This window comes from Mauremys reevesii, linkage group 2 (assembly GCF_016161935.1).
Source record: "Mauremys reevesii isolate NIE-2019 linkage group 2, ASM1616193v1, whole genome shotgun sequence".
NCBI classification, from domain to species: Eukaryota; Metazoa; Chordata; order Testudines; family Geoemydidae; genus Mauremys; species Mauremys reevesii.
The window spans coordinates 246301233-246429312 of record NC_052624.1 but is presented as its reverse complement, the minus strand read 5'-3'; the positions used below and the strand labels follow the sequence as shown (position 1 = coordinate 246429312).

Genomic DNA, 128080 nt, shown 5'->3' with positions numbered 1-128080 from the left:
CAGGGTATACTTAGGCCTTGTCTACACTGGCAAGTTTCTGCGCAGTAAAGCAGCTTAAAGTGCTGTAACTCCCGAGGTGTACACACTGCCGAGCCATTTAGTGCGCAGTTGTAGCGCTCTAAAAAAACCACCCCGACGAGAGGCATAGAGCTTTCTGCGCCAGGGGTACAGCGCTGCGGAGCCAGTGTAGACACTGTGGCGATTACAATGCTGGGAGGTGTCCCACAATGCCTGTTCTCACCTTTCTGGTCATCGGTTTGAACTCTACTGCCCTGCCCTCAGGTGACCAACCGTCATCCCCACCCCATACATTCTTTTGCATATTTGAAAGTCCCTTTCCTGTTTGCTCGTTGCTGCGTGCAGTGGTCTCAGCGCATCTTTCCAGGTGGCCATACCTGCTCCACACACCGGGTGATTCCCCGCTTGGAGCAATGCCGAGCTGCTGGACCTCATCGGCATTTGGGGAGAGGAGGCTGTGCAGTCCCAGCTGCGCTCCAGACGTAGGAATTATGATACCTACGGACAGATTTCACGATGCATGACAGAAAGGGGCCATGACCGGGAGACACTGCCGTGTAGGGTCAAAGTGAAGGAGCAGCAGAACGCTTACCACAAGGCGCGGGAGGCAAACCGCCACTCCGGTGCTGCACCCATGAGCTGACGGTTCTACAAACAGCTGGACAGGATACTCGGTGGCAACCCCACCTCCACTGCGAAGGCCCCTGTGGATACTTTGTTGGCTTGTGTGCCAGTGAAGAGTGGACCGAGCCAGGAGGAGGAAAGCTTGGATGAAGAGGGGGAGGAGGACCCAGAGGCAGAGGCTAACTCAGAGGTCAGAGATGCATGCAGCCAGGAGCTCTTTTCTACCCCAGAGGAACCTAGCTAGTCACAACAGTCGGATATTGGCGAAGCGCAAACAGGAGAGGAGGCCCCTGGTAAGTGGATCTGATTTCAGGAATTGTTGAACTGAGTTGTTGGGGGCAGGAGGGTTGCAGAAAGCAGGCTTGTCTCCCACCGCATGCCTAGTCTGAGTGGCGGAACAGGCTGTTGATAGACTCCCTCACTTCATGGGAATCTGCCTCAGAGATCTCTCATGGAGATACTGGGCAATCCACTGCTGCAGGTTCCTCGGCAGAGCTGCTTTGTTTCTTGCCACATTATCGGTGACTTTCCCGCACCACTGTGCCGTTATGGCGGTGGGGGAGGGGGGACCATTGCTGCACACAGGCGAGCCACATAGGGACCAGGGCAGAAGCCACAGGCTTGGAGAAGACCCTCCCTTGATTCTCTGCTCACCTTCAGCAGCGAGATCTTCCATAATGATCACATCCTGTGGCAAGTGTGGGGACAGGCATGATTATCAGGTCCCCCTACTGTGCTGGCTCTCCCCAAGAGCCATGTGCCCAGGATAAAGCAGGGTCCGGGAAGAGTGATTCACGCTGCCCCTGTGGCTATTAACCATTTTGGGGGTCTTGTGGCTCATGTGTGCTTGCCTGGGGTCAGCCAGTTAGTGACAGGTGTGTGAGTACTGGCTATGCTTTAAAGCACTGAATCAGTGTTGTGTGTGTTGCAAACAATACTGCTTCTGTAAAATGTTACGTTTAAACTTCACAGATATGACCTTGGGAGCCCAGCCTCCCTCTTTGTTAGTGGCAGCAGAATGGCTGTGCAGAATTAGAAAGCGGCCAAGAAGAACTATGGAGGACTTTCTTCATGAGGTTATGACGCACTCCGCACCGAGAAACAGGAATTGAAGGACTGGTGGAACAGTGAGAAGAGGGACCGAAAAGAGAACATAGCACACCAGAAAGAAGCCATGGAGCGGCTCTAAACATTATGAAGCGCCAAGTGGACACGCTCCAGGCGATACTAGCTCTTCAAACCGAGCAGCTCTGCGCCCACCCTCCCCTGAAGCCTGTTGCAAAACTCTTTCCCATGTGCCCTACACACCGCCAACACACCGTTATCAACCTCCTGGCTCCACTCTCTACCCGCAGCATTCCACTCCTCTCTCCTCACAGTCCCGCAGTTTCTGACTCCCACTACCCACTGCACTCAACACCCATCCCTCTGCAGTTTGGCCCTGCTGAAGTACAACACCCACTGCATTGTACTCCAAAGGAGAAGGCCGGGTATGATCCCTGGACATACACAGGTTTGTAGCCATCCTGGGACCCCTCCTCCTTTTGAGACCTTCCCTTCCCCCATCCCCCTCCCTGCTGATGTATTTTTTCATTTGACTCTCTCCTCCTCCTCTCTTTTAATAAAAGAATTGTGTTGGTTTGAAAGCAATCTTTATTCTATTACATGAAAGCAAAAAGAGCACTGCAAAGCAACATACAATTATGTTAAGCCTCCTTCTTGCACCATGTGCACCAATCACCTCCTAGCATTGCAAGCACTGCAATCCCGAGCATAGCAACAAATATTAGTGGCTTTCAGTTTCAAATTGCTGCCTCAAAGCATCCCTGATCCTTATGGCTCCACGTTGTATCCCTCTAATAGCCCTGGTCTCTGGCTGGTCAAACTCAGCCTCCAGGCACTGAGCCTCTGAGGTCCAGCCCTGAGTGAAACTTTCACTCTTCCTTTCACAAATATTATGGAGCGTACAGCATGCAGCAATAAGCACAGGAATATTGTCATCGGCCAGGTCCAACTTCCCATACAGGCATCACCAGCAGGCTTTTAAATGGCCAAATGCACACTCAACAGTCATTCTGCACTGTGCCAAGATCAATGTCGCACTCCTCTTGCCTTTGTAGTTTAAGGAATAACTCCACTGCCACTCGTGACGTGTTGGTCAGAGCAAGCAGAATACTGGTCAGCAATTCGGGATCCATTCCTGCAGCCCGAAGAGGGAGGGTGCGCAGTACACAAACCGTTAAAAGATGGCACCAAATGCGGATGGAAGCACAGAGATTGCTGGGTTGCGAAGCAATGCTTCACAGGGCATTAGGACAGGACCCAGGCTGCCACGCGACCCCCTCCGCCTTCCCACAAGTCTTAGTGGCAAAAGAGAAAGGTGCTCTGTGGGATAGCTGCCCAGAGTGCACTGCTCCAAATACCACTGCAAGTGCCGCGATTGTGCAGGCAGCTCAACACACAATAGCAGTTTTCCTTCTGCACTCTCTGAGCGGTGCTGGAACTGCCGGCGCTGTAACTTTGTCATTGTAGACGTGCCCTTAGAGCTCCCTGATTGGATGTTAAACAGGAGAATAACATATGACATATAGTGAGTAACAAATAATGCTCTCTCATTCCAATATGAAAATTAATTAAATGGATGAAATGCAAAGTACTCCACTTAGGAAGGAACAATCAGGTGCACACATACAAAATGGGAAATGACTGCCTAGGAAGGAGTACTGCAGAAAGGGATCTGGGGGTCATAGTGGATCACAAGCTAAATATGAATCAACAGTGTAACGCTGTTGCAAAAAAAGCAAACATCATTCTGGGATGTATTAGCAGGAGTATTGTAAGCAAGACACGAGAAGTAATTCTTCTGCTCTATTCCGCACTGATTAGGCTTCAACTGGAGTATCATGTCCAGTTCTGGGCACCACATTTCAGGAAAGATGTGGACAAATTGGAGAAAGTCCAGAGCAACAAAAATTATTAAAGGTCTAGAAAACATGACCTATAAGGAAAGATTGAAAAAATTGGGTTTGTTTAGACTGGACAAGAGAAGACAGAGAGGGGGATATGAAAACAGTTTTCAAGTACGTAAAAGATTGTTACAAGGAGGAGGGAGAAGAATTGTTCTTCTTAACCTCTGAGGATAGGACAAGAAGCAATGGCTTAAATTGCAGCAAGGGTGGTTTAGGTAGGACATTAGGAAAAACTTCCTGTCAGAGTGGTTAAGCACTGGAATAAATTGCCTAGGGAGGTTGTGGAATCTCCATCATTGGGGATTTTTAAGAGCAGGTTAGACAAACACCTGTCAGGGATGATCTAGATCACAGGTTCTCAAACTGGGGGTCGGGACCCCTCGGGGGGCCGTGAGGCTATAACATGAGGGATCCCGAGCTGTCAGCCTCCACTCCAAACCTGCTTTGTCTCCAACATTTATAATGGTGTTAAATATATTAAAAAGTGTGTTTAATTTATAAGGGGGCAGGCCGTCGCACTCAAAGGCTTGCTATGTGAAAGAGGTCACCAATACAAAAATTTGAGAACCACTGCTCTAGATAATACTTAGTCCTGCCTTGAGTGCAGGGGACTGGACTAGATGACCTCTCGAGGTCCCTTCCAGTTCTATGATTCTATGAATATGAGTGCTCATGCATAATGAATAAAATGACTCTTTGAATAGCAGTGAACTGAAGTCAAACCATTTACTCACAAATACATTCACAAATCTATTTGTTATACAATAGCTCTATTTAATATCTTAAACCCAAATGATTTCTATGCAAAATTCTTTGCATTGCTATGAAAACTTGCATGCGTCTTTTGAAAACGTTTGAAAGATGCAATGCAGCATCTCCTGACTTCCAACCCTGTGGCCTACTTAGTAGAATATACTTCCTCCTTCTAAAGGGGAGGATATATTTCTCTGGTAAGAGTTTAGCCAAACTGTTATAAAACAAGATTGTTCAATCGTTTAGACTCATTCAGAAACCAGTTTAACTTCCTCAAAGACTGCATTGCAACATATTCTGAGCTTTTCCCAGACTCTTGAAGTCCGGTTTGAGCTCAGAATTTTTTAAAGGACAAATAATCACAGTTTGGAGCCTTCAAACAACATTAGAGTAATAAGAAGGAAGGAAAAAATGTCTGGAAATTAATAGATCAGTTAAATTGCCACCGTTTTTGCCTTTGTTCAGTTAAGGGGAGATTTCAAAAGCCCAAATGGAAATTAGGAACCTAAATTCCACTGACTTTCAGTCTTTTCTGTCTTGGAAAATCTTCCCCTTACTTCACAGCTATTCCTGGTTAAAATACGGTGCTGTGCCTGTGTGTCAGATTGGACACAGGTGGAGAGGTTGGTATGGGGGAACTTGCACCACTGCTTTTGGGATGTACTGTGAGGTGGGCACACAGAGAATGGCTGCTCCCAGGGCTCTCCTTTCCCAAGTTTTAGAGGCCCAATCAATCAAACAGTGAAGTCAGGGGACAGATTCCCATTGATTTCAGTGTGAGCTGGATCAGGCCTTCACTTCATTTAAACAGGGCAATGACGTGACTGTAAGTCATAGTAAAATGTTTGATTCATTTCAGAAATGTTAAAGAAATCCATTTTTCAATTTTCATTCCTTCAGCAGAAGAGGAGGAAATATAAGTAATGTACAGTATCTGACAACAAAGAAAGTTGTTCAGTTCTTGTTCTGTGAGGCATACTGGGACATAGCTCCGGCAAATACTGCAGTGAGACTGCTTCAGAGTTCACCCAATAAGGTGATTTTTTTTTCAGCTCTTTAGGTACTAGGGTCGAGTTCTAATCATGTATGTTAATTTACTATAGAAAGCATTAAACATAGGCATTTATATCACATTTCTGTCAGGCCTGTATTTGAAGCCAGATTTTCAAACGGACAGATGTCTAGGGCTGGATACCAAAAATGAGCACACATCTGTATGCACCATTAGGACAAATGCTCATACAAACTGGAGACAGGGCCACTTACATACCTACTTGCACATGCAGTAAGAGTAATTATGCAAATTAGGCCTGGTCTATACCCAAAACTTAGGTCAACCAAGCTACAAAGCTCAGGGCTATGAAAAATTTTGCATCCTGTGCAACATAGCTAAGTTAACCTAACCCCAACTATAGATACAGTTAGGTCAACAGAAGAATTCTTCCATCAACGAACCTACCAACCCAAGGGCATGGATTTACTATAGCGATGGAAAAACCCATTCTTTCAGCAACTGTCTACACTCTCATGCTACAGTGGCATAGCTGCAGCACCGCAGTTGTGCCACCGTAGCACTTGTAATATAGACATACCGTTAGACACCGTAGGTGTGTCTACACTGGAACTGAAAGGTGTGTGCTCTCATTGAGTGAGCACACTAAAAATAGAAGGCACATGAGTGGTGGGATGGACTAGTCACCCAAGTATGTACCTAAGGTCTCAGAGGGGATCATATATGGAGCAGCTAGCCCCTCTCACCGCCATAGTTACACTTCTATATGTAGTGTGCCAGCTCAATCAGAGCTAGTCTGGGTATGGCTCACAGGCGCCAGCTTCCTCTGGCCCCGGGCGGTGCTCAAACCCCTGCTCTGCCCCAGGTCCTGCCTCCACCCGACCTCTTCCCCCAAATCCCCACCCCCACCCTGCTTCTTCTTGCCCCTGCTCCGCCCCCAGCTGATTGCGGAGGGCAGGAGGCACTGGGAGGGAGGGGAGAAGTTGATAGGCGGGGCCGCCAGCAGAAGGGAGGTGCTGCGGAGAGGAGGAGAGCTGGCTACCAATGGGTGCTAAGCACCCATTAATTTTTTTGGGGTGCTCCAGCCCTGGCACATGCCTATGGGTGGCTCCTCCAGCTAAAATGTGTACCTTCCAGCTCTCGAGTAGGCATACCCATAGTTGCTCACATTGTTGGTTTCTGACTTGGAAAATCAAACCTTAGTCTTCTGACTGATTGAAAATATAGCCTTCAAAGCTTCCAGAATTTGTTTTGAAATTACTTTGATTTGTTTTCTTTTTAGAAATACTGCTTCCAGTTTCTGAAATGATCAGTTGCTGGCATGTGTCACTTTTAGAGGGCACTTTCAGAAGGAAGACCATCTTTTTATAAACAAGTAACCATTTTTTAAAAATCTATCTGTGACAAGAACTCTGGGTACCAAAAAGTGTGCTGCTGTAATATTTAGAATAACCAACTTATGTTTTAATTTGGTTAAATTCAGGGTTTTTTTATCTTTTGTTTTATTGTATATATTGTATTGTTTTGGGTTTTTTTCCCCCAAGAATAAATGGAAAACAGAAAAAAGGCAAAAGAACAAAAAGTAAAGGCATGGGAAGGCAGGGGAATTTGTGTGTGTCTTTTAATCCAGAGGACATACTTACATTTAAGTCATAAAATATAAATTTATAATGCAACTATGGCCAAATATGTACTATTTTGATATTCACTGGCCTAAGACAAGGTCTGCAAGTGTTAAAATTTCTTCCATTAATAAGTAGAGATGTCAATTAATCGCAGTTAACTCATGTAATTAACTCAAAAAAATTAATCGTGGTTAATTGCAGATTTAATCGCAATGTTAAACAATAGAATACCAGTTGAAATGTATTAAATGTTTTGGATGTTTGTTTACATTTTCATATATATTGCATTCTGTGTTGTAATGGAAATCAAAGTGTATATTATTTTTTATTACACTGTATAAATGATAAACAAAAGAAATAGTATAGACTCATAGACTTTAAGGTCAGAAGGGACCTTTATGATCATCTAGTCTGACCTCCTGCACAATGCAGGCCACAGAATCTCACCCACCCACTCCTGTAACAAACCCCTGAGCTATTGAAGTCCTCAGATTGTGGTTTAAAGACTTCAAGGTGCAGAGAATCCTCCAGCAAGTAACCCGTGCCCCACGCTGCAGAGGAAGGCAAAAAACCTCCATTTTCCAATTCACCTCATACAAGTACAGTAGTGCAATCTCTTTATATTGAAAGTGCAATTTACAAATGTAGATTTTTTTTATACATATCTGTCCTCAAAAACAAAACAATGTAAAACTTCAGACCCTACAAGTTCACTCAGTCCTACTTCTTGTTCACCCAATCGCTAAGACAAACAAGTTTGTTTACATTTACAGGACATAATGCTGCTCTCTTCTTATTTACAATGTCACCAGTAAGTGAGAAGAGGCATTTGCATTTTGTAGCCAGCATTGCAAGGTATTTACATGCCAGATATGCTAAACATTCGTATGCCCGTTCATGCTTCGGCCAGCATTCCAAAGGAAATGCTTTTATGCTTTTATGCTCATTTAAAAAAAAATGTGTTAATTAAATTAGTGGCTGAACTCCTTGGGGGAGAATTGTATGTCTCCTGCTCTGTTTTACCTGCGTTCTGCCATATATTTCATGTTATAGCAGTCTTGGATGATGACCCAGTACATGTTGTTCATTTTAAGAACACTTTCACTGCAGATTTAACAAAATACAAAGAAGGTACCAAAGGTATCTTTCTAAAGATAGCTACAGCACTTGACCCAAGTTTTAAGAATCTGAAGTGCCTTCCAAAATGTGAGAGGGACGAGGTGTGGAGCATGCTTGCAGAAGTCTTAAAAGAGCAAAACTCCAATGCGGAAACTACAGAACCCGAACCACCAAAAAAGAAAATCAACGTTCTGCTGGTGGCATCTGACTCAGATAATGAAAATTAACATGCATTGGTCCGCACTGCTTTGGATTGTTGTCAAGCAGAATCTGTTATCAGCATGGATGCATGTCCTCTGGAATGGTGGTTGAAGCATGAAGGGACATATGAATGTTTAGTGTATCTGGCACATAAATATCTTGTGACGCCAGCTATAACAGTGCCATGAGAACACCTGTTATCACTTTCAGGTGACACTGTAAACGAGCAGGCAGCAATATCTCCTGCAAATATAAACAAACTTGTTTGTCTGAGTGATTGGTTGAACAAGAAGTAGGACTGAATAGACTTGCAGGCTCTAAAATTTTACATTGTTTTATTTTTAAATGCAGGGTTTTTTGTTCGTAATTCTACATTTGTAAGTTCAACTTTCATGATAAAGAGCTTGCACTACAGCACTTGTATTAGGTGAATTGAAAAATACTATTTCTTTTGGTTTTTTACATTGCAAATACTTGCAATAAAAATAAATATAAAGTGAGCACTATACACTTTGTATTCTGTATTGTAATTGAAATCAAAATATTTGAAAATGTAGAAAACATCCAAAAATATTTAAATAAATGGTATTTTATTATTGTTTAACAATGTGGCTAATCACACAATTAATTGCAATTTTTTAATTGTGCAATTAATCGTGATTAATTTATTTAACTGCTTGACAGGTCCTATTAATAAGATTGAAAGCATGACTATGCTTAGCAATGCAAAATGGGATGAGCCTGGCAGTAGTTTTGAATGAAGACATGTTTTTAAATATTGCATTAAGCTGTTCAGGGTGAGAAACCCCAAGACAGAGAAAAAGAGTGACACAAGTGGTGTTTGCATTGAGGGCCTCAGTTATCATTCAACAATATTTTCTAAGTACTAGATTAGCATTTAAGTAAAGTAGATCCAGTTAGGGATTTCTGTAATTTTGTTCTGTGGTTGTTAAAGTGACGTTCTCCTTTCTCAGGATCAAATCCTGACCACTGATGGCACCCTATGAAGCCACGGATGCCTGCTTGCCCACATCCAGGCTCAGCATTTAGTCCTCAGAAGACTAACTGCAGGCTCCTCTCCATTCCAACTTCCTCCTATTTTGTTGCAACAATTCTCTGTTGAAGAGAAAGGTGCTTTCCAGGGACGCAGCTGTAGAAAACATTAGTAGACTGATGCAAAACGGTCTATGGAGTCTATTAGCATCCAGATGTGCAGGGAGTAATGGGCCTAAATCCCTGTGCATCACAATGAGAATATGCTCCCTGTTTAATGGTGTGTCTTTTAAATAATCTTCTCAATTTATTGATAAAAATACCTCATGGTACAATTGCTACTGCACTGTGAAAGAAATACAGTGTTTAACAAAGACACATAGAACCTAATCCTCCTCTCACTTGCACTGATGTGAACCAGGAGTATCACCATTGATATCAGTTAAATTACGACTCTATAAGACTCATGTGAGAGGAGAATCAAGGCCCAGGGGCAGCGAGTTGTATGGGCCTGTGGTGACTGGCCTCCAGCAAATTCAGGGCCTGGGGGGCCCAGCTCCACCAGTGTTCAGGGCCACGTCTGTTCCCTGGCCCCGCCTGCCACCCCTGGAGCGTCCCCCGGCCCCACCTGCCGCCCCTGCGTGCCTCCCCTGAGCATCCCTGCCTGCCCTGGGCAACGGGCAGCTGCTCCCTGAAGCTCTGCGCTGCGCTCCCTCACTGGCTGCTGCCAGCTACAAGGGAGCAACGCCGGGGGCAGGCTGAGGCAGCGGCTGTGCCTGCGGAGGGAGGAGATTCATGGCAGCCCCCACCTCAGCAGGCGACTCCGAGTCAACTCTTGGGGGAGGGAGGCTTATCCTGGCTGGACCTCCTGAGCAGCAGCCTGGGGGAGGCTTGGATGAGTGTTGTGCCGGGGGGGTGGGGCGGGGGGGCCCCCTCCCCTCTCTCCCAAGCCTGCACCCGAAACCCCCTCCTGCACCCAAACTTCCTCCCAGAGGTGGGGGCGGGCGGGACTTGGACCTGTTCTGGGCACCACCAAAAATTATACAAATCTGCCACCCCTGTCAAGGCCACTTACAGTTTATACCCTACAGTGGAGTAAATCCAGAGCAATCCAATGGAATTATTCCACATTTACATTGGGGTAGCTGAAAAAAGAGTTTAGTCCAGTGGTGGGCAACCAGCATTCTGTGGGCCACATGCAGCCTGTCAGGATAATCCGCTGGCAGGCCACGAGACAGTTTGTTTACATTTACACGGACACCCGCAGCTCCCAGTAGCCACGGTTCACCGCTCCCAGCCAATGGGAGCTGTGGGAAGCAGTGGCCAGCACGTCTCTGAGGCCCACACCGCTTCCTGCAGCTCCCATTGGCCGGGAACCGTGAACCACCACCACTGGGAGCTGCGGGCGGCTGTTCAAATGTAAACAAACTGTCTGGTGGCCCGCCAGCGGATTACCCTGATGGGCTGTGTGCGGCCCACGTGCCACAGGTTGCCCAGCACTGGTTTAGTCCATGACTCCTGTAAAAGTGTCATTGATTTCAGTAAAATCCACCAGTTATGGTGCCTTTTGACAGATATCCCAGAAGAACAGACCTCATCACATATATATGTTCTTTCAATTATCTGCAACTGAGAAATAAAGAAAAAAGCCACTGTTTGCAGAGGCCCTATAACAATTTGTGCTGATGTAGAACCAGCTGTCTGACTGGCATATAGTGCATGCTAACACCAAGATACACCTACTGTGTTTGCAATACAGCTGAAGGCATCTTTACATCTTAAGAGATTTTAGAATGCCTGACTGTGTCGGTGGCTCCCTGTCCAAGCATTTCATAAATAAAGAGAGTAAAGAAAAGTGTATGATATTTTTAGTTTAAGAGGAACATGCCAGCCAGAGGGCTCCTCATGTGATGAAAAGAATACAGAGGAGATTTCCAGAAATCTCCTTGTTTTGTTTATTTCCTCACCATATGTTTCCCTTTGGCAAATATTAATTTCCCTCACTCCCCATGTTTCCACTGAAAATGAAGTTAATATAGCTGCTTCCTTGTAAAGGTGATTTCCTAGTTAGTGCACTAAGGTATCTTCCTTGTAATTTAACATTGAGATCTAAAAATAAAATAATAAAAAAAGAGTCCTACAAAAGTGGGAACTAGGTCAAACAAATAACACAAGTATGTAGGGACAAAATTAGAAAGGCCAAGGCACAACATGAGATCAAACTAGCTAGAGACATAAAGAGTACCGGTAACAAGAAAACATTCTACAAATACATTAGAAGCAAGAGGCAGACCAAGGACAGGGTAGGCCCGTTACTCAATGGGGAGGAGGTGGGGAATAATAACAGAAAATGTGAAAATGGCAGAAGTGCTTAATTAATTCTTTGTTTCGGATTTCATCAAGAAGATTGGTGTGATTGTACGTCTAACATAGTGAATGTCAGTGAAAACAAGGTAAGATCAGAGGCTGAAATAGAAAAAGAACAAGTTAAAAATTACTTAGACAAGTTAAATGTCTTCAAGTCACCTGGGCCTGATGAAATGCATTCTAGAATACTCAAGGGGCTGACAGAGGAGATACCTGAGCCATTAGGTATTATCTCTGAAAAGTCATGGAAGACAGGGGAGATTCCAGAGGACTGGAAAAGGGCAAATATAAAAAGGGAAATATGGACAACCCAGAGAATTACAAAACAGCTGACCTTCTGTACCCGGAAAGATAATGGAGCAAATAATTAAGCAATCAATTTGCAAACATCTAGAAAATAATAAGGTGATAAGTAACAGTCAGCAAGGATTTGTCAAGAACAAATCATGTGAAACCAACCTGATAGCTTTCTTTGACAGGATAACAAGCCTTCTGGGTAGAGGGGAAGTGGTAGATGTGGTATATCTTGACTTTAGTAAAGCTTTTGATACTGTCTACATGAACTTCTCATAAACAAACTAGGGAAATGCAATCTAGATGGAGCTACTATAAGGTGGATGCAAATCTGGTTGGAAAACTGTTCCCAGAGAGTAGTTATCAGTGGTTCAAAGTCATACTGGAAGGGCATAACAAGTGGGATCCCTCAGGGATCAGTTCTGGGTCCAGTTCTGTTCAATATCTTCATAATTTAGATAATGGTATAGAGAGAACACAAAGTTTGTGGACAACACCAAGCTGGGAGGGGTTGCAAGTGCTTTGGAGGATAGGATTAAAATTCAAAATGATCTGGACAAACTGGAGAAATGGTCTGAAGTAAAGAGGATGAAATTCAATGAGGACAAATGCAAAGTACTCTCATTTAGGCAGGAACAATCAGTTGCACACATACAAAATGGGAAATGATTGCCTAGGAAGGAGTACTGCGGAAAGGGATCTGGGGGACCACATAGTGGACCACAAGCTAAATATGAATTAACACTGTTGCAAAAAAAACGAACAGCATTCTGGGATGTATTTACAGGAGTGTCATAACTAAGACATGAGAAGCAATTCCTCTGGTCTGATTAGGCCCCAACTGGAATATTGTGTCCAGTTCTGGGCATCACATCTCAGGAAAGATTTGGACAAATTGGAGAAGTCCAGAGAAGAGCAACAAAAACGATTAACGGTCTAGAAAACATGACCTATGAGGGAATATTGAAAAACTGGGATTGTTTAGTCTGGAAAAGAGAAGACTGAAAGGGGACATGATAACAGTTTTCAAGTACATAAAAGGTTGTTACAAGGAGGGAGAAAAAATGTTCTTAACTTCTGAGGATAGGACAAGAAGCAACGGGCTTAAATTGCAGCAAAGGAGATTTAAATTGGACATTAGGAAAAACTTCCTAACTGTCAGTGGTTAAGCACTGGAATAAATTGTCTAGGGAGGTTGTGGAATCTCCATCATTAGAGATTTTTAAGAGCAGGTTAGACAAACACGCGTCAGGAATGGTCTAGATAATACTTAGTCCTGCCATGAGTGCAGGGGACTGGACTAGATGACCTCTCAAGGTTCCTTCCAGTCCTTTGATTCTATGTACATATGTATCATACACACACCCCAGTAGATTGGTATCGCCTCAGTGCTAAAATCTGCTCTCAGTTTACACCAGTGTAAAACTGGACCTTAGTGAAGTTATTCTGGATTTAGACCAGTGTAACTAAGAGCAGACATGGCCCTAACCCCTTAGACTCCATACTTTGCTTCACACTGAAAAGTCATGTAGGTCTTGCGAATCCTGTGCAATTTCTCATTAAAATAATGAGATTAGTAGGACCTTGCTATTCTCTGAGGCTTTGTCTAGATTAGAATTTAATGGTGTGACATTACTGAGATCTTGCTACCTACCACAATCTAACATTTCCTAAAATGTTAGTCAAGACAAGGCAAGTTGTAATTTAGCACAGCTCCCCTCTAGGCTTTAACTAGACCAGTTTAGCATATGCCTTGTCCTGACTAGCGTTTTAAAGGTGTTAGTGAGATCAAGGGCTTGTCTACACTTACATTTTATAGCGCTCTAACTTGCCGGCTCAGGGGGGTGAAAAATCACCCCCCTGAGCGCCGCAAGTCTGAGCGCTTTAAAGCGCTAGTGTAGACACAGTGCTTGGAGCTAATCCCCTCATGGAGGTGGATTACCAGGAGCGCTGGGAGAGCTCTCTCCCAGCACTCGCATGTGACCACACTCGCACTTCAAAGCACTGCCGCGGGAGCATTCCCGCAGCAGCACTTTGAAGTTTCCAGTGTAGACATACCCCAAGCGAGCTAACATGATTTTATATCACACTTTTAAATCCTAGTCTAGACAAGATGTGTTAGCACTTGTAGACATTGCCATTTTTTTCAACAGTTGTATGGCCCTTGTCTGTCATTTAAGCCTAATTTAAATTGAAAGGAGAGCATTCACAGTCTTTCAGACCAGTTTAACTAAATCAGTTTTAAAATCACACCTTAAGAGCCCGTCTACACACATAATTGCACCAATTTAACTTAAGATGTGAATTTAAACCAATTTAGTTAAACCAGTATGAAAGATTTGTGGATGCTCCTTTTTATTTAAACCAGGCTTAATTCAATTTAGTTTAAATTATTTAGGAACAAGTTTAGCTAAACCAAAATGAGTTATTCTTAGGCCTTGTCTACACTGTCACTTTACAGCTCTGAAACTTTCTCGCTCAGAGGTGTGAAAAAACACAACACCCCCTTCCCCCGAGTGTTGCAAGTTTCAGTGCTGTAAAGTGGCAGTGTAGACAGTGCACCAGCACTGGGAGCGGTAGCTACTCCCCTTGTGGGGGTGGTTTTTTTACAGTACTGGGAGAGCTCTCTCCCAGCACTGGTGTCACGACTACACAGCCACGTTAAAGCGTTGCCACAACAGAGCTTTAACATTGCTAGTGAAGACATACCCTTAAACTGAAATGAGTGTCCACATAGGGCTTTATAACAGTTTAACTTAACCAGTTTAATTAAAGCATTTCACTTGTGTGTAGACAAGGCCTAAGGAAAACCACTGAAACTTCATAATATAGACAAGGCCTCACATGCTGTCAGGGTTCCTCCCCCACTCTGAACTCTGGCGTACAAATGTGGGGACCTGCATGAAAGACCCCCTAAGCTTATTTTCTACCAGCTTAGGTTAAAACTTTCCCAAGGCACAAATTCCTTTCCTTGTCCTTGGATGGTATTGCTGCCACCACCAAGTGATTTACACAAAAATTCAGGGAAGGGTCACTTGGAATCCCTATCCCTCCAAAATATCCCCCCAAGCCTCTTCACCCCCTTTCCTGGGAAGGCTTGAGAATAATATACCAACTAATTGCCTTAGCAATGAGACCACAGACCAGACCCTTTGTCTTCAGGACACTGAAATCAATCAGGTTCTTAAAAGAAGAACTTTATTATAAAGAAAAAAGTAAAAGAATCCTTTTTGTTTTTGTGGCTACAGACTAACACGGCTACCCCTCTAATGCAGCTATGTTACTTTACACCAGTTGAGGATCTGCCTCCTGAAGTTTTAATTCAGATACTGTATTATTTTAGCATTTATTATCTGAAACATCCTCTATCTAGGAACTGTATCCAGCACAGGCAGAAAAATTAACTGGATGATCTAATAGGGTTTTTGGGGGGTCTTTAGCGTACCTCCATGTAATTAATTGGTATTTAACTACATAATTAATAAACAAAGCATACAAAACAGATAGATTAATCGCATTTGAATTCATTGCCACTCATAAGTGAAGGAAAAGGGTATGAAATATGTGAAATATGAGGACAGATGTATTGGGAGAGAGAAACATTTCTGGATTGGTATGTATGTGAATGTCCTTTTACCTGGCTGTTAGATGACTCAAAAAAAAGAGCCTGGGGAAGGCAGTTCAGCTATTTCTGAACTTCTTTTGCATTTTTTTAAAAGCATAATACATTTGAAATGCAAGAATATCAGTGTAATGACAATAGAAATGTAGTGAATGAAAATATGGATGTGCAGACAGTTTCCTCTGCTCCTCGAAAGTGCATGAGGCTCTGTTTCCATTAAAGCAGAAGAACATGTCAGTTACAGATATGCTACATGAAGGCAGAGTCTTCAGTTGCTGTTGGGTCTTCAGTTGGAGGCTTGTTGGAGGGAAATAATAAATGTAAAGTGATTTAATGATAGGAGTTGATACCAGGTTAGCAAAGCAATAGACTAGTAATAAGATAATAAATATTAGCAAACGTATCAAGGAATAACACATACGTGGCAAGCAGAGGGGAATAGCGGAAAGGAGATGGGAAACACAGAGCTTTGGGAACCTCTTCAACTTTACAGGGGAAATACCAGGGGGGTGGGGAAGGGTTTAGATTATCTAAAGGAAGTTGCAATAGAGACTGAAGAACAGTGTATAGTGATGAGAGACATAAAGAGCCTTTGGAAGAGAATCAAAACTCAACAGAGATCAGAAAAATTGTTTGTTTTATATTAGTGACGGCAGTTCATGAAGACTGAAGTACTTTGTACATAGTTCAAGTGCCTCGTGAATTTTTGCGCAGTACCCTGTCAGCTGTAACCTTGGCCCTAACATCAGGGCTGGTTTATGAGTGGTACATTTTAAAGTTAGCATTATATTGCCAGTTTCAGGCCTTTACCAATAGCTGGCTTGTTTTCCTTGTTGTTGTGACCGGAGTCCCAGTGGGGAGCCAGCTGTGGTCACTCAATTAAGGTGAACTGCAAAGAATGGGGCAGACAATCCCCCATCAAGCTGACGGATATTCGAACACTTAGATTTACCAAGCCAGCATAAAACAGCTTCTTTATTACCTTACTGGTTACTCAAAAGTCCAAATAACACAGTTCCCTTAAAGTGATCCAGCCTCAGGCCTCTATCTAGGTACCCACGTCAAATATGATGAACATTTCTGTAAATCTTATTCTTATTAACAAAACTAAAATTTATTAAAAAACAAAAGAGAGAGAGTATAGTTAAAAGATCAATACACATACAGACATGAGTTCAATCCATTGAGGTGCAGAATCATAGCCGAGATGGTGAGCTTTGCAGTTGCAAAGAGTTCTTTCAGAAATAGTTCATAGTTTATAGTCCAGTGTCCAAATATCATATTCAGGTTGTACCAGCATAACTGGGACCTCAGTCTTGCGACTCAAACTTCCCCTGATGAAGACTAAGCAGATCTCAGGACCCAAGGATCTTTTATGCAATGTCATGTCTTTTGACAAGTTGGAATTTCCTCCGGGGAACAAAAGGTCATTAGGATGACTTTGAAGGATGTTATGAGGCCATTTGCTTGTTCCTCCACCATTCACAGTACATTTCAAAGAGAGATGAATACCGAGATATCCCGTGTTTACAATTCATTTAAATGATAGGATGTTCTTTTGATCTCTGAATTATCAGAATACAGCATAGACAGGGACTATTGATTACATTGTGGACCCTACTCATACATATGTAAATACACAAAAACACCAACATTATCTCCCCACATGTCTTTTGAGGGTTATTTATTTTGCAGGATGTTTAACTCTTTCAAGCCATGTGTCACAGTTATATTGCCAGTTTCAGGCCTTTACCATTAGCTGGCTTGTTTTCCTTGTTTTATGGGTAGAGCTTGGTGTTTAGGAATTTGCCGCTCTGATAAAATTGTTGTCACATTATAGCTTAAATGTGGGCCCTTGCCTCTCTTTATTTTTATTATTTATTTATTTATTTAGTTAGTTAGTTAGTTAGTTTGTGGAAGGTGTTTTTTTATCCTTTCAGAATTACAGGAGTGACAGCGGTGAACCCTGGGACTTTATTTACATTCAGATTCAAGAGAGCTACAGTGGAAGCGAGAGGCTCTGTTGTTTCTTGTACTGCCTGTCTTTTCCTTACAGGTTAAGCTGGATTTTCTAGGGGGAACTACCTTAGACTCATTTGATGCCTCCTGAAGGACGAGATGAGTTATGATGAGTTAGTTAGTAAGGCCCAGATCCTCAGAGGTGTTTAGGCGTCTACCTACCATTGAAATCAATGAGAGTTAGGGTATGTCTTCACTACCAACGTTAAAGGGCTGCCGCGGCAGCGCTTTAACATGGTTGTGTAATCGCGGCACCAGCACTGGGGGAGAGCTCTCCCAGCGCTGTAAAAGAAACACCCCCACAAGGAAAGTAGCTAACAGTGCTGGTGTACTGTCTACACTGCCACTTTACAGAGCTGAAACTTGCATCGCTCAAGGGTGTGTTTTTTCACACCCCTGAGCAAGGAAGTTTCAGCACTGTAAAGTGGCATTGTAGACAAGGCTTAAGGTACTTAAATACATTTTAGGATCTGTGCCTATGGTCCCAATGTGAGGTGTTCATATGCACAAAAACCACAGTGGGAGACTAAAACTACATTAAGGGCGCTGAAGCTGCATTCTCCCCTCCACAGAGGTGAACAGCTTCACAGAGTGGAGAGTACAAGAGGTCCTTCACTCTGGAAAACACTTCCCACCATAGTTCAAGAGAACCTGAATTTGTTGACCGTTGCCTAACGCAAGGTCTACTGCCATTTTCTCAGTCTTTTCCAGGAGGGGTGAGTTGAAGGCTTTGGGGTGACTGATTGTGAGGCATTATTATTTTGAAGAGGTTCTCAGGTAACTGGATTCTATATAAGTTACTACATATTGTTACATGTTTCATTGGGTTAAAAAAAGAACTAGATAAATTCATGGAGGATAGGTCCATCAGTGGCGTCCCTACCCTCTGTTTGCCAGAAGCTTGGAATGGGCAATGGGGGATGGTTCACTTGATGTTTACATGTTCTGTTCATTCCCTCTGGGGCACCTGGCATTGGCCACTATCAGAAGACAGAATACTGGGCTAGATGGACCTTTAGTCTGACCTAGTATGGCCATTCTTATGTTCTTATATTGTTGGATTGCATTATGCAACAGTGTTGGCCAGTAAAGTATTTTGTCTTTTGCACTTGTTGTTTTTTAATTATTCATAAAGGTACCTGGAGTATTGAGGCGGCATCTCTATTAAGTCAAAATAAATTATAAAATCAACCAATAATAGACCACACGTCCCTTCCCCCATCTCCACTGCTTTTCTTCCTGTCGGAAAAACCCTGGAAGTTAAATTGTCCCTTCTACTTTATACTCTTTCAGCTCTATCCAAACCAAACCATCTCCTTGCTACATTCCTCTCCCTGTACGTAACCTCTGGTATAGCTGCTTGACAGCTATTGTGGCTAAACAAACTTTACAAGTTAAGAGCTCAGAGACAAAGCCTTGTTACACAAACCAACAAGAACATTAGGTTATGTGTCAACAACACATTGCATAAGTAAATAGGTGCTTCCATAATGGATCATACCACAACTCCATCCCCTTTGGTGTCTTTCCTCCAACAGTAGCATAATATCTAATGATTCACAGGAAAGCAAAAAATAAAACAAGAAATGCACCAGGCACATTCCTTTTTGAACCCCCACAAGCCATCAGCTCACACCCCTGAATCAGGAGGTTTGAATTATCTCTATAATTTATTGTGCAGAGCTGCAATGTTAGAGCTATTAACACAGTTCTAAAATCCAGGTTAAAATGGAATATTTCCCTGGGTTTTTTTGTTTAAAATGTACAGCTCTTTAATTTCATTATAAACAAAGTACAAAAGAACATTTGATTCCCTACATCTCATGAATCTATGTCTATTAAGTTCTTTTTTCCTCCTCTCATCTCTGGCATACAAGAAATAATTATGTCTTTTCAGCCTCTCTGTGTATTTCTCCCTCTTTCAATTTCAACATAAATCATAATTTTTTATTGTTGTATCTCCCCCTCTGAAAGCCCTGAAGCCATCTGGAGCTACACAGAGTAGTGCTGATTTAAACTGAGCGAAGACCTTTATATTGCCAAGCGTAACCCGTGAATTTTTTTGCTTTTCACACCACCTGCAAAAGGCAAAAGAAAATAAACCCACCTTTCTTTTATTTCGGCCTCACTGGAGTTGGGAAAAAGTTACCATTCATCAGCAAATTGGAGCAAAGGAGGAGATCCTGGTAGGACATGACGGAATGTACTAGCCAAATATCTCTAGCTACTTTGTTGGTAGCTCCTAGACACTATGGGGATGGAGATCTTAGAAATGCTTTTTCTATAAATTTGGTAGGGACTTGAGTTTTTTCTGATGTCTAGTGGGAATATTCCGATTTCTGAACGAAGGCTCAGATACCATGGGAATGAATGCAGTAATAAAACCTGAACAGAATTGAATAGGCTGATATTTGGGCCACTTGGGAAAATGTCTGTTTGAGTCTTTATTTAGCAGCTTATTGTACACTGCTGAACTGAGATACCACCACCTCCACCACCACTAAAAAGTGGATATTGAAAAATATAAAGCCAGTCACCCATTACTACAGAATGGGTGAATGATTCCTATTCCTAAAAACCAATGTCTATTTCTATAAACCACACATCCCCATGCCAAGACCGTTTCAAACACTTCAGTGCTCAGCCAAACACCAGGAACAGTAAATAATACCCTTGACTATGGAAAACTGTTTTCACTGCTATTTTTTTATTTTTAAACACTAAAATCTGAGCTCCACTTTGAAATATCAGGCTGCTCAAAAAATTCCACCAGTCCCACAGAGTCTTTATAGCTATTCAAATGTGTGTGAAAATGCACAGCTCGCTTGTTGTGTATAATAAACACAAAACACTCTCTGTTCTCAAGACCCCCTTTCCTGGACCTCAACAGATGCAGGACCCATGGAGTGTTTTCTTTTTCATGCTCAAATTTTTAGCAGAGCGGCTGCCGTAGAGAGTGCTTTAATTCTTGCACAGCTCTATCTAGCTGTATGATCTCAGCCTGTCACCTCTCAAAGTTACCTATGGAGTCCTTATCAGTTCCACAAGCTGAGATGTAATCTTCTCTTCCTATGAGCCATGTACTGATGACATTCTGATAACTGTTAGGCCTCAAGTGATTATGATCAAAAGATACTGATCATCAACACTGTGACACCTACGCAGATGGAACCATCTGCAGCATTAGCATCAATTCCTGTGACCAGGTTTTATGAGCTAGAAATAACTTTCTCTCTTTCATTATTATTAAGATGAGATATTGCTGAAAGTTCTGCCCTTCATGCTCCCACGTGATTACTGCACATGAGGAATATGGCTCTAGAGCTCATTCTATCTGTTTTATACTGCTGTCCATCTCCATAGTAGCCGAATGCAGTCACTGGTTTTTAGGCCCTTTCCTGTTGATGGGATTTGCAATCTTCAGCAGCAGCATAGGAAAAGGCTATACCCGTGCCTCTCTGAATGAATTAGCATGCTATTTTATCACTCCTCCACCGCTGCTCTCTGCGGTAGAGAATGCTTATCAATGCCTCCTCCAGGGCCACCCAGAGGATTCAGGGGGCCTGGGGTCTTCGGCAGCAGGGGCCCCTGCTGCCGAATTGCCACCGAAGACCCGGAGCGGAAGCAGCTCCAGGGGCTCGGGCCCCACAAGAGTTTTCCGGGGCCCCCAGAGCAAGTGAAGGACCCTGCTCCAGGGGCCCTGAAAAACTCTCATGGGGGCCCCTGCGGGGCCCGGGGCCTGGGGCAAATTGCCCCACTTACCCCCCACTCTGGGCAGCCCTGGCCTCTTCCGCAGTACTAAATAAGTTTTGAAAAGCTGCCTGATTAACTCTCACTGCATTTCTACTCTATTTGTATGTCACTAAAGTTTCCAGACGTTACTTAGACACATCTATTGAACACCTCAAATTTGCGGGTACAGAGAGGTGTGGCACATTGTAGGACTGACACCTATGTTTATTTCCAAGCCTGCATGTGCACCCTTTAAGGTTCTTTTATGGGTTATGAATGCTTCTGACCTCACGGGTATTAACTTACTCACAGATGCTAAAGCAAGTGGCACTTATCCTTTGATCTTCATCTTCTTCCTTCTGCTCTGACACACAAGCTTTGTTTTTAATATTGGGGGAAATGGCTTTCTGCTTCTGACAAAAATAAGAGAAAACGTTTGCGGCTTCATTTTCCTTCACCTCGTCACAAAACTTTTAGAACAGCAGAGCTGGTTGCACTTGGGTTTGAAGTATTTCAAATGTATCCTTCTGATCACAAGCCCTGAAATTGCTTCTATATGTTACAGTCTCTTGGAGCTCTGACACTGGGGAACAGATTAAAAAGTGATGTGAGATTCTATATTTAGATTCTTATTTCCTGAGTAAGTAGAGATTGGGGACTTTACAAGATACTGACATTTCAGTGATCTGAAAGCTGTTTTAGTAGTGACAGGAGCATACGGTTGCATAAGATTAGGAAAACAACGGGAAAGAATACAGATAAGGCCTTGTGGTAGCGGAAGTGAGGCAAGATCCTGAAGTTGGGAGAAAAGAGGAAGATCAACTTCTCAGATCAGTGAGAGCATTCATGAAAATTTGTATTGTGTCATTTAGGATGCTCTTGATTTTCACAAGTGTGGAGACTCTGAGAGTGCACCTAATGGGATGGATCCTTAAGCAATTCAGGTTCTAGTAACTGGATTGACAATAAGAACAGGAGTACTTGTGGCACCTTAGAGACTAACAAATTTATTTGAGCATAAGCTTTCGTGGGCTACAGCCCACTTCTTTGGACGCATAGAATGGAACATATAGTGAGGAGATATATATACATACAGAGACCATGAAAAGGTGGGAGTTGCCCAACCAACTCTAAGAGGCTAATTAATTAAGATGAACTATTGTCAGCAGGAGAAAAAAAACTTTTGTAGTGATAATCAAGATAGCCCATTTAAGACAATTTGACAAGAAGCTGTGAGGATACTTAACATGGGAAATAGATTCAATGTGTGTAATGGCTCAGCCATTCCCAGTCTCTATTTAAGCCTAAATTGATAGTATCTAGTTTGCATATCAATTCAAGTTCAGCAGTTTCTCGTTGGAGTCTATTTTTGAAGCTTTTCTGTTGCAAAATTGCCACCTTTAAATCTGTTACTGAATGGCCAGAGAGGTTGAAGTGTTCTCCTACTGGTTTTTGAGTATTATGATTCCTGATGTCAAATTTGTGTCCATTTATTCTTTTGCACAGAGACTGTCCAGTTTGGCCAATGTACATGGCAGAGGGGCATTGCTGGCACATGAGGGTATATATCACACTGGTAGATGTGCAGGTGAATGAGCCTCTGATGGTGTGGCTGATGTGATTAGGTCCTATGATGGTGTCACTTGAATAGATATGTGGACAGAGTTGGCATTGGGCTTTGTTGCAAGGATAGATTCCTGGGGTAGTGTTTTTGTTCTGTGGTGTGTGGTTGCTGGTGAGTATTTGCTTCAGGCTGGGGGGCTGTCTGTAAGCGAGTTAGTCTCTAAGGTGCCACAAGTACTCCTGTTCTTTTGCGGATACAGACTAACACAGCTGCTACTCTGAAATCTGGATTGACAATATCTAATGTACACAAATGATCTACCTCATCAACTTTCCAGGGTGCTCCCACATGCGCCGACATTCCCCTCACTGTCAACAAGTTGTAGGATCATGCTGTAGATGTAATTATAAGACATAAGCTAATAAGAGGTGGGGACAGGAAAACCCAGCAGAAACAGAGAATAGGAAACCAAGAAACAGAGGCACCTAGGCCAAGACGACTGTCAAAGGGCCTAATATGGAGATCAGTCCAGCCAAGGGGATTGCGAGTCTGAGATTTTTGTTATTAAAGTGACAACACAGAGACAACAGCACACTCGTACAGACTTTCACCGTCTATTTGATGAGGCGTTTGAATTCTGGCACCACGTTACTGCAGTAGTGATGGCAAAAAGGGGAATGACACAAATGCTGCTGTCTCACTCCTACACAAGGACTATAATAGTCACAGACACAGCTGGATAAAAACTAGTGGAAGGCTCTCCAAATTGGATAGGCCGTCCCTGAGCAGCGGCGGCCCTCTTCCCCATGAGCCACAATAACATTGCTCGTTTAGTATGTGGGGAGCCCAGGGCCCTGATCAAACAGAGATGAGATGATTGTCTTGGCAGAGCTTGCATGGGGGTTCAGTAGGGCTCTGCCACCATGAGGAAGAATTCATTATCACAGTGCCACTGGACTGGCTTTTAAAAGCACCTGATCCTTGCAGCAGTAGTTGCTGGCATTCAGACACTGCCTGCATTTGCCAGCTCATAAAACCATTGCCTTAAATACTGAAACTGAAGGTGACTCGGCCTGCTCTAAAGCTCAGTCCAGGAGTCTGGATGAGAGCTTTTATTTATCTCTGTGTGCTTTAAAAAAAGCTGGAAGCACCTCATTGGAGATGTTGGGTATGATTTTTCAAAGGGCCTAAATTACTTAGGATTCGAAGTCTCATTTTCAAAGGTGTGTTAGGTACTTAGGAGCCCAAGTCGTCCCCTTACATATGGTTGGGCCTAAAGCCTCCATCTAGATTGTAAGCTCTCAGGGCAGGGACCAGATCTTTTTATACATGTCTGTATGGCAAATATGCTCTTGGGCACTCAGGGTAAAATCCACCTCTTGGCAGCAGACCAGTATAGGACATAGGCACCCTTAGGGTTGGGTCCTATTTAGGGCTGTCAAGCAATTAAAATTATTAATCATGATTAATCGCGCAATTAATCGCACTTTTAAAAGATAATAGAATCACATTTATTTAAATATTTTTGGATGTTTTCTACATTTTCAAATATATTGATTTCAATTATAACACGAAATACAGTGTACAGTGCTAACTTTATATTTATTTTTTAATTACAAGTATATGCACTGTAAAAAAAAACAAAAGAAACAGTATTTTTCAATTTACCTAATACAAGTACTAAGTGCAATCTCTTTATCATGAAAGTTGAACTTACAAATGTACATGTACAAAAAAACCTGCATTTAAAAATAAAACAATGTAAAATTTTAGAGCCCGCAAGTCCACTCAGTCCTACTTCCTGTTCAGCCAATCGCTCAGACAAACAAGATTTTTTACGTTTGCAGGAGATAATGCTGCCCACTTCTTTACAATGTCACCTGAAAGTGAGAACAGGTGTTCTCATGGCACTGTTGTAGCCGGCATTGCAAGGTATTTGTGTGCCAGATATGCTAAACATTCATAGCTTCATGCTTCAACCACCATTCCAGAGGACATGTGTCCATGCTGATGACGGGTTCTGCTTGATAACAATCCAAAGCAGTGTGGACCGACGCATGTTAATTTTCATTATCTGAGTCAGATGCCACCATCAGAACATAGATTTTCTTTTTTGGTGGTTCTGGTTCTGTAGTTTCCGCATCACAGTGCTGCTCTTTTAAGACTTCTGCAAGCATGCTCCACACCTCGTCCCGCTCAGATTTTGGAAGGCACTTCAGATTCTTAAACCTTGGATTGAGTGCTGTAGCTATCTTTAGAAATCTTACATTGGTACCTCCTTTGCGTTTTTTGAAATATGCGGTGAAAGTGTTCTTAAAATGAACATGTGCTGGGCCATCATCTGAGACTGCTATAACATGAAATATATGGCAGAAGGCAGGTAAAACAGAGCCGGGGACATACAATTTCTCTCCCCCCTGCCCCAAGGAGTTCAGTCACAAATTTAATTAACACATTATTTTTTAAATGAGCATCATCAGCATGGAAGCATGTCCTCTGGAATGGTGGCTGAAGCATGAAGGGGTATACGAATGTTTAGCATATCTGGCACACAAATACCTTAAAATGCTGGCTACAAAAGTGCCATGCAAATGGCTGTTCTCACTTTCTGGTGACATTGTAAATAAGAAGTGGGCAGCATTATCTCCTGTAAATGTAAACAAACTTGTTTGTCTTAGCAATTGGCTGAACAAGAAGTAGGATTGAGTGGACTTGTGGACTCTGAAGTTTTAGGTTGTTTTGTTTGTGAATGCAGTTATGTAAAAAAAAGTACATTTGAAAGTTGCACTTTCACGACAAAGACGTTGCACTACAGTACTTGTATGGGGTGAATTGAAAAATACTATTTCTTTTACCATTTTTACAGTGCAAATATTTGTAATAAAAATAATATACACTGATTTCAATTACACAGAATATAATATACGAAAATGTAGAAAAACATTCAAAATATGTAATAAATTTCAATTGGTATTCTATTGTTTAACAGTGTGATAGGGCCAGGTAGGCAGGCAGAGCTTCAGAGTCTCGGAAACTTCTGGGATGGGAGGAACCTATACAGAGATTAAAGGTTGTAGAGCAGTTTTTAAAAACTAGGTGATGGGGAGCGCTGCTGCTGAGAAGCGTGTGGTGTGGAGACCACCTTCTCTTTTGGGAGAGATGATGATAGAGAGAGAATCTCAGGTTATCAGGGCAGAGGAATGAGAAATATATATAATGTAAGGGGGAGATGATGATGAACAGTCACAAAAAAAAGAATCTGCACAAAAAAAAAAGGCAGGCTAAAAAACAGGGAGTTTTTTTTTTTGTGCTGTGCACAAAAATGCAGAAAAATAATAATAAAGATGAACTAGAGTGCCTTGTGATAAGGATAATAGAGGATATTGATATAATAGGCATCTGAGACTGAAGAGTGAAGAGAGCAATCAACACAATCTATGTTAAAGAAAGTGTAGATTCAAATGAAGTAAAAATCTTAGCGAATCCACAGGTTCATAGAGTCTCTATGGATGAAATTTCATTGCTCTAGTAAAAATATAACATTCTGACCAGGACAGTAATAGTGATGATGAAATGCTAAGAAAAATAGAGAGGCTATCAAAATTAAGAACCCAATAATAGTGGGGGGACTAATTATCCATATATACTGGGAACATTTTTTTTCACTTCAGGAAAATGCAGAGAATAAAATTTCTCTTTTTTAAATGAAACTTCTTGGAGCAGCTGGAAATAGTGACCATAATACAATAGCATTCAACATCCCTGTGGTGGGAAGAACATCCCAACTGCCCACACTGTGGCCTTTAATTTAAAAGACTTCCTTTAAAAGTGGAAGTCAAATCTATGAAAGATGATAAAGTCATTGTGAGAAAACTAAATGGATTCTTTGCCTCAGTCTTCACGGCTGGAGATGTTAGAGATTTTCAAACCTGAGCTGGCTTTTTTTGTAGGTGAAAATCTGAGGACTCACACAGATTGAATCAGTAGTAGAGGGGTTTGAATTAATTGATAAACTCAAACAACACAAGTCAGTCACCAGACCAGATGGATGGCAGAGTTCTGGCAAATTAGTTGAAACAATAGTAAAGAATAAAATTGTCAGACACATAGAAAAAAAATAACTCTTGAGCAATAGTCAACATGGTTTCTGTAAAAAAAAATCGTGTCTTACTAAGGTCAGTCCTAGGACCAATCCTATTCAATTTATTCATAAATGATCTGGAGAAAGGGGTAAAACAGTGAGGTGGCAAAGTTTGATGATGATAAACTAACTCAAGATAGTTAGACCTAAGCAGATTGTGAAAGAACTTCAAAAAGATCTCACAAAACTAAGTGATTTGGGAACAAAATGGCAAAATGAAATTTAATGTGGATAAATGTAAATAATAAATTGGAAAAAAAATAACCCCAACTATACATACAACATGGGGGCGATGTTAGGAATCATTAAAAGGATAGAGAAATAAGACTGAGAATATATTATTGCCCTATATTCTAGCACTAGAAAAGGTTCAGAAAAAGCAACTAAAATGATTAGGGGTTTTTAGAGAGGTCCCATATGAGGAAAGAAGAAAAGAGGCTAGGAGTTTGGAAAAAAAAAGAAGAGAAAGGGGACATGATATGATAGATATATAAAATCATGAGGATGTTGAGAAAGTGGATAAGGAAAAAGTTTTATATATTCATATAATATAAATAGAGGGGAAATAAATCAAAATTATAGGCAGCAGGTTTAAAAAAAAAAAAAAGGAAGTTATGTGATTAAAACTCTGATTAATTTTTTTAATCGCAATTACTTTTTTTAGTTAATCACGTGAGTTAGTTGCAATTAATCGACAGCCCTAGTCCTATTTTGACTTATGTGTTATTTAAATGGTACCTAGACTTGGTGCTAGCCCTCTGCACAGGGGAGAATTTCACTCTCAAGGAGTAAAAAAATACATCATAGTGGTGTGAACATGTGGGACCTGATATTCACAGATGGCCTCTGGTTTTGCAAGACCAGCTGAAAGTCAGCCCCAAGCTTAGTAGAAGTGGCTGTGTGTGTCTCTTCCTTATCAGATAGCGTCTCTTCCCCCACTCTATGTTTTTGATCATTTAAAGTAAATACAAATATTCAAATGGGCAAAGGAATGTTCACTGATTCCTAGGGCAATTCCCAAGGAAATGTGTCTGGCGGCTACAGTAACGTGATATTAACTCGCTCTGATTCCTATTATTTCAAGGCATCCCAAGCAGGGGCGGCTCTACAAATTTGGCCGCCCCAAGCAATCATGCCCAGGAGGCGCCCCCGAGCCGCGGGAGCAGCGGAACTGCCGCGGGCATGACTGCGGAGGGTCCGCTGGTCGCGCGGCTCAGCTGGACCTCCCGCAGCTGCGGACGGTTCGCGGGTCCGGCGGCTCCGGTTGAGCTGCCGCAGTCATGCCTGCGGGAGGTCCAGCCAAGCCGCGGGACCAGCGAACCGTCCGCAGTCATGACTGCGGCAGGTCCGCTGGTCCGCGGCTTGGCTGGACCTCCGCAGGCATGACTGCGCGCAGCTCCACCGGGTCCCACATGTTCACACCAGCCTGCCGCCCCCCTGGGAAAGGACCGCCCCAGGCGGGTGCTTGCCCCGCTGGGCTCTAGAGCCGCCCCTGATCCCAAGTGAATTCTAGACAGAGTACATTTTCCTAGCAATTTATTCATGTTTGTTCATTGCTGCTCCACCAGTTGTCTGGTTAAAATGATCAGGTCGATTCCAGGTAGAAAACCCCGATGTACAGTGACATGATGAATGTGTAATGTTCTTGGCTCGTATTTTTGGTATTTCATAAACAGGTCAGTCTCATTATGACTCAGCTTTAACCAACTTCTTTAATCACAAAAAAATAGGGTGGAGTAAAATCCAACCCTTAGATCTACTTAAACTTCTAACTCATTATAGTCAAGTGAAATAGTACCTACTGTCTGGGGATATTTTCATGAGGCCTTCCCGTAAAACTCAGCATACACTTCATCAGCAAGGGCATAGCAGAATTTGGTTACTGAATTGTACATACAGGAGTTTCAGACTACTCAGGTATAGAAGTAATTGGTGTAGAATTATCATGGTGCATAGATACTGTGGGGAGGCATATGCTATAAATACCATTGCTTAGTCAATTAGATTTGATGTCGAGATTCAAGTTTGGAATGTAGGCAAAGAGAGTGTTTTCTACGGCAGGATGGCAGGACCTACAACTCCATACAGAGAGGTTCACTTCACTAATCTATAGTAGGATCTAGGACTCAGAGCCACAAAAGGGGCTTAGGCACTGTTGCCACCTAACTTTGAGGTACCTAGAAAATAACAGGAACACCACCATGAGTCAAAAAGCCAGCATGCTAGGCAAGTGCTGCCCAAATTAGCCCATAGCAGATGCCAACAAGAGGGGGTGTCTGCCCTTCTCTCAGAGTTCCTGCACCACCCAATTGTGTATGGGCCCTAATATAATAGGTGTCTCACAGACTGCCTAACTCCACACAAAACAGGTTCGGTGGGGAAGAAGGAAGAGAACAGCCCTTAGCCCGGTGGTTAGGGTACCCACCTGGGATGTGGGAGAAGGGATCTGAACAGGAATCTGCCATCCCTTGTGAATGCCCTAATCACGGGGGCTATGGGATATTCCAAGGTAGGGCTCCCTCAATCTCTCCTATTGAAGTTGTTCTACTTTAATTGAATGATGACATATGAATTGGGCCAGGGAAAGAGTTCGAATGACTTTATAGGCTAGCAGTATAACCACTAGGCTAAAGATTATAAAGGAGGTCCCCTTGCCCAGTGACTGTTTTGGGTGGAGCTAGGCAGCCTCTGAGCACACCTACTGTATTGGGCCCCACACATGATGTAGGCAGCCATACACTCATCTTTCCTCTGGTTCAGGAATTGATCCGGGAAATGGCACCCAGATGCCTAGAGTAGGGCAGCAAGACACATAGGCAGAGGCAGAAACATAAGCACCTAAAGAACATCTATTGCAAAAATCTAGGCAGCAAGTGACTTTAAGTGCCTACAGGGTTAGGCGGCAGCTGAGCGGGAGTTATGTGGTGCTGAAAAACAGGACTTAGGCACCCAAGTACCTTTGAGAATCCCACCTTAAAACTTTGCCTAAAACTGTTGAGTAAATTCTAGTGACTCATTGTGGCAGGCAAGGATTAGTACCTCTGCTGTAAGAGAAGTGGGCAAGAGAAGAAATTCACAGGATGAAACAAACAGCATGCAGTATCCTGTTAATGACTAACGACAAAGGATTGTTAGGGTATATCTGGGGGTGCAGAAGGGAGTTTGGGGCTCTGGGTGCAGGAGGGGGGTTGGGTGCTGGGTGCAAGCTCTGGGCTGGGATAGAGGGTTGGGGTGTGGGACTTGGGGCTGGGCTGGGGATGAGGAGTTTGGGGTGCAGCAGGCAGGCTGCCCCAGGGCTGGGGTTGAGGGTCAGAGAGGAGGATTCCCCCCAGCCCTCTCCCCGCTGGCACCAGTGTGCTCAGGAGGAGGGGAGGGGGGCCCCCTCCCCGGCCCCCCTGGCACAACACTCACCCAAGCCACCTCCAGGCTGCTGTTCAGGAGGTCCAGCTAGGATAAGCCTCCCTCCCCCTCAGAGTCAACTCAGAGTCGCCGGCCAGGGGGGCGGGGTGAGTTGCCATGCTTCTCCTCCCTCCGCAGGTGCAGCAGCTGCCTTAGCCTGCCCCCAGCATCGCTCCCTTGTAGCCGGCAGCAGCCAGCGAGGGAGCGCAGTGCAAAGCTTCAGGTGGACGCTCCAGGGGAGGCATGCAGGGGCGGCAGGCGGGGCCGGGGAACAGACCTGGCCCTGAATATTGGTGGAGCTGGGCCCCCCAGGCCCTGAATTTGCTGGATCCCAAGCACCACGGGCCCTTACAACTCACCGCCCCTGCTCCACCATATGCTTCCTGTGTGACCTTAGGTCAGGGGTGCTGAGAGACATTGAACCAAACTGTAAACGGAATGAGGCAGCACCTCCCAGTACCGCTAGTTCCAGCACCCATGCATTAGGCAAGTCATTGCGTTCCAGACCCATCAGCACCTATCTGCATCTTTAGGCACTTAAGGCCTCCATTTTAGGTGCCACTGACATTTTCAAAGGCACCGCTCAGCCGCTGCCTAACCCCATTGGTGCCTAAGTTTCTGCTAGTCGGCATTTACAAAGCCTCTGCCCCACAAGGAATGAGCTGCTGAGACCCCTAGTGCAATCCACATCCCCAGCGGCCCCGAAGCAGGATTTTCAAACTGGGCAGGGGAACAGCTGTCTCACCAGTGCAGCCCAAGCTTGTAGGATACTCAGAGCACACCGGATACCTGTCAGATCCCACAGCAAGAGGGCCAGATGCAGGTCCCCCGATACATGCAGGGGCAGCACAACACGTTCACAAAAGACAGATAGAGGCACAAGGAAACAGAAAGCGAATGTGACAGAGGAATCAAGCAAGAGCAAGAGCCAGGGAGATGATTTTGGCTGCTAGGACATGGACATTGGCTACCAAAGTGGATGACCTGGCTTCAGTGCCTAGCTCCAGGAGAGGGTTTGTCTGAGGATCCTGAGCAGAGGGAAGCGCCTATCTCTGGTCCATCGGCCAGGCACACTGCATCAGCTGCCTATGCACCTCAGCCCCTCTCCCCACCCCACTCCCAGGTATTACCTCTCCTGGGTAACTTAGGCAGCTCCCCACTCAGCTTGCTCTTGAAAGGCCCCTCCTAACTCTTCCCAAGCACTGTATGGGAAGCCTGGGCCATAGGTCAGGGCTGAGAATGCTGCTGGGGGCAGGTTGCCTGGGGATTAGGAACTGCAATGCTGAGCAGAACAACTCCCAAGTGCATTTAGGGATGTGGGCTGGAGTCTCTCTGTGTCTCAGTTCCCCAGCTGTCAAATGGCGATAATGGTACTTCCCTAGCTCACAGGGGTGCGGAGAGGATAATTACAGATCGGTGCCCAGATTCTACAGTAACAGGGCCACAGGTAGATATTTCAACTATATCATGCCTCACTGAGATGAATCTTGGCAATTCCCACCTCTCAGAGCTCTGAGGCCAAATTCATTTGCATATTTCCAATGGCTTCAGTGAAGAAACACCAGAGGTGAATTTGGCCCATTGTTTTAGTCGCGGTTGGGCTAGTGTGTCTGTACTGATGTAATTACTAACATAGGCAGCACCGGTGTGCCACCTTGCACCCCTGCCTGGCTTCTTGTGTGAGGAATTCTGTGTGTAATTTCACAGGTATATTTACACCAGTGCAAAGTTCCATGAGACAGGGAGGGCCTTAGGCTTTCTGCAGACTTGGGAAGACAGCAGTACAGTGGGTCACAGCTGGAACGTTATTCTTGTGACCAGGAAGGCTAGAATTAATTACTGTCAGTTACCAGAAACCTCGTCATTTTTTGAAAATGAAAGCATAGTTTTGACAGACACCTATGGGACCCCCAAAGGATGTGCCAGCTTTGCATATTGCTACGTGCAGGCCTGCTCCAACTCCTGAAAGCGATAAGGGAAACAGTTCAGCTGAATACTACTTTTCAGTGTAAGCTTCACATTTGGTATTATATAATTCACATGTAGTTAGTCTTAAATACTTTTTTTTAAGGTCAGCGCCTGATTCTCCAACGCCTTGTGCCTTAAATAGCCACCTACGCCCTTGCAAAGTAGGTTTGAAACTAGCAAACCAGGATGTGCATTGCACCCACATTGCAGAAGTGTAACTGGCTACCCAAGGTACAAGACAGAGGAGGACACTATAGTATTCGCTCTCTACTGGCAGGCAACTGTGTCTTGCATTTTGCTAAAAAGCCACATTGCTCCATCACGAACCAAAAATAAATGCAATTAGAAGCAGACAGCGTTACACGCTGCTGAATATTGCAGCTTTCGAGGTCTTCAGGCCAAATCCTGCTTGCCTTACTTGTGCAAGTGGTCTCACGGATGTCAAATGCTATTTATAGTACTTGAAATAAAAAAGCTTCTGGCTATTCTGAAATAGAAGCAGACTTTGAATGTGTGGTTTCATGCTTATCAGTGCACTTTTTATGCTCCCTAGGGTCTATTCTGAGCCAATAACCTTTAAACAAACTGCACCACAACTGGACTACATTTGTGTTGTTAGCTGTATTCTCAGCCTACAAGATTGAAACAAATCCTACTCCTTCTTCCCCTGTGTGGCCACAGATGCAGCAGAACCAGTGTGTTCAATTGGGCAATAGGGAGCTCACAGCTGTAGGACTGAACCCCACCTCCTGGAGACACAATTGAAAGGACATAGGAATTTATGGCAGGTAAAGGGAAGGAGGCTGCATGTTAGATATTGGGCCTTGCAACTAGCAGACCTGGTCATCTGGTGTTTCTGGGGTCCAGGTATGCTCAGTGGTTCTGCGTATGTCTTATATGAGGAGACATTAATAAGACTGGGACTTTTCAGCTTGGAAAAGAGACCACTAAGGGGAGATATGATAGAGGTCTATAAAATCATGACTGGTTTAGAAAAAGTAAATAAGGAAGTGTTATTTACTCCTCATAACACAAGACCTGGGGTCACCAAATGAAATGAATAGGCAGCAGGTTTAAAACAAACAAAAGGAAGTATTTCTTCACACAACGCACAGTCAACCTTGGAACTCTTTGCCAGAGGCTATTGTGAAGGCCAAGATTATAACAGAGTTCAAAAAAGAATGAGATAAGTTCATGGAGGTTAGGTCCATCAATGGCTATTAGCCAGGACGGGCAGGGATGGTGTCCCTAGCCTCTGTCTGCCAGAAGCTGGGAATGGGCGACAGGGGATGGCTCACTTGATGATTACCTGTTCTGTTCATTCCCTCTGGGGCACCTGGCATTGGCCACTGTCAGAAGACAGGACACTGGGCTAGATGGACCTTTGGTCTGACCCAGTATCGCCATTCTTATGTTCTATGTTCTTGCTCATCTTAATCCATGGGCTTTGTCCCTCCTTGCTCAAAGTTAGAGTTGGGCAAAACTTTTTACTTCACCAAAAAATGCAGACTCGACTTGACAAAAACACGTCATGAATTCATGTTAAATGCTCTGAATTGTTTCGTTGGGAAAAAAAGAAGTTGAAAAATCTAAACAAAACATTTTGACTTTCCTAAACAAAACATTCTGATTTTTTTAAATTTGAAACAACTTTTCATTTCAAATTTTACTTCAATTTTAGTGAAAAAGATTAAAAACTCAAAGGCAAAGAGAAACATTTTGGTTTGGGTAGAATAAAACACTCTGGTCAAGCTGAAACAAGCAAATCAAAAAAATCAGTGATTCACACCACTCTGCTAATGTCCTCACACTCTGTCTTCTAATCTTGGCACTATCATTGGCAGGCGCTTCATGGCTGTAGTGCCTGATGTCTAGAAACACCTTCCCATAACATTCTGTCTCATTTTAGCCTTAAAAAAAAACAAAAAAAAACCTTTTGCTTTATACCTCAACGTCTCTCTCCTTCTATTAGTGGAACTATGACTGAATGTCCTGTCCTAATATGTAATGGGCCAAATTCAGCCCAGGGTCTACGCTGGCTTCCAGTAGCTAGCTCCCCATGGAGGCCCCAACCAAGAGAAGTCCATTGGGAAGGTGAGGGCAATGCATCCAGTTAGAACTTCTACCTCCCCTCTGCTGATCTTTGTTCTCTATAATTTGCCCTCCTACTGTATGTTTTCCCCCCCTAGGATGCACAGAACCAGGCTTAACTATGGAGCTGTTACTTTTACCTACCTGGCCCACAGTCAGTGGACTGGACCCAATGCCTTTGCATTGTTGTTTCTGTAATTTATATCATTTGGGGGCAGTTTGTATGAAAGATGCTATGCAAAATAAGGTTCTATTTTTTACTGTCTACACTTATTTCAGGGATAATATTTGGGGCCTGATCCTGCATGCCTTACTCAGGCAAAACTCCCAGTGACATCAGTAATAGTTCTGGCTGAGATGCTTGCAGCATCAGGCTTGCGTGGCTTTGCCTTATAAAACAATCACTGCCTCGCAACCATCATTACTTTTGCTTTCCATATACGTATGCAAAACTCTATTGAACATACCCAAACCAAGCTATGCAAATGGGCTTTATGACAGGAGTGAATGAATTTAGGGCAATTTAGTTATCTGGTCGGAAAGAAACCAGTCCATGGCAAATAGCAATGATCTACAGCTCGGCAAGATGATGACTCAATATGAGCTGGGCTCTGGTGGATGAGTTTTGAAGTCTGATCTCCACCCACACACTCCATCACGTTATCACAGACTGAGCATACTGCTATTTTTTTAAATGGGGGAAGATGGGAGAGAGTGGAGGTGGCTACAGTTCAGTAATAAAGATTCAATTATTCCCTTTGATTGGCACTCAGCTTCCTTAATAGGGTAATCGTTTAGAGCCAGGTACAGGTCTCATTTAAAACCAGGTTTTTGTCTGTGCTTGTCAGAAGTGTATGTAGCAAGAAAAAATAACTCCACAGCTATGGTGTCCCATCTATTCACCACATAATCAGCATGAGGTGTGGTGTACGTTGTGTTCATTCTATTGAACAAACCATTTGGGGGGCAAAATTAAGCCTTTTTTGTATAGTTAAATGTCCATCAAGCGAAGAAAAGGGCTTTTCATGGCTTTGGCCTAATCTATAATAACTTTCTGCTGTGAAATCTAAATGAATTAATTGAATTATGTAAGAAATTGAACTCAAATTTTGTTTTTGCAGATGCTTGTTTGCAATGCTCGGCCCAATGACTAATATGTATTTTATCCCCAGGGGACATCACAGCCGGAATGCTCTGGGTTTTTGAGCAGAATAGGATGTCCAGTTTCCATCATGTTCTAGCATTCACCCAGCCTTGGAGAAGGCAGCCCTTCCTCCTGGTTACAAAGTTAGAGCTGCAAGGCAGCTGTTGCCATCTTATTGTGTTGAAATCAATCATCTTTCCTTTTGTATGTATGGAAACACCTATGGAGTGAAAACCCCACCCTCTGTTTATCCACAGCTGTAGTATTTTCCATTTTGCAATATTACCAACTCTCACACTATTTGTTTTGCTTGAGGCCTCAGCTCCTGGTGTCAGGCTTACATAAGAATCTCAATTTTAATTTAAAAAAATGCTGGAGCCCTTGTGGCTGCAGAGGAAAGTCTGAAAACATAACCCCTAACCCTTTAAAATCACAGACGTAAAAATCTTGATTTTTTTTTCCGGTCGAATCATAGTTTTTGAGTATTTGGGGTTGGTAATGCTGATTTGGAGCCTAAATAAAAGTACATGATCACAAACTAAAGAGCAACAGACTTAATAAAAAAACCAGTATAAAAGGTGGTGCAGAAACAGAATCCTACACTCCACCACTAAAGCAGACCTTCACCCATGCAAACTTTTCCCTGAACAATGACAGGGCAGTGGGCTCACTGATCAGTCATGCAAGTCCAGCGAACATGGAAGTACAGTGGGGGATTTGCAGGATCGGGGCCTTGGTCATGTACAAAACTTCTCTAAATGAGAAGTTATTAGATTTGCCCAAGTGCAGGAGAGAGCTGGAGAGAATGTGCAGAACAGTTAACTCCAGGCTGTGCGTCAGCATGCACCAAGGAAGCTAGATGAACTGCAGACCCTCAATTCCATTATAATAAACAAACAGCAAGAGTCCCAGTGGAAATACTGGAGCCAGTTCAGTTTCACTCTCACTGAGATACTGTTACAAAATTTCTGATCAAACCAAACAAATGGGGAATTTGTGATGGTCCATTGTTAGGGGCAGAGAGAATGTTTGACAGAAGATGCTAAAGTAATATTAATTAGGTTGGGGGAGAACACAGGGAAGAGTGCCAATGGTGGAGGTGAGGTGTTCCCCACTCTGTCTCTCTCCTCTAAACAGGTATCTCTAATGACAAATTCCTTGGATGACTGCACTGGCAGCTGGACCTCAGGTTGTTGCTGGCATTTGACAGACAAGGTGGCCTGTCTCTCTTAAAAGCAGCATCTGATGAAGTGGGTATTCACCCACAAAAGCTCATGCTCCAATACGTCTGTTAGTCTATAAGGTGTCACAGGACTCTTTGCTGCTTTTACAGATCCAGACTAACATGGCTATCCCTCTGATACTGTCTCTCGTAGTGGAAAAACCTTTGAGTCTTTTTTTCCTGCAGTTTGACAAATCAAGATTCTTCTGGTGAGAAATGTTTAAACAAAGACATTTTGAAAATAAAACCTGAGCATGAAGAAGAGTTTACCCAGCTGCAATGCCATAATTAACCAAGGCTCTGATCCTGTACTGCGTAGCACACAGCTGAGCCCACACAGAGCATGTGAAGGCAGCAGTTTGCCTACATGCTACACAATGCAAGACTGGGCCTCAATACTGCAAGGGAGTCACGGACACGATTTGAAAAATGCCAGTAAAAAATGTGCTAAAATACAAACATGGGCCCAATCCTGCAATGTGATCTATTTGCTTGGACTCTTGCGCCCCTGAAGAATCCCACTGAATGGGCCAGAGCGGACTGAATTACAGGACCGCATTACAGGACCAGGGCATTACCTCATGTATTCTTAGCATGCAGGGCAAAGGAAGTGGGTTGTGGTGGAAGAAGGGATCTGTATAAATTTAATTTTTAAACATCCTCACATAAGCCAGTGTAGCCCCACTGACTTCAATGGAGCTACATCTACTCACAGCAGCTGCGGATCTGGCTTTTAGCAAATACCTGACACTTGTGTGGGGTCTTAATTTATTGCCTGCTTTTTGTTTCTAACATTTACCTATTTTTCCTTCCTATTTTCTCATTTCAATTCCAACTCTTTCTTCCCCCTCCTTAGTCTGAGCCCATTCCTTTCCAGCAGGGCTGGCTCCAGCTTTTTTGCTGCCCCAAGTGGCAGGGAAAAAAGATAAAGACGCGATTGGCGGCATTTTGGTGGCAGCTCTACCGCGCCGCTTCATTCTTTGGTGGCAATCGGCGGCCGGTCCTTCCCTCTGACAGAGACCGAGGGACCTGCCACCAAATTTCCGCTGAAGACCCAGACGTGCCACCCCTTACTATTGGCCGCCCCAAGCACCTGCTTCCTGCGCTGATGCCTGGAACCAGCCCTGCTTTCCAGAGCAGCACACACCCAACCCCTTCTTCCCTTCCTCCCCTCACCAATATAGACAAGAGACTGCTCATAAAAGTGATTTTAGCAGACTGCTTAAAATCAGTGCCATCTCTTGTCTTATTGCCTGCTGCCCCCAGCTTGGGGGCCTATCCGAGGCCTCAGTGATGATGATGCTGCCGGCACCTACACCCCTTCCCTGATTCAGGCTACAACTCCAGGAGTCCTTTCCCTAGTCACTGCCACCTCACACTAGCCGACACACTCATCTCCTTCCCTACCTGCCTGGCAGAAGAGACTTGAAACAGGCCTGATTAGTCTGTGTCTCAAATTAGGTGCCTAAAATTAATGGCCACATTTGAAAATGTCAGCCTTAGCCTCCCTGCTCCTGTTTCTCCACCTGTAAAGGGGGGAATCACAACATCCAGGTGTAAGGCAGGGGATTTTAAGACTGATTCATGTCTGCAAAGTGCTTTGTAGATGAAAGGTGTTATAAAGCACTGAGTATTATTATCCAGAGGGGATTTTCTGCTTGCTTTAAAAAAAAACAACAACTATATATTTAGGCTTTTATGTAATTTACCATTAAAGTCAATGGCAATTTTACTTGAGTGATTAGGCCTTTACTCATTACTTGGGCACATCACTTTTTAAATGCATTGGCTACACAGTGTTTGAGCTAGATAAATTTATTAACCATAAAGGAATGCCATAGGTACAAAACAACCAAAAACAAAACACTGAATCTGAAGATACAAAATACAAGAAAGGTGAAAATAATCAGCAACACCATTTCCAAAAATTATGAGTTAGGCCCCTTAAAATCATGAGTTTTAAAAATACATTTGGGACTTTATTTACCTTCTGGGTTTTGAGCCTTTTCCAGCTTTTCTCCAAAACCACAAAGGCTAGCAATTTACTATTTTTAAAATTAATGCTGAGATTTTTATGGACTTCCTATGACTCAAGGAGCTGGGGCTTTAAGAAAAAAACAAATTGCACAAGTTGGCAACACACTGCTTTCATTGAACCCTAAAGTCAGCTGCAAATGCTGATGTTCAGACAGATGATTCTCTTGTCTAAGGAATGCTGGAGCTGATTAAGCCAAAATATTTGCTGTGCTGCCTCCTCTGCAGACAATAAGAGTAAAGGGAATCGCTGTTTGACTTACTGACCTGGAAGCAAAGATGGGAAGACAATGAAAAAGGGACGAATTTGGTCAGCAAGATGGAATTAATTGATGACTGCAGACTTCATTCTTCTCTGTCTTGCATCTTGTGTAGTCATTATAAAATTGAGGTGTATTAGTGAAGAGTTGTAACTGGCTACCCAAAGTGCAAGGCAGAGGAGGACACTACAGGAGCCTCTCTCTATTGGCATGTCTTGCACTTTGCTATAAAACCACATTGCTCCATCACTAACCAAAAATAAATGCTCAATGCACAGCTGAATATCACAAGCTTCTAGGTCTTCAAGCCAAATCTTGCCTGCCTTACTCAAAGCCTTTTTATCTTCTTGGTTTATACACAGTTTTATAACTATTTTGGGATGTGATTTCTTTTACCAACATAGTTATACCACTACAACCCCTACTATGGATGCAGTTAGATTGATATTAAAGTGTTTATATGAGTATAACTTATTCCCCTTCCTGTACTGTTAATAGCTATACTGGTATATATAACTGTATGCACACTAGAGGAGTTGTATCACCTTAACTATACTGGTATAATTAAAGCTGCACTGCTTTTGTGTGCAGAAAGGCCATTGAACTGTACTGAATCTGTTTGACCTTTTCATCATGAAAAGGCGTGCAAAAGCTGTGGATACCATCAATAATCATGACTTCTCACTTTTAGATGAAGTCTCTCTAAGGGCTTGGCTACACTTGAAAGTTACAGCGCTGGTCGTGCAGCTGTGTAGGGACAGCGCTGGTGTGTGGCCACACTCACAGCTACCAGCGCTGGTGTGTGGCCACATTTGCAGCACTGTTGGGAGTGATGCATTATGGGCAGCAACGTGCTTTTCAAAAGAGGGGGGTGAGGGGTGGTGTAGTGTGACAGGGAGCGGGGGGAGTGAGAGAGAGTGGATTTTTGGAGCCAACACTGTGTGTTAGCTTCCTGCCTTGAAAAATCAGAAAATGTTCCCGACCCCTTAGTCTTAACTCGTAATTGCAAACAGCCTGCATCCAACGGACTCCCCGCTTTTTCCCTGCCTGCCTCATTATCTCATTTGATTGTTCACAGCCAGGTACAGATTGATCACAGCAAACAGGAGCTGTGTTTGTTTTTTAGATAAGCAGCTCCGGGAGCAACGTAGCTCCGCGGAGCTCCAAGTTCACAACAAAACAAAGAGAGGCAGCATAACAAAACAAAGAGTAATTTAGTTAAAAGCATTCTGGGATATCTGCTAATACTCTGGAGGCCAATAACAGCGCTGGTGTGTGTCCACACTTGACGAGCAGCGCTGGATCACCAGCGTGGCAATCGCTACACCCCAACCAGACCAGGTGTACAGCCAGCGCTGCAGCCAGGGAGTTGCAGCGCTGGATGTGCCTTGCAGGTGTGGACGGTTACTAATTGCAGCGCTGGAAAGCCTCCACCAGCGCTGCAACTTTCAAGTGTAGCCAAGCCCTAATGCTTTCTGCATGCCTACTCAATCAGAAGTGTAAGGCTTCTTTCTGATTTCCTTACTCAATAAGACAACTTTTAAAAATTCAACTATGCATACAGTAAAATAAATATTAAACCAACAGTGAAAACTAGACTGGAGGAAAAAATAAGTGCTGTATCTTCCCATCTTAAAAATACATAGAGCCTGAAGGGGAAATGATTGCTCACTTAGCACTTCCCACATATCAGAAAAATAATCTACCACAGGTTTTTATTTGAAAAAAAGTCAGCTGTTTCCCAGCATACCATAGTAACTTTAGGATTGAAGAGATTAATGCATTTGGAGGCCTGGTTTCTATCATAAGAAGAGCCTTACTGGATCAGACCAATGGTCTATCTAGCCCAGTATCCTATCTTCTGAGAGTGGATGGTGCCAGATGCTTCAGAGGGAATGAACAGAACCGAGCAATTATTGAGTGATCCATCCCATCATCCAGTCCCACCTTCTGGCAGACAGAGGTTTAGGGACACCCAGAGGATGGGGTTGCTTCCCTGACTATCTTGGCTAATAGCCATTCATGGATCTATCATCCATGAATTTATCTAATTCTTTTTTTGAACCCAGGGCCCTCATAACATCCCCTGACGACGAGTTCCACAGGTTGACTGTGCATTGTGTGAAGAAGTATTTCCTTACGTTTGTTTTAAACCTGCTGCCTATTAATTTCATTGGGTGACTCCTAGTTCTTGTGTTATACGAAGGGCTAAACAACACTTCCTTACTCACTTTCTCCACACTTGATGAGTTTATAGATCTCTATCATATCCCTTTTAATCATCTCTTTTCCAAGCTGAACAGTCCCAGTCTTTTTAACCTCTCCTCATATGGAAGCTGTTCCCTACCCTTAATCTTTTTTGTTGCCCCTCTCTGTACATTTTCCATTTTTAATGTATCTGTTTTGAGATAGAGTGACCAGACTGCATGCAGTATTCAAGGTGTGGGTGTACCATGGATTGATATAGTAGCCGTATGCTATTTACTGCCTTATTTTCTATCCCTTTCCTAATGGATCCTAACATTCTGTTCACTTTTTTGACTGCTGCTGCACATTAAGCGGATGTTTTCAGAGAACTATCCACGATGACGCCGAGATCTCTTTCTTGAATAGTAACAGCTAATTTAGACCCCATCATTTTGTATATATAGTTGGGATTTTGTTTTCCAATGTGCATTACTTTGCATTTATCAACACTGAATTTCATCTGCCATTTTGTTGCCCAATCACCCAGTTTTGTGAGATCTCTTTTAAAGTCTTCGCAGTCAGCTTTGGACTTCACTATCTTGAGTAATTTTTCATCATTTGCAGACTTTGCCACTTCACTGGTTACCCCTTTTTCTAGATCGTTTATCCTGTTATTACTGTTTAGATCTGCCCTCTGTTGCTCCATTAACCAATCAGTTTTTAGGATATAGCTATGATAAGCTTCTCTCAGGATAAACAGCAGTTGTATAAGTTCACCTCTGTCCTTTTAATGAAGAAATATTGAATTATAGGGCAGGCCAATTAGGCACCCATATCCTGGCTACCCAGTGCAAGTCCTAAATAAAGGGAAGGGAAGGGGAGCAAGAATTTGGGGTGGAAATTTTCTGCCCAGACTCCAGATCCACCAAAACACAGGCAGCAGCTTCTTCACAGGTTTTCCTTAACGTGAGCTTCTGAAGAGTGTTCTGAGGCTTGAGCAGGGATGTAGTCCACACATCTGTGCATCTACATCTCCTGATCCAGTAATAGTAAGTACACATGCAAGCAGACTATTCAGATTTCACTCAGGAATACTCTGTGTGAGGGACTCATCCCCCTTGGGCCTTGAGCAAGTCACTTTTCTCTGAGCCTCCGTTTCACCATCTGTCAAAATCTATAACTATGCTCACTTTACCTTATAAAGTGCTTTGAGAACTACAGACAGAAACCTCTATACAAGAGTTAAGTTATTATGCAGCCTTTTGTCTAGATCCGAGCTCTGTAAAGACATTAATGAATTAGGCCTTTGTGGTAGGTGGTATTTATTTGGTAGGTGGGGAAAATGAGCACAGAAATCGTGTAACTTGACAACGGGCACATGATGAGTTAGTGGCAGTCAGAACAGAACTAATGGGGAGGGAATTGAGCCAATGGAAAGGAGCAGGAAGTGGGTTTCTGCACTGGGGGTGGCAGAGCAAGCTAAGACAGTATGAGATAATAGGATAGCACTCAGAGGGGTGTCAAGAAGGAGCAATAAAGGGATTTCTTGTAGCAAGGAGGGGAGGCAGCATCTTATAGGAGTGAGAAGACACCAGAAAGAATGAGCAGGAGGAGGTGAAGGGAAGATGGGAGAGCCACTTTCAAGATTAGCAGACATGATGAGTTTAAGATGAAAGAAGAGCCACACATAAATATCACATTTACCCTCGAAAGAAACACAGTAAAGAACAAGAATGCGTTGCAGACTCCTTCCTTCTGGCTTGGGGTCTGCACTATTTAAATAAGAAAACTGCTGCAACAAAAAACATTAACTTTGAGGACAATCCCCATCTTTGGGGGTGTGGCTCTGCAACTCTGACTAGGCAAAATGCTCATTGACTATAATGAATTTTGCCTGAGGCAGGCTTGGTTTTTCCACACAGTTGTGGGATAGAATTTCTGGACCATATACAGCCTTTAAATAAACAAAAGCCTTAATTTGGAGTTGTGGGTAGTTGTCAAAGAAGCAAATGGCTAAGCGTTTAATGGCTGAATCAAGCTGTTACAGTAAGCTTTAAAGCTTCTTCGTCTGTGAAGACATGAACCGTGAAAGAAAGAAAACTAAAATTAACCCAACACTTTTTAAGACCTGCTTTGGCTGGCTACCCAATTTTAAATATTGCTTGAATGGTTTCTTCTAGTCTGATTGTTCCAGTCTCAGTTTTTCTAGTTGGTAATACAGCAAGGCCCAAAGGAAGAATGTCAATATTTCTGCTACATTTCAGAACCTGATGACATAATTTTCCTGAGGGAGGGATAGTGAATGGTCATTTAACTTACTGTTTAGGTGATTCAATAAGGGGACTAGTAGTGTTCAGTTTACATATTTGTCATTCCATGGAGGAGTGAAGCAGGTGTGTTCCCCTCTCCCTGACCCCAAATGTTAGTTTTACAGCTACATTTGTGGTTGGGCATGGGGGACAAAGATCCCCTTTAAATATTTTGAATTTTATTTCTGTTGAAAACTAACATCAGCTAATAACAGTAGGTTTTATTTCTCATCCTCAGTAGCTAAGAAATCCAGAAGGACTTTCAATGCATTGAACAATGTTAGATCTGGAAGATAACCCTTCCTTACCCATATTCCACCATATTCCCCATCTCCCCTTTTCACCTATAAAATGGTGCAATTGGTTTCAAAGCTTCATTTGTTCTCATGATAGCTTTAAAACACAGCTTGCAAATCAGTTTGGGCTCATAGACATTCAGTTGTCCAGTTGTCTGAAGCTTTAAAAAGGATCCAGCAGAAACTGAGGATTTTTACTGTGCTTCTGGGAAGTTCAGGAATCTGACTGTGGCATGCATTCAAATATGCTTCACCACCACCACGAATCAAAAACAATTCTGTAAAGGCCTTCAAACCGGCCAGAAAGGAGGAGCTTGTGTGACCAACCTCCTGGCTGGGCTGCCTTTAGGATTTTGACCTCCCCCCCAACAATACCTAGCTATTTATGCATTTAACTCCTCATCCCATCCCCCAGACCATACACACAGCTATCCCTGCTCAGGAGGGAGAGTGGCTGGAACCTTCTCTTTCCTCTCCCTTCCACATGTCTCTAAATGAATGCCCTCAGCCCAGCCCTTCAATTTCACGTTAAATTCAAGACTGCAAGGTATGGGATCTCAGGAGGTGGGGAGGGGAGAGGCAGGGATGGGGAGGCCTCAGGGGGAAGAGGCGAGGTTTGGGGAGGTTCTAGTGCTCCTGCTTTAGTGTTCCATGGGCAGGGCCGGATTAAGGTTATGAGGGGCCTAAGGCTAATGGGAGGGAAGAGCCTAAGTATGAATTACATATCGCAAAAAAACATTAAGTCATCAAACATTTGTCTACATACATATTTACATATTATTTATGTAAAATTAACAAGTTTATTCTACTCTCACCTCACTCAATTCTTCAAACAGATACTTCTGAGTAAGAGATAGCACGAGGGATGCTATGCTGTCCTTCTCTTGAAAACAACAAAGAGTCTGGTGACACCTTAAAGACTAACATTTATTTGGGCATAGGCTTTCGTGGGTAAAAAACCTCACTTCTTCAGATGCATGGAGTGAAAAAGCTTATGCCCAAATAAATCTGTTAGTCTTTAAGGTGCCACCGGACTCCTTGTTGTTTTTGTGGATACAGACTAACATGGCTACCCCCTGATACTTGTTCTTCTCTTAGGCCTCCTTCCTCCTAGGTAGTGGAGTGCTCATCTGTATGAGGATGAACACTGCAACATTCCCCATCCTGCTCACCCCTTTCAACCTTGTGCTTCTACCCTCAGCTCTCCACATGGCACAGGGCAAAGCCAAGCCCTGCAGGTGTTTCCCCCAAGCTATGGACTCTACACCACATACCCTATCTCACTCTGACTTCTTGAATGACAAAACTTTTGTGGTTCACAGGTGCTTAAAAAAGCCCCCCACCCCCACCCCAGAAGACAAAAGTTTTGCTGCGGCAAGTGGCAGTATAAACGGCTCGTTGTCTGCAGAAGCATTCTCCTGTGGACAATACAAACCCCGCTCATAGGGGGCAGAAGTATTTTGGCTGGAAAAGTGCCGACAAAGAAACTGCGTTTACACTGCTCTACTTTTAGTGACACGACCATGTCAATACGGCCATGTCACTAAAAGCTGTGTAGTGTAGACAAAGAGGCAGCCAGTTTTTATTATGGGTATGGCTACACTGGCGAGTTGCAGCGCTGGAAAGCCTCCACCAGCGCTGCAATTAGTAAGTGGCCACACCTGCAGGGCACTCAACTCCCTGGCTGCAGCGCTGGCCGTACACCTCACTCAGCATGGGGAATAAGGATTCCAGCGCTGGTGCTGCAGTGCTGGTCATCAAGTGTGGCCACACACCAGCGCTGTGATTGGCCTCCAGGGTATAAGGATGTATCCCAGAATGCTTTTATAAATTACTCTCTTTGTTTTGTTATGCAGCCTCTCTTTGTTTTGTTGTGAACTCCAAGCTGAGCTCCGTAGCTCCGTTGATCCCGGAGCTGTTTATCTACAAACACAGCTCCTGTTTGCTGTGATCAATCTGTGAACAATCAAATGAGATAATGAGGCAGGCAGGGAGTGAGTGTTTGCTTGACAGAAACAGCGGGGGCAGAGGGGAGAAAGGGAGTCATGTTGGCTTCAGGCTGTTTGCAGTTAAGAGTTAAGGGATCGGGAACATGTTCTGATTTTTCAAGTCAGGAAGCTAACACACAGTGTTGGCTCCAAAAATCCACTCTCTCTCTCCCCCCCCCGCTCCCTGTCACACTATGCCCCACCCCACCCCACCCCCCTCTTTTGAAAAGCACCATTGCTGCCACTTGAATGCTGGGATAGCTGCCCATAATGCATCACTCCCAACAGTGCTGCAAATGTGGCCACGCACCAGCGCTGGCCCTGCACAGCTGGACGACCAGCGCTGCAACTACCAGCGCTGCAGATTTGTAAGTGTAGCCATACAGTATGTAAAAGAAAACCACGCAGGTGTAAAATCCACTGAAGTAGAGGAGGTAGCAGTGGGAAAATTACATTGAGTTGGGTGGCATTGTATCTTAGGCTGTCTTGCTCTGAAAGCTGCCTCCCAGTGTTGCACTGAGGACAATGAATTACTGTTTTCACATTGAACCCAAATATTATTTGTGGGATGATCCCAGTTGTGTAGTTAATCTCCAGTGATTCACCACATCAGGCCATTCTGTCACCAAGCTCCTCCACAACTGGAATCATAGAATAGAATCATAGGACTGGAAGGGACCTCGAGAGGTCATCTAGTCCTGGTCCCTGCACTCATGGCAGGACTAAGTATATCTATTCTAGATTGTGGGATCAGCAGCTCTGACATGAGGTTTTTTAAGCATGAGTTCTGTGTGTATCAGCCCCCTATGGTCTGCATTTGTTTGTTTTAAGCATTCTGTATGACAAAGGTAACAGCTGGAAGTAAAACAGATCTTTAGATGGTTGCTCAGCCCAGTCATATTTAGCACTTCTGTACTATGTTAGCTCTTCAAAATCACTATACAAACAGTAAACAAACTTAATCTAAAGCCTTTCAGCTTTTGAATGACTAAGAGTTGACAAAACAGAGCTATTCTCTGTTGTGTTCTCTGCGCCCCTGAACAAAAAGACTTCACTGAAAATCAGCATCTTAAAAGAACCGTTACGGATTTTTTTTCTTTAAAGTGCTTATAGTTTAGGGGAAGAAAGTGAATGAGATTCTGCTTATACCAAGTGTGGAAAAAGCAGAAGGGACCAAAATCTATTCTTGTGCAAAAATCTGTTCTCCCTGAAGTCAATAAGGCTACACAGGCGTAACTGTCAGCAGAAATTGGCCCGTGTTCTCATTCCCTTCTCAAATCACATTCCATACTTACCCAACATTTTCCACTTGGGAAAGAAGTTAGTTTGAGTTGGGGCAGAAAAATGAGGACTAACTTCAGGTTTATTTAGCTTTAAGTTTTTGGAATGAAACTCAAAAGAAATCAAATGTGAGGTACTTTTATGATGGATTGAACTGTTAGAGAATCAGCAAAAGGACAGAACCTGCTTTTAGCCTATTCAGCCAGTCTTTCTATCATAGCCTGCTAAAAAGTGGATTTAAAATCCTTGAGGGTGAGGGGTAGGAGAAACCTACAACATTGTGTATTGAGCTTCTTCTAGTGCTTTTGCAACCCCTTAAAAATACAAAGATGTGTTGGCTTGTGGGACTAGGCTGAGAATAAGGAAAGAACTTGGTTGCCTGTGGCTGCTCACCTCTGGCCCCACCCAACTCCACCCCTGCTCCGCCACTGCCCTACTCCCATTCCAACCCCTTCCCCAAAGTCTTCACCCCAACTCTGCCCCCTCCCTGCCCCATTGGACTTCCCCAAATCCCTTCCCCTGCCCCGCCTCTTTCTGGAGCATGCCGCGTTCCCCCCTTCCCTCCTCCCCCCCAGCGCTTGCCGCAGCAAAACAGCTGTTTCACAGTGGCAAGCGCTGGGAGCTAGGAGGAGAAGCGGGGATGCGGCGTGCTCAGGGGAGGAGGCGAAGGCAGAGCAGAGGTGAGTTGGGGCAGGGCAGGGCAGGGCAATTTTTCCCCATGGGTGCTTTTTCCCTGGAGCACCCACAGAGTTGGCACCTATGGTTCAATACAGTATTGAACACTGCATCATAAATCTGAAGCCCCTTGATGGAAGGTACTGTAAAAGTGAAATTACTGGTATCCAGAATAGGATGTTTTGTTTTTCCTACAAATGTGTGGGAATTCATTCCTTATACATTGGAGGGGCAATAGTTCTGTCTGGAGCTGGATAGAGTGTGTGCAGGTTCTGTGCAAGCTTCCCACCCTAGCGCTCTGGTACTGCCCCCTCACCCTCCCCCAGCACTCGCCAGTTGTCCAGAAATGGGACCCAGCACATACAGAAGATGACAGTGACAGGCACTAGAAGCTAGGAGGCAGCGTCCTGGAGCTGCCTGCCGGCCTCAGTGGAGGAGAGGGAGAGAGGAAGACTCTTGCTCCCTGACAGCTAAGCAGAGCTCTGGAGAAATCGGGGGTGGGGGGAGCTGGGGGTTGATGCCTGCTCAAACTACACCCACAGCTGGCACAGGTTCCTATGGTAACCCGATTTTTAGTGTCCGGTCACCAGTGTTAACCAGAGACCTGGCAGTGTGTTCCTGCAGCCAGGGGCGGCTCTAGACACCAGCGCGCCAAGCAGGCGCTTGGGGCGGCCGTTTCCCGGGGGGGCGGCATTTGGCTCCGGTGGAGCTCCCGCCGGCATGCCTGCGGCAGGTCCACCGGAGCCCGGGACGAGCGGACCTGCCGCAGGCATGACTGCGGCGGGTCCCGTCTTCCCGCGGCTCCGATTGAGCTCCCGCAGGCATGACTGCGGCAGGTCCGCTCCTCCCGGGCTCCGGTGGACCTGCCGCAGGCATGCCGGCAGGAGCTCAACCGGAGCCGCGGGAAGAGGGGACCCGCCGCGGGACCGGGGAAGGGCGGCGCAGCGCTCCGTGCTGCTTGGGGCAGCCCGATTTCTAGAGCCGCCCCTGCCTGCAGCGCAGGGAGATGTAGCAGGCTGGCTGCTGGCTGAGCTCTTTCCAAGCCACAGGGGGCTGCTTTGCCTTTCCTGCTGGCAGGAGCGAGCGAGCTCCCGCCCCTTCACCCGGCCACACCCCCTCCCTGACCAGTAGGGCCTACAAAACAAGAGGACCCAAGGCTATAGCCTTATTAGCCTAATGGTTAAGATGGCCTTGGGCCCACAAATATGTTTGGGGCTGGACCCACAAAAGGTTAATCCAGCCCTGAAGATTAGGTGTAAATAGTATTTTCCCCCCATAAGAGCATAAACTTTAGAACCTGCCACTGCACCAAACAAGTGAACCTAAGAAGAACAGACACAGGAAAGCCTAGCCAGCAGACTCCGGGATGGATTAACCTCGTGTGGGCCCCCATGAGGGCAATGGGGCATAGCGTGGAGGATGGGGGAGTTTTTCCCCAGAGCGAGCGGCTGGCCAGAGGTGACAGGGCATAGCGAGGGTGGGGATGGCCCCACTCTGCCCAGCCCAGAGCAAGGACATGGTTTACAAACTGGCAGCTGCCAGGTGCACACTGGCCCACCTGGCCCTACCCTGCCAGTGTGCCCCTTCCCTCGGGTGGGCTCAGTTGCACACCCCACTGCCCAGTGCCCCACCCTCACCCCTTCTATATCCAGCACCTCCCCACTCAGACACCCCTCAGCCCAGACCCGCCCTCACAACTGCACAGCGCCCTGCACACCAGCACCCCCAGCCCAGCACCTCCCCCCCCACTTACAGACCTTCCCACTGCATCCCCACACAGTCCCACCACCACCACAACTGCACAGTGCCCCACACTCCCGCATTGTCCCAAACACACAGACCTCCCCCACCCCTCAGCACCCCAAAATGCACAAACCTCTCCCACCCCCACCGCCCAGCATCTCCCCACCGCCCCAGAGACCCAGTCCTGCGCCCTGCCCCCCAGACACACTCACCAGCCCTGCTAGGAAGTGACCAGGCTGAGCTGGCAGCATGGCCAGGGCTGTCCTAGGGAAGGGATCGCTCCAGCCCCTCGGGAGTGGTGCAATCAGCCAGGCTGGAATGGGAGCAGAGCGTAGCCAGGACAGGCTCCCTCAAGATCCACTTGCCTGACAGGGCCCGGCCGAGCCCCCCTCCCCACTGACAGAGACTGGCCAGGCTCTACACCAGTCCCAGGCGGCTCAGCAGCAGGAAGGTGGGTGGGGCCCCATAGGTGGTGGGCAGCAGACACCGCTCGGAGCCAGGCGGACCCCTGGGACACAAAACCCCCAGAGCCTGCCCAGCTGAGGTGCACCCACCGACCCTGCAACCAGCAGCCCTGCCAGCCCGCATGGAAAAGCCAGATTGCTGGGTGGCAAGGCCCTACAGGCGAGTGGGACCTGCTTGCTGGGAGCTGCTCACACAGAAAGGCCTGGGTGCTGGAGTGCCCCGGGTGAGGGGCCAGATCCTGGCTGTGTGGAAGGGTTAGACAGGTCCATAATAGGCCCCTTCCCAGTGTGGGCCTGGTGCCACAGCACCATTGTAAACCCAGTATTGAGCAGACTAAATGCAAGGGGAGTCCAACAGGCAATTAGCAGAAAACATGGCTAAAGAGTTGCCTCTTCCATTGCACTCTAAAAACTTGGCCAGGCTCGGTCTCAGGTATACCTCTGTTAATAGCAAATTCCAGAATGCCCCGTCTCCTGGGCACTTCCCACTCAAGAACAGCAAGCTGCAGTGTTGAATGTAGGTGTCAGATGGAGAGACAGGCAGTCTCTGATGTAACTGGGATTTAGAACATTTAGAGCTTTGTAGATAGCAAGCAGCCTCTGCCAAGCAGAGAGAGCACAACAAACTGTCTGGGGTACAAAGGGATAAACTGAGGCAGAGAGAAATTAGATGAACTTGGCCAAGGTCCCACAGTGAGTAAACAGCAAAGTCTGGAGTAAAACCCCACATCACTGAATTGCAGTTTACCTGCATGTATCTGATGAAGTGGGCTTTAGCCCACAAAAGCTTATGCTCAAATAAATGTGTTAGTCTCTAAGGTGCCACAAGTACTCCTCATTCAGTTTACCTCACTAACTCTTGGGTGATAGCATGGGTGATAGCATGGGAGACAATGAAAATAGGAGAGGGCAAAGGACCATTACCCCTTCCCCCCCCACACACACACTTGAGAACCTGAAGTCAGCAGGGCACAACAAGGGGGGCAGAGGGCCCAAGGCCCCCCTTTGGCCCCTGATTGGAGCTAGCTGGCATAATGGCAGAGGCTTCAGAGCCCCTTCCTGGTGGGCCAAATTTGAGTGCATGACATTATGACCTGGCACACGGGGTTGCACCAGCACTTAAATCTGAGAGGCTCTGAATCAGAGAAGAGAATATCTACCCAGGCTTTTCTATAGTATCATTCTGAGTGTCTGCTCTAGTGCCCTAGCCAGCCTGGCATGAAGGGCTCTCTAGGGACCATGGCACTAGGGGCCTTTGCTTTTCATGCAGCCCTGGTGAGTTCTAAGGAGCAGCTGTGATCAGGCTGAAGCCTGCATCAGGGTTGAATTTAGGGACACCGTGGAAGCCTGGTTCTGATGTTGGCTTCTAGCAGCCAGAGTGCCCTTCGGTACGTTGCTATTCTCTGACACCTGGCCTCAGCTTGGTCCCCAACTTTTGCAGTATTGCTGGTGCCTATGAATCTCATTGTTACATATTGTGTTCCACTCAATAGCACAAGTAGTTATACCTCTTACAATTTCATTCTGCACTTCCACAAAAGCCATTTTGCATGTTGTAGATAAGGGTCCAAGCAGCCATTCTTCATGGAGAACTAGCTCCATGTCATTTATTTTTTGTGTACCAGAATTTTCACAGTCAGCTTGAATTTAAGATCAGCAGTTTGCATTCTCCATATTTAAGAAGAGAATCTTAACAGAACCTTACTGGCTCACATCTATAGCATTGGTGCACAACTACTTCAGATGAGGTTCTTATAATCCTTTTCATATACTGATGAAATGCATCTTATCTGTTACAGTAGCTAAACAGAATTAAAATAACTTAGTTTTAATAGCTCATGCACATTGTACAATGGAGATATGCATGGAGACTAGCACCAGCTGGCTTTAGCAAAGTCAACACATTAGCATAGAAGAAGCTCAGAGACCAACATCATTTTGCTTTTAGTGACTAATGGGAGTGCACAGGAGTCACCAGGGGCAGAATTTAGCCTCCCATGCTTCACAGTAAAGGATCCACTTTTGGGCAAATACGTTTTTATTTCAATAAGTGCAGGCCAGGTCACCTACAGTCAAATAGGAAAGAAGGAGGAAAATAAGAGGCTGCATAGTCACAAGCTCCTGAGTAAGAGTAAGGATGATGGCCTTGGAGTTTAGTCCAGCCAACTGCCTTAGGAGATCCAGGACGAAGGAGATCCAAACTCTGCCACAGACTTCATGGGTGACCTTGAGCAAGTCACTTGCTCCCGCTGTACCCTAGTTCCCCATCTGTAAAAAGGGGATGATGATACTCCTTCCTTTCTTCCACATGGTTAGTAAGAGACAGTCCCAGTCCCAGAAGAGCTTACAAAACGATGTGTTTGTACAGTGTGTAGCACAATAAGGTCCTGCTCTCAGACAGGCCTGTATGCACTTCTGTAATGTAAATTAAATTGATATTACTACTACCTCACTGGGGGATTAGAGACCTATGGGAGAATTGTCATGAGTTCCTGCAGGGCAAAGGGCAATATCGCCCCTGGAGGGCAGGAAAATTCAGCTAACTACACCTACATTAAAAAAAACCAAGGAGTACGTGTGGCACCTTAGAGACTAGCAAATGTATTTGAGCATAAGCTTTCATGGGCTAAAACCCACTTCATCAGATGCATGGACTGGAAAATACAGTAGGAAGATATATATACATATATATATATACACACAGTACATGAAAAGATTGGGGTTGCCTTACCAATTCGAACGAGACAATTCAATTAAAGTGGGCTATTACAGTTTAGTCAAACTTCTAGTGTGACAGCCCTGCAAGTCACAGTGAGAAGGTTAATTGGAATGTTAGACACAGGATCCCTATGCAGGGATTAAACACTTTTGACGTAAAGAACAAGCACTTAAGCTTGGATAGGAAAGTCCTCTTAGAATTACATGGGCAGTTCATAACATGTGCTCCAAGTAGTGTTCTCTTCGGTCATGGACAAAGTAACAATGGTAACATGATATATGTCGGGTTATGTAACAGTAAGACACAAACAGGCAGTAGGCAACCTTCCAGCATTTCATACATGGAGGCTGGGGTGAGTCAAGTTATTGCATAACTTTGGCAGTGATACACTAAAGGATGTCAGCATTGTTGTTGTAAAGTTCTAAATCCAAGATTGATATGAAACTCCATGAAAAATATCCTTCTAGTAGGAACATGGATACTAGCTTTCACCAAGGAAGGAACTTTGGCAGGGGCAGAAGGGGTCGGAAGAGGGAGGGGGAAGGGAAATCTTGGTAACTGAGGGGGAGTGATAAGTAACAATTGATCATTTTTTTCTTGTTTACAAATTATATAAAACAGCAATTCCATTTTCAAAGCTCTTTACAGTCTAATTTTCACAAAGAGACCCTGTGAAGTAGACAGGGCTTATTTCCCACCACAAACTCCCCTCCCCACTTCTGCATTTGGCAAAGCTGAGGTAGAAAGGCGAAGTGACTTTCTCAAAGCCACAAGAGGAGTCAAGTCCTGGCTTCATACCACTAGGCTAATGGCATGGTAGCTAGGCCATAGCTCACTGGGCTCAACATAGCTTTAACCCACTTCTGGCACAGCTCCAATGGAGAGGAGACAAGCTATCATGACCTCTCCTCTGAAACCCTCCCCACTAGCATTAAGAGAATTGAATTCAACTTTCAATAACCCTGTATTTTGTTCTAAGCCCCCTTCATCAGTCTTAATTTCCATTCTTGCCAGTACAGCCAACATAACTGGTGAATTTTAAAAGTGAGGCAATTCTTACATACATTAGGATTATACAGATGAAAAGCACTCTAAAAAGAGGACATTCATATTTTGACTTAGAAATAGGTTTTCAGTCTCAGTCTGCCTGCTGAATTTAATTTTAATTGGATGGATACTAGAAACTCCCTTCACAGCTCTCTACATTTTTCTCATTATGAACTTAAAGGGGTAAGCTAGAAGCTGCAATGGTTATTCCTAAAGAGGACTGTACAGTCACCATTTTAATCCAATGGGAGAAGGAAGAGTTCACTTAGCAATAGGTGTCTTTCCATCCTCCTCTACTATTTCATACAATTGAAAAGCTGCATTTAAATTTGATGTTAACAGTAGCAAAATGAGGACAGACATGCCTGGAACTACGTGGCAGGCCACAACATTTAACACAAAGGAGTGGCACTACCCGCCCATCACCCATACTCTCCTAAACCAAGCATTTAATTGGTTCCAGCATGGGGCTTACAGGGCTCCTTACCATATAACCCAGCCTACCTCCCAGGGCTGAGCTTTCTTTCTGATTCCCAATATCCACACTGACAGAGGGTACAGCAGGGTGGGGACCTCAGCCTGCAAAGGCCACAAGGTCTCACCCCCCACTCACATGAGCCCAAGGCCCAATCACCAGAACCCCAGGTCTTTTACCTCTGCGAACCAGTCATTTTATTCTTAAATGCCCTGGAAACCAGCCATGAGTTGTGAAAAGTAAACACCACCATCTCAGTACTTTACTTAGATACCATGTGCATGCCTACACAACCCACTGTGGCTTGCAGATGCTGCAAGGAAGGCAAAACCCCCTGGTCCTCCATCAGTTGGCCCATGGGAGAAAAAAAATTCCTTCCTGACCCTCTAAACAGGCAATTGGCTGGAGAATCCCATGGAAGAAGCTACCTATTGTCCCTTGGGAAGTGCCTCCTTCCCTTGCTACTGGAAGTGTCCTTCTTTCATGACCAGCCCATCAATTTCCCCCATCCACTGTTAAAAAATGCCACCCACCTACATCAGTGATGGAAGCTAGTTGTTTTCTTCTTACCCGTTAAGATCCTAGGACTCAAGGTACCAAGTTATTTATAACATTAAGGTCAGAATAGGTGTGAGCTCAATGATAATACTATTACAGAATCAGCCTCACTGTACATCCTGTTTTAAATAGTAGCATTAGCTTCAGAAGAGAATCCCTAGAATAGCCTATGGTCCTCAGGGTCTATTTCACAGGAGTTATTTGCCTTTCATTCTATTTCAACAGAAAACTGCAGGGCCATCAATTTTTCTGTGCTGATTTTTCAGATGACACTAAAATGTTGATCCTTTAAGTTGTTAAAGATCCTAATGCATTCCTTTTCCAAGTGCCAGGAGTTTGCCATGGCATCCTCCTCCAAAATCCCCCCTCTATCACTGATGTAGTCCGTTATATGACAGATGGTTCCCACCCTCCATCCCAGTACTAGTTGGATGTCTGTGGCTAGTGTGTCAGAGATAGGATTTTGCCTCATTTATGTAACTTGAATTCCAGAAGAATGTCAGTACTTGCCTAGACTATGAAGAGAACTCACAGGTGGATCAACCCTGGATATGGAAGAAGGGAGCAATTACCACAGCTCCTCTCAAAGCCATAGTTCTGAAAAACTGCAAGAACCCAAACGGTGGCCAAGAAAAACCCCACATGAAGCAGAGCTGATGTAGATCACAAGCAGTGGAACATACGGGTTCCCCTGCCACACAGCTGACGACCTCTATCAAAAGAAGTTTCAAGAACACCCACAGAGCTAGTGAGAAGCCCAAAGAGTAAAGCTGCATAGTGGCAATATCACATCTTGTGCAAAGCAGCTAGGAAAACAAAACAAAAAAAACAACAACCCACCTTTTCCAATCCCACTCAGGACATATTTAAGATGAAACATAAGTGTAGGTGGCAACTATGGGGAGTTTCTAAATGATTTTTAAGAACCTAATTGCCAGTTAATTTTAACAGATATTTACTGCTACACTGTATATGACTTTGAACATGCTACCAACTTTACCACAAGTCCATCAAAAAACCTAATTAAGTTAACAGACATCCTTCAGTATCTTGCTATTTACAGATAAAGCCTTTGCATCTCTAGTCTTATGCTTCAAGGTAATTGAGATCAACTGAATTACCTTGCTATCTAGCCTAAAATTCAGTCTGGTTCAAGCTCAGAACAGGGCCTCACATGTACGACACTCTTAGGAGATGTCCATCAAAGGCCCTCTGCGGGTATTTTTCATACTCAGACCCTTCCCATTTGGCTTAGTTCATTCATAGTCACTTAACTCCCTTATCCTTCAAACAGCTGGGGGTGAGTGGCAAGGGGGTCATAGCCAGGCCAAGTGGTCAACTTTTGGTTAACTGGTACCTTGTTTTTGTACAGCAGGAAAGTAGAATCTATATTACAAAAAAACACTTAAAGCAGATCATACTACTAACTGTACCTGTTCATAAATATACAACTTGCAATATATATATATATATATATACACACACACAAAAATCAATCATGTATCATTCTACAGCATTGGGGATTTAAAAAAAAAAAAACTGTCTAGTCAGGCCTGAAAATATTCTCTCTCAATCCTGACCCGCAGGGACCCTTCTTAAGGCTGAGTTCGACCAGAGAAATACTCTTTACAGTACCTTTCTCAAGAGTGCCAACGTGTAAAATTTGAGCTCTTAAATGGATGTGTCTGAAATTCAATTTTCTCCCCACTTCACTTATTTCGTTGTCTGTTAGTGATGATACTGCTCTTCATTTTTAACCGAACTATACCCGGTGCAGCTCAAGCCTATGAATTTTGTTCTATGCACAGATATTATTCATTAGGCGATTAGAACTGTCTGTGGGTAAGTTTACACAACAGCTAGGGGTGTGATTTGCATCTTGGACACACTGTACACACATGCTAGATCTGCTTGAGTTAGTGCCTAAAAATAGGAGTGTGGCTGCAGCAGCATGGCCACAGTTCAAGTTAGCTGCCCAAATCTGTACCCAGGGGGTTGGGTGGGAATGTACTCAGGCAGCTAGTCCAACCTGCTGCCTGTGTAGCCATGACTGCACTGCTAATGTTTAGTACAGTAGTGCAAGCAGAGCCTAGCTCATGTACATCTAACCGAGTTGGGAATTTTGCCTCCCAGTTGCTATGTAGATGTACTCAACTTGTGTCCCTCAATCTACTCTGGAACCAAGAAGCCCATTTTCCCCTTATTTATTTTCCTTAACTTGTTATTGTTTCCTTTGATACCAACCCATTTGTCAAACTGATATTTAAAAAAACAAGGAGGTAGGATGCTGAATCCTAATGAAAAGCTAGGGCATGTAAGGTATGCAAAGCTAACTCACTTGTTTTACATAAAACACTCCAATACAGGATTTGCTTTGAGCAAGAGCATTGCAATGCTGATTCAATTTATCATTGATTATAACCCCCCCCCCGAGCCGTTTCAAAATTCTCATTCATTCTATATTTACATACTTTTTTAGTCCTTCATGATCTGCAATATTTGTCCTTATCAAACTACATTTTATGGGAATCAGCCCATTTTTCCAATTGGGTACAGTATAGACTATTTTGATCCTATGTTCCAAAATATTTGCCACAGCTCACTGCTTATGTGCATTAGGGGCCCAATCCTACCAGTAAGTGAGCACCCTCAACACTCCTTTGAAATCACTCAGAATTTTCATAATGGCCCCTTGATGAACATTCCCCATTAACAATCTGAAAAATGGAATGAACACACTAAAATGTAGCATTTTATACAGAGTGCTATTCTGTAACAAATCTGTGTCTGTTCAGGACAGGACTTCACAGTTTACTATGCTACACATCACAGCCACTCAAAACTTAAATGCAACAGAGGAAATAGAGAAGAGATTCTCTGCTTCAAAAGCAGAGCTACAGTTTGAGTTGCAGGAGAATCTCATGTAGATGTTAGCAATAGAGGGCCTAAGGGCACAAATGAGCAGTTCTGACACAAATGAAGGGCAGTAACACCCCAACCAACTTGTTGCAGGTACTACAGTAACTTGCAGTTGAAAGACAATGTTTAATCTTTACAAAATGTCTGCTCCTAGAAACAAGCTCCATCTTTTTATATCAATTTAGAGATATCGGCAAAATTGCAACAATACAAACCATAATCTGTTTCTGCTTTCTAAATATTTAATACTGACCATCTGCTGCTTCATTTGCTAGATGAAATTTAAGCTTTAGAAACTACAGTGTTTCTCCAGATCATTTTCAAACTCCTATTTCTCTGCCTGTTAGATGTGCAGCTATCTCAGGGCACAAGTGTCTCAGAGCCCCAAGCTTTATTAAACTCACTTCCACATTTTCACTATGCTTCAGCATTTTTTTAAATGGAGCAATTTAAGTGACTGGTTAGATACATATGAAATTTGCCTTAGTCAATGAGTTACTTGTATGTAATAACTTAAAAGAAAAGCCCATATTTGATGTTCCCCCTCAAGATAGGGCTTTCAGCTTACAGAGGTAGTGTTGTTTAAATGCAGATACCTTTAGGTAAATTCTATTTTAAAATCATACAGACATAAGATGTCCTCCTTCCTTCACCTTTACAGTTCCAGCAAGGGAACCAGGAATTATTTTAGATCTTCTATAAATGTCTTTATACATCACTTACGAGAGCGCTAAGGTTCATAATCTGAACTCAATTAGAAGTTAGTAGAAATGTATTTCTTTAATATGATCTCTGAAATTTGAGATGCTGGATCTGTTCTCCCTTTGATAAATAAAATTGATTGAGAGCCTTGGAGGATAGTTGCTCCAGGCACTGGCTCCAGTTGTTTCAAGTCAACATTAAGAATACATCAGATAAACAGCAATTGTAGCCTACTGCAAGTGAATAACTGGAAATATACAATATGAAGCGAAGAGATCTACTGCATGTACTAACTGCTAAACCAGCTTTTTAGACAGGTTGGCTCAAGGCACAAAATTAGTAGATATTCTCCAATTTCTTGTTACAAGAGATGTCATTTACTGCTTTCTTTCAAAATGAACCAGCTACCACCACTTTTAGAGGTGAACAAAATTCAGTATCACTGACTAGGAATACTCATGTATTTTCTAGCAAATACCTAAGCCAATAAGAGGTATTACTTCAAAAAGCATATAGACATGAACTTTTTCAAAGTGACCCCATTTATGCTATTCCAACACAGAAAAGTAACAGTGTGCAGAATGGATAAAAATCCATGGCTTTTTAAATAAAAACTTGTTTTTTTTCCATTTAAAATTGTTTTTTTCTTATTTGAACGATTTAGATAATGACAGAGTACACTAATAAAGTTTGTGGCCATACCAAGCTGGGAGCAGTTGCAAGTGCTTTGGAGGCTAGGATTAAAATTCAAAATGATCTGGACAAACTGGAGAAATAGTCTGAAGTAGATAGGATGAAATTAAATAAGGACAAAAGCAAAGTATTCCACTTAAGAAGGAACAATCAGTTGCACACATACAAAATGGGAAAATGACTGCCTAGGAAGGAATACTGCAGAAAGGGATCTGAGAGTCAGTGGTTCACGGGCTAAATATGAGTCAACAGTATAACACTTTGCAAAAAAAAAAGCAAACATTCTGGGATGTATTAGCAGGAGTGTTGTAAGCAAGATACAAGTAGTGTCTGATTAGGCCTCAACTGGAGCATTGTGTCCAATTCTGGGCACCACATTTCAGGAAAGATGTGGACAAATTGGAGAAAGTCCAGAGAAGAGCAACAAAAATGATTAAATGTCTAGAAAACGACCTATGAGGGAAGATTGAAAGAACTGGGTTTGTTTAGTCTGGAGAAGAGAAGACTGAGAGGGGAACATAACAGTTTTCAAGTACATACAAGGTTGTTACAAGGAGGAGGGAAAAACATTCTCTTTAACCTCTAAGAATAGGACAAGAAGCAATGGTCTTCAATTTCAGCAAGGGTGGTTTATGTTGGACATTAGGAAAAACTTCCTAACTGTGAGGGTAGTTAAACACTGGAATAAATTGCCCTGGGAGGTTGCAGAATCTCCGTCATTGGAGATTTTTAATAGCAGGCTAGACAAACATGTCAGGGATGGTCTAGATCAGTGGCTCTCAACCTTTCCAGACTACTATACCCCTTTCAGGAGTCTAAATTTGTCTTGTGTACCCCCAAGTTTCACCTCACTTAAAACGGACCTAAAAATACAAAAGTGCCATAGCACACTATTACTAAAAAACTGCTCACTTTATCATATAATTACAAAATAATCATTGGAATATTAATATTGTACTTACATTTCAGTATATAGTATATAAAGTAGTATAAATAAGTCATTGTATGAATTTTAGTTTGTACTGTCTTAGCTAATACTTTTTATGTAGCCTGTTAAATCTAGGCGAGTTGCTGTGCTCCGTGGAAGACCTCTGTGTACCCCTGGGTGAGAACCTCTAATACTTAGTAATGACATGAGTGCATGGGACTGGACTAGATGACCTCTTCTGGTCTTTTTCCAGTCCTCTGAGTCTATAAATTAAATACAAGTGTATTTTTAAACAATATTTAAAAATTGAAATTGACAACCTATGTTAAGGCTTAAATTTACTAAATTATAATCATTTAAATTATATATTTAGCAGCTCGGTTTGCTGCCAATTTTTAAAGAAAGTCAGACCACTGAACTCACTAAGCACCTGGAACCAGAGATGGTTGAAGTAATAAAACAGCATTTGACAGCACTAGCCTCTTCTGCAGGTGCAGATAGAATATTCTCTTAATTTCATTTTATTCAAGATGCTCAGTTCAATGACTATTTCATTCAAAGTTCAGACACCAATTGGGAGCTGAAAAGCAGGAAAGCTTGTTTTCTTCTTCCAATCTATGAATAAAATCTAGGTGCGAGGATACAAACTACTAGTTATGACCAGGATCAGTTCAATTCACTAACTACTAAAGCTGTCCAGTGATTAAAAAAATTAATCATAATTAATTGCACTGTTAAACAATAGAATGCCATTTATTAAAATATTTGTGGATGTTTTCTACATTTTCAAATATATTTATTTCAATTACAATAGACTAAAAAGTGTACAGTGCTCATTTTTTTAATTACAAGTATTTGCACTGTAAAAACCAAAAATAGTATTTTTCAATTCACCTAAGTACTGTAGTGCAATCTCTATCATGAAAGTTGAACTTACAAATGTAGAATTATATACAAAAAACTGCATTCAAAAATAAAATGAAATTTTAGAGCCTGCAAGTCCACTCAGTCCTACTTATTCAGCCAATCACCAAGACAAACTAGTTTATTTCTATTTGCAGGAGATAATGCTGCCCGCTTCTTGTTTACAGTATCACCTGAAAGTGGGAACAGGTCTTTGCATGGTACTATTGGAACCAGCGTCACAAGATATTTACCTGCCAAATGCGCTAAAGATTCATATGTCCCTTCATGCTTCAGCCACTATTCCAGTGGACATGCGTCCATGCTCATGGGTTCTGTTCAACAACACTCCAAAGCAGTGCAGAACAAAGCATGTTCATTTTCATCATCTGAGTCAGATCCCACCAGCAGAAGACTGATTTTCTTTTTTGGTGGTTCAGGTTCTGTAGTTTCCTCAGAGCGTTGCTCTTCTAAGACTTCTGAAAGCATGCTCCACACCTCGTCCCACTAAGATTTTTGGAAGGCACTTCAGACACAAACCTTGTGTCAGTTAGAAATCCCACACTTGTACCTTCTTTTTTTGAAATCTACAGTGAAAGTATTCTTAAACTGAACATGTGCTGGGTCATCATCCAAGATTGCTATAACATAAAATATGGCAGAATGTGGGTAAAACAGAGCAGGGGACATACAATTCTCCTTCAAGGAGTTCAGTCACAAATTTAATTAACACATTTTTTAACAAGCAACACTATGGAAGCATGTCCTCTAGAATGGTGGATGAAGCATGAAAGGACATATAATTGTTTAGACTATCTGGCACGTAAATACCTTGCAATGCTAGCTACAAAAGTGCCCATGCAAATGCCTGTTCTCACTTTCCAGTGAAATTGTAAATAAGAAGAGGGCAGCATTATCTCCTGTAAATGTAAACAAACTTGTTTGCCTTAGCAATTGGCTGAACAACAAATAGGACTGCATGGACTTGTAGACTCTCAAGTTTTACATTGCCCTCAAAAACAAAACAGTTATGTAACAAAAGAATCTCCATTTGTAGGTTGCACTTTCTGAACAAAGATCGCACTACTGTACTTGTATGAGGTGAATTGAAAAACAATTTTATAATTTTTAAAGTGTAAATATTTGTAATAAAAAATATACAGTAATTCCTCGCTTAATGTTATGTTCCTGAAAAATGCAACTTTAAGTGAAATGTTAAGCAAATCCAATTTCCCCATAAGAATTAATGTAAAATGGGGGAGAGGAAGGGTTAGGTTCCAGGGAATTTTTTTTCCACGAGACAAAAGACTATATTTATATATAGACAGACAGACACACACACAGTATAAGTTTTAAACAAACAAATTTAATACTGGTACACAGTGATGATGATTGTGAAGCTTGGTTGAGGTGGAGGAGTCAGAGGGTGGGATATTCCCCAGGGAATGCCTTGCTGCTAAATGATGAACTAGCACTCGGCCGAGCCCTCAAGGGTTAACACGTTGTTGTTAATGTAGCCTCACACTCTACAAGGCAGCACAAATGGAGGGAGGGGAGATAGCATGACAGACAGACAGACAGTGTGTGTGTGTGTGTGGCGCATTGCCCCTTACGTACGCTGACTCTACTCTAAGTATATTGCCTTTTTAAATAGATTAGCAAGTTGAGACAGCAGCTCCTGCCAGCAAGCTCCCTCTGTTCTGAGCCCTGTCATGTCTCCCCCCCTTGCTCTATGGAGATGGAGCAGGGTGCAGGAGAAGGGTTCAGGAGGTTCCAGAGAGCAGCTCCAAGGCAGAGGGCAGGAGCAGCACATGGCAATGGGGGGAGGGACAGCTGCAATTGCTAGCCTGCTGGGCAGCTGCTGCACAGAGAACTTAGGGGAGTGGGGAGCTGATAGTGTGAGCTGACAGGGGGGCTGCCAGTCCACCCTGGTTCCAAACCCCCACCAGCTAGCTCCAATGGGCTGCTCTTTGATTTCAATTACAACACAGAATACAATGAATATGAAAATGTAGAAAACATCCAAAATATGTAATAAATTTCAATTGGTATTCTATTGTATAACAGTGCAATTAAAACTGTGATTAATCCACAGCCCTATTAACTACACATACAGTACTCCCTTAGTTTAATAAATCAGTTTTAAATGTAAAAAATGTATTGATAAATTCTCTTCTGTATCTAGCACGTTTTTTTTAAATTAAAATGACATTTTTGTGCATTTTAATTGAATTTCTATCCACAGCTTGAACAAACCATAAGAAAATATTAATCTAATTCTAATAAACTGCATAGTTCACCACTTTCTAATGCAATAAAAATATAAAAATTGAGAATCTGAATAAGTGTGTGTTAAACTATATAATTCCTTTAAAAAAAAAATATGTATAGATACAGTGTATCCTCCTGGTTAGCAAAAAAGCAACAAGTTTAGTGCACGTTTTGCTATATTTAGTTGCAAATCAACATTTTAATAATTAACAAGAATCAACCTTTCTTTAGGAAAATACCTAAAAAGTACAAATGCAAAACATGATTAAAATCTATTTAAATCAAGGCTTCCTGATTTAAATTATTAAAATTGATTTAAACCACTGATTTAAATCAGTGCACCCTGCTACTGTTCATTTCTTGCTTAGTCTTATTTTAAAATGTGAATCTGGTTAACTACATAAATCATTTATGAATCCACATTCTGCCTATTCCGATTTGCGAATTTTGATCCCTTGTATTAATTGCTCCCCACCAATTTATTAGATTTAGCCGCTTCTGAAACTGAACCTACTTGCATTTAATTTACTTAGGCAGGAAAATAAAGTATGCTATTACTGTGGCCTGGTCTACACTACAAACTCAGGTTGACGGAACCAGCATTAAGTGGATCTAATAATGTACCTGTCTACACTAGCAAGTCCCTTCCGCCTAAGTTACCTGTAAAGTCTACTTCTGTACTCCACCTCTGCGTGAGGTGTAGCACTTGATTTGACATCTACAGATCGACCTGGGGATAGTGGAGACCAGGGGCCGACAACCTTTCAGAAGTGGGGTGCCCAATCTTCATTTATTCACTCTAATTTAAGGTTTCGCGTGCCAGTAATACATTTTAACATTTTTAGAAGGTCTCTTTCTACAAGTCTATAATATATAACTAAACTACTGTAAGTAAAGTAAATAAGGTTTTTAAAATGTTTAAGAAGCTTCATTTAAAATTAAATTAAAATGCAGAGCCCTCAAGACCAGTGGCCAGGACCCGGGGAGTGTGAGTGCCACTGAAAATCAGTTGTGTGCTGCCTTTGGCACATGTGTCATAGGTTGCCTACCCCGGTATAGATACTATGTTGTGTAATTCGAATGAATTGGCCTCCAGGAGGTGTCCCACAGTGCTCTGCTGTGACTGCTCTGGAGAGCACTTTCAACTCCATTGCACAGCAACCAGGTACACAGGAAATCTCTCCTCTCCTGTTAAAGCCCTGGGAACTTTTGAATTTTTATTTCTTGTCTGATCAGCATAGAGAGCTCCACTACCCATGTTTACCATGCTAGTGCTGTTCCCTTTGTCACTCTTGAAAGCCTGTAGTTAAAGAAGAACTAACACATACAGGTTTGAAGCTACACCATATATTTGTAAGTAAAATAAGTAGATTTGACCGAAAACAAGTTTACAAGTCATGTATTGAGCCCTTTGAAGAATCTGAAAGTACAAGACAATTTAAAATTATTTGAAACACCACAATTGAATATGCATATTATCAAAACATTGATGTTCCCTAAAAGCTTTGACTGTTATACATTAGTTTCAGATGAAACAATGATTTTTCCCCTTTAGATGTCAGTTTGGTTACAGCTTTACGAATCAGTGCAGCATAGTACAAATTTTGTTAACAGATAATGATGGATTTGGGTAGGTGCAAGAACATTCTGCAGAAATAACTTAGGAAAAATTTTAAATGTTTCCTCCCAGGAAAAAAAAAAAAAAAGTGCTGAAGACGTATGTGCAACTTACAAACATACTGAAAAGATATACAAAGGATGGAATTCTGAAACAGGGCAAATTAATATTAATTTTGTATCACAGCTTAAGAAAAGAAAACTAAAGTATATCAATTATACTGTTAATCATTAGCACAGATATTTACACAGAAAGTCTCTGAATTATGTTTCTATAGAAAAACTAAGCTAATAAAATTTAGTCTCCATTTCTGAAACAGAAATATTGTTGCATAAGCACAAAGGTAAGATTTGTTGCATGAAAATACTCTCAGAACATTTTTCCTTAGTTCTGCAAGTCAGTTTCCTATGAATCAAGGTATGAGCACACTGATTTATTTCAGCTATCCTTTAAGCACACTCCCCCATTTATTGCTTATCAGGAAATATTAACAAGTACCCTTGTTCCGTAAGCCCTAATTACAGAAAGTGTTTCCCCCCCTTTTAAATATTTATTTTAAAGCAGATCAAACTTTTTACTTCCGTGCTTTTTAAAGAAAATAGTATCTCTTTGTTCAATTTAAAATTATAGCAATTCTTATGTTAATTGCACTCTTTAGCTAGCTGGATACTGAATTGAGAATTATTGCTTTACATTGTAATTTTGCTAAAAACATACAGTTACAATGTACAGATTGGGAGACTAGTGCAATATGCAGCATTGACTGTTTATTCAATAAATACTTTTAACCCAATTATTGCCAGCCAAGGCAACAGTGCAGAAATTGTCACTTAATAAACAAAGATCTATATATAAATTTAACATTTTTTTTTATAAAATCAGTTGCTACTATATTCCCATACAATTATTTCAGAGGTTTTTTCACATAAAAATTGACTATTATAAAAATATAGAAATGTCAACATGTTTAGGATTTTACAAATCTTCACAAAGCTAACTTTTACATTTATATAGGAATATCACACTTCTGTAGAAAATAACTTGATAAAAGTAAAGCAAACTGTTAGACATTTTCTGCACTGACCATTTTCTAACTTAGTTACAGCTTTCTTGGTCATGAATATATATGTTTAAAAGGAAATAATCTGCATTCCCCTTTTAACTTGAGGTCAGTTGTGTATAAAGAAGAGCCATTTTACAAAGGTGTTCACAGATTGTTGGTCAGAAATTTTTCCACACTAGCTTATTTAAAAATCAATTCCAATCTTTACCTAAAAATACCTCCCGCTAATGTGAAACAAACAAATTAGTGTTGTGTTGGGAAGCAATTCAGAACAACTTAATGAATTTCAGGAACAAAATGTTAAACCAGTCAAAATTTAACAATGCAATTGCCAATTACTATTTCTGATACCTATAAAATATAAAAATGCAAGAAATCTTAAAACTATTTTGAAGAGAAATAAGATTGTATAACCATGTGGAGAAGATCGGACTAAATTTATCCACCAGAGATAATGACCCTGTAATTTGATGCATGTGAGTGAGCCTCTACAACTTTTGTGAAAACCCACTCAGGTTTGTGGGAATTTGCACGTGTACTGGGGCTGCCCTCACAGATTAGGTTACATGATTGGGGCCATAGTCACTCACTGCATTGGTGTGAATACATTAATGTGCTTTCCAAAACCTTATTTTACCACAGCAATTATTTTCAATAGCACCATCAATTTCTCAGATATCTGTGCCATGCAAATCCAGATAGTATGCAACAGGTTTGTTTCTTCCTGAAACACCACAATCATTACAAGGCACTGCTTGTCATAAATAAATGCAAAACAATTTCCCCCCCAAATTAGTGACATTTAAAGTATGAATATATGTTACGAAATGTAAATTCAATTTATCATTACATAACATGGTTAGAAAAAGCTAAACATTTGATTGAATTAACCAAAATATATTTATCATATTTTCATGCATGTTTATTATTTTCTCATATGAAAAAACCAGAAATGATAAAGTATCACTATCAAACAATGTAGCATGGTTGTTAAATAAAGAAAGCTATGCTGAATTTTCCAATCTTCAACAAAAAGTCTACTCTAGACATAACTCAAGTATAAGAAGTTGGAAAATTATCTGATATATTTGCAACAGTATCCCTGCAGAAGAGTGAAAAGCCTATTGTCTAGAGCATTCATATTGAGGCACATTGTAGTTGAAGATACTCAGGCAAATTTTATGGCTAGAATAGAATTTCAGAGGAGTCTGGCTACAGGTTTTCCCAAAAAGCAGCTCTTTATGGTTCAAAACACCAATTGCAACGCCTGAAAACAATATTTGGTCCTTAATCACTGCTATCATCATCGTCATCATCATCGGATACATCATTTAAAGGGGACTTAGGTGACTGGCTGTAAGAGTCTGATCTAGTGGTCTGACAAGTGGTCATCTCCCCAGTAGAAAGAAGATCATAACAGAAGTCACAAATCCGCACAGGCTTGGAGGACTGACTGGGAAGAAGAAACCTCTTTTCAGAACAGGGTCCGCATACAACAAAGCCACATTTGCGACAGTGGTGACGACGATTGACAGGTGTAAATTTTGCTTTCTGACAACGCATGCAAACAGTAGCCTCTGAGTCAGGCACCCAGACAGCTGCATGTTCATTACTGGGAGTTTTCCCACTTTTGGAAAGCAAATCAGAAACACATTTATTTATGTGGCTCATCCATTCAGACTTCTCTGTGGCAGTGGCAGCATAAACTGCAAAAGATTTTGTTGGTGTCTTAATAAGCCACCCATTCCGTAAGTCCCCCTCATCTTGGATGGAATCAATAGTGACATTTTCCAGTGGAATTATGTGCTGTTTATTGTATTTTTTCTTCTGGATAACAATGTTACCATAGACAAGAATATCATTGAATAAGAAAAACTGTCTTGCTTTAGGTTTCTTCCTACACAGCTTTGTTAACACTCCTTCTCCAATCAGAACACGACCAGGAATAGTCAAAGGTTGACCAGCTGCTCCAAAACAGTTTTCCACTATACTTATTCGTCTAGTATTTGCTTCACTGTTTGCCAAGCGATCCACCATCTTTTACAGGTATCCTAAAACAAAAATTAATATTTTGTTAGAATAAGACTGATTCACAAAAGCATTCTATAGTCAAATAATTTAGTAAAACAAATTACTTGAAACAGCTAACAAGACTGATGGCTCCAGGCACTGCTAACTGATAGCACTTTTTTATTAAAATCCTGCTCAGGTCAGTAACAATTAAAAGTTTCTATCAATGGATGCCTTTTTAGTAGGCTATTTGAAAGAAAGTTGATCTGTCTAGTTCCCAATGGACAGGTGTCCACATCACAGAAACCACCACCATAAACGACAGCAATAGCAACCTTGTTGAGAATATTAGGAGACAGGGTAGGAGATTATCCCTAGAGGTGGTCCCTTCTCCAGGTACGGATAAATGCCCATTGGTAGACCGGCATAGAAAGACTTGCACAGCCACTCCTGAGCTGTACCTGTTCTCTAGACTATATTTCCAAATGCCTGATTATTTGCAAGTTCTAACATTCACAAGTTTGACACAACTGATGGTTTGTTTAGAAACTGAGTTAACACCAACAGGAACAACACAGGACAAACTAGCATAAATATTGTTAACACAGCTAACCATTATCTTAATTCTTAAATGTATCTAGTATTGTTATATGTATAGTATATAAATGTATATAGTATCTTACACGTATATATAATATTGCTAAGTTGCATTGTACATACATTTCAGTCATGGGCTGAAAATTCTACACCTGCCTACTCCTCACTGTGAAGTTTTTCTTGGTGAGGATAGGTTTCTAATCAATCAATTTCCACAGAATTGAAGTGCTCAAAAAAGTTTCTAGCCTTTATGGTTGCCCAGATATAGTAGTCTTTCAAATATGAACAAAAAGAAAACTGTTGCAAAGGTGTTTTCATGCATCTGCAGATAGTTTTTCAGTGCATCTTCTATTGTTCAGAGCTTTGCCAACAGGCAGAAAAAAGGAAGTGAAGGCTGATTAGTTTCACAGTTGCTATTCAGAACCTTAAAGTCAACAGTAGACTTTCAAGAATTGTGTCTTTTTGCTGATGCTTGGGAAAGATCGGAACAAAAGCAAGTATTGGCGTTCTATACAGAGAAGACCTACCTCCTCAAAACAGGTGGTGAGTGGAGACCTGTTTTCCTCCCACCTTTCTTCACAACAAAGAGACGCTGAAGGGGGAGAACAGAAAGCCTCTCTTCTCTTTCAGCTGCTAAAAGGTGGTTGGGTAGAAGTTTATGGACACCTACTAGCCAGAGATTAATATAAAAAACAGAGCCCCACTTCCTTAAATTGGGCTCAAAGACAGTATATCAGCAGAAATCTGAGGCTGTGGCTACACTTAGCACTTCAAAGCGCTGCTGCGGCAGCGCTTTGAAGCGCTAAGTGTAGTCAAAGCCCCAGCGCTGGGAGAGAGCTCTCCCAGCGCTGTCCGTACTCCATCTCCCTGTGGGGAATAACGGACAGCGCTGGGAGTGGGGCTTTGACCACACTGGCGCTTTGCAGCGCCGCAATTTGCAGCGCTGGAGAGGGTGTGTTTTCACACCCTGCTGCAGCGCTGCAAATTTGTAAGTGTAGCCAAGCCCTTAGCTTCAGAGGGCTGGGCTTGGCTTTTCACCAGAGTACCACCTCTGGTTCTCACTGGTGGGGGGCCTCATACTACAGCAACAAGCTCCAGAGGAGGCCAATAAATAAAAGATACATGACAAGAGAGGTTTCTTGGGTTTTGTTTACATTTATCACAGGCTTTTATAATCCCTCAGTGACCCATTTATGAGGTTTAAATACTGCAGTAATTGCTCTTATGGCATCTCTGGGCTAGTCTATACTAGAAGCGCTATAGCATCTGGTGAAGATGTTCTCTGCCCACAGGAGAGAGCTCTTCTATCAGCAGAATAAAACCACCTCCCCGAGAGGCGGTAGCGATGTCACCAGAAGCAGCTCTCCCACCAACATAGTGCTGTTCCACACCAGCACTTAGGTTGATGTAACTTGTGTCGCTCAGGGGATGGCTTATTCACACCCCTGAGTGACACAAGTTATACCGACTAACCTGTAATGTAATCTACTACAATTCCACCGTATCTCACATTATTTTGAACCCATAAATGCCTGAGACATTAAAATGAAATATTTCAGTACTTGTTTAATTCTTCACCTTCTTTTGTTTATTCAAGTTTACCCAAATAGGACAATTTGGGGTTTTAGTCATATTCAAGGAATCCAAACATACTGCTTGAATTACTGTGTGGCATGCACCTATACTCCACAAAGACAATTCTTCTTCAGTATTAAGTTCCACCTACAGTTATTAATTTTAGCCACACCTCCTAGATATATGTGCCACTGAGGTATCCTAAACCCAAGCAGTAAGTACAGCTCTAACTATCGCAAGAAGAATTCAAAATGTAAGTAGTGTTTCAAACTAAGTGATCAGCTTCACAACTGCTAGCATGAAGATCATTTACTTTCTGGAGAAGTACTAGCAACAACAAGTAATAGGATTGCTTGCTGCCTGACTATATCTTGCTTGCAGCTTGACTATACCCTGCCTGACAGCTAGTATTGGGGATGTGATGCAAATAAGGTTTGGCACCAATAAGTCTGTTATGATTGTTAGCTGCTGTCTGAGGATCAAAAATCACCAGTCCAGATTGTTGAAAAACAGGATAAATTTCTTGTTTGTGTAAGAGTTAGTTGTGTAACCACTCTTGCTTAATGGTATACCTGTAATAAGCAACCTTTTGTGAATGATTAGATGCCAAAGCTGAGGCATGTTCATTCCAGCAGCCATTTATAATTAAATTTACAAAGCAACAGAAGTTAGTCACAGATTTGGTCCAGAGAGTATCTATTGAGTTCACAGGCGAACATTACTAAAGCATACAGCCAACTGGATACAAAATAAGCTATGAAAATGTATAGAACAGAACTTGTTCTTCTATACATTTCATAGTTTGTGCCCAGGTGGCTGCATGCTTTAACTAACCCACTGAAGAACACAGCATAGCTTCACTGATCCAGTTCACAAGAGTTAAGCAGACCTGTAAAAAGTACTTTGTTCAGCAATTTTTTTTTTTGGTAAAAGTTTAATAGGATAGCTTCTCAAAGTGAGTCGAAGAGAAAATTCTAACCAGGGTAATTAAAGATAAAAGGCAATTTAAGATATATGGGTTCCAGAACATGGGTTCTAGTGACTCCACCTATAGCTTGTTATTAAACCACAAGTTACTGGGCTCAGTACAGGAAGTTCTACGGCTTGTGTTATGGAGGGCAGCAGACTAGGTCTGGTGCCGCTTTGAGTTGGCATGTACTAGTTTGTGGGGAGCAGCTTGCTTCTCATGAGCTGGCTCAAACAACTCTCCAACCTCTCTAAGAAGTGGGAGGGTTCAAGAACGTCTCCAAGCTCATTCCAACTCAAAGTGGCACCAGACCATGCCATAACAACAGATGCAAAACCTGCAGACATATCTCCACTGCTACAATGATCAACACCCCCCACAACACATCTTTCAAGATCCATGGGTCCTACACATGTGGTGTACCTCATCCAGTGCACTAAAGGCCCCAACAACAACTAAGGGCATGTCTTCACTAGCAACGTTAAAGCGCTGCTGCAGCAGTGCTTTAATGTGGCTGTGTAGTCGCAGCACCAGTGCTGAGAGCTCTATAAACAAATAAAAAACAGAACAACAAAAAAACCCACCTCCATGAGGGGAATGGCTCCCAGCCCTGTAGCACTAACTGCCACGTTATAGCGCTGAAACTTGCAGCTCTCATGGGGGTGTTTTTTCACACCCCTGAGCGAGAGAGTTGCAGCAGTGTAAAGTGGCAGTGTAGACAAGGCCTTAGGGGGTGAAACCAAAACAATCACTACCACCCTTGATTGAATTTACATAGGAAAATTATAAAAGACAAAACACACCACATCACCTGTGGGTGAACACTTCACAGAGCGATCACTCTATATCTGGCCTATCAGTCCTCATCCCCAAAGAAAATCTGAACACTTTCAGAAGACAACCCTGAAAGCTTAAATTCATACTCTGATAGGGCTTGGCTACACTTACAAATTTGCAGCGCTGCAGCAGGGTGTGAAAACACACCCTCTCCAGCGCTGCAAATTGCGGCGCTGCAAAGCGCCAGTGTGGTCAAAGCCCCAGCGCTGGGAGCGCGGCTCCCAGCGCTGTACGTTATTCCCCACAGGGAGGTGGAGTACGGACAGCGCTGGGAGAGCTCTCTCCCAGCGCTGGTGCTTTGACTACACTTAGCGCTTCAAAGCGCTGCCGCGGCAGCGCTTTGAAGTGCTAAGTGTAGCCACAGCCATAGACACTATCCACTATCCCTCTTTTTGTCTGATGACTGCAGAGGTGTTAACTAGCCACTCTACCTCAAATGGTCTCTTACAATGTGCACTAACTACTTATGCTAAACAATTTTTTCCACCTTGCATTTTGCAGTGACATGTAGCCAGTTTCTGCAGGCTTTAAGAACTCATTCAAAACATTTCTAATCTTTACAGTGAAGAATTTTCCAAACATGAAACCATGTAGGGGGTTTCTTCCTGAAACTAAAGACAGACATCTTCAATGCCTCTGATATGGCTAACAGCTTTCACAGGCAGAAGCAGCCTGAAAACAAGACAGTGGTTTCTTGAATAGAACGTACTGAGCTTGTCTATAGCTAAGAATTATATCATATTAAACCATGACCTTGAGCAGTCTTGAGAATTAAAAACATTAAAAAGACAATTTAGCATTCAGTAATGTTAAAGATGACGACCCCCATTTACACCAAATGCTAAGCGGTGTTTAAATGTTGTGTCAGTTTCTAAATGCTGTCCAGGTCATGCTCTAACCTGATGCAATTTCTCTGTAAGTTTACAGGTGCAGGCCAACTTAACATAACCTGTTTATAACAAATACAAAAAAAGTGTCCACAAACAATAGTCACTAGTTTAACTAAGATGATTTAAGTTAAACCAGTGCAACCTCCAGCTTTAGATAATACCAAAGACAGATAAAGAGACCCCAAAGTTAACACCCCACAAGTGACACAAAGAGAAACAAAAACAAACACAAGCCTCCTGCAGGGAGGCAGAGTTCCCAGTGGGTGCAGAGCCTTCATATTCTGTTGCTATGCTTCCCTCCATTCAGCTCCTGGAGGGGCGGGGGGGAAGGGCAAGGAATGTTGGGGGTTGAAAGGAATGGCTGGCACCTGCTGCATTCCACCTATTCCTAGCACTACAGCTAGTTGCTAAAATTCTCAACTTCTCTTTAGCGCCCTCTCCTGGATTGTCCCAAATGGCTCTGTGGGGGAGGGGAGCCATCCTGTGTCCCCGCAAGACCTATCCTACCCTCCATGAGGCTTCCACAGCCCAGCAGGGAAGCAGGCATTCAAACAGAGAGTTGTCCTCTCCTCTACAACTGCACAGAAGGCCAACAGAGGCTGCTCGGAACACTCCCAGCTCACACCAGGCAATGTAACAAATGAAATTCAACGTAAATAAATGCAAAGTAATGCACATTGGAGGTAAAAACTTTATCATCGTACAGTATTATAAATTAACTATGACCTCAGGAAAGGGACAGAGGCATCATAGTACCAAGCTCAATGAAGACCTCTGCTCAGTGTGCAACTGTTGTTTTTTTGTTTTTGTTTTTTAACCACAGTCAGTTGCAAAAAGAATGGGATGGTGAATAATACGGAGAAGGCTTTTATTTAAGTCAATGGGGTGGTCTCATCTGGAATCCTATGTGCAATACTGCTCACTATCTCAAAAAAGGATATTGCAGAACTACCAGGGTTCAAAGAAGGGTGACAAAAATGATGGAAGGCAAGGAAAAAAGCAAGACCGAAAAGATCGGAATGTTACTTTGGAAGAGAGCTGTAGATATGATAAAAGTATATAAAATAATGAATGGTATATAGAAAAGGTTCTCCGCATTTCAACACAAAAATAAGGATATATTCAATTAAATTAAAAGGCAGGAAATTAAAAAACAATAAAAGGAAATACTTTTTCATACAACGTATAATAAACCTGTGGAATTCGCTGCCACCAAGAAGTTGTTGAGGCCAAAAACTTTGCAAGATTAAAAAGGGATTGGATAATTTTATGGATATCAAGAATATCCATAAAAGTGTTGCATAAGAGACATTAAACCTTATGCTTCAGGGCTTAAGCCAATCTCCAACTGTGAAAGAACAGAATCAGACCTGATGTGGAGTACAGATTATCCCATATCCACCTACTCTGGGGTTCTTATGCCTTCCTTTTAAGCATCTGAAGTTGGCCACTGTAGGAGACAGAATGCTAGACTAGATGGACCTGGGCTCTGATCGAGGATGCAAAGTCCTATGTTCTTGGGGATGCAGGGGAAGTAGTGGGAGACAGTTGGACATGGTACCACCAACTTTTCCCCATAGCAACAGGGTTAATTAAAATATTTCAGTTTAAAATTTGCAGGACATATCCTTTCATAATCAAATACATTTTACTAGAGTCCCTGTGGAGGATCAAAATGCTGATCCTCAAGCGTGACAGGCTAAACAGCCGTTTAAATATCTTATGTATAAACTTGGTTTGTAATTCTTTATTTCATGCTCCAATGCTTGTGATTCTTCATCTTTAATTCAACTGACCTAATTAAAAATTTTCATGGGAATTCAAACAAGAGGCTACGTATACCAAAACAAAAAAGCAAGTTTGTCTGAAGGATCAGTTGACAAGTGATACTAACTGCAGCATAATACATAAATCAAGATCAACAAGAGTACTACTGTGTTAGCCATCACATTATACAAAAAATGGCTCGATCTCCAGAACGTAATAGATTTAAAGGCAGAAGTTCTGTAGCTGTGAAAGTCAAGGAACATTTTGAATCTTGATATACTGTGTTTATCATAGTCCAAACCAATTCTGATCTTACACAGTAACCTGAGCCATTGTAGCATTTCACTATATTCTTACCTTGGTGCAATAATGGTTCTCTTGAACAACATACTGTAAATTATCCCTTCAACAGAAGAACAAAAGGAAACTGAGCAATGTATTTTAAATCTCTTTTAGACTTATGGATCTATTTTTATTTTACAAAATGACTGGCCACAAATTCTGCCTCATTCAAACCTCCTCTCTTGCTCCTAACCCATATGGTAACAATTACTGAACACAAATGCAATCAACCCACATTTTGCTACGCATCCATTCTTGAACACTCCTGTGAAACAAGTACCACATATTAGTACTAGCTGAATTCACTGTACATTATTACTCCTGGGGGAATTATGTGTCATTGCATATGCAGAGAACTTATGTCCCCCGCAGATTTCTTTGCTTCCACCCCAGAAAAAATGACTTTCTGACAAGGAAACAAAGGGAAGCCACAAGAGTGATCACACAACCCTCCCCAGCAGTATGTATCAGGTGCCCAGGGCAGCTGGCAGAGGTAAATCATTGTGGGGCAGAACCTAGAACTCTCCCTGACAAGTCCCACTCCATCTGCACCTGGACCACCCCAACAAGCCACCCAGCCAGATCCCCAAACTACTGAGCCCCAACCAGCTGCACCTGGATCTCCACCCCTGAGCTCTATCCCCCTCACTGAGCTCAACCACCTTCACCTGGACTCCCCCTGCAGAGTCCTATTACCATGGACCCAGAACCCTCCCAACAAGCCCCTGTGCATCCAGGTCCCCCACGGAGCTGCCCACACCCAGATTGCCCCACAGAGAACCCTCTCAACCCACACATGGATCCCCCCACACTAAACCCCTCCACACTTGGATCCTGCCTTGCTGAGCCCACCCAGCAGGGAGGGCAGAACCCTAGAGTGTTTCTGGGGCAGGCCCGGTCCTTGCGCTCAGTCACAATTGGGTGCAGCCTCACTGCTGAGTCCATGTCCTGAGGGCGGGGGAGTTGCACAGTGAACTTCCACCTATGTGCAGCCAGTGTCCTGTGCTCCCCAATGCCATGCTGGACCCTCCACATTTGACAAATAAAGTCTGCAGAATGCCCTCAGGAGTAACACGATGAGACAACAACACTGATTTTACTTGATGCTCCTTGAGTGCATTAAGTTAATTACCTCCTCCCTACAGGCCTTTTGGTATTTCAGCCTTATTGAAGAATGTAAAATAGATAAATTATTAACAGAGTGCAAAAATACTTTATCAGATCTTTACACACACCTTTTAAGACCATTTCTAATTGAAGATTCTGAGCAAAAGCTTCATTTTATTGAGGTTGCTTGTATTAATTACGACTTCTTTAAGTTAGTATCTTGCTGTAATGTGTAAATTTCATTATATTAAACACTACACAAGCTGTACTTATGATTAAAGCAATTCCCCCCCCTTTACACACTTTAGTATTTCATACAGAAATTTTAGTTTAATAACTGGACTCTGAACCTTTGCTGCTTTTGTGCCACAAAATAGCTTCGATAGCTACTATATACTAGAACTAAGTATTTTCATTTCTCCATCTCAATATCCCAAAAGGTTAAAATCAGCCAAATAAGCAAGCAACAAATATCGTCAATATAGTTCATGTTCATCCTTTAGTCTACATTTAAACAAGAAATTGAAGCTTAATTCTGTCAAGCAAGAGTCAAAAACAAATAGCAGAAAACGCAGGCTTGTCTCTCTGTTGATCTATAGAGCATCCTGCTATTTAACTTCTGGTTTTAGCCTTAACTCTAGCTTGCTGATAATAGTCACAATGGCTATGTCTACATTAGCATTTCATAAAGCCTCCTACCACTACATTACCATCTTTGCAGCTCTCTAGGAGCCATACCCAGGCTGTATCCACAAACAACAGTTGGGGGTGGTGGGAATGATAAAGAACAAGGATATTGTATCCTGACAATTGAAGTTGCACACAGCTCTGCACAGAGCATTTCTTCATCATGGCCCCAATATATACCTATCTCATAGAGCTGGAAGGGACCCTGAAAGGTCACTGAGTCCAGCCCCCTGCCTTCACTAGCAGGACCAAGTAGGGATCTGGGTCAAAATCAGTAAGTGGCCCCCTCAAGGACTGAACTCACAACCGTGGGTTTAGCAGGCCAATGTGCAAACCACTGAGCTACTCCTCCCACCCATGTACTGGGAGTCACGAATGGAGTAACAAAAGCAAAAGAGATTTAATTTGAACTCTCTTTGGCAATCTTACTATATTGTCAATCCTCCAATTCCTCCTTACTTCCTGCCCTGGACAAGGAAAACTCTTCCTATTCTATTTCAGGGCCCTTCCACAAGCTATCCAGTGCTCACTATTTATATCCCTGCTTTAATGAGCTCCTGGCCACCCCTATTTTGGTTGCTTTAGTGTATGAGTTAACTGCAATGAAAACATATTATCCACACTCAAATTAACTCCTCTGAGTTAGCTAGCTGGAGGGTTTTGCAGCTAGGCTACACACAGCGGTGTTTTCTAACTCGAGCTGTAGTCTAAACTCTCTGGGAGTCAGCCAACTTGAGTTAAGAGCACCATCATACTCAAGTTAAGGGTTTGTATGTGAGGATGAGACTTAAGTTAATTTTGCAGTGATAACTAGCACTCAATTTGGAGACGAATTCTGATTATACTTCTAATTTCCCTTCCCACTAACCACTCTTCCACAAAACCCACACCACATTAAAAAGGCATTTCTCAACAAGGCCAACAAAATTAACATGGAGTTGGCAGACCAAGCCATTTTGGAGATATAAGCCCAAAACCCACAGACATTCTAAACAGGGTGAAATATCGGCCCCACTGAATTCAAGTTTTGCCATTGACTTCAGCGGGGACAGGATTTCAGCCAATAACTAAGTTCTCATTTTTTACCAGCTTCCCAGAAATGTTATGACCTGAGATGAGCTATGGTACAAAGTTTCAGAGGGAGGGGAGGGGCTGAAAAACCATAGATAAGGATGAAAGTTAGCTTCACAAGATAAGCCTGATGAGGCTACTGCTGCGGCACATCTTCCTGAATAAGAAACTGAAGATAGGGGATTACTTTTTTCCTACTGGGAGAAAAACCTGAAGTTACCACTTCCGTGACTTATTTCCAATCACCCCCCAAAATCCTGCAACATGGTGACCCTCCTCTAAGTAAGAAAGACTCAGCATGTCTCCTGAAGCACATTAACACTGTCATACATATGCCAAAATTTGGTCTCTTGAGGAACTTTTAGGAGCCTAGAAAACTTAGGACCCAAACGACCTCATAGTTTAGGCACCATATAAGTAATACTTTGATCCCCATGTGTTTCTTCTTCTAACTGGGTTCACAAAAGAATCAAAATAAGTTCATAGAGGATAGATCCCTAAATGGCTATTAGCCAAGATGCTCAGGGACACTACCTCACACTCCGAGGATCCCTAGCCTCTGACTGCCAGAAGCTGGGAGTGGATGACAGAGGATGGATCACTCGATAATTGCCCTGTTCTTTTCATTCCCTCCAAAGCACTTGGCATTGGCCATTGTCAGAAGACTGGGATAGATGCTACGTTCCTTCTAAGCTGCGCAGTCGGGCGGCCACCCAGGAGTGATTCAAGGGCCACACCCTTCATTAGCAGAGCTGTGAACATCTGGCACCATGTGTTCACATTCCCCTCCCCCTGCTGCTTTACAGCCATGTTGCTCCTGTCCTCTGCCTTGGAGCCAAGGGCCAGCTGTTCCTGGGACCCGCCTGCTGGCTGTGCAGAGTGGGGGGAAGAGAGAAGAATGTGCTGATGTCAGGGTGTCCCCCTCCCCCTCTGTATCCTATCTCTGCAGAGCAGGGAAGTGGGAACAGGGCTCAAGAGCAGGAGAGCTGCTGTGGTCTGAGGTCTGAACAAGCCTTCTGAGCCCTCCGCAATGAGGGAGTGCTTTAGAGAGACAGCACACGGTGTCTCAGAGACTCCCCCAACCACCAGCACACACAATCTCTGTTTCTCACTCACTCAGTCTCTTCCACTCCTCCTGCCTCCCTCCCTCCCATCCACGTACCCCATCTCCACAGGGGAGAACAGGACTCAGGAGCAGGAGAGCTGCTGTGGTCTGAAGTCTGAATGAGCCTTCTGAGCCCTCCCGCGGCGAGTGAAAGTGCCTTAACGAGACAGCGCACAGCATCTCTCGGAGACTTCCCCAGTAGCCAGCACAGACAGACAGACAGTCTCTCTCTCTCACACACACACACACAATTATTTTTGTTGTTACTACTTCTTGGTACTTCCTGTAATAGGTAATAATTGGAGATATACCAATCTCCTAGTACTGGAAGGGACCTTGAAAGGTCATCGAGTCCAGCCCCCTGCCTTCACTAGCAGGACCAATTTTTGCCCCAGATCCCTAAGTGGCCCCCTCAAGGATTGAACTCACAACCCTGGGTTTAGCAGGCCAATGCTCAAACCACTGAGCTATCCCTCCCCCCAATGCATATATATTCTCTGTAATTTTATTCTTTCAAAGTGTGTTATTTTAGTTTCTGGACTGGTCTATGCATTTTATAATTTTTATTTCTCTTACACTTGCATTTAATTCTTTGAGTACTGAGTTCTAAAATGCCTAGCCTGTCCTGGATGGAGTAATTATCTCTGGGGTAACTTTTAAAAAAAATATTCAAACTAGTGGTCCATATCCACACACAAAATTTATTCCATACTTGGATGGAAAAAATTAGAAGGAACATTGGTTAAATGAACCATTGATCTGACCCAGTATGGCCGTTCTTATGTTCTACCACTAACTCAGACTGGGGAGGGCAGAAAAAGACAAAAAAAAAAAAAAAAAAAAAAAAAGAGGAACTTCGCTTAAGATGAGCGACACCAAAACATTTTATCAAACTCCCACTGTGAAAATATTCCAACAATAGCTTTCAGGTAACACACCAAGTTTACCATAAACATGGCAGCCTGCCACTGTAGTCATTTAAAGCTTGCGCTATGTACCAAAAGTAATTTGGCTGGAAAAGGAGAGGGAAGGCGACAATAATCTTGTTATACAGCAGAAACCCAGTCATCAAAAACTCAACTGCTTGGTCCTCCCTTTCCAACCAAGAACCAGATGACTTCCTGTTCTGACTCTCAATTACCCAAATGTATCTGGTGCTGTCCAAGAAGTTCAGATAATGGGAATTTTACTGTTTTACTTACAGGAGTGCTATATTAGAAAGAAATGCTGCTGCAATGCAACAGTAACTGGAAAACTAAACTAAGAGCAAACTAAGCACACACAACTAATTTTTAGAAGTGAGTGAGCTTAGTGCTTAAGAAAGATACCAGCTTGACAGCAGTTGTGCCTGAAATCCTTTATTTCTCTATCAGAGGGGTAGCCGTGTTAGTCTGGATCTGTAAAAAGCCATGTTAGTCTGGATCTGTAAGGAGTCTGTGGCACCTTATAGGCTAACAGACATATTGGAGCATAAGCTTTTGTGGGTGAATACCCACTTCGTCAGACACATGTGGTAGAAATTTCCAGAGGCAGGTATAAAGATGCAGGCCAGAATCAGTCTGGAGATAACGAGGTCAGTTCAATCAGGAAGGATGAGGCCCTCTTCTAGCAGTTGAGGTGTGAAAACCAAGGGAGGAAAAACTGCCCTGATTGAACTGACCTCATTATCTCCAGGATCCTGAACTTGACCATCTCATGGTCACTGCCTCCCAGGTTCCCATCCACTTTTGCTTCCCCTACTAATTCTTCCCAGTTTATGAGCAGCAGGACAAGAAGAGTTCTGCCCCTAGCTGGTTCCTCCAGCACTTGCACCAGGGAATTGTCCCCTACACTTTCCAAAAACTTCCTGGATTGTCTGTGCATCGCTATATTGCTCTCTCAGCAGATATCAGGGTGATTAAGGTCTCCCATGAGAACCAGGGATTGCGATCTAGTAACTTCTGTTAGTTGCCGGAAGAAAGCCTCGACCGCCTCATCTCCCTGGTCTGGTAGTCTATAGCAGACTCCCACCACGACATCACCCTTGTTGCTCACACTTCTAAACTTAATCCAGAGACTCTCAGGTTTTTCCTGCGGTTTCATACCGGAGCTCTGAGCAGTTATACTGCTCTCTTACATACAATGCAACTCCCCCGCCTTTTCTGCCTTGCCTGTCCTTCCTGAACAGTTTATATCCATCCATGACAGTACTCCAGTCATTTGAGTTATCCCACCAAGTCTCTGTTATTCCAATCACATCAAGCCAAACAAACTATGAATTGAGTATTGCAACATCAAGAAAAGCGTGCATCCTATCTCAGCAACTATTTAATACATAGTTAGAAGGTATAATGAGGGAAATTTTATAAGACACCAAATAAAACACACAGTTCAATGGCATATACATGAACATAAAATATGCCAGTGGCCCAGTCTTCATAACTTCAACTAGGGAAAAACTTCAGAACATACACTGCTACCTCGATATAACACTGCCCGATATAACACAAATTTGTATATAAGGCGGTAAAGCAGTGCGCTGGGGTGGGAAGGGCTTCACACTCTGGTGGATCAAAGCAAGTTCAATACAACACGGTTTGACCTATAACATGGTAAGATTTTTTGGCTCCCAAGGACAGCGTTTTATCGAGGTAGAGTTGTACTTATTACTGTGAACAATACTTGCAAGAAAGACAGAATGACAATCAACATTAGGAAGAAAAAAATATAACAAGTAAATATTTATGCATGAAGTAGGCAACGCTGATATCTTGACAGTGAAATGGTAGTACAAGCAAAAATTTCCCCTACCTAGGAAGCCTAACAACATCAGACGGAAAATGTGACAAAGAAATTAAGAGAAGGATACAGCTTGGGAGAAAAAAAAAACGTATTCAACAACTTCCAAAGCTGCTGAAAGTTCAAACTGCACACACACACACTAAATTACTAAGTGCTCCTCTATGGATGTGAGAGCTGGACTCAAGAAGCACACAGACAACTCAGTCTTGGTGTTATAGAAGAACGTTAAAAATTAGCTGGATAACCAGAACTATGAACAATGAGGTGATGAGACGGTTGAATAAAAAAAAAAAAAAAAAAAAAAAAAAGAGTTTCCTACTGTATATTGGCAAGTAGATTTTTTTTAAGGTCTAGAAGGGAGGAATCCTGAAAATTAAAGTCAGTTTTCAGATACACATTTTGCACCTGTCCAGCACACTTTAAATGGTGCAAATATGTACACACGATATGCCTTTTACACTGAACTTTATTTTAATTGTTTTCCAGTTTCATAAAATTTCTCTGAACAAGTTAGAAGTTTTAATTTGAACAATTTTGTTCACAATATTATCTTTCGAGACTGTTAGCGATTCCATCTGGAGCCAGGAAATTTACAAAGATAATTTACATAACCCCCTCCAACTCCATATTTGGCAAACATAATGCGACTAGTGTAGACTTTTTGTTTATGAAACATCGTCAGTAATTTCAGCTCAGTTTTGGGAAAGTTTGCAAATTAAGACCTAGTGCTGCAAACTCTTGTGCAACTGATCAACTTAACACATGCAAGTGCTCCCATCCTTGTTACGCATGGATCTGATCCAACTCAAATTAAAGTCAATGGAAAGAATTTTACTGCTTTTGCTTCAAGTTGGATGGCATCCCAAATGCGTATTTGCAGAACGCAAGCCTTAATGTTGCTATAATATATGGCTAAGGAAAGGGAACCCATAGTCAAAATGTTTGTTTTAAATCCTAAAATAAGTTTAACTTTTTGCAGCATTTTGCAGAACCATGGAAGCACTAGTGCAGGGGTTCTCATACTGGGGGTTAGGACCCCTCATGGGGTCGCAAGGTCATTACATGGGGGGTCGCGAACTGTCAATCTCCACCCCAAACCCAGCTTGCCTCCAGCATTTATAATGGGGTTTAATATATTAAACAGAGTGTTTAACTTATTAGGGGGGTCGTACTCAGAGGCTTGCAATGTGAAAGGGGTCGCCAGTAAAAAAAAGTTTCAGACCCACTGCACTAGTGGCCATACCATTCTGAACTGCAGAATAAAAAATTCAATCTAGATGTTGCAATATCTTTACAAATGTTACCAGACTCATTTTGTAAGCATTTATTAATCAGATTTGATATGCATACCAGTTTACATTATGTAACTAATTATGATGTTACTACAATACAAATACAGTAGAACCTCAGAGTTACAAACTGACCGGTCAACCACACACCTCATTTGGAACTGGAAGTACACAATCAGGCCGTGGAGGCCACATTTAAAAAAAAACAAACAAAAAAAAACTGTACAGAGCAGTACAGTGTTAAATGTAAACTAAAAAAATAAACAGAAAACTTAAAAAAATGACAGGGAAGGAAACTATTTCTGTGCTTGCTTCATTTAAATTAAGTTGTTATAAGCAGCATTTTTCTTCTCCATGATAAAGTTTCAAAGCTGTGTTAAGTCAACGTTCAGTTGTAAACTTTTGAAAGAACCCACCATCACATTTTGTTCAGAGTTACAAACATTTCAGAGTTACTAACAACCTCCATTCTCAAGGTGTTAGACATACAGTAGAACCTTAGAGTTACTAAGTCACCCATTAATACAAGGCCTACCATAAAACCTCTCTTACATAAAAGATTTATCAAATTATGTTTTCCCTCGGGTACTTCAGGTCAGAAACTGACTAAACGTATTAAAGGCTTTCAGTGACTCCAAGTCATTGAAAAACAGAAGTTGGTCCCAAATGAATCAAGTAAAAGATAATGCTGCTTTGTATGCTTGAAGCAAGAACAGTGTCTTTAATCTCTCTAGAGTAACATGTTATACAAATGCTTATTAAAACAAACCTTTTCATTCCACTCTTATACATAAAATCAGGTATCTATAATACAAGGAAGATGCTTATTTATTTTGGCACTTCTAAACTACACACACCTACTTTCAACTAAACTTCCTGTATATTAAAAATAAGATACTTGACTGTCTTTAATCTTTACCTCCAAGAGAACACATTTCCCAGACACCTGAACGGACATCTAATCCATAATAATTTAATAGTAAAGGAATACTTTAAACAATACAGTTGTTTACATTAACTAATGTAATGCAGAGAACCTTACTTTCTCTCCATGTTGTGAATTGCCTAGATTTTCAGACATACATTTCTGATTTTCTTTACTGGGCTTGCACTCTTTGGTGCTACGCTGTAGGAAACATGGGATTGCTAGGGAAGACTAACTCAACTCTGTGACAAAAGAATGTTGCTTACCAGTAAGCTCTCTGCCGCACTACAAGTTCAAGAGTGTTTTTGTAATCATTTCATGACTCACCTGACTTGGTTCAACATAGTTTTGTTATGAAGCTGCTGTGTCGTCAAAATTCAACCATGTTTGTTTTACCCAGATCAGATAAGAGTCGTGAAATGGTTACAAAAAGAGAGAGTTGTAGCCTGGAAGGGCCCTCACTGGTAAACAGTCATAATTCGCTGAAGAACTGATTTAGCCGTTCAGGCAGTTCCACAATTCACATAGCGAGAACACTAAGAAGTGCAAGTTGAGAGGGCATGTCTAAACCAATGCATACACAATGATTTGGGCATAATTCAGTGCACGTCAAGTGTACAAAAGCGTCTTGCCATTCACGTACCAACTCAAGGTGCAAAACTCTATGATAATCAGAGGATATTACCACCATATCGGTCCCACGATTCCACATTCTCACAGATTAAAACTGGGCCCAAACGCAGTAGCAAGAATGCTCTAAAAACACAATTTTAACTTCCATTTCTGATCTGGTGGGATCAGTCTCTTTTGAGCTGCAAACAGTAACAGAAAGCTGAACCAGTATAAAAAAATATTTCTACTTTCAAAAACAGCCACAGTACAATATTTCTACAATATTGTAAGATGGCCAACATGGCTAATCTAATCAGCTGCTTAACGGGGTTGGAATATTGTTGAAGCATTGTTGCAGAACACTTTCAAAGCAGTGTTATGTGATACCAGGGCATTCCGTTTGCAATCACATTTACTCGCTTTGTATAGATTAACCTTGTAGTGTGGATGTGACTTTGTGGCAGTGTCTACTCCAAGGATGGGTACCAAAAAAAAAAAAAAAAAAAAAAATCTATCAGTGCTAACACGAATTCATCTCCTCTTCTTTTTACTAATTCATCAGTAAGAGCCAGAGGTGGCTCCAGGCACCAGCACGCCAAGCACATGCTTGGGGCGGCAAGCCACAGGGGGGCGCTCTGCTGGTCGCCACGAGGGCGGCAGGCAGGTTACCTTTGGCGGCATGCCTGCAGAGGGTCTGCTGGTCCCCGAATCCGCGGGACTGGGGACCTCCCGCAGGCAAGCCGCAGAGGGCAGCCTGCCTGCCATGCTTGGGGCGGCAAAATACCTAGAGCCGCCCCTGGTAAGAGCCATAACATAAACAGGTTCCCATGGCCAACCCCATTTTACCACCATTTTAGTTAAGCCTATTGAAAGCAGAGGTAAAAACAAAGGTCTACATACGAAAGCCCTGTCTACACCAGGGCTCCCAGAAGTTCAACTGAACAAGGTGGAAAACTCCTCCAGGGTAGGCAAGGGGTCAATATATAGCTCAGTCATAACTTCACTGTACAGACTGCCAGTGGTATCATACTACATATGATTTTTCACTCTGGACCTCTGAACAGAGACCATTAAATACCTCATCTTTAGTGAGTTGGACAAGGTCCAAGTGCTGCAACCACAAAACTTCACAATCCCTACTTATGAGAACATTCAGCAACATTTAGAAGACTTAATCCAACCGCTGTACTGCTGTCTTGATCAAGCAGCTCAAAAACAGCCTATCGAGTAACTGCAGGGACTTCCAGTCCTTCACACACACCAACAGCTGCCACAACTATTCACAACAACTGAAAGAGTAGCTCTATCAACAAGGCTGTCAATGCCTCTTACCTTGGCTTCCAACATAAGGGGCTTATACAGTGGTAGTTGTGACCTATCTCCTGAAAAAACAGCTTATAGTCACAACAGTGCTCCTGGTCTAAGAGGAGTAGTCTTAAGATCACTTCCACATACAGATTTGCAGCACAGGTGTACAAATGAAAGTCAGTGTGGGAGTTTAACACTGACAGCTAATGATAGCTAGGTCAGCGATTTAAAAAAAACAAAAACCCACTTCAATAATTTTGAACCTTCAGGACATGCGCACACAGCTAGCCCACCTAATCATGTTAATTTCTTACTATCATCCTCATCTTCCATCCTACCACTTATCATTCACTTGCTGTGTCCTATTTCAAATTATTTTGAAGGTCTTTAGAGCAGGACTATTTTCCTGTGTGTTTGTATACCATCAAATACATAATACAATCATACTCACAAAGTTGAGTCTGTCCTGATCACTCTGTATGACACACTTGAAAAGGGGCAAAGAAAAAATGTGTCAAGTTTGTTTCCCATATTACAAAATCAGGAAGGCTAGAGGTAAGTTAACTTTCCTTTTTTACACAATTAGTTGTATATGTTGCACAGTCTTCTTCTGTTCTAAGAAGTTCAAAAAAGTTCCAAGATGTGGAGTACAGCATAAGAGTCCTGCATTTCATCCTCTCATCCACTTAACACATGCAAATAACTCACTACATTAATGGAAAGGCATGTGTATTAGGAAGGATGATGCAACTGAGGAGAGACCTACACCTCCCATTTCCACAGAATGTACTCAAAATGTTCCATCACCAACGGCAATGAGATTCATGCTGTCGAGCACCCTCAACATCTTGACACTAGCAATAATTTGTTTGTCAGACTATTTCTACAGTTTTAGATTGCATTCTGATTACATTTATTTCATTTTTGGTAGACGATTATAGGAAAGGGGATTTCTCTGATTTTTAGTAAACTTGTCACTAGAGCAGAGGTGGGCAAACTACGGCCCGTGGGCCACATCCTGGCCTGGTCCCCTCCCCCGCAAACTCAGTTCACTGTGCCACCAACGCAATGCTCTGGGCAGCAGAGCTGCAAGCTCTTGCCAGGCAGTGCAGCTGCAGAGCCGCAGCCTGACCTGGTGCTCTGTGCTGAGCAGTGGCATGGCTGGCTCCAGCTGGGCGGCGCGGCTGCCTGTCTTGGTGCTCTGGGTGGCGCAGCTGTAGCACCACCAGCTACCAGCACTCCAGGCAGTGCAGTAAGGAGGTAGGGAACAGGGAGGGGGGGTTGGATAGAGGGCAGGGGAGTTGGGGTGGTGGTCAGGGTGCGTGGACCACTTGAAAATTGCTGAGGGTCTCAGCAGACCACTTAATGATCTTTCCAAATGTTGTTTGTACCATTAGCTAACTATTGGCAAGCGCTTTTATCCAAAAAACCTTAACAAAACATTTTTTTGTTCTACAAATAAAAGCACACAACTTATATTTTAATATCACTAGTCTCACCTTTGTAATACAATGGATGTGCCTTTTCTCCCCCACCACGGCAGCCTGCAACCTGGGTCTGGGAAGGAGCGGGGGAGAGAGGGAGAGCCCTCCCTCCCACACCCCCCAACAGCGGCCACAGAGCTGAGGCTGGGAAGGATGGCTGTCTGTCCCTGTCAGCTGCAGCCCTGGAGCTGGGGAAAGTTGCCTCTTTCTCTGGCCACCACAGCCCCGCACATCCCAAATTCCCCTCACCCCTTCTTCTCACCCCACCGCCCCCTCCCATCTACCCCCTAATCCCCCCAAGGCCACCACCTCACCTTACATGTCCATCTTCTCCAGGGTCCAGGCACCTAATAGTGGAGCCACACCTGCGCAGCTCCACTAATTAGGTGTGCAGTCGCCCAGGTGCGCACTTTAAAGGGAACTATCCACGGACCACCTGAATGGAGCTCGCAGACCACAGTTTGAGAACCTCTGCTATATGTTAATATTCCAGTAAACTATTTTCTATGTCTTGCCTCAAAATTACTATATATGAAAAAGGAAAACCCCAGTATTTGAAGTCCACAAATTTCAGAGGTTGAATCCATTTTTACACAATATGCAGAAGTCATGGTACATTCTACTGAAATACATGCTAGATAATGAGCCCTACAGATTTTTTAAAAATCCACGCAAGCAACTACCTCTATAAAATGAAGTATTGCACTTCAAGTTTTTTAAAACTCAACAAATGAGTGTATCTTTGTTTGTAAAGTGAAAACAAATATGCTAGAGAGAAATTAATTATTTACTCTAACACTACTGAGATTAAAGACTATCGAGACCATACAGGAGAAAAATACTCAAAACAATATTAACATCAGGGTGGATAGAAATAAAAATAAATAAAAATAAAAACATCGGATTTTTTTTTTTATAAAATGCTTTTTGAGGAAAAAACCTATCTAAAGATAGTTTTAATTAAGATACAGTATAGCTTAAAGATATTTTATCATGGAATAGGGATTAATTCTATAGTATGAGATAATATATTCATGTAATGTTTAAGAAAAATTTTGTAAATGAGTTCCAGTAGTTCATGGATTAGGGACCCAATCTTCTGGGGTTCCACAGGCTTCTCTCTCCACAGGTAACATGCTTGTTAACAGCAAAAATGTTTGTTTGTTTATTTATAAATAAAATAAAGGTGAGAAATAACAGACCTCAACTCTATTGTTCCTCTGCAAATTTGTGTACACAGAGCCAATCCCTTACCCCTCTCTAAAAGTGCAAAGTTTCAAAAAGTTCAATGAATGGAAGATTGTTGGGGGGCAGAATAGAGCTGGACAAGGAGAAGAAGTCCGGAGATAAATGAGACATGAGGGACATATGCTTGTTATGTTAAAATATTATATATTTGCAGTTGAAGAAAAAAATCCAGAATACTTAACATTGTTGTTTTAGATAAATAAAAACAATTTAAATGTCTGTCTAGTGATGCTCTCCTAATACAGCACAGCAAGAAAATCCTCCAAATATTAATGATTAACCTGTTGAATTGGAGATATTTATGAAGTCACTGGGAGGTGAACTATCTGCTTCAATTACCATTGGTAAATGAAATAACCAATCATTCATTTTCTGATATAGCTGTAAAACTAATCTGAAAAATTTTCAAAATAAATCTGTTTAAAAATGTACAGTGTGTATCTTCTAAAAATGAAACCTACATCTATCTGAGCTGTTGGTTGTTATAACCTTAAAACATATTATTCACAAGAAAGCACTTTTATGTAGAAAACCATGATTAAATCGAGTTTTCCTGACTAGTGATTTAAATCAAATCCACCCTGATTAACACTAATCAAAAAGAACATTAGTGTGCAAAATTGCAGCCCTAATTCTGCAAGCCCCCAAGTACGCAATTCATACTCATTCAAGCAGTCCCATTTACCTCAACAGAACTGCTCATATGAATAAGTATTTGCAGGACTTAACTTGTTTTTATAAGTCATGATAATAGCTGTACTAACATTACAACATTCTTCAGTGTGATAAATATATTCTTCCACACTTTCTACAGATAACCCTTTTCTCCCCCATCACTATTAAAACAACTACTTGTCTAAATTACTTGGAGCACAAGTAATATTACAACACATTATAAATTTTTGTACTTGTTTAGGAAAAAAGGGACAACTTCTTAAGCTTAGGTTGTTCCATTTCAAAAAGTAAGTTTTGTATAACAACCTTTATTCTCTTTTCAAACAAAAAACTCTGAAAATTTAATCAGAATTAAATTAAATTTAATTTACCTGTCCATACAGTCGACAACAGTGCCCTAACTGGATATCACTACTGCTTTTACAAATCATATAAAGTAATTAAATTATTCTGAAGTCAATGAAAAGATGAAAAGCATGTTGCCATGGAATGTAGTTATTTACAATACTGCTCTTTTTCTTTCAATGGGAAAGCAGGACTTCATTCTGAGCATTGTAGATTGAACAGCAGTTTACCGTATGTAAGGGAATTCTAGGGTTGACCACAACCAGGATATGGCTACACAGCCAAAACTACACATGAGCTAGCTTGAATCCAGGTAACTATGGCAATAAAGAAAATGTGTATCAGAGCTACTATAGTCTGCTCAAGTCTGCAGACAACCTGAAACACCAGCTCAGATGAGTGAAGCCCTGAGCCACCTCACCAACACTAATCACACTGGTGTGTGTTAAAAGCTATAATTTAGCTTAACATTTTATCATTAACTATTTCATTGCTGATCACCTTAGACAGATGGGTGAGATTTTTAAAGTTGCTACAGTGAGAAAAATGCAAAGGAAGGAAAGAGAACTTACAGAAATTCAGACTAGAAATAAGACCTAAATTTTAAATGGTGAGGGTAATTAACCACTAGAACAACTGATTGGGATTCATAGTGGATTCTCCAACACGGGCTATTTTTAAATCAAGACTGGATTTAAAAAAAAAAAAGAGAGAGAGACACGCTCTAGGAATTATTTTGGGGGAATTCTGCGCCTCTGTTACACAGGAGGTCATACTAGATGATCAATGGTCCCTTCTGGTCTTGGAATCTATGCTGAATGTGACAATAAGATATTGAATAATGGTAATAAATAAAAGTTTAGTTACTAGATAAAAGCCAGGTTGGTTCCCCCCGGATCTTTGTACAAACTCCCACTGACATTAGTGCAGTAGTCCCCAAATTTTTTCAGTCACACCTCCCCTTGCCCAGTCTGCACCCCCACCCCAGGTGCCACGATCGATTGCCAGGGCCAGAAATGGGGCCAGAGCTTGGAGCGGGAGCCGTGAGCCAGAGGCCGACCGGGAGCTGGGGCCACGGCCAGGAGCTGAGCTGGGGCTGGGTGGTACTCCCCCCCGTCTTTGTGAGGGCTGACCTGGACCCCACTGCATCCCTCCCCCCTGAACGTTTCTCTGCGCCCTTCTTGGAGGGCACACCCCACAGTTTGGGGACCACTGCATTAGTGAGAGATTGACTGTTAATCAAAGAAGTATGTAACCCTAAGCTTATATCCCAGCCCACAACTCATAATTAAAAATGGAATTCAGTCCTCTTTACAGAATGAACAACACTCCTGCCATCAATGCATATTAGGAAAAAAAAATCTTACCTTCTCAATTCTGAATGACACAAGGGAGGAAACTAATCCAATTTCCTCCTCATGCCAAGCCTCTACAGCTCAGTTTTGATTTAGAATTTAAGTGGCTCCATCTACCTAGCTTTGTTTGCAGCACTAACCTCTTAAACACTTTGTGGCAGTGCTCACTCAGGGCAGATCTACACTTGATCTGAGCTCAACCAGGATCGAAGCTCTGAGATCGAGCCACCGGCGGCTGATTTAGCGGGTCTAGTAAAGACCCGCGAAATCGACTGCAGATCGCTCTCAGGTCGACCCCTGTACTCTACCCATGACGAGAAGAGTAAGGGAAGTCGACGGGGTGTAGACCCCACGGTAACTTGACCTAAGGCACGTTGACTCAAGCTACAACTCCAGCCCAAGCCCAGAAGTCTATACAGCAATGAAACAGCCCCACAACCTGAGCCCCTTGAGCTAGAGTCGACTGCACAGACCAGCCACAGGTTTATCTTTGCTATGTAGACATACTCGAAGTCTACTTATAAGGCCTAGTTCCACCAGGAGGCAATAATCAGCCACCTTAATGTGAAGAGCATAACTAACTGGTGTTTTATCCCTTACTTGCAGGTGACGGAGACTAAGTCCCATCACACCCTTCTAAGAGCCATGTGATATTTTCCATGTAAAAAAATAATGTGGGGTAGATGGAATTAGTGATTCATATTCAGCACACCATGGACTGCTGGATTCAGTATAAATGCCATTTAGAGCCAGTAACTGTAATACTCAAAACAAACTCCTGGAAATATACAGTTTTTAATTAGTCGACCCAGAGTACAGGAAGCCATTCATGTGGGCAGTCATAACGAAAATAAGATTCTCATTTTGCACTCAACTCCTTAACCACTCTTCAATTAAAAGTTAACTCTAAAAGTATAATTAAAGTTATAGTTTAAATTCAGAGCTAAAGATGCTCTCTCATATTGTTGTGCCCAAGCACTATAGATCATCTGTAGCAACACCACATACTAATGAGACTCATGAAAAATAATGTTCAAAGAAACACACACCTCATAGAATCATAAGACTGAAAGGGAACCTGAGAGATCATCTAGTCCGACCCCAGTCCCCTGCACTCATGGCAGGATTGAGTATTATCCAGACCATTCCTGACAGGTGTTTGTCCAAACTGCTCTTAAAATTCTCCAATGATGGAGATTCTACAATCTCCCTAGGCAATTTAATCCATTACTTAACTACCCTGACAGGAAGTTTTTCCTAATGTCCAACCTAAACTGCCTTTGCTACAATTTAACTCGGAGGTTAAGAACAACAATTTTTCTCTGTCCTCCTTGTAACAAGCTTTTATGTACTTGAAAACTGTTATGCCCCCTCTCAGTATTCTCTTCTCCAGACTAAACAAACCTAGTTTTTTCAATCATTCCTCATAAGTCATGTTTTCTAGACCTTTAATCATTTTTGTTGCTCTCCTCTGGACTTTCTCCAATTTGTCAGCATCTTTCCTGAAACGTGACACCCATAACTGGACACAATACTCCAGTTGAGGCCTACTCAGTGCAGAATAGAGCAGAAGAATTACTTCTCGTGTCTTGCTTACAACACTGCTGCTATTACATCCCAGAATGATGTTTGCTTTTTTTTGCAACAGTGTTACACTGTTGACTCATTTAGCTTGTGAACCCAGATCCCTTTCCACAGTACTCCATCCTAAGCAGTCATTTCCCATTGTGTGTGCACGTTTGTTCCTTCCTAAGTGGAGTATTTTGCATTTGTCCTTATTGAATTTCATCCTATTTACTTCAAACCATTTCTCCAGTGTGTCCAAATCATTTTGAAATTTAATCCTAGCTTCCAAAGCACTTGCAACCCCTCTCAGTTCAGTATCGTCTACAAAGTAAGTGTGCTCTCTCTGCCATTATAAATCATAGATGAAGATATTGAATAGAACCGGACCCAAAACTGATCCCTGCAGAACCCCACTGGATATGCCCTTCCAGCTTGACTGTGAACCACTGATAACTGGTTGGAAAACCACTCCCAGAGAGTAGTTATGCACCTTATAGTAGATCCACCTAGGTTGCATTTCCCTAGTTTGTTTATAAGAAGGTCATGCAAGCCACTATCAAAAGCCTTAAAGTCAAGATATACCACATCAAGTGCTGCCCCCATCCAAAATGCTTGTTAAGCCTGTCAAAGAAATCTATTGTGTTGGTTTGACATGATTTGTTCTTGACAAATCCATGCTGACTGTTACTTATCACATTATTATCTTCTAGGTGTTCGCAAATTGATTGCACAATATTTACCCCTTTCCAATCCTCTGGAAACATTCTGGTCTTCCATGACTTTTCAAAGATAATCATTAATGGCTCAGATATCTTCTCTGTCAGCTCCTTGACTATTCTAGGATGTATTTCATCAGGCCTTAGTGACTTTCAGACATCTAACTCGTCTAAGGCAATGTCTACACTAGCACTTTTGTCAGTAAAGCTTTTTTCACACCCCTGAGCGATATAAGTTTACACCGACAGATGTGCTGGTGTGGATAGCGCCACATCAGTGGGACATGCTCTTCCGGTGCTATAGCTGCTGCCACTCAGTGGGGGTGGTTAAATTATGCCAACAGGAGAACTACATACACGGGAGATCTTACCTTGCATCAGTACAGCCGTGCCACTGTAAGGACTCTGGGTGTAGACATAGCCTATGTAATTTTTAACTTGTTCTTTCCCTCTTTTAGCCACTGAGCCTACCACATTTTCACTGGCATTCACTATATTAGATTCACTACTAACCTTTTTGGTGAAAAACAAACAAAAAAAGTAATTTAGCACTTCGGCCATTTCCACATTTTCTGTTATTTTTTCCCCTCTCGTCTCTGAAGTCCATCACTAACAATAACCAATTAAACTGCACAAATCTTGAAGTTGAGCAAGTATTTGAATCTCTTATTTGGGAAAAGGGAGGAAGTAGTCAAAAATTTGTCAGTTTAATTTTAGTCTCACTTCCCTAGTTGTGTTAATTCATCTTCTTTTAATTTAAAATGTTGGATGCATTACAAACTCAAATAACTTATTTGGCAGTATTAGACATCAGTCTCTAGAGTAACCAAACAAATTTAATGAATATGAAGTCTTATGATGCTTCTAGACTATTATGGTCAATTTAGTCAAGGTATTAAAGGAATCCTTAATCCACAGTTCCAGGTATGTGCAGTAGCTTTGCTTACTAAAAATACTTATGAAGTCAAGGATTAAAATCAGTAGCTGGGCAGCAGCCACATTTCTAAATAAAGTGGTACATTTTAGACTAAAAAAAGTAGCCAAGTAGTATTTACTAGGAGTGCAATTCATTGTTCCCGAACATAGAAAAATATCACTAAGTATTCACAAACCAAAAGAGAAAAAAGCAACTGGCGGTAATATTCTTTTGCCTTATTTTAAATGTATAATGGTTAAGAATTGCTTTCAGAATAACGTAGTGGTTCTCAAACTTTTCTACAGGTGACCCCTTTCACACAGCAAGCCTCTTGAGTGCAACCCCCCCTTATAAATATATAATAAAAACATTTAACACCATTACAAATGTTGGAGGTAAAGCAGGCTCGCGACCCCCCCATGTAATAGCTTTCTGATCCTTTGAGGGGTCCTGACCCCCAGTTTGAGAACCCCTGGAATAACGCATCACATTTAAAATTAGACTGTTTCAATAGATCAAATATACACTTCAATATACAAATTACAAAAATGCTAACATACTTAGTCATGCTGACAAACGGAAGATTCAGGCAGTTTTACAAAAAAAATTTAGTAATCGTATCAAACTGTTTCAAATCTCTTTAAATTTAACCATTTATTCATAGATTTGATTAGAGGTAAGTAGCTGCCCTGGATGAACTAAAAAGACAAGGTGGGTGAAAATGTCTTTTATGGAACCAACTTCTGTTGATGAAAGGGACAAGTTTTCAAGCTACACAGAGCTCTTTTTTCAGGTCTGGGAAAATATAATTAAATACAAGGTGGAACTTAGTTTAGCATAGTAGTCAACACACTTTAAGGCTAGGGCTACACAACAGACCTACCAACCTATATCCACACCACTAAGCAACATAGTTAAAATGGCCTAACTCGCTGCGTAGACACGGCTATGTTGACGGGAGTTTCTCCCGCCAACATAGCTACCGCCTCTCAGGGAGGTGGATTAAACTACACAAACGGTAGAAGTTCTCCCATAGGCGTAAGAGCATCTTCACGAACGTGCGGCAGCTGCACTGCTGTAGCACTGTATCTGAAGACAAGCCGCAAGACGTTTCCCAGACCTGAAGAAGAGCTGTGTAGCTTGAAAGCTTGTCTCTTTCATCAACAGAAGCTGGTCCAATAAGAGATATTACCTCATCCACCCTGCCTCTAAAATCTGTGGGACCAACATGGCTACAACAACACTGAAAACAACTTTAAACAGATCACATTTGTGCAAAGTCTTCAAATTAAGTAATCAAATATTTATCACTACTTATCTTCCATTTGCTATGTTTATTCAAATGTCTTCATGGAAGCCCAAAGGAGATGAGAGTAATAATAAATGGCGTACCAATTAAGGATTGTGTTCAATGGAAACTTCATACTGATTTGACCAGCCAACATCTATCCTTCTACTTATATAGCGCTTATGTTGCAACATCTAGGCCTGACACACAAGCAAATCCCCACACTCACATGGAGACCCACTAAATTCAAGGGTATTCCACATTTGCACAGGAGTCTGTCCATACACACCAGGCTGGTCTGTATAGGCACTGTAGATCTAGATCTATATATACACACACAGCTCCAAATAAATCCCTCTTCTGGCAACTGGCATTTATTGAGCCATAGAACATATATTTGCTTCAAAGGATAAGTTGGAACATGCATCATGAATTTTACACACTATACTTAAGCACTCTCTCTTTTTAAAGAGTTAGCAGGGTACTTCAAAAGAGACGCAATCCCTACATGACAGGTTTCAGAGTAGCAGCCATGTTAGTCTGTATCCGCAAAAAAAAAACCAGGAGTACTTGTGGCACCTTAAAGACTAACAAATTTATTTAAGCATGAGCTTTCGTGAGCTACAGCTCTCTTCTTCGGATGCACAGAATGGAACACACAGACAGGGGATATTTATACATACAGAGAACATGACAAGGTGGAAGTATGCATACCAACAGACTGTCACAACCCCAAAAAAATAAAAACAAGATTACACAAATGTAATCATTTTTCCAAGAAAAAAACCTGACCTGTAAAATACGGTGCACAAACCCCAAATAAATCCCTAAACCCAAATATTTATTTCCGCAGTTACCCAGGATTTGGGGGGGTTAGTTTGACTATAGGGCGATTTATAAGTGAAGTTAAACAACAAAACCAGACAACTAAAGACTATGGGCCCAACGCTGTTCCAGCGAGTGAGAGGTTTACCCGCGGCTGCCACAACCACAGGGTCCTTTCGACGTGACAATAAATACAGGGGAGCTCGCTCCCCTCCAGTCACAATCCACTCCCATAACCGATGCTGTCAAGTTACAGGGAGTCTCCTCCCTCCCGCAGCCCAATACTCGCCTCCCCGCTGCGCGGAACCCCGGGGCCAGGGCAGCAGGGGCTCCAGGCCCTGCGTACGCCCCGTACGGGGAGGCAGGACTGGAGTCCCGCCCGCCCGCCCGCCCGCCGGCACTGCCTGCAGCCGGGCTAGGGGTGAGTAACCACCGGCCCGGGATGGGCACGGAGCACCTACAACTCCCAGCGCTGTCGCGCCCGAGCCCCGCCTTTGCCGCCCCGCACGGGGCTGGGGCCGGGGCCGGCACCTTGCCCTGCGGAGATGCGGGGAAACGCCTCCCCACCGCACCGCACCGACCTCCCCCAGGAGCAAACTCCCGCGGGCGAAGCTTGTCAGTCGAGATCCCGAGGACGAGGTCGCACCCTGCCCACCCCCCCCAGGGGCAGCTCCCGCGCCTGCCCGGCGACACGGGCTCCCAACATGGCCGCGGAGCAGCAGCCGGAGCCCAGGCAGCGAGAGCCCGCAAGAAAAGTTTGCCCGTCGCCGCCCGCCTGGCTCCTGCTGCAGCCGAGCCTGCCGGTGCCTCGAGGACACGAGACTCGCCACCCCCAGCCGCGCTACTCACCCAGGCAGAGCGCGGCCCGGCGCGCGCAGCTCTCTCCGCTCGGGCCCCAGCTGCGCTCGCCCCTGCTAACTGCCAGCCGCGTCCCACGCCCGCCCAGCAGCGCTCACACATAACCGTCCCTGGCCGCAGCTGCGGGAGGACGGGCTCCAGGGGCCCCGCCCCAGCCCTTGGGATCCAAGGGGGGAGGGGCGCCGCCATCTTGGGAGAGGAGGGGAAGGGCTTCGCAGCGCTTGGCTGGGGGCTAAGCCGCTCAGGAGCTTCCCACCGGGCTCTGAGCAGTGGGGAATGGATGAAAGACTCAACTCCTCTTCCCGCACTTACTGGAGAGTCTCCACCCTCTTCATAGACCTGCCTGCTGCCCACCCCTCCCTCACTGGCGAGAGAGTCCCCATCCCCAAACCTGCCTGCCCCCCCCTCTGCAGAGTCCCCCCCAGAGCCCTGCCCCTTCACTCTCTGGAGACTCTCCACCCGCCCCACTTCACTGGAGGAGAGTCTCCATCCCCAAACTTTCCTGCCCCCAGCCCCCTTCACTCTCTGAGGAGTCCCCCCTACATTCGTTGGAGAAAATCCCCTGTACAGAGCTGCCCTTCCCCAGCTCCCTCACTTGTACAGACTCCTCCAATGCAGACCTTACCCCAAGTCTCCTAATTGGTTGATGCAACTTCTTCCTTATTGTTTTCAAAGCTTTCCTTTAGGGAGGGTTCCTCTTGATGCGGGTGAGTCAATGAACTATTTACAGGGTTTCGCATTGTTCCCACAGCTCATGAGATGACTCTTTATACCTGGAAAAATGTCAAGTTTGAGTTGAATCCCAACCCGATGTTAGTGTGGAGCAAATAAAAACTGTGTGAACAACGTCAGTCAGTTCTAAACTTTGGAAATATGTGGATTATTTTGATAAACAAGACAAAATTAAACCTCATCTGCATCTTCTGCTCCTCTGACCACATCTTGCCCTTACTTCACTTATATGCAGGCTTCTTCCTCATTAAATCTAATGAGACTCTTAGCCCTGTCATCTCCTCCTGCTTTCTTTGATCTCCATGTGATTCTCTTCTGACTGCTCTTTTTGTCTCTTTTGCCTACTCTAGATCTAGACTCAGACTCTTTGCATTTCAGTGCATACAATTACAACAGACTAATACTAAATTATGCCAACCTCCCTCCCCTCTTCAGTAAAACTTCTGGTGATCCAGCCACCTTCCCTGAAATAATTGTTCTGTGAAGCACTCACGCAATTCTATGTGCTCTACAAGCTGAACCCTTAGGTTGTAAGATTCTTGAGGCAGATATTTATTAACTATTCAGCACACTTCATCAACTGCAGTGTTTTTCAGCCTTTTTCATACTGGGATCCTGCTCTCATCTAGCCAGGATCTATCTGGCACCCTCCTCCCATTTTGCAATATGTGAAAGGCAGAGAGTAGTTGCATCACCCTTACAGCTAGTCACAGTCCCCAAGCTAGGAACTGGTGATATATTGCAGTGTGTCTCAGCTGATGGTGGGGAGCAGCCCCCAAGGAGGATCATGAAAGGCAATTGGGGGTGGGTGGGACATGAAGCATTGCAAATTTTATTGCAAATCTAATGCAAAAAAAAATCTTCTTCCCTCACTTCCTGCACATCCTTATCCTTCCACATCAAGGTCCGTCAACCTCGTGAAATATACACACACACATTATATGGGCAGATCACTGTTGTCAATGATAAATTTACTGTCACAGTAAAAAGTGGATGGGGGTCCTGAAAATTTTTGATTTTGAATAAGAGCTCGCCAAACTGATCTATTGTATTGCACCCTGTATACTAAAATGCTGCATAAAGGATCTAATTTTCCCAACAGAATCCTTTACTCTTGTTTTAAATGACTACTTGAGTTGCCTACCCAAGTTTTTCAGTACAACATTTTCAATCTTTTTTTCTGGCGACCCAGTTGAAGAAAATTGTTGATGCCCACAACCCAGCGGAGCTGGGGATGAGGGGGTGGAGGTGTGGGAGGGGCTCAGGGCTGGGATAGAGGCAAGAGGTGGGGCCTGTAATGTGGGGTTCACTGTGTGGTTGGGGGCTCTGGTTTGGGGAGGGGTTGGGGTACAGGAGAGGCTCAGGGCTCTGGGGTGGTGGTGCAGGCTCTGGGGTGGGGCCAGGGATAAGGGGTTTGGGGTGCAGCAGGGGACTCTGGGTTTGGGGGGGCTCAGAGCTGGGGCAGGGGGTTGTGGTGCAGGAGGGGGTCAGGGCTCTGGGCTGTGGATGCAGGCTCTGGGGGGAAGGGGATGAAGGGTGCAGGAGGGAGCTCTGGGTTTGAGGGGTCTCAGGGCTGGGGCAGAGGGTTGGGGTATGGGAGGGGGTCAGGGCTCTGGGCTGGGGGTGCAGGCTCGGGTAGGGCCAGGGATGAGGGGTTTGGGGTACAGGAAGGGGCTCTGGGTTTGGGGGGGGCTCAGGGCTGGAGCAGGGGATTGGAGCACGGGGTTGGGGCACGGGCTTACCTCAGGCGGCTCCCAGTCAGCAGCAGCGTGGGGGTGCTAAGGTAGACTTCCTGCCTGTCCTGGCACCATGGACCGCACTGTGCTCCAGAAGCGGCCAGCAGCATGTCCAGCTCCTAGGCGGAGGAGTGCAAGAAGCTCTGTGCGGCTCTCGCCTGAAGACACCACTCCCCTTCCAAGCACCCATTGGTCGGAGTGCAGAGCCCATGCTCGGGGTGGGGGCAGTGCGTGGAGCCCCTTGGCCCCCCCATTTAGGAGCCGGACCTGCTGCTGGCCACTTCCGGGGTGCACCGTGTCAGAACAGGTAGGGACTAGCCTGCCTTAGCTGGGCAGCACCACCGACGGGACTTTTAATGGCCCAGTTAGTGGTGCTTACCAGAGCGACCGTAACCCAGTGCCTTACATTCCACGACCCAGTCTGGGTCGTGACCTGCAGTTTGAAAACCACTGTTTTAGGCAACCCATTTGTGCTAATCCCTTGGTTGTAGGGTTACCACCTATTCTAAGATTTCTAGCACCTCACTATTTTTATAGGGTAAATTGTGCAAGCAGTAGAGGCTGTTCACAGACCCTGAAATTGCTTTTTCAAGCCTATGAAACACTTTGGGAGATGATAATATTTTTCCTGCAATATAATTATGTTATACACAGATTTGACCACATTGTATCACAGCCTAATGACACAACATCAAAATGTACAAGTTTGTGCTGTGAGAGAAACTCAGAAAAACAGCAACAACATTTTTAGTTCATTAAGGTGGTTTACTTATATGAAGACAGTAGGGTTTGGGTTCTCCAATTTTCATATTCACCTAATTATTGGGCTGTGAAATTACTGGCTTTTTGGCAGAAAAGAAATGGCTCCAAATCCTTCATCTATGAAAAATCCAAATTAAGAAACTAACTGGTGGAGTGTCTAAAGGAAGTTTTTGGTATTTCTCCCCCAGAGCCTTGGTTTTAAAGATGACTGCATTTTTTAAAAAAAAAAGGAACAAATTCTACCTTGGCCCAAGTGGCCACAGTGAAACCTGGTCTGTTATGCTGTATGGGGTTAAGGTGGAAGGGCAGAATTAGGGAGGCTGCACAGGGAGTGTGCACCTATTGCTAAGACTAAGATTTTGTCACAAAATGACTTCCAGAGACCTCTGTGACATTTTTGCTTCAGCCCCAGGATGGCAGGGCTGGACCTGCTGTCGGCCAGTGGGGCCCACCTGCAACTCCCAGCCACTGCGGAAAGCAGAGGCCCCCTCACAGTCCCCAGCCAGCACCACAGGTGGCAGGGGGCCCCTGTTCCTCCAAGCCACCACTGAGAGTAGCGGAGGGACCCCCACAGCTCCAAGCCTCTGCCGTAGTTGGGGGCACCCCGCAGCTCCCAACTGCAAGGAGTAGACCCCATAGCTCCAAGCTGCTGCCAGCAGCAGGGGGGACCCCACACTTTCAGTCACTGTGGGTGGGGGGAACCCTGGAGCCCCAGCAGCTCCTCCCCCACTTCAATGGAGCTGGGTCAGTTCATATCAGGTGAGTATCTGGTTCCAGGTTTCTACCACATTCTACTTCTATTAGTGGGTGAACAGCAGACATCCACTTTTTTCCATCCATGTTGCAATGGTGATCCAATATCTGGCTTGCCTGTATGCAAAGACTTCCAAATCTTTGTTTGCCAAGATGCTCTTTTGATATGATCTTCAAAACTGCCCTCACATGATGGGGGTTTGGCCAGTGACTAGTCCTTTTTGGTGGCTAGATGGCAGCACAAACAATTCAGGTCTCTGAGGGTCTCCTTTTCTTTCTTGCTCTGGTCATACAGCATTGCTATCAACTTCCTTGCTGCAGAAATTGCAGCTTGTCCATCTGTGACACAGAGGCTTATTGGTGGTTTACTATTCTGTGTCAGCAACACTTGTCAGGCCTAACATACTCAATATACTCCAACTCACTGTTGTCATAATCTGTATCTAAAAGGTGTTGTGTACTGTAAGGTATCACATGCAAACTGGTGACACACTGGTCCTGAAAATCATTGTGTGGTGTAAAAACAATGAGGAATCCTTGTGGCACCTTAGAGACTAACAAATTTATTTGGGCATAAGCTTTCATAGACTATAACCCACTTCATCAGATTCATGGAGTGGAAAATACAGTAAGCAGGTATAAATATACAGCATATGAAAAGATGGGAATTGCCTTACCAAGTGGGGGGTCAGTGCTAACAAGACCAGTTCAATTAGGGTGGATGTGGCCCATTCCCAACAGTTGACAAGAAGGGGTAAATATCAACAGAGGGAAAATTACTTTTTGTAGTGCTAATGAGGCCAATTCAGTCAAGGTGGATGTGGTCCATTCCCAACAGTTGACAAGAAGGTGTTAGTATCAACAGAGAGAAAATTATTTTTTGCAGTGACCCAGCCACTCCCAGTCTTTACTCAGGCCTAATTTGATGGTGTCAAGTTTGCAAATTAATTCCAGTTCTGCAGTTTCTCGTTGAAGTCTGTTTTGATGTTTTTTTGTTGAAGAATGGTGACTTTTAAGTCTGTTACTGAGTGTCCAGGGAGATTGAAGTGCTCTCCTACTGGTTTTTGAATGTTACAATCCTTGATGTCTGATTTGTGTCCATTTATTCTTTTGCATAGAGACTGTCCGGTTTGGCCAATGTATGTGTCAAAGGGGCATTGCTGGCACATGGTGGCATATATCACATTGGTAGATGTGAAGGTGAATGAGCCCTTGATGGTGTGGCTGATGTGGTTGGGTTCTATAATGGTGTCCCTTGAATAGATATGCGGACAGAGTTGACAACGGGGTTTGTTGCAGGGATTGGTTCCTGGGTTAGTGTTTCTGTTGTGTGGTGTGTAGTTGCTGGTGAGTTGCTTCAGGTTGGGGGGCTGTCTGTAAGTGAGGACTGGCCTGTCTCCCAAGGTCTGTGAGTGAGGGATCATCCTTCAGGATAGGTTGTAAATCCTTGATAATGCACTGGAGAGGTTTTAGTTGGGGGCTGTAGGTGATGGCTAGTGGCGTTCTGTTACTTTCTCTGTTGGGCCTGTCCTATAGTAGGTGACTTCTGGGTAGGGTGACCAGAGAGCAAGTGTGAAAAATCGGGACAGGGATGGGGGGTTATAGGTGCCTATATAAGAAAAAGCCCCAAAAATCGGGACTGTCCCTATAAAATCGGGACATCTGATCACCCTACTTCTGGGTACCCTTCTGGCTCTGTCAATCTGTTTCTTCACTTCCCCAGGTGGGTATTGTAGTTTTAAGAACGTTTGATAGAGATCCTGTGGGGGGTTTTCTCTGTCTGAGGGATTGGAGCAAATGCGGTTATATCTTAGGGCTTGGCTGTAGACAATGGATTGTGTGATGTGGTCTGGATGAAAGCTGGAGGCATGTCGGTAAGTATAGCGGTCAGTAGGTTTCCGGAATAGGGTGGTGTTTATGTGACCATCGTTTATGTGTACTGTAGTGTCCAAGAAGTGGATCTCTTGTGTGGACTGGTCCAGGCTGAGGTTGATGGTGGGGTGGAAATTGTTGAAATCAATGTGGAATTCCTCAAGGGCCTCCTTCCCATGGGTCCAGATGATGAAGATGTCATCAATGTAGCACAAGTAGAGTTGGGGTACTAGGGGACGAGAGCTGAGGAAGCGTTGTTCTAAGTCAGCCATGTGTACGGGGAGTGTACAAAGAGATATAAATATGTGCTAGAATTATGTTTGTTTGCCAAGCAATGTATAAGCCAAGTCTGCTTTAGACAAAGAAATGTATTTGCTTGTCTGACCAGCCTGGTTGTTGGGCAGAGACATTGAAGTTACTTTTACATAAATGGTAAGCAAAGTCATCAAATTAGTGAGTAAGGGAGATAGCTCTTTCCTATCACAATGGGGAAGGAGATTGCTAAAATTAACATGTTGTCAACTCCCTGGTGGACACAACAAGCTGAGCCCCCAGGGGGACTTCCTGCCTCCTGAGGCACAGTCATGGAACTTTGGAAGATAATAAGCAAGGACACAAAGTCATTTTTGCATCTGTAATGGAGACATTCACCTCTTGAGTGCCTCAATGCGGTACTGCAAGCCTTTTTCCTCTCCTGGCGCCCCCTATAGGTTGTTGACCTCATTTGGCGGGTCTTCAGTAGCTCAGCCCTCTGGCTGAGTCACGAGATCAAAATGAACCCCTTCCGGGTTTTGACATTTGTCATTTAACATTAAACACAGATGTTTTCCCCCCAGTATCAATTAGGGATGACACAGAGTCACATCCTGTTAATGCATGTACTGCAGGAAGTATGTTGGAGAAGTCAGGAGTGAGTGTGTCACAAGTTGCATGCAGAGGTATGAAGCAATACTTGTCAGTTGTGCTGGTAATGGTGCCTGTTTCAATCTACATGGTATATGTGCATTCCATTTTTGGAAAGTAGTGAACAGAAAGGACCAAAACAACTGTATCAGGTGACATAATTACTATGGTTCCTTTGACACCAAGAGAACCAAAAGCTATATGAGCACATACAGCATGCATAAGAATGGCCATACTGGGTCAGACCAAAGGTCCATCTAGCCCAGTATCCTGTCTTCCAACAGTGGCCAATACCAGGTGCCCCAGAGCAAATGAACAGAACAGGTAATCATCAAGTGATCCATCCCCTGTTGCCCATTCCCAGCTTCTGGCAAACAGAGGCCAGGGACACCATCCCAGTGCATCCTGGCTAATAACCATTGATGGACCTATCCTCCATGAACTAATCCAGTTCTTTTTGGAACCCTGTTATAGTCTTTGCCTTCACAACATCCTCTGGCAAGGAATTCCACAGGTTGACTGTGCATTGTGTGAAGAAGTACTTCCTTCTGTTTTAAATCTGCTGCCTATTAATTTCATTTGGTGACCCCTAATTCTTCTGTTATGAGAAGGAGTAAATAACACTTTCTTATTTACTTTCTCCACACCAGTCATAATTTTATAGACCTCAATCATATCCCCCCTTAGTGGTCTCTTTTCCAAGATGAAAAGTCCCAGTCTTATTAATCTCTACTCAATTGTCAGCCATTCCATACGCCTAATAATTTTTGTTGCTCTTTTCTGAACCTTTTCCAGTTCCAGTATATATTTTTTGAGATGGGGCAACCACATCTGCACGCAGTATTTAAGATGTGGGCGTACCATGGATTATATAGATGCAATATGATATTTTCTGTCTTATTATCTATCCCTTTCTTAATGATGGCCAACATTCTGTTCGCTTTTTTGACTGCCGCTGCACTTTGAGTGGATGTTTTCAGAGAACTATCCACAATGACTCCAAGATCTCTTTCTTGAGTGGTAACAGCTAATTTAGACACCATCATTTTATATGTATAGTTGGGATTATGTTTTCAAATGTGCATTACTTTGCATTTATCAACATTGAATTTAATCTGCATTTTGCTGCCCAGTCACCTAGTTTTGAGAGATCCTTTTGTAGCTCTTCGCAGTCTGCCTGGGACTTAACTATCTTGAGTAGTTTTGTATTATCTGTAAATTTTGCCACCTCACTGTTTACTTCTTTTTCCAGATCATTTATGAAAATGTTGAATAGGACTGGGCCCAGTAAAGACCCCTGAGGGACACCACTATTTACCTCTCCCCATTATGAAAACTAACCATTTATTCCTACCCTTTGTTTCCTATCTTTTAACCAGTTACCAATCCATAAGAGGACCTTCCCTCTTAGCCCACGACAGGTTACTTTGCTTAAGATGCATGCAGAAGAATCCTTATGTCCACTTCCTCCTGAGTATTGTACAAGTCCTGGGCTTCTTAAACACCTATACTAGTAATGGACTTTACTTCTTCACCACTGGAAAAGCCTCCAGCATGAAGGCATGTTTGTGCTGGGTGTGCTCCTACACTCTCGTGCATTTTGACCCATATATTCACAGAGGAATTTTTCAAATGGCTGCTTGTTGGAGGCCATGTGTAGAATTTTTTTCCATGGATGTACAGGATGTCCACCAATCACCTGGTATTTCTTGCATCCAACTTATGTCCTGTCTGGCACTGTCTTTGTGCAGTTTTCACGTAGTTAGTGTTGTCATATCTGTCAAACGCTTTGATGACAGAATTAGCTTTTTCAAATTCTTTTAGGACTGCCTCAAGTACTCAGCAGCCAGTTCATTGAATGCAAGGAATTTGTCTCCAGTCATCATTTGTATGACAGGCATGGCATCTCTGATGTACAATGTGGTTTCTTTGTTGCATGCTTTTAGCTCATAGATTCTTTCATCTTGAACTTCCAGCTGATGCTCTAATTCAGCTCTCTCTGTTCTTCTCATTGTTCCATCACCACAGAAGAGGGACACAGGCACTGGTCCAAGTGAGTGATTAAGAACAGTTGCCATTGAAACATCATCTCTGTATCTTGCTAAGAATAGGGTTCTGCAGAAAACAATTTCTGGGTTGATAGCTGCTGTGATTGTCCCTCCCTTGCCAAAGTTAAATATGGTTTTATTGGCCATGTCAGTAAATGTTTTGATGCCAGATTTCTTGACTGGGCTGAAGAAGCTACGTGTCCTGTCTGTTAGTCTATTAGGTGCCACAGGATTCTTTGTTGCTTTTATCAGAATCAAGCCACCTTTCACAAATCTCTGCATTTGTTCTTCACCAATATCAGCTATTTTCAGATCTCTTGTACATCTGACGTTACATGCAGCAGTAGGTATCTTGATAAGCACCTCTGGATGTGATTCAGGGTCAAACAGGTTATAGAATCATAGAATATCAGGGTTGGAAGGGACCTCAGGAGGTCATCTAGTCCAACCCCCTGCTCAAAGCAAGACCAATCCCCAGACAGATTTTTGCCCAGATCCCTAAATGGCTCCCTCAAGGATTAAACTCACAACCTTGGGTTTAGCAGGGCTATGCGCAAACCACTGAGCTATCCCTCAGAGAACTGCTATGCTGTACTGGCAACAAGCAATGAGGAATCACCCCCAAAGGTGGAGGAGGAGAATCCATGTACCCCCAAGGCTGGGAGGATCACAGCCACCACTTCTAGGAGGAAACATAGGGTAGTGGTTGTTGGTGACTCTCTTCTGAGGGGGACAGAGGCACCCATCTGTCGCCCTGACATGGCATCCTGGGAGGTATTCTGCCTGCCAGAATCCCGTATCCGAGATGTTACGGAGGGATTGTTGAGGATCATCTGGCCCTCTGACTACTACCCCATGCTACTCATCCATGTGGGAACCAATGATACTGTGAGGTATGACCCTCAGCAGATCAGAAGTAACTACAGGGCTCTGGGAGTAAGGATGAGGGAATTCGGAGCATAGGTGGTGGTCTCTTCAATCCTTCCAGTCAAGGGTAGGGGCCCAGGCAGAGACAGATGCATCCTGGAGGTGAATGCCTGGCTGCGAGGATGGTGTCACCAGGAGTTCAGTTTCCTTGACCAAGGTCTGCTAAACAGAGATGGGGTCCACCTGTTGAGGAAGAGGAAAAGCATATTTGGATACTAACCTAGTGAGGAGGGCTTTAAACTAGGTTCGAAGGAGGCAGGTGACCAAAGTCCACAGGTAAGTCAAAAACATGGAGACCTGGGAGAAGGATCAGGATCTGTGGGGAGCATGGGCTGTTATAACAGGGATAAGGGAGAAACAAGACAGAACTGGGGTGGGGGGGAAATCTAATCAGTATCTTAGATGTCTGTACACTAATGCGAGAAGTATGGGGAATAAGCAAGAACTGGAAATGCTAATAAATAAACACAACTATGACAGTTGGCATCTGTGACAGGTTGGATCACAAAAAAACCCCTTGGGAACTGCCAACTGATGTGCTGAGACTACCTCTGAGTCTGTTTTCCCTGGCAGCTTGGGACTTCAGTGCCCTGCCTGGTTTGAGCCAGACACGCTTGCCTGCTGCAAACACAGACCCAGTCTAACCCACATCCCCAAAGACTGCAGGCTTGACTGAAAACAGCTTAAGAAGAGTTCCTGTCTCCAATACTCAAATGGCCAGTTCCCAATGAGGTCCAAACCACAAATAAATCAATTTTACCCTGTATAAAGCTTATACAGGATAAACTCATAAATTGTTCACTCTCTATAACACCGAGAGAGAGAAATGCACAGCTGTTCACCCCCTCCCCCCAGGTATTAATACATACTCTGGGTTAATTAATAAGTAAAAAGTGATTTTATTAAATACAAAAAGTAGGATTTAAGTGGTTCCAAGTAATAACAGACAGAACAAAGTGAATTACCAAGCAAAATAAAATAAAAAATGCAAGTCTAAACCTAATACAGTAAGAAAGTGATTACAGATGAAAATCTCACTCTCAGAGATGTTTCAATAAGCTTCTATCACAGACTGGACACCTTCCTAGTCTAGGCCCTTTCCCCTGGTACAGTCCTTGTTTCAGCTCAGGTGGTAGCTAGGGGATTTCTCATGACTGCAGCCTCCTTTGTTCTGTTCCACCCCCTTATATATTTTTGCACAAGGCGGAAATCCTTTGTCCCTCTCTGGGTTCCCACCCCTCCTTCTAAATGGAAAAGCAACAGATTAAAGATGGATTCCAGTTCAGAGTTATATATCATATTTCTAGTTTCAGATACAGAAGTGTTACATTTATACAAATAGGATGATCACACTCAGTAGATTATAAGCTTTGTAATGATACCTTACAAGAGACATTTGCATGAAGCATATTCCAGTAACATTATATTCACATTCATTAGCATATTTTCATACAGTCATACAGAGTGCAACATCACAGCATCACAGTCACTTGGTGGGTTAATACGCATGACTGGAATATTGGTATAGAAGGATATAGCTTGCTCAGGAAGGACAGGCAGGGGAAAAAGGGAGGAGATGTTGCCTTATATATTAAAAATGTATATGCTTGGACTGAGGTTGAGATGGAAATAGGCGGGAGACTTGTTGAAAGTCTCTGGGTAAGGATACAAAGGGTAAAAAATGAGGGTGATGTCATGGTAGGGGGCTATTACAGACAACCTAACCAGAAAGAAGAAGTGGATGAGGTTTTTTTTAAACAACTAACAAAATCATCCAAAGCACAGGACTTGGTGGTGATGGGGGACTTCGACTACTCAGACACCTGTTGGTGAATATAACACAGCAGGGCACAGATTATCCAACATGTTCTTAGAATGTATTGGAGACAATTTTTTATTTCAGAAGATGGAGAAAGTTACTAGGGGAAAGGCTGTTCTAGATTTGATTTTGACAAATAGGAAGGAACTGGTTGAGAATTTGAAAGTGGAAGGCAGCTTGGGTGAAAGTGATCATGAAATGGTAGAGTTCATGATTCTAATGAATGGTAGGAGGGAGAACAGCAAAATAAAGACAATGGATTTCAAGAAGGCAGACTTTAGCAAACTCAGGGAGTTGGTAGGTAAGATCCCATTGGAAGCAAGTCTAAGGCCTGGTCTACACTAGGACTTTAATTCGAATTTAGCAGCATTAATTCGAATTAACCGTGCACCCGTCCACACCAGGAAACCATTTAATTCGACATAGAGGGCTTTTTAGTTCAAATTCTGTACTCCTCCCCAACGAGGGGAGTAGCGCTAAATTCGACATGGCCATGTCGAATTAGGCTAGGTGTGGATGCAAATCGAACTTAGTAGCTCCGGGAGCTATCCCACACTGCACCACTCTGTTGACGCTCTGGACAGCAGTCCGAGCTTGGATGCTCTGACCAGCCACACAGGAAACGACCCGGGAAAATTTGAATTCCTTTTCCGGTCTGGGCACTTTGAATCTGATGTCCTGGTTGGACATCGGGGCGAGCTCAGCAGCACCGGCAACGATGCAGAGCTCTCCAGCAGAGGAGTCCAGGCAATCCCAGAATAGAAAGAGGTCCCCAGCATGGACTGACCAGGAAGTCTTGGATCTGATCGGTGTGTGGGGCGATGAGTCTGTGCTTTCGGAGCTGCGCTCCAACAAACAGAATGCGAAGACCTACGAGAAGGTCTCCAAAGCCATGACAGACAGAGGATACAGCCAGGATGCAATGCAGTGCCGCGTGAAAGTCAAGGAGCTGAGACAAGGCTACCATAAAATCAAAGCGGCAAACGGATGCTCCGGAGCCCAGCACCAGACATGCCATTTCTACGAGGCACTGAATGCCATTCTCGGTGGGTCTGCCACCACTGCCCCACCAGTGTGCGTGGACTCTGATGAAGGGATAGTGTCGACGGCCAGTTCCTCGTCGACGTTCGCAGATGGGGAAGATGAGGAAGGAGATGAGGAGGGGGAGGCAGTCGACAGCGCTTACAACGCTGATTTCCCCGACAGCCGGGATCTCTTCATCACCCTCATTGAGATCCCCTACCAACCCTCCGCAGCCGTTACCACGGACCCTGAATCAGGAGAAGGATCAGTCGGTAAGTGCTTTAAACATGTAAACTTTTATTATTAATGGAACAGGAAAATAGACTAGGCGAACAGAAGGTCTAAATGCAGGGGAATGGAACAGGAATCTTCCGCGGAGATCTCCACGAAGCTCTCCTGGAGGTAGTCGAAAAGCCTATGGAGGAGGTTCCTGGGGAGAGCTGTCTTATTGGGTGCTCCGAGGTAGCACACTTTTCCGCGCCACGCTCTCAGCTGGTACTCCGGGACCAGTGCCTTGACGAGCATCGCAGCCTAGGGCCCTGGCTTGTGCTGGCTTTCATTCAGCATGCACTCCCTGTCTCTCCGTGACACCCTCCTCAGGGTGATCTCGTGCGCAGACTCCTGCATGGAAGTAGAGTGATTTGTGTACTATTACTATTGGTAGTGCTTCACTGTTCCTTAGAACAACAAGAAGCGTCACTTTAGAGCCACGTGCTGGAGGCTACAGAGTGGCAGCATACAGGGATCTTTTCCAAGGGAAAACAGCGAGGGGGTGGAACAGGGGCAGAGTTTATGCTTTCAGGATTGCCTGCAGCAAGAGGACAGAGCTGGACATTGACTTTTAAGCAGCCAAAAGCCTTTGGCTTACCATGCCTGGCTGCTCCACGGATTCAGCTTTCCTGCCCCACTTGTCTGGTCTGCAGTGCAATACCCCAGGCAATGAAAGCGAATGCAGATAAATCGAACTTTCCCTGAGTGAGTGCTCAGGAGATAGGTGCCGTCCATGGTCTGGTTCACAGGCAATGAGTAGACTATGTTTCATTTTTAAGAAAAGGCATCTTTGTAAGCAATTCACTCCCTTTTCCCCCTCACACAGCTGCAACAGTATCCCGACCTGCTCCACCATGCCCCTCACAGAGGCTGGCGCAGATTAGGTGTCATAAGAAAAGGACCCGGGACGAGATGTTTGCAGAACTTATAGGCTGCTCCAGAGCAGAAGCGGACCAGCAGAGCCAGTGGAGGGAGAACCTCACACAGCAGCAGCGCTCACACAGCGAACGGGAGGACAGATGGCGTCAGGAGGACCAGCAGGCGACTCAAACGCTGCTTGGACTACTGAGGGAGCAAACGGACACGCTCAGGCGCCTTGTCGATGTTCTGCAGGACCGCAGGCAGGAGGACAGAGACACCCTGCAGTGTGTCTGCAACCGCCCTCCCCCGCCACACACTCCAATACCCACCTCTCCCAGAATAACAAGAAGGAGGGGTACCAAGGGCCATGAAAACTGTCACTGCACCACAGCGGACTGCTAAATTACCCAAAAGTTCTCAGTCCCTAGATTTTGAAAAGTTCTCACCTTCACTGTGTTGTCAAGTATTAAAAGTAGTTTGCTGTTAATTACTGTTTCTGTCATGTTTGTTTGCTGAAGACTTTCTGTGAAGGGGGGAGAGGGGTTTGGTAATTGCATAGGACAGTCACCATGAACAGGGTACAGACATGGGGGCAGGATCAACAGCAGGTTACTCACTGAGTGCAGTCACTAGGCACCCTGGTCAGTCTGTGAGGTGTTTTTAATGTTCTGTTCATAGGCAGCAGGTGCCCTGCTCCAGGTATATTTGGAGGTGGGTCTCTCCCCCGGCCCAGCCTGGATCGGGCCCTGGCCCACGCGGGTCTCCCCCCACCCCGTCAATTCCCTGCCTGGAGCAGGTCCCAGCGCCCACCTGCCACCCCTCCCCCGGCGTGTCGTCTCCCTCCCCCCCCCCCACGCTGTGTCCCTACCTGACAGTAGAGCGGCTACCAGCACAAATACTGTCTGCTGCCCCAGGGTACTAGCGCCTGCCATCCACAAATGGCAAGGCAGGTTGCCATCACCCTGCTCTTCTACCGTTGCCCTGAGCCTCCACAATGCCCCAAACCCTCAGACCCAGCCACAGCCCGCAACCCCTCGCCTCCTCCCCTTCCCACACACCTCACCCCTTCCTACGCCCCACCCCAGCCCTGAGGCTGCACCCAAACTCCGTCCCAAAGCCTACACCCCTCACCCCTTCCTGCACACCCACCTGTAACCGTCCTCCCCCCAGAGACCGCTGTAGGAGCAGTAGGCTATCATTCCTATAGTCTAGAAGCGGTCTCTACATCACTGCACACCCTCCCCACCACAGTCCGCGTCCCTGTTTCAACCCTTTGACGCGAAATCATTATTAAAGAAAAGGTTTTTAAATAACAATGCTCCATTACCTTTATTTTTACACGTGTGTTGGAAGGGGGCAAACGGGGTGAACGGGGTATGACACTGCAGAGGAGAGTCAACAGTAAATGGGTAAAGAAACGGGCAGGTTCAGCTTCTCTGTAAAGCAACTGGACAGTCATAGGTTACCCTGCTCTCTGAGGAACCTAGCTTTCAAAGCCTCCCAGATGCACAGCGCTTCCCGCTGGGATCTTCTAATGGCACGGGTGTCTGGCTGAGGGTAATCTGCAGCCAGGCGATTTGCCTCAACCTCCCATCCCGCCATAAAGGTCTCCCCCTTGCTCTCAGAGATTGTGGAGCACACAGCAAGCTGCAATAACAATGGGGATATTGTTTTTGCTGAGATCCGAGCGAGTCAGTAAGCTCCGCCATCTCCCCTTGAGACGTCCGAAAGCACACTCCACCACCATTCTGCACTTGCTCAGCCGGTAGTTGAAGAGTTCCTTCTCACTGTCCAAGGCGCCTGTATAGGGCTTCATGAGCCAGGGCATTAGCGGGTAGGCTGGGTCCCCGAGGATCACTGTAGGCATCTGCACATCCCCAACAGTTATTTTGTGGTCCGGGAAGAAACTACCTGCCTGGAGGCGTTTAAACAGACCAGAGTTCCTGAACACACGTGCGTCATGAACCTTGCCCGGCCACCCAACGTTGATGTTGGTAAAGCGTCCCCTATGGTCCACCAGTGCTTGCAGCACCATTGAAAAGTAGCCCTTTCGGTTAATGTACTGGCTGGCCTGGTGGTCCGGTCCCAGGATAGGGATGTGATTCCCATCTATAGCCCCACCGCAGTTTGGGAATCCCATCGCGGCGAAGCCAGCTATGATGACCTGGACGTTTCCCAGAGTCACTACCTTCAAGAGCAGGAGTTCAACGATTGCGTTGGCCACTTGCATCACAGCAACCCCCACGGTAGATTTGCCCACGCCAAAGTGGTTAGCTACTGACTGGTAGCTGTCTGGCGTGGCAAGTTTCCAGAGGGCTATGGCCACTCACTTCTGCACTGTCAGGGCTGCTCGCATCCTGGTGTCCTTGCGCTTCAGGGCAGGGGACAGCAAGTCACACAGTTCAAGGAAAGTGCCCTTACGCATCCTGAAGTTTAGCAGCCACTGTGATTCATCCCAGACCTGCAGCACTATGCGGTCCCACCAGTCCGTGCTTGTTTCCCGGGCCCAGAATCGCTGTCCCATAGCATGAACATGACCCAGTGCACCATGATCTCCACGGCGCGGCGTCCCGTTCTTTCTGACAGGTCTGTGCCAGTCTGAGACTTTATGTCCTCACCGCGCTGCCGTTGCCTCCTCGCCCGATTTCTCAGCATCTGACTGTTGAAGAGGTGTACGATAAGGTGCGAGGAGTTGACAACGGCCATAAGTGCAGTGATGATCGCAGCGGGCTCCATGATCGCAGTGGAGTGCTGTGGCATCCGCTCTGTCACTTATAACAGGAAAAGCGTGCGAACTGATTTCCCGCCGGCGGGAGTGACGGTTGAATGCTGACAGTTACCAAGGACCACCCTCGACAGTTTTCCCCCCCCAGCATGCATTGGGGGGAAATCCCAGAATTCCAATGGGCAGCAGGGAGTGCGGGAACTGTGGGATAGCTTCCCACAGTGCACCGCTTCCAAAGTCGACGTTTGCCACGTTACTGTGGACTCACACAGTCGAATTAGTGTATTTAGTGTGGATACACAAATTCGACTTCATAAGGTCGATTCCACAAATTCGACTTAAGTTGATTCGAAATAGTCTTGTAGTGTAGACATACCCTAAGGGGAAAAACAGTTGAAGACAGCTGGCAGTTTTTCAAAGAAATATTATTAAGGGCGCAGGAAAGATAGGAAGTATGGCTTAACCAGGAGATCTTCAAAGATCTAAAACTCAAAAGAGTCCTACACAAAGTGGAAACTAGGTTAAATTACAAAGGATGAATATAAATAAATAACACAAGTATGTAGGGACAAAAAGGTACAAAACGAGATCAAACTAGCTAGAGACATAAAAGGTAACAAGAAAACATTCTACAAATACATTAGAAGCAAGAGGAAGACCAAGGACAGGATAGGTCTGTTACTCAATGAAGGATGAAAAACAATAACAGAAAATGTGGAAATGGCAGAGGTGCTTAATGACTTCTTTGTTTCGGTTTTCCAAGAAGGTTGGTGGCGACTGGACGTCTAACATAGTGAATGCAGTGAAAATCAGGTACGATCAGAGGCTAAAACAGGAAAAGAACAAGTTAAAAATTACTTAGACAAGTTAGATGTTTTCAAGTCACCTGGACCTGATGAAATGCATCCTAGAATACTCAAGGAGCTGACTGAGGAGATATCTGAGCCATTAGCAATTATCTTTGAAATGTCATGGAAGACAGGAGATTCCAGAAGATTGGAAAAGAGCAAATATAGTGCCAATCTATATAAAGGAAAATAAGGACAACCCAGGGAATTACAGACCAGACAGCTTAACTTCTATACCCAGAAAGATAATGGAGCAAATAATTAAGCAATCAATTTGCAAACATCTAGAAGATAATAAGGTGATAAGTAACAGTCAGCATTGGATTTGTCAAGAGCAAATTGTGTCAAACCAACCTGATAGCTTTCTTTGACAGGGTAGCAAGCCTTGTGGATAGGGGGAAAGCAGTAGATGTGGTATATCTTGACTTTAATAAAGCTTTTGATACTGTTTCGCATGATCTTCTAATAAACAAACTAGGGAAATGCAACCTAGATCGTGCTACTATAAGGTGGGTGCATAACTGGTTGGAAAACCATTCCCAGAGAGTAGTTATCAGTGGTTCACAGTCATGCTGGAAGGGCAAAACAAGCGGGGCCCTGCAGGGATCTGGGTCTGGTTCTGTTCAGTATCTTCATCAATGATTTAGGTAATGGCATAGAGAGTACACTTATAAAGTTTGTGGACAATACCAAGTTGGGAGGGGTTGCAAGTGCTTTGGAGGCTAGGATTGTAATTCAAAATGATCTGGACAAACTGGAGAAATGGTCTGAAGTAAATAGGATGAAATTCAATACGGACAAATGCAAAGTACTCCACTTAGAAAGGAACAATCAGTTGCATACATACAAAATGGGAAATGACTACCGAGGAACAGAGGTGAAAGTAAGCTGGTGTGCCGTACCGGGGCTGCCCGGCTTCCCCAGGCGGCAATTTAAAGGGCCTGGGGCTCCCGGCAATGGCTGGAGCCCCAGGCCCTTTAAATTGCTGCCAGAGCTCCGCTGCTGGAGCCCTGGGGTAGTGGCAGCAGGGCTCCAGGGGTTATTTAAAGGGCCAGGGCTCCCACTGCCTCGGGCCCTTTAAATAGCTGCCGGAGCCCCACCGCTACCCCAAGACTCCGGGGGCTATTTAAAGGGCCTGTGCCGTAGAAGCAGGGGAGTCCTAGGCTCTTTAAATAGCCCGCAGAGCCCTGGCGTAGCGGGGCTCCAGTGGCTATTTAAAGGGCCCGGGGCTCCCGCGGCCCTGGCCCTTTAAATAGCCGCCAGAGCCCTGCCACTGCTCTGGCAGGCTCCAGTGGCTATTTAAAGGGCCCGGGGCGGTAGAGACTGGGAGCCCCGGGCCCTTTAAGTAGCCCCCAGAGTCCTGCTGCTGGAGCCCTGGGGTAGCAATGGCAGCCGGGGGCTCTGACAGCATTTTAAAGGGCCTGGGGCAGTAGCGGTGGCCAAGCCCTGGGCCCTTTAAACTGCTGCCAGAGCCCCCGGCTGCCGCTGCTACCCCGGCAGGGGAGAGGGAGGGCACTTACCGGTACAGGGCGGGCCGCGGCTGGCTCTGACCCTCATCCCCGCCCCTTCCGCCCGAACCCCCCCACTTCCAGAGGCCAGACCTGGCCCCAACTCAGCCCCATACCGGTAAGTCCCTATTTCTACTTTTACCCCTGCCTAGGAAGGAGTACTGCAGAAAGGGATCTGATGATCATAGTGCATCACAAGCTAAATATGAGTCAACAGTGTTACATGTTGCGCAAAAAAAAAAAAGCAAATGTCATTCTGGGATCTATTAGCAGGAGTGTTTGTAACAAGCAAGACACGAGAAGTATTTTTTCCACTCTAATTCGTGCTGATAAGGCCTCAATTAGAGTATTGTGTCCAGTTCTGGGCACCACATTTTAGGAAATATGTGGAGAAATTGGAGAAAGGCCAGAGAAGAGCAACAAAAATGATTAAAGGGCTAGAAAACATGACCTGTGAGGGAAGATTGAAAAAAATGGGTTTGTTTAGTCTAGAGAAGAGAAGACTGAGAGGGGACATGATAACAGTTTTCAAGTACATAAAAGGTTGTTACAAGGAGGGGAGAAAAATTGTTCTTCTTAACCTCTGAGGATAGGATAAGAAGCAATGGGCTTAAATTGCAGCACGGAGGTTTAGGTTGGACATTAGGAAAACTTCCTGCCAGGGTAGTTAAACACTGGAATAAACTGCCTAGGGAGGTTGTGAAATCTCCATCATTGGAGATTTCTAGGAGCAGGTTAGACAAACACCTGTCAGGGATGGTCTAGATAATACTTAGTCCTGCCATGAGTGCCGGGGACTGGACTAGATGACCTCTCGAGGTCCCTTCCTGTCCTATGATTCTATGATTAAATACAAAATAAAACCTTCTACCAGGCAGACTAAATCAGGAGTTCTCAAACTGGCGGTCAGGACCCCTCAGGGGGTCACAAGGTTATTATATGGGGGGTCGCAAGCTGTCAGCCTCCACCCCCAAACCCTGCTTTGCCTCCAGCATTTATAATGGTATTAAATATATTAAAAAGTGTTTTTAATTTATAGTGGGTGGGGTGTCGCAATCAGAGGCTTGCTATGTGAAAGGGGTCACCAGTACAAAAGTTAGTGAACCACTGGACTAAATGCTAGATTTTATGTACAAAAGCTTACACATGGAGCAGCATTTTTGATGGGTGCCACCTGGAATTGGGATACCACTGAGCCCACCTGATTCACCAGCCTGGGTTTCCTTTACACTGTACTGCTATGACAGGCCCTCAAGCCCCTCCAGCATACATACAGGTAGGGACACACCCAGCTGCAGCTACACACAGATGCTGAGATCAACTCTGCATGGGAAGGCTCAGATAAGGCACCTCCCAGTTCCTAAACCCAAAATTATACCATCTTGCGCTGCACAGGGAACTGCACAGCATAAGCTCATGAAATTTGCCCCCTCCCTCAGTGTGGATGAAGATATGCAACAGCTTTCTGCCCCCAGTTATGATTTCCACACACTGGTTTTAGACAAAACAAAAACAAGGTACAAAAGAGGTACAACAAGGTACAAAAACTACAAAAGATAGATTTTAAGTGATTATAAGGGATAGCAAACAGATCAAAGCAGATTACTTAGCAAATAAACAAAAAAGCACGCTTAATATACTAAAGACATTGGATATAAGTAGCAAATTCTTACCCGAATTGTTTTTTTAGGCAGTTAGCAGATATTCTTGAGGGCAGGGTTTCTGGACCCATTTTTATAGTGGGGGTGCTGAGAGCCATTGAACCAAAAACTGTAAACCCTCTATATAATGGAAACCACTTCAAGTCAGGGGGTGCTACAGCACCCCCCGCAACTCTAGTTCCAGCACCTATGCTTGAAGGCAAGCTGCACTTGCTTGCAGCTTAAAACTCCAGGTATTCCTTTCACAGGCTAGAAATCCTCCTAGCCTGAGTTCAGCCTTCTCCCCTAGTCCAGTCTTTGTTCCTCAGGTGTTTCCTGCAATTTTTTTGGGCGGGGAGTCAGTGAAGAACCACAATGATGTCACTCCCCTGCCTTAAATAGTTTTTGCATATGGCAGGAACCCTTTGTCTCCCCACTTGGTTCCCATGCCCAGTCAGTGCAAAAACACTAGTATTCCAAGATGGAGTCCAGTGCCAGGTGACTTGGTCACATACCCCTGTAGGGACACAGCAGCCATGATTCAGAGGCTTTTGTAGGGTCCTCAGTAAGGCTCCCCGGTGGGAGATTAGCATCTTCTAAGACCTATTGTTTTCCCTAATGGCCCTTCCCAGCCAGCCATCTAGACTGATTGCATTCTGCCTAATGGACTTTCCCCAGGTATAAACACATTTGTAATAGATGCATAGACAATATTCCTAACTTCAAATACCAAAATGATACATGCATACAAATAGGATAATCATATTCAGTGAATCATAACCTTTTCAGTGATATCTTACATACCTATCTGGCATAAAATACATCATAGTTATGCCATAATCGTATCATCATAATATTACTCTGAAGAATATGTTGCGTACTGCTACAGCATTATATTAGGAAAATCACGTACACTTATATCTACTCACTATGCAGTACAAACTATGGGCATGCAATCTGCTTCTGGTGCACAACATATAATGAGACAGATCTGGTGAGCAAATTTCAACTGAAAATATAGAAAATTATTAAAATTGCTTGTTAGATACTTTGATAATTCAGAATGTGCAGTGTGAAACATTTCATGTCAGTACATTGCAAAATGTTGATATCTGTCATTTTTGCCCCATAGTAAAAATTTCTCTTCATTTCTGGAAAAACAAAACAAAACAAAAAAACCCACAAAACTTGCCCATGCAAAACCAATACAAATCTTTTAATGCATTGTCATGTGGTAGCTTTGACCAATAAAGATCACATTAAGGTGTTGAAATTAAAATTAAACAGTAAAAAGTTATTATCATGTTGCAGTGTTTCTGGTCCTGTGAAAAATATGACACTTTCTCATTTTGGGTACCATTGTTTCACCTTGCCTAGAGGCTTACCACACCATTTGACAGCTCCTCATCTAAATGTACATAAAATAAGCTTTCAAATTATATATGATGTGGGTGTGTGTAGCGTGGGTACGTTACATTTCAAAAATATGGCCCTTTTTGGAGAATTGTCACATGCCTATAAGCACTGAAGGAGCTAGCACAGCCAAGAGTGAAGGTTATATTCTACTCCAACATGGACATCAATAGAATTGTTTGCCAGGTTCTGATCAATTACACCTATGCCAACCCATTGAAGGCAATGCACAGATGTAACTGAGGGCCCAATTTGATCAGAAGAGCTCTATTATTGACGGTGTATGAAAAGAACTGAACACAGCTTGACTTGGGTTGAAATCCTGGCCCCAGTGCAATCAGTGGGAGTTTTGCTGTTGACTTCAATGGAGCCAGAATTTCACCCTCTGAGCCCAGGACTAGTTAGAAAAGAATGTTTTTACAGGTAAACTGACCATAGAATCACAGAATCATCGAATATCAGGGTTGGAAGGGACCTCAGGAGCTCATCTAGTCCAACCCCCTGCCCAAAGCAGGACCAGTCTGCAACTAAATCATCCCAGCCAGGGCTTTGTCAAGCCTGACCTTAAAAACCTCTAAGGAAGGAGATTCCACCTCCTCCCTTGGTAACCCATTCCAGTGCTTCGCCACCCCCTTGGTGAAAAACTTATTCCTAATATCCAACATAACCTGCCCCACTGCAACTTGAGACTATTACTCCTTGTTCTGTCATCTGATAACACTGAGAACAGTCTAGATCCATCCTCTTTGGAACCCCCTTTCAGGTAGTTGAAAGCAGCTATCAAATCCCCCCTCATTCTTCTCTTCTGCAGACTAAACAATCCCAGTTCCCTCAGCCTCTCCTCATAAGTCATGTGCTCCAGCCCCCTAATAATTTTTGTTGCCCTCCGCTGGACTCCCTCCAATTTTTCCACTTCCTTCTTGTAGTGTTGGGCCCAAAACTGGATATGGTACTCCAGATGAGGGCTCACCAATGCCGAACAGAGGGGAATGATCACGTCCCTCGATCTGCTGGCAATGTTCCTACTTATACAGCCCAAAATGCTGTTAGCCTTCTTGGCAACAAAGGCACACTGTTGACTCATATCCAGCTTCTCATCCACTGTAACCCCTATGTCCTTTTCTGCAGAACTGCTGCCCAGCCACTTGGTCCCTAGTCTGGAGCAGTGCATGGGATTCTTCCGTCCTAAGTGCAGGACTCTGCACTTGTCTTTGTTGAACCTCATCAGATTTCTTTTGACCCAATCCTCTAATTTGTCTAGGTCCCTCTGTATCCTATCCCTACCCTCCAGCATATCTACCACTCCTCCCAGTTTAGTGTCATCTGCATATTTGCTATGGAAATCATTGAGACAAGCATGGAGCCCCACAATGCGATTTTTATAGTCACTTCAGAGTAGAACTGCAATTTAACATACATAGAATAGATCAGTTATGGTGTTTACATGCGATACTGATATGAGTAAAAGGCAGTCTACAGAAAATTTACTTATATCTTAAAAGACTGTTACTGTTACTTTACATTAAAAAACAAAGTAGTTAAAATCAAGTACATCCTGTGTGTTTTTACCCTATACTATACAGATTTTACAGGGGAAACCAGGGGTCCTGACCCAAAAGGGAGTTGCAGGGGGGTCACAAGGTTATTTTACGGAGGTCACAATATTGCCATCCTTACTTCTGTGCTGCCTTCAGAGACGGTTGGAGAGTGATGGCTGTTAGCCAGGTGCCCAGCTCTGAAGGCAGTGCCCCGCCAGCAGCAGTACAGAAGTAAGGGTGGAAATACCATACCATGCCACGCTTACTTCTGTGCTGCTGCCTTCAGAGCTGGGCAGCCAGAGAGTGGTGGCTGCTGACTGAGAGTCCAGCTCTGCAGGCAGCAACGCAGAAGTAAGGATCGTAATATCATACCATGCCATCCTTCCTCTTGTGCTGCTGCTAGTAGCAGCTCTGCCTTCAGAGCTGAGCTCCTGGCCAGCAGCTGCCACTCGCTGGCTGCCCAGCTCTGAAGGCAGAGATGCCGCCAGCAGCAGCACAGACGTAAGGGTAGCAGTACTGCAACCATTCCTATAATAACCTTGTGACCACCCCATAATTTTTTGGGTCAGGATCCCTATAATTACGACATTGTGATATTTCACATTTAAAAAGCTGAAATACCCAATTTTACAATTTTTAAAATCCTGACTGTGAAATTGACCAAAATGGACCGTGAATTTGGTGGGGCCCTACCTAGAAGAAATCAACCCCATTTATCTTTGTATAAATCATAAACTGAAGTTAGGAATTCCACTCATAGGTTATCTTGTTCAGAGTTATAGACTTGATAGGAAAAATTCTGCTCTGCAATGAACAAAAATTCTACCTGTAGTGTGTATAATCTAACTAGATATAAAGGAATGTATTGACTGCTATCTTTGGGGTGCATTCTCTGCACATTTTATTGCTCCTACCTGTAGGAAGAAACAAACAAAGCATGTTTATTGTGGATGTTATGCTGTGTTTGTATCTTTTCCTTTGCCGAAACAGCATCTGATTACTGTTGATTATTGGATGGCAAGAAAAGACCACTGCAGGTCTTCAGTCCTTCAAGAAATGTCTACACTGGAACTGGAAGGTGCAAATTCCAACTCAAGGAGATGTACGTTCCGATGGGATTGTCCTGGAGGTGGCTAGCCCTTCCCAATGCACGTGCCACTGTGATCACACTTCTGTTTTTAGCGTGCTAGCTCACGTATATCTCTTTGTGCTGGAATTTACACCAGCTCTCGTACAGATATACCCTTACTGAAAGCACCTTTTTCAATAGGAATAGGTAGTTGAGAAGATTTTTCCTGCCGTGGTTGCCAGCACTGCAAGGATATGAAATGGATTTCCCAAACAAGAGGGTACAAAGCACACTTGTGAAATGTTCCCATCTGGTTCCTAAGTGCCATATTTAAACTGAGGCAGGAGGGATACTAATCTGCTTTACAATCTCAAATCCTACTCCCCTTCTCTTCATTTCTGGTTGAGGAGCAAACTTTCTTTGGAAAGAAAATTTACACTTGAGCAGTAGTCCAGTGAATTCTGATGTTAGGAGCACTATCTGCCACAGAACTTAAACCAATAAGCCACAGCACAATTTGAACTAGTCTGTGTGGTCAGGAGCAAATAAGTTTTTTTTTTTTAAAAAACCATGCAGATATTAAATATTACTGTGTAATGTAATGGTTAAAGATGCAATCTAGTGTCAAGGATTGAAGCCAGTTGCTCTGATTTTAGATCATTTATCTTTAAAATGTTAGAAATATTATTTTAAATAGGCTTTTAAATTCAGTTTCATGTAAATGGGGGAATTTCACACCTGTTTCTGTACCATTTCAGTCTGTATTGCAAGCATAACAGTACTACATTCATAGAGCTATTTTGCAACTCAAAGGGATTCAGACTTACTCTACCTTGTTTTTAACTGACTAAATGAGGATTTTCTTGGACCTTTTTTAAATTCTATGCAAGTAGGAGACTAATAACACTGGGAGTTTGTAACCAGGCATAGCGCAGGTAGGTTCTCTACCAGCTTTCCTAATGCAGCTCAAACCTGACCTGAACAGCCTATCTATATTAACCATTATAATCATCAGCTCTTCTGTCAATCATGGTAAATTGGCTGGTGGACAATATTTCATAGAGACATAATAGATTAAGCCACCTAACTGATTTTACTTTTATAAACAAACCAAGATTTAAACTACAGTCACCAGCTATGAAGTCTACTGCACGTGTACTGTGGCTCCCTTTTATTTTTCAGTGAATGTTTAAAACACAGCAAACCTAAATCTTGCAAAATGCTTTGGATCAAAATTTCAAATCAGCAAGTATTTCTATTGTGCCTGCAGCATTTCTGTGTACATCCATGACAATCAGTAAATCTAATCTAATCTATCATGGTATTTATAAGGTGTCTTTTACTTTAGTATCTAAGTACCAATACCTGTTCTTAAAAACTGGATTTGTACATGCAAATTGGCATTTAGGCACTTATCTGATTTTCACTTGCAAATGCAAGATTTGCAGGCACAACAGGTCTGTATGCAGTTTCTGTAGCCACACCTCAGGCACCCTGCCTCTGAAAATCTGGCCTAATGAGTCTCTTGCACTCACATATTTCCCCTCCCTTCTGCTCATCTCTGGTGCATATAGCTAGTCTTATCCTATATCTACATAGCTATAGCTTGCATTTGCAGAAAAAATCATAAGTACCTAAGTGCCTGTTTACATGTACAAATCCAGTTTTTTATTAGTATTTGTGTTTAGATACCACTGTAAAAGACACCTTATAAATATCATAGATATTGGTATCAATCTGGGCCTTTTAGGGTATGTCTACTGTGCAGCTAGGAGGTGCGATTCCCAGTGCAGATAGCTCAGCTTGGGCTAGTGGGTTAAAATTAGCAGTGGGATATTGTGGCTCTGGCAGTAGCTCAGCCGGACACTTGAGCTCAGACCCAGGGGATCAGGTGGGCTTGGACTTGTGTGTGTCCTAAGCTGCCACCAGTGCCGCAATGTCCACAGAGCTATTTTTAGCACCCAAGCTAGAGCTAAGCTAGCATAACTCCGTCTACTTGTGCTGGGAATCACACCTCCTAGCCGCAATATAGACATATCCTTAACTGACATAAAAAAAATCCTCAATATTGAACACTGTCATTTATAGACATCATGGATGTATATCAAGTTGAAAACAGCATTGGGATGTCTGTATAATAGATTTGCTTACTAAAGAAAGTCCAGTGTTTATTCCTGTCTGTTTCTGAGTCTAGGAAAACATTGTGGGTTGGCATGTTTAGTAAAAGAGATCCTGAGACTCATTATAAGGTTGCCAGTGAATCTGAAGATTAAGGGGGCAGACTGATTCATTGGGTACTTAAGGAAAAATTATATTTGGGTTCAGGCTGACGAGCTATGACTGAACTAATTTTAAAAAAGGACAAATCAATTAGCGCTAAATTAAAGAAAAGTGTCCTCACTTGTCACATTCTGCCTACAGACAGTTTAAAATGAGCTGTGGATTGTGCACCGTGTCAAGGAAAGGATTTCTATTTCTAGGCAAATTCCAGCCATGGGTTGTTGAGAATTAGATAATTTGTAGACTTTTTTTTTTTTTAATACAGTCCCATCTCTTTTGATCTGGCCCACAGTTCATAGCAGGCGTAAATGGGCCATGTACTCAAAGTAATGCATACAGGACTGAGTAATCCTTAGCTGCAGCCTGCAGTAAGTGGGTCGTAGATGCTTCCTGAACTCTACAGCAGGCATATAGAACAAGAGATATATCCCACTACTCTTCATATGTGGAATTTGGAAGCTAGTGAATCCCTAGTTGCATGAATCTGCTAGCTATGCTCCCGCCACTTCCTCTGGCCTGCTCACAATGCTCGACCTTTCACTGCTACACAGACTTATGGCAGAAGTCACCCGGTAGAGTGGGCAGAAAGGGGTTCAAGACTCCCACTTACAGGCTTTCAATCTCTGACCCCTGGAGCAGAAATTCAGCTCTCTCTCGCATTTCAGATTTTATGCAATACGGAATGGCCCAGAGAATATGGAATATAACAACTGAAATAGAAGAGCAGACCAACTGTCCATTGAGTTTAGCATCCTGTCCCTAATAGTAGTAAGTACAATGTTTTAGAGGAGGATGTAAGAGATCAAGCACAGGCATTAATAATCTGTCCTTAAGGGAAATTTCTTCCTAGCCCCAGGCAAGTAGGGCCACCCATCTTATACCCTAAAGCATGAAGGTTAATATCCTTTCTTATTATTCTGTTTAATGTAACTGTGGATATTAGTCATAATTGCTTAGGGTCCTACAATATTAATTTCAATGGGATCTGAGGATACTTAAGGGCCACAGAACTTATCTTCTAAAAATAAATCAGTAGTTTACAGCAAAGGCTCACAGCCCCTGAAATAAAGATGGAAACATATCAGGTGAGAAAAGGGAGGTAAATCCTTGGAAAATATGCAATAGTGAAAAATGGAGCTCTTCATGGTAGGGACACTGTAAAAACAGATTGAACACTTATATGGATATAACATCCAGAGTTACTATAGTTCAGGTTTAAAATGGTTTTGAAGGAATCCAACACCAGTCAACCTCACAGCAGTGAACATTAGGAAGAAATTTTCCCTATTGGCAGATTATGCCAAAGTTACCTCCTGCAGGGCTTCTTGCACTTTCTTCTGTCCTTGGCTCTGCCACACCCATGCTCTCAGCCAGCAAAGCAGAGCCAGCTAGGAATATGAGGCGGTGGTAAATTGTACCCTTTGAAGATCTGCTGGAAATTACTCCCTAGCTGAAGCAAGAGGGGAGGTATGTGGGGAGCTGTGACTGAGTTACAATGGCTCCCAGGGTTCCTGGGTTAGCACAGCCGCATTCCACCTTCTGTGCAAGGCTTACTGCAAAAGGCACAATCTAGCTCTAAACAGTCCCCAGCACAGTGGTATTACTATTGTAAACTGCAGTTGTTTTGCAAAACTAGTGGACAAAATTGCTCCCCCCTTCTACAATAAGAGTATGAGCAGAATGGATCTCATAATTCCCTCCAGAAGGCAGTCCTTGCTGAAGTAATTGACTCTAAAGGCCACTGAAAGTGCTTTTAGCATTTTGAGGTAGACCATAACCCTTTCACATTGTTTTCTTGAGACAGTATTAGAAGGTAAAGGATAGTATTGTGGTTAAAATATAGGAATATAGGTCAGAACCTCTTGTCTTTGTTACACTACAGACTTTTGATGTAACCTTAGGCAAATCACTCAGCTCTCCATGGTTTGGTTGTCGCATCTATACAATGAATATAAATAACTATCGCCTACAACTGTTGTGAGAATTTATTAGCAATGGTTAAGATCCTTGGATGGAAGTGATAGGGTCAGTCTCCGCACTACTCTGTGTTGAATTCAACTGCTGGGTACCCAAGGTTTGTTTACACTGCAATATAAACCCTCAAGTTGCAGAACTCAAGTTAGAAGACCATGGTTCATTAACCTAGGGCTTGAGTGTCTATACTCATTTGTAACCCCAGGTTAGGAACTGTTGAAGCTTGGGTCCCAACCTGGAGCTTAGTGGATGATACCAACGTGGGATGGGTTGCAAGTGCTTTGAAAGATAGGATTAAAATTCAAAATGATCTGGACAAACTGGAGAAATGGTCTGAAGTAAATTGGATGATATTTAATAAGGACAAATGCAAAATACTCCACTTAGGAAGGAACAATCAGTTACACACATACAAAATGTGAAATAACTGCCTAGGAAGGAGTACTGCAGAAAGGGATCACAAGCTAAATATGAGTCAGTGTAACACTGTTGTGCCAAAAAAAAGAAAGAAAGAAAAAGAAACATCATTCTGGGATGTATTAGCAGGAGTGTTGTAAGCATGACATGAGAAGTAATTTTTCCACTCTAATCCATGCAGATACGGCCTCAACTGAAGTATTTTGTCCAGTTTTGGGTGCCACATTTCAGGAAAGATGTGGACAAATTGGAGAAAGGTCAGAGGAGAGCAACAAAAATTATTAAAGGCCTAGAAAACATGACCTATGAGGAAAGATTGAACAAAAATAGGTTTGTTTAGTCTAGAGAAGAGAAAATTGAGGAGAGGTGTAACAGTTTTCAAGTACATAAAAAGATTGTTACAAGGAAGAGGGTGAAAAAACGTTCTCCTTAACCTCTGAGGATAAGACAAGAAGCAATGGGCTTAAATTGCAGCCAAGGTGGTCTAGGTTGGACATTAGGAAAAACTTCCTGTCAGGGTGGTTAAACACTGGAACAAATGGCCTAGGGAGGTTGTGGAAACTCCATCATTAGAGTTTTTTAAGAACAGATTAGAGACACATCTGTCAGGAATGGTCTAATTATTACATTATCCTGCCTTGAGTGCAGGGGACTGGACTAGATGATCTGCTGAGGTCCCTTCCAGTCCTATGACTGGACCCTCTAAGAACAAATTATATGACCAGATTAATTTTTGCAGCCATTGAAACAGACATGCAATCTTTTGTACCATTCACGTCCACAATCAAAACAGAATTTGAGCAACTAGATCAGTCATTTTATGCTAACTAGTTAACAGGCAACGGAAGAGTTTTTCAAAGGCACTAATGGCAGTTATCACTATGTGTGCCTTTGAAAATGTCCCCCAATTAGTCTACTGAAGTACCAACACCAAATCAGCTGGTTGTTCATCGCTCTCATGGAGTGCACAAACATGAGGAAATATTTAAGTGAGAGATCCAGAATATAACTAAAAATAGAAAGACTCTAATCCCACAAATGTGGGATTAATTTAAATTATATAAGGAAAAAGATTTATTTTCAGTCACCAATTCTGATGGCCATCATTACAAGCAATAAACAATAGGATTATATGGTGGGGCACTGGCAAATTAAGATCTGTACTGAGGTTGAGAGGTACTTAAATTATTTTAGGGGCATATTCTCAATTTCATGCACACACATCATTCCTAAAACCAGAGTTATGCATGCATATGAAAGGGGAAAATGGTCTAAAGGGTATACAGGAGAGAAAATAAATTGTATGCTTAAAAAAAGCCTACTGCCATTTGTGATTCAGCATGTTGCTTTATTCTCTAAGGTCACCATAAACTCTCATGTGACCGTACAGAGCAGTAACTGATTTATTTATTCCATACCCTTTTTACTAATTCACTGACAAGCTTTCTCTGCCAGTATGCTAGTCATTCACTATATCACATGGTTACTAACATTAGCACAGATTAGCCCTTCAATTGATTCTTCTGTACCTATGGCAGTCAACTCTCCTCAGATCCAGCACTGAAGCAAGGCATTGCTCTGCTTCCAAGCCACGAGTTCAGAGTTTTAACAACTTATATGTTGGCTATACTGCAGGGGTTTTCCTGTCTTCTCGCACTCGGCACTAAGTTACTGTATCAGTTTCCTGCTGCATTTCAACTTTCCAAAGAGACTCCTTGTAATGAAAGACAGATAGGGCTGCTTCTATTGCCCTGACTCAGCCTGCTAGGAAGACGGTTGTGGACCAATTGCAGGATGAGCCAGTTG

The 128080-nt window shown here is 43.4% G+C and overlaps 1 protein-coding gene across 3 annotated transcripts; it reads right to left on the bottom strand.

The window, feature by feature from the left end:
- Positions 1-64660: 64660 nt before the first annotated feature.
- Positions 64661-97803, bottom strand: PLEKHF2 (pleckstrin homology and FYVE domain containing 2). Of its 3 annotated transcripts, none has more exons than XM_039523930.1 (2): positions 97782-97803; positions 64661-68061 (listed from the first exon to the last, which is right to left on the bottom strand). In XM_039523930.1, the coding sequence occupies exon 2, from the start codon at positions 68045-68047 to the stop codon at positions 67298-67300; it is 750 nt and encodes a 249-aa protein (XP_039379864.1). In that variant the 5' UTR covers positions 68048-68061; positions 97782-97803; the 3' UTR covers positions 64661-67297. The 3 variants fall into 3 exon arrangements, with proteins under 3 accessions (XP_039379864.1, XP_039379862.1, XP_039379863.1); XM_039523928.1 differs by lacking the exon at positions 97782-97803 and adding an exon at positions 97148-97454; XM_039523929.1 differs by lacking the exon at positions 97782-97803 and adding an exon at positions 69145-69263.
- Between the last annotated feature and the right edge of the window lie 30277 nt (positions 97804-128080).

Coding starts and splice junctions, on each gene's coding strand:
- PLEKHF2 (XM_039523930.1), bottom strand. CDS start 68,047: ATGGTGGATCGCTTGGCAAACAGTGAAGCAAATACTAGACGAATAAGT.